At 34.4% G+C, this 144179-nt stretch overlaps 3 protein-coding genes across 4 annotated transcripts in view; 2 read left to right on the top strand and 1 right to left on the bottom strand.

The window, feature by feature from the left end:
• The window catches only part of LOC145283508 (uncharacterized), a 204787-nt gene extending 186135 nt beyond the window's left edge, over window positions 1-18652 (bottom strand). For both annotated transcript variants that reach the window (XM_080132342.1, XM_080132343.1), the window contains exon 1: window positions 18544-18652. The gene's annotated coding sequence lies outside the window, so the exon portion shown is untranslated. The remainder of the gene's footprint in view (window positions 1-18543) is intronic.
• A 13795-nt stretch (window positions 18653-32447) lies between these two features.
• LOC145283507 (salivary peroxidase/catechol oxidase-like) lies at window positions 32448-96165 on the top strand. The gene is made up of 14 exons (XM_080132341.1): window positions 32448-32589; window positions 40851-41140; window positions 44764-44896; window positions 49493-49701; window positions 55813-55992; window positions 67330-67402; window positions 68670-68776; window positions 76519-76620; window positions 79765-79854; window positions 83799-84229; window positions 86987-87279; window positions 89494-89663; window positions 91350-91452; window positions 95784-96165. The coding sequence occupies exons 1-14, from the start codon at window positions 32579-32581 to the stop codon at window positions 96061-96063; spliced, it is 2472 nt and encodes an 823-aa protein (XP_079988467.1). The 5' UTR covers window positions 32448-32578; the 3' UTR covers window positions 96064-96165.
• A 31374-nt stretch (window positions 96166-127539) lies between these two features.
• The window catches only part of LOC145284094 (uncharacterized), a 149581-nt gene continuing 132941 nt past the window's right edge, over window positions 127540-144179 (top strand). Inside the window, exon 1 of the mRNA XM_080133159.1 lies at window positions 127540-127679. Within this exon, the coding sequence (XP_079989285.1) occupies window positions 127669-127679 (11 nt within the window). The 5' untranslated portion in view covers window positions 127540-127668. The remainder of the gene's footprint in view (window positions 127680-144179) is intronic.

Here is a 144179-nt window from a genome sequence, read left to right as displayed (position 1 = left end):
TTGCCAGGGCCGCTGCAAGAAAGGTGGGCTCTCCCTACCGTGCTAGAAAACTACTAACACCAGAAACTATCCACCACCTCTATAAGGCCACCATTCGTCCATGTATGGAGTATTGCTGCCACATCTGGGCTGGTGCATCGGCTACTAGTCTCTCGCTCCTTGACAAGGTTCAAAAGAGAGTCGCAAACCTGATAGGCCCTTAACTGGCATCTAAGCTTCAGCCTCTGTCCCATCGACGAAATGTTGCATCCCTCTGCCTTTTCTACAAGTATCAGGTGCATTTTGAGGCGGTTCCAAATTAAAATATTCGTATATGATATCTATGGTGTCCTCCTCGTCGATTGTTGTCGTATCATCATCATCTTGGATCTGACGTTTTTTTTATCTGATTTAGGTGCCTTTTATGTATATTCTGTGGACCTTTAATCATGTATGTACAATCACCAATTCGTTTATCCACTACTCCACATTCCCAGTAAGATGTGTAGCACTTAAAATATACTCGATCTCCCGAGTTATATTTCTTTCTTCTCGTGCGTGTAGTGTTTCGGATAATTGCCTGCCTTGGCAATAGTTTGTCAAACGCTGATTTTACCTTTCTGGCAAACATTAGATCAGCTGGTGATATGTTTGATGGTGTACTAGGATGTGGTGTAATCCTATATACTTGCAAGAATTGTTTCAAAGCTTTTTCTGTTGGTGTTCCAATGGATTTCTTTAACGCTCGTTTTAGCGTGTCCACGAACCTTTCCGCGAGGCCGTTCGACCTTGGATGATACGGCGGAGTCGTGATATGCTTCACTCGGAACGTGTCGCAAAATTCCTTAAACTCTGCGGATGTGAACTGCGTTCCGTTGTCAGTGACCAGTGTGTCTGGTACACCGAATCTTGCAAACAACTCGTGTAGGAACCCTATTGAGTTGTTCGTTGTTGGATTCCTGCAACGCATTACCTCCGGCCATTTTGTTAAACTATCCACTACAATTAAATAATAGTTTTCACCTACTGGACCAGCGAAGTCCATGTGGATTCTCGACCATGGTTGGTCGGTTTTCGGCCAAGGTTTGTGTACTATAGGTGGAGATTTTGCCGCTAACTGGCATCCTTTGCATTTATCAATTGTTGTCGCTATGTCAGTGTCCATGTTACGCCAGTACACGTAGCTTCGCATTAACGACTTCATTCGATTTATCCCCGGATGTCCTGTGTGGAAATCTCTTAACATCATATTCTGCAATGTTTTGGGTATTACCACTCTCTCGCTGTACAGTAACACATCGTCACATATGGAGAAAACTTCCTGCACCTTTGTGTCCGTTATAATTTTCTCTTTTATGTCCTTTATATATTCGTCTTTCTCGGCTTCCCTTTTAATGTCTGACAAAGTTACGGGTAGTTCCTTAATGATGTTTGCTACCATATTTTTTACTTCAACATTTGTCCGAATTGCTGCAATGACTGATTCTTCCAGATTGTGTTTCTGTGGTATCAGTCTTGACAGTCCATCCGCATGGCAAATCTTTTTTGATGCTAGATATTGTAGCTGGAAATCGTAATTAAGTAGTATTGTACCCCAGCGCAGCAATCTATTTGCGGTGTATACCGGCAATCCTTTTTTTTTTAATCCATAGATCGTGACTAACGGTTTATGGTCGGTTTCAAGTATGAATTGTCTACCATATAAATATCGGTGAAATTTAGTCACGGCAAAGATTATGCTCAGCGCTTCTTTTTCGATTTGTGAATATGCCCTTTCGGCTGGTATCAGCGTTCTCGAAGCGTGCGCTATTGGTTTTCTAGACCCATCCGGCATAATATGTTGAATGCATGCTCCCAAGCCGTAGGAGCTAGCGTCACTAGCGACGACTATTTTTAAGTTTGTGTCAAAGTGCGTTAAGAATAATTCGGATGTTAGTGCGCTCTTTATTTTGTCAAAAGCGGTTTGACATTCTTGCGTCCAGTTCCACGGTGTATCCTTTTTAAGCAGATTATTTAAGGGGGCTCGCAAGTTATGCATTCCTTCAATAAAAGATTGGTAATAATTTGCGAGTCCTAAAAAACTCTGCAAGGTTGTTACATTATCGGGTGCTGGCATATTTTTTATTGTCGCAGATCTGTCTGGGTCTGGACGTCGTCCATGTTTGTTTATTATGTGTCCAAGATACTTAATCTCGCTCATACAAAAGTCACATTTACTTTCTTTTACTTTAAAGCCGAATTCTTGTATTCGAGTAAATACTTGTTTCAAATGTTCCTTATGTTCTTCTAGGGATTTGCTCCTGACAACAATGTCGTCCAGGTATGCACATGCGCACTCAATACCACTTAGCATGGTGTCCATCGCTTGCTGAAAGATGGCAGGCGCTACTTTGATGCCAAAAGGCAATCGGTTGTATTTGTATAATCCCTTATGCGTATTGATGCATAGTATTTTTGAGCAATTCTCCTCGACCGGTATTTGCAAATACGCGTCGCTCAAGTCTATATTGGAGAAGATATTACCCTCATTCAACTTCGTGAATATTTCCTCTGGGCTTGGTAGGGGGTAATGGTGATCTTTTAATAGGGAGTTGACCCCGGTCGAAAAGTCTGCGCACACTCTAACTTCGTCATTCTTTTTCTTTACGTATACGGTGGGGGCTGCCCACTCGCTGTGTTCTATTTTTGATAGAATTCCTGTCTGTTCCAATCTATTTAATTCTTTATCAATCTTTTCCAACCCAGCGAACGGAACATTTCGCTTTTTTCTAAAAATTGGGCTGGCGTTTTCTTTAAGTTCAAACGAGGCCTTGAATTTATTGCAGCGACCTAAGTTAGTCGTGAATGTCTCAGGAAATAATTCTTTTAAATCGTCTTTTATCTTTACTGTTGTTGGAGAAGAACATTCTAATTTTTTACAGAATGTATTGACTGGCTTATCCCATAGTCCAAATTTCTCAATTAAATCTATTCCAAACAGATTTTCACTATTTTTTAGTACGAATATTTTTAATTTCTTCGAAATCCCTTTCAATTTTATCGGGAGGACAACTTCTCCTTCAAATTTTATACCACCACCAGTTACCGTCCGGGCTGCTTTACTAGTTTTCATCATGGCCGGTTTCCCCAACTTTTTCCACGTATTCAGGTTTATTATAGAAACATCGGAGCCGGAGTCGAGTTGTAACTTTATTGATGTTTTAAATATTTCCACTTTTACGTATTTTCGCCGATCTTTGTCTAATTTTGTATTTGATTTTGTTTGCTGTACTCTCTTTCTGGTGTAATCTTTATATCTGCAGCAATAGCTTCTGTGTCCCACCTTCTTACAAATGTAGCATTTTTTCTTCTTATAAGGACAATCTGATTCCCAATGCTTTTCTGCACATCTCTTACAGTTATATCTAGGAAGAGGCTTGTTATATTCTGTACTATATTTATGGTTATTATCTTTGGAATATCCCGTTCCATTGCTTTTCTTTGTAAAGTTCTTGGTTGGTGCGTATGGTTTTCTAACTTTTCTTACATATGCCACTCCGGATTCTTCTATATTTTTTTAATCCTTTTTTAGTGTAATGGCCCTTTCACAGTCCTCTGCTAGTTTCTGGAGGGTTAAATCTTGCTCAGATTCCAGCTTAGACAACACTCGTCTGCGTATTTCTGCATTTTTCGTGGAAACTAACCCTTGAGCGAAGATTAGACATTTAAAATCTTCTACCGTTAGTTCTGCAAGCTTAAAATTATCGCAGTTTTTATTGACAACTGATGCGTATGTCAAATAATCTTGGTTGTCCATCTTTCTTAGATTCATGCACAGCCATCTTTTATGAAAAAGAGATATATTTGGATTAAATAATTCTTTTAGTAATTTTACAGCTTCCATGAACTCTAATTCCGCAGTTTTTTAGGTAATATGTAATCTACGAATTTGCTGTGTTCTGATGTACCCAATTTTCTGAGTAAGAGGCTCACTTTCTGACTATTTGCCCAATTTTTACAGTCCAGTTGAAAAACATCCTCGTATCTTGTGTAGTATGCTTCAAAGTTCTTCTCTTCCTCAGGCACATAATGAAATGTGTCCATGCTATTAAAAATAGTTGTATGGGAGAAATTAACACTACCGACATTTTCTCGATTACTCTTTAGTAGTTCCAGTGTTTTAGCAAAACGTTCCTCTTGTCTTTCTTCATATTCCAATTGTAGTTTCTTATGCCTTTCTTCCTGTTCCAATTGCAGTTTTTTCTGCTTTAATTGCGCCATTTTCTGCTTTTCCTCTTGTTCCTGCTGCCATTTCAATAATCTGTCTTCTCTCTTTTCCTCGCGGTCAGCCTGTGCCTGTATTTGTATTTGCAAAAGCTCGTTTTGTGTAGCTTGTGTTTGCAAAAGCTCGTTTTGTGTAGCTTGTCTGCGTTCATCCCGCTCAGCCTGTGCTTGTAAAAATTGCATGAACATTTTTGATAAGTTTTCCATGTTTTTTTTTTGTTTTGTTTTTTTTTAGTGTGTAGTTAAAAAAAATATTGTACCATGTACCATATACACCGGTTTGGGTTACAACAAAAAAGCAAATTGCTGTAAGCTCCTGTTTTCAATAATAATATCGCTGCTTGCAATAATATATTCTTTTTGCGAGTCACGCTGCAAAAAAAAAAATAAAACAGGTTTATCTGGAATCACGAAATGGAATTGACTTTCCGTTTTTAGGCACTTACTTAACTCTTTCCACAAAATAAAATTTTGGGTTTTTTTTTAATCGAGTCACAATTGAATAAATGTATGCAGTACTTTTAGTTCTTTGAGTTTTTTTTTCTCTAGTATTTTAGTAATTAACTTTTTTCGTAGGTTACTTCCTTGCTTTTCGTAATACGGGTCTGACCTGTCGTTTTTGCGACAGAACAAAGTTCGCTTTTCGTTTGCAAGTTGGTCCTTTAGTAAGATTTGTCGTGAAGCGACAAACAAAATTTCACTTTTACATTCGTTTGCAAGTCGGATTCCCAGAAAACGGCGTAAATTGTCGCTTTTGCCACGTTAGAGTTTTTTTTTCACTTGAGTTGAAACTTCTCTTTAGCGTAAAATCCGTTAGCTCGTCAACACTTTGCATTCCTTAAAAAAAATGGTCAACCTTTGCGTTGTACTTTTTTTTTTTTAAATAGTTCTTCGTCAAACTGTTATATTTGATGCTTCATATCTCGTCGCCAACTGTTGTGGTTGCAAGGTTGAACAATAATTAGTAAGGAAATACTATGAAAACGCAAACAACAAGATAACGCAATAATAAGTGTATTAAAGAAAAGGTATATTTACAATATGTACAAATGACGTTGTCGAGTCAGAGAGTCTTGGTGGGAGGACATGTACGCTCTTCAGCGTCACTTCCGGTGGCATTTGAGTAAGACACCCCAAGGCCAACCTAGGCTTGCCATTTATAGTGTTATGTTATTCGCATATGCAAATAAGTGGTTGCCACCACAACAATAATAATAATAATAGCAATAATAATAATAATGATAATAATAATGATAATAATGATAGTAATAATAACATCAATAATAATAATAATAACAGAAATAATAATAATAATGATGATAATAATAATAATAATGATAATGATAATAAAGATAATAATAATTATGATAATAATGATGATAATAATAATAACAGCAATAATAATAATAATGATAATAATAATGATAATAATAATAACAATAATAATAATAATAATAACAGCAATAGTAATAATTATAATAGTAATGATAATAATGATAATAATAATGATAATAATGATAATAATAACAGCAATAATAATAATAACAGCAATAATAATAATAATTATAATAATGATGATAATAATAATAATGATAATAATGATAATAATAATGATAATAATGATAATAATAATAATTATAATCATAATAATGATAATAATAATGATAATAATAATGATAATAATACTAATGATAATAATAATAATGATAATAATACTACTAATAATAATGATACTAATAATAATGATAATAATAATGATAATGATAATACTACTACTAATAATAATAATGATAATAATACTAATAATAATAATGATAATAATAATGATAATAATAATAATAATAATAATAATAATAATAATAATAATAATAATAATAGAATGGTTTTGTGTCTACATTACACGTTTTATTATTATCAGATATTATTGCGATTATGCCGCGCCTTCTTTGCTCATAAAATATTGAATTTGAAGCGAAACGGATATTATATTATACATAATAAATCCATCAACCCTTAGGTAACTTATCTACATCAGTATAGGTTTCCACAGCAACGTGATCACTTGTGGAGATTGTGCGATGCGTCTGCGCACCGTCATCCATAAGAAACAAAAACCGCGTTATACTATATTTAATTGATTATACAAAGCTCTCAAATAAAATTAAACAGACATTTCCGACAATAAGATTTTACGAGGAATACAATCTGTATATTATTAAAAGTTATGTTGAGGGGAAGGGGGTTGTATGAAAATAGAAATACGTGCTTGACTGACATAAAAAGAAAATAGGCAAAGTACGCCTTACTAAGTAATTTGTACTCGAGTTCAGATATTGTAAGTGGGTTTGTGTTTTATAATCTTAAAGAAATTAATATAGCATAATAACTTTTTAAAAAAAACATGAATTTTGTAACTAAGTGACCCTTTATGTTTTTGATAATTCGCAAAACAGAAATCATAAAGATTATACAGGGGTTCGTTGAAAGCAAAGTATAATCATCATTTCTGAAAATATGTATAACCACTTTTTCTGATGATGAGATTTACCTCGGAAATTCAAAACCATAACACCACTACTACTGTCCTCGTTATATTGGTAAATACATATTTAATAATAAAAAAATTATTGAAATCTTTCATTATTATAATTTATTCTGTTTACCTTGTTTGTATCCAACTATGTTTTTCTACCAAACTGTATTATCACATCTTTCAAACACAACTCCTTACACCATTTCTAATGTTTTATATCAAATATTACGAAAATACATTTATCGTAGTTACTTACTCTTTCATACAAATACTAATAAGTAGCATATTTTTTCCACAAAATTTAACAAGTATTTCCTTTAAAGCGACAGAAGCAAGGTAGCGATTATGAACTAGTAATTATAAATATTATTCACCTCGAGTGTTGAATTTTCGGGAATCTAGAAAATCTGCGTGAAGAATAATGAAATATCCGGGTACTAAAATAAGAAGGGGAAGTAAGAGTAAGAAGAGAGTAATACATTAGATATACAATAGGAGTAAGAGGTCAAACTACATACAAGGAGAGGGGGTGAAAGTGATAGTAAAAGTCACTTGATGCATGCTTTATAAATTACGGCTAACTAGAACAATGCTGTTAATACCAATCGGGAATACGTATTCGACAATCCGTCTAACAATTTGGAATATTTTGATGCGAGGTGGCATTTCTTCTGTCGGCCTAAGGTATAATTCTTTGTAGTTCTAAGATGTCCACACATCTATGCTTTACTTTCCTGCGCTTTGAGGAAAAATTAGTTTATAGCAAATCGTCTGACGCGCGCCTACCGCAAAATACCAACAGGGAATGCTTGGACAGTGCACATCCTTTTTGTGTGTTGGCTTTCGACTTTGTATTACGTTTCTGCAGTGGAAGTGAAGTAAATACTAGAACACTTAAAATAGAAGAGCCTTTTTTAAATAATTAGTTGATCTTAAAACTGAGGAATATTTTACCATGTAGTTTTTTTTTTACAAGGGTATCACCACATTATCAAGGCCCAGAGGCCACTCAAGGATAAGGGTTAAAGAGTGTACAGTAGAAATTGGTCAATATAGTAATCATTAGTAATGAAAGTATAATTTATATAGATAAGGTAATCATTAGTAATTTATATAGATAAGGTAATCATTAGTAATGAAAGTATAATTTATATAGATAAGGTGAATCCTTAAAGAAATAGACGCTGAATAACTTGGCTAAAATATTCAGTCACACACACACACACACACACACACACACACACACACATATATATATATATATATATATATATATATATATATATATAAAATTTAGGACTATCCATTTATCTAGTGTTTCCTTTTCAGATTAAATATGTCTTTAACTCATTTCAAAGTGTTTTTAACATATTTTATTAACTGTTTGCTCATATATATATATATATATATATATATATATATATATAAAGAGAGAGAGAGAGAGAGAGAGAGAGAGAGAGAGAGAAATTTACAATGAAGATAGAGGAATTACTGCTGGGGTGAATGAAATGGGAAGCAAAGTTTTTTCTGCATAAATCTGATAACGACCAAATGGATTAAAATGCGGATTATTTAGGCCTTATAAACCAGGATACTGCATCCCCCTGCAGAACAAATGGATTTATTCGAGAAAGATTTAATGGGTGTTGCCAAGGTAATTACCTTGTATAAAACCAAAAATCACTTCCAAAGAAAGCTGGATTTTACTGTCAAGGAAATTAACAGCTTCAAACATATTCTTGTTAAAGAAGATAAGACACATTTTTTCATAAACTAACCAAACAAGAGTACCACAAACTGCTTGAAGAAAATATCACTAAAAAGTATAGAACATCTAAGTCAGACCCCATAAATAAGATAAACCTTGATAGCAAAGAAATTACGTACAATTTAAAAGTTAGCAAATTAAAAACTAATGAATGTTATATCCTCCTTAAAGATTGTAAGCCAAACTTCATAAATAAACTCAAAACTAAACTTATCAACCCAGCTAGATCTGAAATAGGAAAAATTAGCAAAAGAATACTGGAAAGAGTCAGTTACAAAATTAAATCTGCGTATAAATTAAATCTCTGGGTAAATGCACCTCAAGCAATTAGGTGATTTTCTAGTATTAAAAAACACAATTGTTCTTTTATCCATTTTGATATTGAAAATGGCGATCCTTCAATTACTATCTATTTTTTTGAGAAGGTAATAGAGTTCACTTCAATTCTTTCTGGAATTACGAAGACCGAAATTGACATTACAAAAAGATGCAGAAATACGGTCTTAATTAGTAAAAATGAACAATGGACCAAAAAGTGTCAAACCTGTTGTTTTGATGTGCACATGGGATCCCTAAACTCGGCAGAAATGACTGACCTAGTGAGCCTGTACATCTTAGATAATATCACTAAGAAGGTTAAGATAGACACTATAATCCTTTACATAGATAATGGTCTTATGGTAATAAATAACTCTAATGGCTAAAATGTAAAAACTTAAAAAAAAACATTCTCAGAGTGTTTAAAAGAATTAATCTAAAAGTTGACATTAACTCTAATCTAAGTGGGGCATTTCCTTGACGTTACTTTCAATCTGATAAAAAAAATCCTATGAACCATATAGAAAGAACAACAGTAAACCGTTATATGTTCACCCTATGTCCAACCACTCTAAATTGGTGATTAAACATATCCCGACATCTATTATTAAAAAACTTAGTTACAACTCATCTAACAAAGAAATCTTCAATTCCCATAAAAGCTTTTATAATAAAGCCCTTAAAGACAGTGGATATAAAAACACTCAAATAGAGTATAACAAGACATTATCAAATAAAATTAACTCTAACAATAGGAAAGGGAAAATCAGAAAAAATGAAACCTCTATTAATTGTGGACATTATAAATCCCACATTCTTAGCCACTTTGATTTCTTTTCGTACCTCTTAAATATCTTTATCTTAATTGCTTTTTTATTCTTACACTCTTAAGAACTATATAACACGCGAAACTTTGTCTTGATTACTTGTCAATTTGCATACCATTGCCTCTCTTCTAATTTACTACCTCCTACCCTTTTGTCTTCCTAAGCTCACTATTTCATAACCCCAAATATATATATATTTTTTTAATTTTTTTTTATTACATTTTCACCCCAAACAAGGCAAATTGCCACTTTGGTGTAGGGGGCTACTATCAGGGGAAACAACTACTGGGGTACTATGTAGGGATTTGGGCAGCAAGGTGTCGGTTCACGTTACACTTGAACTTCTGCACGTCAGTACTGTTGGGGAAGCAGGGACCTAGAATGGAATTCCAGAGTCTTGCGGTTCTGGGGAAGAAACTATTAGAGTAAAAAGATCTTTTACATCTAGGGATCTCTACAGTGTGGGGGTGGGATCTAGTAGCCTGTCGGGTTTGTCGAGGGTGCTCGCGTCGTGGGGGCACAAGTGATTGCAGTTCGTCAGAGCATTCACCACTAAAATACTTGTAGAAAAGACAGAGGGATGCAACATTTCGTCGATGGGACAGAGGCTGAAGCTTAGATGCCAGTTCAGGGCCTATCAGGTTTGCGACTCTCTTTTGAACCTTGTCAAGGAGCGAGAGACTAGTAGCAGATGCACCAGCCCAGATGTGGCAGCAATACTCCATACATGGGCGAATGGTGGCCTTATAGAGGTACAGGATAGTTTCGGGTGTTAGTAGTTTTCTAGCACGGTAGAGAGAGCCTACCTTTCTTGCAGCGGCCCTGGCAATGCCTTCAATGTAATTGTTCCAACTCATGTTTCCTGTGAACGTTAGGCCAAGGAGTTTGAAAGATGGACTCTCAGATAAAGAGTCGTTGGCCATTGCTATGGGTGGTAGAGAGGGTTTCTTGTAATTATTGAATGAAACTAGTTTAGTCTTGGCAGCATTGAACGCGACCAACCACTTTTGTCCCCATTCCACTACAGATTGGAGGTCTTCCTCTAGTGTTTCTGCCATTTCTTTAGAAATGTGTTCATTCGTCTTCCTGTCGTGTCTGCCATAGAGTGTAGTGTCATCAGCATATATACCCATCTCAGAGGCAATGTTGTCGGGGAGGTCATTTATGAATATCAGGAACAATAGAGGTCCAAGGATAGAACCCTGGGGCACTCCCGCATTTATATCATATTGTTTAGATGTGCGACCGTCGAGGACTACCTGGATTTTTCTCTTATCTAAGAAGGATTTAATTATGTTAAGTATTCTACCAGTGATACCGTATGATCTGATTTTACTGAGGAGACCCTCATGCCATACCCTGTCAAAAGCCTTAGATATATCTAGAGCTACCGCTCTGCCTTCCCCCGCTTTGTCCAGTGAATGGTATATACGTTCAGAGATCACAGTGAGTATGTCTGCTGTGGAACGGGCTTGTCTAAATCCATATTGTTTGTCAGTCAGTAGTTTAGCATCTGTAAGATGATGGACTAGAGTATGGTTAATTATGGTCTCAAATATTTTGGCAAAAAGTGGGAGGAGGCTAATGGGGCTATAATTTGATGGGTCTGTCCTTTCGCCAGAATTCTTGAATACTGGTACAACAGAAGCAGTTTTCCAACAGCCCGGAAAACAAGCTTCATTAAGACATTTGTTGTAGAGTTTGGAGAGAACTGGAGCTACTTCGGCTGAGCACTTTTTTAATAGCACAGCTGGGATAAGATCGGGTCCACATGCTTTTCAGGTGTCAAGGTTTTTTATGATAGCATGCACCTGAGCAGGGGTAGTTTTCAGATCGTCTAGTGTGGCGTCTGTCCGCATAGGAAAGTCAGGTAGGGGGTGGTTGGAAGGGTCCAGTGTGGAGTTTGAGGCAAACCGACTGGCAAGCATGGTAGCCTTGTCGGTTGCTGAGGAGACGACCTCGTGATTGTTGGTTAGTGGGGGAATTGTTGATTGCCCATTATTTACTACACTGTTGTAGATTTTCCAGAAGTCTCGAGTTCCTAGTTTTTGTGCTTCGATGCGCTTTTTAGTGGTTTCCGTAAATTCTCTCTTAGTTGTCGCTATTTCTTTCTTAACGTTATTTCTAGCTTCTATATACTTCAGTCTGTTTGAACTGGAATTATGTCGGTTAAACCTACGGTATGCATGCTGCTTTTGAGTAATGGCAGTTGCACAAGTCGACGTAAACCATTGGGGAGAGTGGGGCTTACTATAAAATTTCCGCATGGGAACATGCGCTTCGATTGCAGTTTTGAACCAGTCAGTGGTCTCGTTTGCACATTGTTCAGCAGGGAGAGAGAAAATATTTTTCCATGGAGCATCTCTAATTAGTTCCCTGATGGCTTCCCAGTCAGCCTTATTATAATATCTCGTTGTTTTGAGCACTGGCTCTTCAGTTTTTGGTCTAGAGTTTAGGGCGATTTCAACCATTATCACTGCATGATCAGCGTTCCCGAGTGGGCTGTGGGCCTTCGTTATGCAGTCATCGGGAACTGTGGTCAAAAACAGATCTAGAAGTGATGCGTGTTGTTCTTGCTGGTCAGGGAAACGGGTTGGAAACGTAACAATTTGTGATAGGGAGTGAGATATAGCGAAGCTATGGGTTGTGCTGCCCGCTACATCTGTGTGAGTAGAGAATCCAAGCCAGTTTTTGTGGTGGACATTAAAGTCACCAAACACATGTATTTGTGCGCTAGTGTCGAGGGACAGTGCCGTGTCTATGCTGTCAGATACTTTGTTTATTATGGAGCAGTCCTGAGTCGAGGGAGAGCGGTAGAGAAAATAATAGTAGCTAATACTGTGTTGCACGTTTAGTCTAAAGCACATAAAGGCTTGCTCATCTGTTTCTAGGTTTGTTTCTCTAGTCAAGGGAAGGGTATTACGAATGTAAACTCCAAGTCCGTGCATATGTCTGTAAGAGTCCTTACGGCAGAGTGGGAGATATCCAGGCATGTTAAAGTGGTTAGAGGGAATGGAGGAGTGTAGGTTAGTCTCACTTAGTGCTAAGATATCCGGGGTATTTGTTAAGAGAAATGCTTCAACATCAGCTAAGTTAGTTCTAAGCCCACGGATATTTGTGAATGAGAGCCTCAAGGGAGGAGGCAAGTTGAATTTGTTTGTCCCTAATCCTGGTTTAAGCTTATTTTTAGATTGTACTGTCGTCATATTTTTTTTAAGAGTTTCGGTAAGGGGGAGCTAAACAAGAGGTTATGCGGAGCTTCAGACATGCATCACAAGTAGACCATCAGCTGACCTTTCTCCAATTAGGATTATGGCCTCAGGAAAGCCCACCGGGGATGAGTGCAGGGTCCCTTTCCATGCGCGTCATGGCACTGCAAACAACCCGATATTATTCAACTGTTGATGGAGCAGCCGCTCTAAGCGCTACCAAAGAGTTAGGGCTCCTGTACTACCAGTCGGGAACAGCAGCCAGGAACTGTCAATCCGGTACCCTCAACCCTTTAGAAGAAGGTCAACCCAATCTAATCGCTCAGGCATATCTTATACTCAAGCACTCCCAAATGTTCAGTTTTAGGGGTGGGGCATGCTGGAAATGGGGAAGAACGGCGTTCATTGCCCTAGCCAGGAAACAAGATCTACCGCTGGGTGTTTCTGTCGAATCACTGAGATAGTGTCTCTGCGCTTGACATAGGCAAAGAAGGAGTATGGAAGCCGGGCGATAGACAGAGCCTATCTACTCCTTGCAATTTAGGTTTGCAAACCGGTGAATTTGTTTGAGTCACCAGCTCTAGGAAGGTTGTCATCCAAGACTGAAGAGGCCTCTCTCCCCTTTGGTTTAGTTTCAGAGTTTTCCTTCTCCTAGACGGATGATCTGGGAAGACCTACTGGGTCCGTCAGCCCTGAGAGGGTTTTCTCCGCGCCTAGGTTCTAATCCAGGTATTTCTGCGACCCCGCGTTGTTAGTGTTACTGGGTTAGTTTGTGGGGGATTATATCTCTACTGATTAGTTACACTCCTCAAAGTGATTTAGGGACATGCTATTTACTTGTTAATGGATAACGGGGTGGGTGAAGTTCATGCAGTGTAAGCGTCTATGTTTGTAAGAGGGCTTGTTAGGGAGGAGATAATGTGATTTTAGTCTTACCCTTTTTTTATTTTATTAATGTTAGCTTAGGTCTAGTATAGTGTTACAGTATGAGTAGGTATAACTACCCATTTAAATTTAATACTTAAATAGCATAGTGTTACAGTATGAGTAGGTATAACTCCCCATTTAAATTTATTACCCTTTATTGCAATTATCTTTATTTTTAATTTTAAAATTTTATAGATTTAAAAAAAAAAACTTTAATTTTTGAATTTCAAAATTTGGAAATATTTTATTCTAAATTCTTTATTATTTACGCCTATATCTATGTTTTAACTATTACTTATTTAACATCTCTCAGCGTATCAGTTCCATAATTATTACTGTATTTTAATTTTATCTGCTATGATGTCATTCTAATCATTATTCTTATAATTTTTTATCCGTATATTCTTGTTTATTCTCTACTTAGTATTCTATATATTTTATTATTTCCTAAATTTTATTCTTTTTTTATCTATTACTATTGTTATACAATGTACTAAGTTATTCTTCTATAATCTCTTACTCTATCTTTTTCTTTATATTAATAATTTTATTATGCTTTTATTTATATCTTCCTTATTTTTATTGTCTTATTTTTATTTCTTTATTTATTTATTTACACTTATACCTATATTTCATCTTCTTCTTTTATTGTTATTATTATTATTATCATTATTATCATTATTATTGTTATTATTATTATTAATAGTATTATTATTAATATTTTATTATTATTATTATTATTATTATTATTATCATTATTATTGTTATTATTATCATTATTATTATTATTATTATTATTATCATTATTATTGTTATTATTATTATTATTATTATTATTATTATTATTATTATTATTATTATTGTTATTGTTATTATTGTTGTTGTTGTTGTTGTTGTTGTTATTATTATTATTATTATTATTATTATTATTAGTATTATTATTATTATTATTAGTAGTAGTAGTAGTAGTAGTAGTAGTATTATTAGTAGTAGTAGTAGTAGTAGTAGTAGTAGTAGTAGTAGTAGTAGTATTATTATTGAATCTTTAATTTCTATTACTGGAAATTTTAATTATAAATTTTACTTTTAAATCATTAACTCAATTGAGTAATATGGTTTATGCTTAAGAAAACACAGCCAATTTCCCAATGCATAAGGTTGTCTCAGGTTTTATTTTTCCTTTACGCACATATGTGTGTATGTCTGGGTGTCCGACTGGGTTGTTGACGCACATATAAGTATGCGTATATATGCCTCAATGGAAACCCTATACACTAATTTGTCTTTATCCAACATCCCACCTTACGTCGACCTCTTTCTCATCTTGAGTGTTTTTCTCACAAAGTTTCGACCGATGTAACTTCCGACCTTCTTCAAGTATATCTTGTTCGAAATTCTGTGCAGATTCGACTGAAAGATTCCCGAGTTCAACAAGATACACTTTTTCTTTTTTACACAGTGATCACCACTTATCAAGGCTCGGAAGCCACTCAGGGATAATGGTTATTGCAAGTACATTACGTTAATGTGGAGATTTGATGAAGTGTTTACTTAAGGGGGCGGTTCATTAGGACTTTGTTAACATTGGACTTGAACACATCCAAGTTGTAGTCCGGTGGGAAGCAGGCAGACGGAACAGAGTTCCACAGGCGTGCAGTTCTAAGAAAGAAGCTTTGTTCATGGAATCCACGTTTTGATTTAGGCACAGATAAAGAGTGGGGGAAATTTTTCACATTGGATTCGGCTAGACGGGTGTTTTTCGTGAAAGATTGGCGAGGGGGGACCAGAGATTGAAGTTCAGACTAGCACCTGCTATGGAAATAACGATAAAACAAGGATAGGCTCGCAACGTCTCTTCTGTGGGAGAGAGGTTGCGGGGTAGAGAAAAGGGCATCCCCCACTAAGCCACGGTCTATTTTGTACTCTGTCAAGGCAGGATAGGCTGTTTTTAGCAGCTCCTGCCCAGATATTGCAACAGTATTCCATCCTTGGACGTACTTGGCTTTTATATAGATAGAGAATTGCATCAGTAGTGAGATATCTTCTGGAGCGGTAGAAGGATCCCACCATCTTTCCAGCGACCTTGGCAACAGATTGATGTACGTATTCCATTTCAGATCAGGAGTAAAGGTCAAACCCAGAAGCTTGTCAAAACACGGGGCCTCACCCAGACGAGAGCCATCCATCACAATTGAAGATGGTCGGTTTAAACGTCGTGACAATAGCACTTTAAAATAAGAATAGTTGTCCGAATAATACAAATTATATTTACTCTATCAGATTCAGTTTTATCCTTAATGAAAACATGTTCTTAAAGTCACATGTTTACATTTGCATTTTATATTCTACCATTATAACCCTATTGTCACTTCTGTTTCTGGTTTATTCTACGAGGCATGGCTGAATAGTAACGAAACTGACGTCATAAACAATTTATTAAAATTCTTAACAGCAAACTACTTAGTACCCTCTTTCTCTGTCAAAGTAATCCCCCTCAGCTTCCTATTTCCCGCCCCCTACGAAGGCAGAAATTGACACCAGTTCAGAAAAATATATTACTTAAGCCATTGTACAAATTTATATATGAAACTGGTCCTTCTTTCTATATTCTAACATACTTGGGTTTATATATATATATATATATATATATATATATATATATATATATATATATATATATATATATATATATATATATATGGGGAGGTAGTGGCTAAGTTGAGGCGATTTACTTACCACCCCAGAAGGTCAGTTATGCAGAGCGTGGCGATTCAGAAACATAGGCCACCCTAAATGAAACCGTACCAGTGTCAAGTGAAAAGCTAACCTCGATGTGAAAACGTTCCTATTACCAAACCGGACTTCCTGCTTTAGTTCAAGATAAATCTATAAAATATATTTTTTTTAAATTAAAAAAACGTGTTCAAAAGTTTTACATATTTTCTTTCATTTCAATTTGCTTATTTATTTTGAACTAAAACAGGAAGTCCGGTTTGGTAATCGGAACATTTTCACATCGAGGCTAGGTTTTTATCTGATTCCAGTATGGTCGACAAAGTTTGATTTAAATGTAGAAAAAATGCAATCCTCATCCCCTCCCCCACCAACAAAAAAGGGGCCCGATGTGGATTGAAACAGGTCTTTTTTAATACCTAAGGTCTCTTCTTCACTGACTGAAGATAGAAAATATGAAGTGTAGAACAGATACTGCACGTTATTCCTAGAAAAAATAATAAAAAATAATAATCCTCGCAACCATATCTATGCTGCCCATTGAGGAGGAGTGTCGATGAGACTATACATATATATTTTGGGTGCTTATTCAGATTTGGCACTTATGGCGGCATTTAAAATTAAAGAAACTACAGAAAAGTCTATATGATGTACGTACCATTCGCAGAACGAAGATGAAAAATTCTAAATATCGCGTAATTTGATTAAGTGGTTTTTTTTGGAGGGGGGGGTTATTCAAGAAAATTAAATTTTACTCTGTTTTAAAGAGAGTAAAAAAAGCGTCCAATGAATCGACGGATAAGCGCAAACAACCCAGATGTGCGTGGAAACTGTTAAAATAATCAATGATTACTTCCCTTTATTCTGTTATCTAGATAAACATGGCCTCGTCTGTCACTTGTCGGTAAAAAAATGTCAAATTTTGTTTTTTGTAAATAAAAAAAACTACTACAATTTTTGTGATTTGCTATAAAATCTTTACGTCATAGCAAGTAGGTACAAAAAAAAAATGTTCTTCATTTTTGTTTATCGCTTTAAGTGCCAATCTGAATAAGCGTCTATTTTTTGTTTCCATCAGGAAAGTGATAGATTAAAAACTGTCCTTGTGTCTTACTTTACTCCTGTGTTGAGCCAAATAAATAGAAACAAATGAGAAAAATACAAATATTATTACTTAGTGATTTTATTGAGGCATGCGTTCACCGGAGAGCTTCGTAACCTTCTCGAGAACAGAACTTCCACTTGCTAAACAGTTGTTTGATTGTGTTAACTCATGTGTGCATTAGCAAGTTATCCCGATGTTAAAAGATATCTTAAGGTTGTATTTTCTTTTTAATCTTTTATTATACATTTTAGTTCGTTAAACAAACTGGAAAAAAGTTATAACGCGTTTACTTAGAATGAATGCTTTATGCAAATTGATGATTGAATCTTTGCATTAAATACTAATCGCTATGAAACTCTATTGATATCTTATTGTGCACTGAACGAATACCATAATACTTAGTTTTTGTCCTAATTCGTAGCACCACTTTTGGGAGAGCTAGATTTCCTCTCATATTAAAAACCGACCTAGTATCTAACTCTGCCCTCGGTGTGTAGAGAGGGTAGGGGGGGGGGCAAATAAATAGGAACTAATTGCATAGAAATTCACACCAGGTATATATTAACTTGAAATAAACGTAGAAAGGGTTGATATGCCGTAAAATACGTCGTATGATATGCCGTGTCCCTGATAAACCGCCCTCTTAAGTAAGACACTTTATCAAATCTCCAATACTAAGGATTACTACGATACGATCCCATTGATTACTGTACACGCAATAACGCTTATCCCCGAGTGGCTTCCGGGCCTTGATAAGTGGTGACCACTATGTAAAAAAAAAACAAAGACAAATAATTTAAACTGTATTGACGAGTATAAGCAAGAAAAGAAAAACAAAAAAGAAAGAAGGATAGAAAGAAAGAAAAAAAGGAACGGCTTACCAACTACAAGTAACTCATCTGCGTAGGTTTTTACAGCGACGCGGTCACATTGTTGAATGAGAAAAAACTGCACCCATGTCGCGCGAATGAGGTGGTCGTGATGGCAACACTACAACAAATTCGATAGAGCGGCTCGAATACGCACTACCTACATAAGACTATGACAATAAAATAAGTCAACCGTGAAGAGATGAAGGAAGCACAGCAAACGCATGTTAAAAACACCTTTTTAAAAAAAAAAAATGGAGAGAGAGCGTAGTATGATAAGAAATAGTGTTTCTTTTTAGAATCATTATTTTATCATAGGGATGCCTATCAAGGCCAAATAACCACTCGAGGACAAGAGTTCATCTTAATCAGTGTCAGGGGGACGGTGAGACAAAACTGTCAATAGTGTTTCTTTTTAGAATCATTATTTTATCATAGGGATGCCTATCAAGGCCAAATAACCACTCGGGGATAAGAGTTCATCTTAATCAGTGTCAGGGGGACGGTGAGACAAAACTGTCAATAGTGTTTCTTTTTAGAATCATTATTTTTTCATAGGGATGCCTATCAAGGCCAACTAACCACTCGAGGATAAGAGTTCATCTTAATCAGTGTCAGAGGGAGGGTGAGACAAAACTGTCAATAGTGTTTCTTTTTAGAATCGTTATTTTATCATAGGGATGCCTATCAAGGCCAAATAACCACTCGAGGATAAGAGTTCATCTTAATCAGTGTCAGAGGGAGGGTGAGACAAAACTGTCAATAGTGTTTCTTTTTAGAATCATTATTTTATCATAGGGATACCTATCAAGGAAAAATAACCACTCGAGGATAAGAGTTCATCTTAATCAGTGTCAGAAGGACGGTGAGACAAAACTGTCAATATTGTTTCTTTTTAGAATCATTATTTTATTATAGGGATGCCTATCAAGGCCAAATAACCACTCGGGGATAAGGGTTCATCTTAATCAGTGCCAGGGGGACGGTGAGACAAAACTGTCAATAGTGTTTCTTTTTAGAATCATTATTTTATCATAGGGATGCCTATCAAGGCCAAATAACCACTCGAGGATAAGAGTTCATCTTAATCAGTGTCAGGGGGACGGTGAGACAAAACTGTCAATAGTGTTTCTTTTTAGAATCGTTATTTTTTCATAGGGATGTCTATCAAGGCCAAATAACCACTCGAGGATAAGAGTTCATCTTAATCAGTGTCAGGGGGACGGTGAGACAAAACTGTCAATAGTGTTTCTTTTTAGAATCATTATTTTATCATAGGGATGCCTATCAAGGCCAAATAACCACTCGAGGATAAGAGTTCATCTTAATCAGTGTCAGAGGGAGGGTGAGACAAAACTGTCAATAGTGTTTCTTTTTAGAATCATTATTTTATTATAGGGATACCTATCAAGGAAAAATAACCACTCGAGGATAAGAGTTCATCTTAATCAGTGTCAGAAGGACGGTGAGACAAAACTGTCAATAGTGTTTCTTTTTAGAATCATTATTTTATTATAGGGATGCCTATCAAGGCCAAATAACCACTCGGGGATAAGGGTTCATCTTAATCAGTGCCAGGGGGACGGTGAGACAAAACTGTCAATAGTGTTTCTTTTTAGAATCATTATTTTATCATAGGGAAGCCTATCAAGGCCAAATAACCACTCGAGGATAAGAGTTCATCTTAATCAGTATCAGAGGGATGGTGAGACAAAACTATCAATAGTGTTTCTTATTAGAATTATTATTTTATCATAGGGATACCTATCAAGGCCAAATAACCACTCGAGGATAAGAGTTCATCTTAATCAGTGTCAGGGGGACGGTGAGACAAAACTGTCAATAGTGTTTCTTTTTAGAATCGTTATTTTATCATAGGGATGCCTATCAAGGCCAAATAACCACTCGAGGATAAGAGTTCATCTTAATCAGTGTCAGGGGGACGGTGAGACAAAACTGTCAATAGTGTTTCTTTTTTGAATCATTATTTTATCATAGGGATGCCTATCAAGGCAAAATAACCACTCGAGGATAAGAGTTCATCTTAATCAGTGTCAGAAGGACGGTGAGACAAAACTGTGATGATCGGTAATGGTAGAACGCAAGACGTTGCACGCAGGGTTTAATTATTTAAGAAAACGGCTCAATAAAAACTTGTTTACATTAGCCTTGAAAACAAACATATTATAATAATCTGGGAAGCAGCTTCGCAATATTGTGTTCCACAGATGGGTAGTTTTAGGAAATAAAAAACTTTACTCATGGAAGTTTTGTTTAATTTGTGCTCGAGGAAGTGGCGTATTGTAATAATTTTATATGAAGGACCCGCGGCGCAACTTTTATGTGCTAAATAATAATTAGTTCTAGGTGACAGTCTTTTGGGGGTTGAAGGTTCAATTCTCATACGGGCAATGTTAAAAATCCTAAAAAAAAAAAAAGTGACTTAAAATCACTACCAGGTTAGGACTGGTCAGGACTGGTGGAACAAGGGCAAACTCTATGGGTTAAATAAAGGGTTCCGTTCGAAATTTTGTAAAAAAAAGTCACAAGTTTAGCAAAACGCAACTGAAGAAAGTCGGAAGTTAAATCGGCCGAAACGTTGTGAGAATATCATCTAAAAGGAGAACAGTAATCTGAGTAATACAGATAATATAAATAAATTCAATGATTTAAAAAGATTTATTTTACGAATTATTTTTTAATTTTTATTTATATTATTTTATTTTATTTATTATTTATTTATTTACTTTTTTTATTTTGTTTATTTATTTTTATTTATTGTTTATTTACATTTTATTTTTATTTTATTTATTTATTTTTATTTATTTACTTTTATATTTATTATTTATTTATTTATTTTTACGGGAAGTTGGCGAATTCAAAACCCATTATTTTCACAGTTTAGTTAATAATGTTAGGAAACGTATAAATCTGCAAATTCCCTGTAGCTATGAATCTAACAGCAATATTAGTTTGGTTCTACTTATTTATTTGAAGGAGGAGGTAAAAGTAGAACTGCTCAAAGACACTTCCATTGATTATTATGGCAGAATTAATAAAAGAACAAAAAGAAGAAATGAAGAAGAAGAAAATATATTAAGAAGGAGGAGAAGAAGAAAAAGAAAGAGGAGTTGAAAAGATGAAAAAGATAGAAAACAGAAGAAAAAGAAGAAGAACAACAACAAGTAAAAGAAAACGAAGAAGAAGAAAAATTGAGCTACCAATATCTAAATGTATGTATGTATGTATGTATGTATGTATGTATTATGTATGTATGTATGTTTGCATGTCTGCCTAAAACTTTCGACAGAGGCGACGGATTTTCACAAGATCAGATGGCAGCCATTCTCTTAATGATGTTATCGCAAGTTACAGCACTTATCTTAGATACGCCACCAGACTAGATGTATTCTTGCCTTGAAATCCAGTAAAACCGAGAGACGAAAATAAAGATAAACCATAACAGTTAAATTGCCATTTGAGTGGAGCAAAGTTAATGCTCTTCACTTCTTTGCTAACGCGAGGTTTGAAAGGTAGAGAAGAATCTTGACTGAACACTCGGATATTTATTTATCTCGTATAGAAATCAAGAGTTATCTCCCCTTGGTTTCTTAGAAATTATTTACTAAATATGAAAATAAAATAGAACTGTTCATACATGACTGACCAGACCGACGTAAAACCGACGGTATCATTTTGGTTTGACGATCTTTTGTAACACTATTATAAGTAGATATTATGCTATAACATGCATCACAAGTTAAATAAAGATAAATAAAAAATTTCAAAACAGTTTCTACACAAACTATTATAAATTATTTTATTCAAATAATTTAAACTAGCGGGACCTGTGGAAATTCCAGGGTAGCATTTTTTATATATAATATATTGCTGCGGTGCATTATGTGGACGTGCCACATGAATAGAGACCCCCACGATATTATTGTAGTCCTTTTGTTAAAACTGTAAAAATTATTTATCTAAGTTAGAATATAAAATGTAAAAGTTATTTATCTAGTGTTAGAATCTGGTTATTACGGTTTATCTCCAATATCCTCATAGTAGTCTGTGACATATTTCCATTGTATGGACACCCGGCGCGAATGGAAGCCTCCCGATATCATTATACCATCTTTAGACAGGACAGATACTACCCTTGGATCCTAGCCAGAAAACCAAGAAGGTATATTTTAGTTCCACTTACGGCTCAAAGGAGACATCATTTTTTTTTTTTTTTTTCATTTTTTTTTTCTTTGTACATTGCGTTTTCGATGATCGGGAGATCCTATTTATTTAAAAGGAAGATAGAAGGTGATAACATACTAAGAACATTAAATTAGCGTATCTATATACTAATTTAATGTTCGTTGTAGTGTATCGCCTTCTTTTTTAATAAATAGGATCGCCCAATCAAATAATTTATAACCTGGAAACCGTGACATATGTACGTACATAGTTTAAAGTGTTGCGTTTGTTGGGAATACAGTAATTTATTTAGTAATGAGTAGTAAAACTACAAATCTAAAATACAAATAGGACAAAAGCAACTATCAGTGTCAACATAAACCTGTGGCGCAACGGATAAAGGTGCTAAATTAAGCAGTTCTAAATGATAATCTTCTGGTATTTATAGTTTCAATACTGAATGCGGACGAAATTAAGAATATAATTACGCGTTATTTAAGATTTCTATCTGATTATGGTTGACAGAACGAGGACAGGCTACCCCGAATAGTCCAAATAACCCAAATATTACCAAACGAAAATAACAAATAGCATCCTTAATTTTAGGCGTATAAAACGTGAACAACAAAAAGATATATTTTAAAGGGAGACAATTCTGACGCGAAAATTGTTTCCCTTAAACCCAGACAATTCGCATGAAAATCGCAAGTAATTGTTTGTTTGTTTGTTTTGTTTTGTTTTTTGTTTGTTTGTTTTTGTTTGGGTTTTTTTTTTGTTTTTTTTGTTTTGTTTTTTTTTTTTTTTGCTTTTACTCACGTTCACCTTAGCAAGGTATATCACCACTTGGACTACTATTTGGGACGAGGCTTAGGAAAGATTAACAAGACATTAGTTTAAGTTACATCTAAACTTCTACATATCGGTATAAGGGAAGCAGGGAGCAGGTAGTAAATTCCAAAGTCTAGCTTTTCGAGGGAAGAAATTATTAGAGTAGAAAGCTTTCTGGCATTTAGAGACCTCAACAGTGAAGGGGTGATATTTTGTTGCTAAACGGGTTTGTCGGGGATATGGGTTCATCAGAGAGCACATTCCATTAAAATATTTGTAAAACAGGAACAGAGATGCAATGCATCATTTGAAGCTTAGTTGACAAAGTTGAACTTACGAGATTGAAACCCCTTTTTGGGGGGACTTTATCCAGTGGGGAGAGACTAGTGATAAACCGGCCCAGATGTGGCAACAACAGCACTCCATGCATGGGTCACTGGTGGCCTTGTAGAGGTAGCGGATACTCTCAGGTGGGAGTAGTGTTCTAGCACGACAGAAAAAACCCACCTCCTTTACAGCAGCTTCCGCAATGTTTAATATTTGCGTGTCAATTCCATATCTATCTTCCATGGACTCGTCAGGAATTTCTCAACCAGAAAAAAGAAACATAGCGATGCAACAAACAAAAATATAAAAAACAAAAACAAACAACTCACACACACACACACACACACACACACACACACACACGCACACACACACATATATATATATATATATATATATATATATATATATATATATATATATATATATATACCGTACTTTGGGTTAAATGCGCCAAATCCGGGTGTAATAGCGCCAACTTAAAAATAGTGCTCTTTATAAGAGCACTTTCAGCTAGTTGGTGCAATTAACCCGGACTTGGCGCAAATACCCCAAAGTACAGAATATATATATATATATATATATATATATATATATATATATATATATATATATATATATATGTGTGTGTGTGTGTGTGTGTATATGTATATATATATATATATATATATATTATTATTATTATTATTATTATTATTATTATTATTTATTTATTTATTTATTTATGTAAATACAGTCATATCTTGCTACGATGTTGCAGACCGTTTCAATCATTATTAATCTCGTCAGGCAAGAGGATTTAAAAATCCAAACGTTGAAAAAAGGGTTCAAGACCATTTTCACTTTAAGAGGAGAGAAAATATATTTCGCCATGATTAATAGATTTAAAGTTAATTATAAAAATTAAATTTCAGTTAAAGAAGGTTGAGGGGTAAAAAGATATTATTACGGAAAGTGGTAAGCGGGGGAGGGTACTATAATAAAAAAAAAATAAAACTATAGAATGGGGTATGGATTTACTAAGAAGGAGAAATGGAGAAGGAAGGGTGAAAACCGTTGACATGTAACAATAGAAGGTGTCAGGAAGACAATATTTAAGTCATTTAAGAGTGTATTTAAGAGTAATAATGTATTTATTTATTATTTTTATATGCATTAGTTTTTTATTGTAATTCATAATTATTATTATTTACTTATTTCATGTCTTTTATTTTCTTTATTAAACTTATTAAGCGTTTTATTTATTTAAGTTTGAAGCATGAATCTAAAAAAAATTGGGGAGAGGAGTTTCCAAAGAATTTTAAAATTCATCTAAGGTTACCGTTAATCTCTACAGGTTGATAGTCTTTTATCAAATTTTATAGTGTATTTTTAAGAACTTAATTTATCCTTATGAAAACGTCATTTCTTCTTAATATTTTGTATATCTTTTGGAAGTATACTTTGAACTATATTATTAGTTGGCTTGGTGTAATTATGGAAAATTGGTATTTTGGGCTTATCTAGTTGTTAGTGGTAGATTTAAACAAATGGGTTACTTAATTAATTACTTAATTATATGGGTGTATTAGGCATATTACTCATACGTGTATATATATATATATATATATATATATATATATATATATATATATATATATATATATATATAGCATGTCCAGGGGTGATGAAAAAAATCCAGTAAAGTGCTCGATCGTTGATGTGACAGCTTTGTCGCCGAAGAGATTATACCGATTTTCCACAGTATATTATTACTGTTTTCGGTGTATCGAAACCAATGGTACGACCTTGAAATATGTATATATAGTGTCATAATAAATATTGTATATATATATATATATATATATATATATATATATATATATATATTGTGTACAGAAAGTTGTTAGTTGAGACAGATCATTGGTACCGTCGGTTTCAAGCCCGATAATAAGGCCCGTTTAAGGTATCCTTATCAAGCTCTCTTCAGCCAATATTCGTCTATCTTATAACCGGAAGTGTGAAGTATATATACCTCGCGAGTTCACGTTTAAATCTCGTTTTGTTAAATCCCTCCCCCCTAATTTTAAACTTTGAATTATTTAAATTTAAGATCTAATTTCGAAAAAAATTTCTTTATATAAATCGATTTTAATTTGAACCCAATTTAATTTTAAAATCTCTTTTCTTATGTATAAAAAACTTTAAAATCTGTATTGGTATCGGTTAAAAACTTTAAAATTCGTTTAATTATATCGAATTACGTTTAAAAATTTCCAAAAATACGTTTAAAGTTTAAAAAAATATTTTTAATTATATCGAATCACGTTTAAAAATTTCGAAATACTTTTAAAAATTATTTTTTAAAAATCTAAATCTTTCAAGGTTTGGAGAAGTGAGTATTTATCTATCCTAAGTGATTTCCCTAGTTTATTAACATTATTATATTTTTCTATAGTTTTAAATTCGGATTAATGAAAAGAATAACACTTAGATGTTGTTGTTTATATATATATATATATATATATATATATATATATATATATATATATATATATATATATATATATATATATGTATGTATGTAATAAAGAAAAAAAATTGTAAATACAAAATTGATTAGTCGGTAAACTTGGATTTAATCGCAATTATATTATAGATTTTAAATTAATGTATTTTATAAAAAAAAAATTGAATTATATTTTATAAATGTAATTTATAATCTATTTCGAATTTAAAACTACGAAAGTAAAACTGTAGTATTCAAAGAGCTAGACGTGACACGCTATAAAGCGATTAAAAATACAAAAAATTAAATAAATTAAGATAAACGTATTACGTTCATGCAAAAATAATGTTATTAGTTTTGCACCAACCTATTACAAAATGTATAAAAAAAATTTAATTTTAACCTATTTTTTATCTCGTAAAAAAATCTTAACTGGCCAAACCTCCATAAAAGAACGCCCGTAAAAAATCCAATCGTTTTAGGTCCCTAGCGCCGCTCTGCGACTTTTAGTTTCGGAGGAGATAGAGTTTGAAAATATGGAGACAGACAAACAGACCGACAGACAGGCCGACAGACAGACATGTAGCTGTGTGTATATATATATACATATATATATATATATATATATATATATATATATATATATATATATATATATATACTAGCAGGGGTGCCCGGCGTAGGTGTATGCTGTGCAAAAAAAGCAAAAAACAAAAAAAATGGTTAATTTTTTAAAACTTTGACCCCTATTATGACCCCTTAAAATTTATAGTTTCGGGCTCAAATCACTTTATTAAGTTAGACCCAGGTTCAAGGAACCTATATCTAAAATTTCAAGTGTCTAGACCCAAAATTGTCGGAGGAGTTTGGTAGAGTTCTTAAAGGTCAAATCGTTGAAATTTGACCCCTTAACAGCCAAATTTCTGGTTGACACCCGTCATATCGATTTTCCCAAATCTCAGTACCCTGTATTTCAAATTTCGAGTCTATAGACTAAAAATTGACAGAGTTATTGCGTAGGGAAATGTACACAGACAGACAGACAGACAGACAGACACGTTCACTTTTATAGATATATATAGATAGATAGATATATATTCTGTGCTGTGTGTGTGTGCGCGCGCGAGCGTGCGTATGAATAGCAGAAAATTTGTTGAAAACAAAACTTAATTCGTGGAAAATCAAAATGGGTTTCTGAAAATCCTATTACTAATTTCTCATCACGTAAAATTTTATTTGTTTTGAGTGCATCTTTGAACGCACCTATAAAACCATCATTCGTTCAATATTACAAAAACAAAATATTTTTAAAAAATCATCTCCGTGTGTATTTCTCATCTCTATATATAACTTTGGTAAATACACCTTAAATTATTTCGCTTATTAAGTGTGAAGGTCAGATGTCAACTGTGAGATTGTCAGAAAAACCCGAACTTTTCTAACATCCGGCATGATACAACGATAAAATATGTAAAAATTCTTTAGCAATACTTACATTGCTATAATTATTAACTTTATAATAAAGACCAATGTGTATCTATTCGAATTTTGCAAAAATTCAGCTTCCCTGGGGATTCCCTATATGCAGTGAAACGTGTAACAGTGCGCATATGACAATTATATGCAAATACTGAGCCATGTGCGAAATGACGTCACACTAAGGAAAATAAAGATATAAAAAGGAGAGATATGACTTTAGAGAAGACGATCACGTTAGAGACGAAGGTGATGTCACAACCCTAATGAGAAGTCGCGCGTGGCGAGCAAATGAGGAAATAAATGTCGTTGTTACAAAAAAAAGGAGACGAGTTATTACTTGCCCTATGTTCCTTGCGACGTAGACTCAGTCTACAATGGTTCATGTCCTGTGTGTAAACGTGTGTAACCTTACATACGTGCGTCCTTGAACAATTATATATATATATATATATATATATATATATATATATATATAGAGAGAGAGAGAGAGAGAGAGAGAGAGAGAGAGAGAGAGAGAGAGAGAGAGAGGACAGGCAGGCCGCTCGGCGTTTTCCGGTCGTAAAATAAGCTTAAATATGATATTTTAATTTATGGACATTCGTATTTATTATTATAGAGCCAATTCTCTATTGATTTTTTTTTACACAGTGATCTCCACTTATCAAGGCCCGGAAGCCACTCAGGGATAAGGGTTATTGCAAGTACATTACGTTGGTGTGGAGATTTGATGAAATGTTTACTTAAGGGGGCGGTTCATTAGGAATTTGTTAACGTTGGACTTGAAGACATCCAAGTTGTAGTCAGGTGGGAAGCAGGCAGACGGAACAGAGTTCCACAGGCGTGCAGTTCTAGGAAGGAAGCTTTGTTCATGGAATCCACGTTTTGATTTAGGCACAGATAAAGAGTGGGGGAAATTTTTCACAGTGGATTCAGCTAGACGGATGTTTTTCGTGAAAGACTGGCGAGGGGGGACGAGAGATTAGAGTTCAGACTAGCACCTGCCATGGAAATAACGATATATGATTATTATAATATTGTACCAAATATATAGTCGTCCAGTCGTAAAATACGTTTAAATATGATATTTTATTGCACGCAGATTTCGTATTTATTATTAGAACCAATTTTTTTACTGGTTATTATATTGTACCCAATATATAGCAATGATTTCAAAAGCTTAAAAAATTACTTCGGTGTTATCAGATAGAATAAAAACGAAACAATTTAGCGTAGGCAATGCGAGAATAACATCAAAGAACGCAAAGTTCAAATATTTCAAAATACAACCGCTAGAAACAACGCGCGGCTCTTTACAAACAGAATTCTTTCTCCAAATCTACAACATAGCAAGGAAAAAGAAAAAAAGAAACAACACACTGAAGATGGAGGATACTTCTGAAATACATTTGTGATAAATTTCAAATAAGTAAAATATTTGTTTATTTTCCTAATATTACGTTGTGATTTGGTTTTCAAGCACACTTGATGCGTATTTTATTTCAGTCAAATTAAAACAGGCGAGGTCCCATCATGAAACGAAAGTTTTAAAGTACTTGCAAATAAAATCTTCCTATACATTTTTCAATTCATGTAGTAATATATATGAGTTGTTAACGATAATACTGTACACACACACAATCATTCCCTATATATATGTAACTATACGTATTTACATAGCGTAGCTCTGAAAGCAGTGGACATGTTGACAGTATCAATAACTTATGGAGCAAACAGAAATTATGAGAATATGATTAATAGCGATTCCCCAATAAATTCCTCTTTATCTTTTTTCCATGCTTTCGTGACTCGCCTGAGCTCTAATCTATGGTCCCCCCCTTGTTGGACTTTCATAAAAACACTCGATTACCTACAACCACTATCAACACTTTCCTCCACTCTTTATATGTGCCTTAATCTAAACGCACATTTTATTACCAAAGTTTCTTCCTTAAAACTGCCCGCATATAAAACACTGTTCTGTTGGCTCGTTTCCCGAAAGTCCACCCAACTTACACCATTAACGATTTCTACACTACCTCCTTACATTCATTAACCCTTATCTACGAATGGTCTTCGAGCCTTGATAAATGGTGGCTCCCTTGTAAAAAATGTTAATCATCTATCAAACAGGAGCATAAGTCTGTTGTGAGAGTGTCTAATTCCGTTTGACAATGTAAGTATGCATCAAAACCTTATCTGGTCCACACAACTCCATATTGTATGAAGTATCACCGAGGTTATGCCATGGATGATAATTCTAAGACTATGTATCTGAGCAGGCTGAAATATTGCATGGTGGCTACTGTTATCATAGAACGTTTGACCCATACATCAAACTTGTAAATATATAGGATATTTTATGAGCACTAAAACAGTAAAAACAAAGGCACGAGAAAAGAGAAATTGGAATCAAAGGGATGATTGACATCATATAACGCGCGGTAATAAAAAAAAAACAGCCAACATATTAAGGTAAAGCTTTGAATACGGAAACAAACCTATATAGAAACAAATAAACCTATATAACAAACAAATAAACCTATATAATGCGCGCTTCAATCAGTAGACAGAAGAGAGGAGAGTAGAAGGTGGGCGGATTTCAGCGAGGACTCGTCACGACCGTCGCTTTCTGGCGTACTCCTTCTCTTCTGCCTCGTCTGTTTACATCGATCTGTTTTCTCGCAGGTGTTTAACCCCGGCACCTGTGCGGTCAACTACTTGACCTATTCACTTTCAGCAATGTCACTTTTGACAGGTCTGCCTCATCACCTGGTGGTTTAAGCCTGCAGATCGCTCTGCGCGTGCGTGTGTGTGTGTGTGTGTGTGTGTGTGTGTGTGTGTGTGTGTGTGTGTGTGTGTGTGTGCACAGTCGCAACACACGACATGACCAGACAGAAGTAAATTGAAATAGAAATACTATAAATCATATAGAAGGAACATCACACAAGCCCAAGATAACTGAAACTCCTAGAAATCCCATAAACTATTCTCTGCGTCCTCCCTCCCCCAAAAAAAGAATATCATACATGTGTTGGATAATCCAGATCCTCGGGAAGTGACCTCAAACAAGAGTCGGTTACCAGTCTGGATGCAAGGCCCGGGAGATGACGTCAAAGGGGGTAAATTCTGGGATTTAAAATCCTCGCTGGCGAGTTTGACCCATTTTCCACACTACAGGTTGGAATGTTGACGTTGGGCCAATAAAAAGGTATACAGAGAGAGTTCAGAATCGAGACAGCGACACGAGAGGGTGCTAGCAACACATTCTTCTCCACACACACACCCCACCTCCGCCACGCACGCCATCACCTTGTCAAAACTGCCATTTGAAAACAGAAAGGTTATATTTACAAATAAACAATAATTTGAAATAGATTGACCTCTAGAGTTTGACGACTCTTACGTAGAGGTCATTATAAAATGACGTGATTTTTAGGTAGAGTTTTGTGGAAAAGATACGATGATTTGATCAGTCAGAGATAGGAAGCCCTACTCCCCCTGACCTAAATCCATGTAATTACTTGCTCTGGGAGTACCTCAAAGAAAATGATCTGACAACAATCTTCAGATTCTGGCGGATTTGAAGGATAACATAAGGGGAATTCAGATGGATAACAACTAACATGATAGGACAAGTTATAGATAATTTAAACGTTCGCCAGGGAGATACTTAGATGGAACATATTACTAACTGTTAAAGGCAAACCATAGTATACAATCGTCTATTAATTAGATTAACAAAATTTTGCAAATAATTTGAGATCGCAAAGGAAATATGGCGCTTTTTTACCACCCTGTAGTTTTTTTATTGTTTGAATAACTAGCTGGCGCCCAGACGTTGTCCAGTCGTACAATACGCTTAAACATGATATTTTAATTTATGTATGTTGTGTATGTATTATTATAGACTCAATCCTCTATTAAATATTATGTATTACGAGGAAGAATTTGCCTGATGGACACATTCGCAAAAAATAAATAAATAAATAAATAAAAATAATTATGATGATTCATCAAATTTCGTCTGTGTTTGTTTACAGTATCACGTCAGCTGATATTTAGACTTGGCAATCTTAAAAATAGTCTTCCTTCTTTCATCTAAAATAGAAGAATTTTTACAAAGGAATATTTTACGTTACACCGGATGAAGTTACGCCGGTGTAACGTAAAATATTTCCCTATAAAAATTCTTTTTATCTATAAGAGAGAAAAGACTGTTTTTAAGATCGGATTTTTTCAACTTTCGATACTTATCGGATGAATTTCTGTACAAAACATAACTAAGAACACTGCCAGACATATAAATTAGTTTTGTGCGAAATTTGCAATCAGCTGTTTCGGAACCTATGACAAATGAACTCTCTCTCACACACACACACACACACACAAATGTCTTTTAGATAGATAGATAGATAGATAGATAGATAGATAGATAGATAGATAGATAGATAGATAGATCTTAACACAAATTTTGAAAGTAAAAAAAACTCTACATCTCCGAAGTCCTTGAAAATCAACGCACGTGCCGAAGCACGTGTTAATGTTAACGGATATGAGTTAGGGTCGAAACAATACGTATTGACCAAAATTCATAACATTCACACGGACGGGCTATTGTTGAAAGTAACCCGTAATAATGATCAAATTTCCTGCTTAACCAGTTTTGCACGGGAAACCAGTAATATAAAATTGTTCGAAGACGATTCAAGCAACATTAAACGAAACAACTTCTCCTGAACCATGACGCTCACGTAAGTTGTAATTATTTTAATCTATTTGTGTTAACTAGATGAAAAATCTATGTCGGGCTATAACTTATCTTAATTCTATTACGTCACATTATACTTTTTAATGCGAACTTCTAAATGGCCGTTTGTATTGGATTCGTATAGTTGATTCGAAACAACTTCTCATACGAATTTACGTTTAATTATAAAAAAAAAATCATTTTATATTTTTACCATTTCTCTTGCTTCAATTGGGGCAACACTCAATATTTATATGATATACAAGGTGCCTTCAATGAGTTTCCTGACTTTTTTGTTCAGGCATTTAAAATTGTCATAGACTCTTGAGAATTCAGTATGCTATTGTTTTACATCTTATGAGATAACTGACCAGTTTTAATGATTTCAGGTTCATATGAACAGCTACAGCAAGAATTGGAATACACCCTACTAAAGTCTTGTTGTCACAGCTGCTTAATTTTGAAAATGCAATATGGACGTGAGGACACTTTAGAAGGACGATATGCAATAAAAAGTTTAAACTTGGAAAAAATGCCACAGGAACGTTTGGAATGTTTCATACTGCTTTTGAAGCATCTTGTATGAATCGAGCATCAATTATTAAGTGGCATAAGAGATACGAGGAAAGCAGGGAGTTTTTGAGGAATTGTGAGAGTTGTGGAAGGAGTAAGGAAGTCAGAACAATAGAGTTGATTTGTCAGTTAAAGAATTTCATGGATAAGGACCGTCGTATGTCTACAGAGACAATACGTGCACAGTTTGATACCAGTTTGGGAATTGTATGCAAACTTATTCGCGAAGAACTGGAGATGCGGAAGATTTGTGCGAAGTTTGTCCCAAGGATCCTTAGAAAAGATCAGAAAGAAAGACGTTGTCATAGATATAGTCGAGCTGATCAATTCATATCCCGCAGTTCTTGGTGCTCTGGTGACCTGCGACGAAAACTAGATATACTGCTATGACCCAGAGCCTATGAGACAGAGTTCCCAGTGGAAGCATGCTGACTCTCCCAGACCCGAGAAGGCCAGACAGAGCAAATCTACCCAGAAAAGTATGATGATTCCTTTTTTGACAGCACGGGTATGATCTGTTGTCATCGGGTTCCCACTGGACAGACAGTCAAGGAATATTATGTTGAGATTTAAGGCAGCTCAGCAAGAGATTCCGTCGTAAGAGCCTAGCACTTTTCAAATCGGGTCAGTGGCATGTTCACCAGCACAATACACTAGTCCAAAACTTCATCCTTGTCACAGACTATTTGACCAAGATGTTCATCAAGACAGTTCCTCACCTTCCCTATAATTCACCTATAATTCAGAGCTTGCTCTCTGTGATTTAGTTTTTCCCTAAGCTCAAGGAAAACCTTAGAGGCTGTCGTTATGAGACAACTGAGGAGATGACAGAGGTTGTGATGAGGATCATTGACATGCTCACACAAGAGGACATCCATGGAGCCTTCCAGAAGTTGTTGAAACGGTACAAGTGCTGTTAAAACTCCCAATTTGGTGCCGTAAATGACCAGACCACCCAGCAAGGGTGGGTTTAAAGAAAAAAGAAACCGAACCTGGGGTCGATACCACGAAAAAAAAAGTAAAAACACAACGTTTTAAAAGGGTGCAACATAATTAAAAAAATAAATAAATAAATAATACCACGGAAAAAGAAAAAAAATACACGATCACAGAAATGCGAAGAAAAAAAAAGAACAAAAACAAAACAAAAAATTGAACACACACGCACACAGAGAACAAAAGATACAGGAAATAATAAAAAGAAAAAGAAGAAAAGGCCGATATGTCGTAAAAGAAATTCGTAGTAATGGAAAAAATAGTAAATAAGTCACCATGAGTAATTCATTGATAAATGAATTGGTCTGTTAAAACACACACACACACACACACATACACGCAAAAGCAGAGATTGTGTCACCCATTATTGTTTTGAAATTTGTAGAAGTGTCATTAGAAATGTGTGTCAATATGAAATCGTTTGGACAAATTGTTGAATTTAATCTGTCAATCAAAGAGGAATTTTTCAAAGGTCGCATGTACTCTCTGAAACAGCGTGTAAATTCTTTTTGGAAACGCATTTCGTGTTCATAGTTGAACTTTTCGGCTTTTTATTTTTTTGTGTTTTTCATTTGAATTTTTTTTTTTTTTTTTAAAGGGACAATTGTTTTGGACAGACTGTTGAATTGTTGTTTGTTACAGATGATTTTTTTTTTGTTGAAAAAAAAGTTATAACTGTTGCAAAATGTTTAAATGTATTATTAAGGTATTTTTTGAAAATGTTTTTATGATGTTGAACAAATATTGTAAATTGTCTTATGTAACTAAATGTTATGATTTTCACAGCAAGAATTCAAAGTTATCCGTAAATATACATTAGATTAAAATGATCTAGTAGAAAATAAGTTAAGACGTATGGTTGGCTTACAGATTCAGTTAGAATTTTAGAAGGGGGACAAAAATTAAAATTACGTAAACGGGTATTTGAAGAGTTTTTAGATGTGATAAGCCGTAAGAAAGGTGTTTTGTTTAAGCATTTGGTTTTGTTGGGGTTTTTTTTTTAGAGATCCTAAAAGTTTTTCTCCAAGAAAAGTGACTTGGTAGGGATTGATAAGCACAAGATGTGCCCCTATACGAGAAATTTGGGAGCCTGGTTAATTAAGTGCTTAAAATAAGCTGGTTGCACGTACCGACTCCAAGCAAGTGGTAAATTAGTCTTGGCTTAATTAATAAACAGGCGTTGGGAAGAATACGAAAATTCTTAAGGGGACCAGTAAACCGATGAGAGGTAGTCCCGAGGCAATCACATATAGCATAATGAAGTAAGAGACAGGCAAAAATATGCCGTAGATTACGTAAGAAAGATATAACTTTGTATTTTTTTAGAGATGCATGAATGTGGGGTATATCTGCTGGATCTTAGAAGCTGGTGAGAAAAAAGAAAAATCACAAAAAAATCGGGCTATTAGATAGTATTTAGAGCGCTATTAAGGTGTTGGGCGCGAAAAGTGTTAGTTAGTTAGGGGTGATATTTCTAAATCCTCGTCGAAGTTTCAAGAATCCAAGCAAGGAAATCCGAGTGAATCCGTATGAGAGAAAAAAAGGTATATCTTAAACTTCTGAAGCCAACCACAAAGATTTAAGTATATGAGCTTTGGTATGTCCCGTATAAGATACTTATAGAATAAGAAAAAAACAAAGCCATACTTGATAAGACTAACCATGCGGAAAGAGAGATCAGAACACTTTTGAGACGAAGGAAGTCGTCCATTTCGAGAAAGGTGTAAACCTCTAGTCTGCGGCATATGGGTGGCTGGAAAATAGCTGATGTGAATCATAGGTAAATACCCTACACCCAAAAAGTAAATGCCACAAAGATCAGAAAGGTTCTGATCTTATAAATAAATAAATAATTGTGAAGTCGGCCGTGAAGGGCTGACTGAAAGAGATTTTTTTTGTGTGTTTTTTTTAGCCTGATCTTTCTAGCCGTGTGGTTGTGTAGATGTAAAAAAATAAAAAATGTACTAAATTTAAAAATGAGTACATTTTTATTTTGTAAAATATGGAAGGGAGGGATGTTACATGATAAGGGCTGTCCCCTTTTCATGTAAGTATAAAAATGGAGAATTTAGTTTAAAATGGAAATGAGATGGCAATAGACAAATTCGAACCTCGTAATCTTGGTTTAGAAATAGATTACGTGTGAGAATTTAAAAACGTAAAACAAAACATTTGTTTAGAAATAGATAAATATTTCAAGAAAAGAATGTGAGCTGTCAAGTTTATTATGAAATTTTAAATTGAAAGAATGCAGCTTATAAGATAATGTTTTAACATATTGAATATAGGTTAAAATTCCTTTTGTAGAAATAGGAAAAGTTTGGACACGTATGTCCAGGAAACGTGAAAGAATGCACATGTTTTAACAAGGAAAAAATGTGAGACTTTGAATTCTTGGTGATGGAACGGCCGGTCGTGAAGAATAAACCATCAAGTGTTTTTGTAAAGCTCGTCTTGTGTATTATGTTTCTTATACAAAGGTAAAGTCCAATTGTATTATATATTTGTGTTATATGTATTTACATACACGTCTCAATATCATCATGTCTACACAATGTCCGAACTGTCTGAACACTATATCATGTCTTCACTCTAAGAGTTTCTTCTTCTACACATCTAAGGAAGGAATGAACAATAATCTATCAAAGTCTCTTCCAACATATCTCTCTAAGTCTCTCTTACAATAAAATGAACTTCTCTATCTCTCTCGGAGTCTTACAACATCCCTCACTGTAATAAGACTCTTCTAAGACTGTGCGTATAATAAGACTCTTTCTAAGAAATTCTCTCTAATCCTCTTTTAATAAGACCCCCTATGTAACAGTGCATTGCACTCGGAGGAGATTACTTCGAAGGCGTTCGAGTTTCATGTGTGTACTATCAATAAAAGTGCCCATACGAAAAAAGTCTGGAAACTTATTGAAGGCACCTCCTACATATATATCCGAGTGTTCCATAAAATTTTCCTTTATCCTTTTTAGAGATTAAGTAAGTAAAAATGTAACAAACAATAATTTTCTGTTACTATTTAATCAGTATACTCTTATTGTATTCTCTTTATCTTACCAAATGCCAAAGCAAGAATTCATCTTTTTTTTTGTAACTTTTTTCCTCGCAATACAAAAAGTGATTTCTAATATTTATATCTAATCTAATAGACGGTTTCGCTTTGCGATGACATAATTATTCTACTCTTGAATTTATTTAGTCTTTGGATGTTTGTAATTTTTATCTCGATTTTTTTTTTTCGTTATGTACTGAATGTTTGTTAATGAAATCTAAAAAAATGCTCAGCTGATCTAGCCCCCGTACTTTCCAACTTCTACAATAAATGCCTTGCTGAATCTTGTTTTCCTAATAGCCAGAAGATGGAAACTGTGGTACTAGTGTACAGGAATTCTGGTGAAAGGATTGATCCTCTCAATTATCAGTCTCCTCCCCCTCTTTGCTAAAATCTTTGATACCTTTATTAATAAATCACTAGTCAACCACTTTGCAAAAGGAAATATTCTCTCTGACAAACAGTATGGATTTAGACAATGTCGTTCTACTGCAAATATTTTAACAGTTATCTTTGAACTGTATGGATAAGGCGGGCAAGCCACGGCTGTAGCCCTTAATATACGTAAGGCCTTTGACAAAGTCTGGCACGAAGGGCTGTTAATGAAAATTAAATGCTACGATATAACTGGACGGATAATAAATATAATTAGATCCTTCTTAGACAATAGGATCATCCAGGTTTTCATTTGTGAACGTATATCCAAGTAGCATAGCATTAATGCGGGTGTATCTCAAGGGTCAATCCCTGGACCACTGTTATTCCTGATATTCATAAATTCATAAACGACCTCCATATCGTGTACAAGACCGATATATATATATATATATATATATATATATATATATATATATATATATATATATATATATATATATATATGCTGATGATACAACGCTCTATAACATGCATGAGGGAAGAACAGATGTTCATAAATCTAAGACAATGGAAGAATCGTTGGAAAATGAGCTCCAGACTGTAGTGAAATGGGGCCAAAATGGATGGTAACATTTAATACGAGTAAAATTAACAATTACAAGACGCTTCTCCAACCTCCTCTATCCATGACAAATAACAATCTACCTGAGAATTCTTCTTTCAAGCTCTTCGACCTAACATTTGTGGACAATATGAATTGGAGCAAATACATTGAAGACATTGCAAAAGCTGTTGCAAAGAAGATGGGTTCCCTTTATCTAGCTAGAAGACTACTCTACAGGGCCACCTTTCGCCCATGCATGGAGTATTGTTGCTGTATCTGGGTCAGTGAATCTATCACTAGCCTCTCCCTCTTTGATAGGATCCAAAAAAGTTGCCAGTTTGTCAAATAAGCTCCAACCCCTGTACCATCGCTGCAATCTCTGTGCCTTTTTGTACAAATATTTTAATGGAATGTTTTTTTATGAACTCGTGTCCCTCGACGTACATATTCCCGACAAACACGCTTAGCAAGAAATTTTCACTGCTTCACTTTTGAGGTCCCTAAATGTCAAAATTTTTCTATTCTGATAGTTTCTTCCCTCGAACAGCTAGACTTTGGAATTCCCTTCCTACTACCTGCTTCTCTGGTTGTACTGATATGTAGATGTTTAAATGTAACGTAAACAAACATCTTAATCTTTTCTAGGCATGATCCCAAATAGTAGCCCTTACGTCCAAGTGACTATATGCCTTGTTAGGGTTGAACGTGAGTAAAAAGAAGAAATTATGACTTCCGATCTTGCTTGGATGGGTTTATCTATCTGTATACTCATGTCTCATAGAATCTTGAGACTTTCATTTTCCAGTACTGCTGCCGGTTTACGCTTGTACCATTTTTCTGTGTGGTCAAGAATCAATTGTCTGCATAATTCCCAGTGTACTGCATTTCCTACTTGATCGTGCCTATTTTTATATGGAGGGGGGCTAATTTGCCGTATTCACTTATTATGTGTTTTATTGTTTCGTCTCTTTGTCCGCAGAATCTACATTTGCTGTTTTCTTGTGTCTTGTCGATACTTGCTTTAATGTGGTTGGTTCTATTCGCATTATCTTCTGTGACTTGATTATGATTAGCCTTTTTTTTGTCGCCATGTCCAAATGTTTTTGTTAGCCTCATCTTTTGTCACTCTTATGAAACGTCCGTCTAGCTGTTTCTCTTTTCATTTTTGTTTTCTGTATTTTTCGGTTTTCAGTGTCTCTTGCTGCGGCAAGTATTCTTTCGGTGTTCTGCATTGTCTTTTAAACAATTCTTTTTTGTGTCATTTACACAGTCTTCTATACAAACCATTCCTCTTCTTCCGTCTTCCTTTAGAGCCAGTCAGTATCATCCTTTAAGTCTAGTGCATTTTGCATAGTCATGAGTTTGGGACTTTTGGTCGAGATGCCTCAGTTCTTCTTTGATCCAACCTTTAAACGGTCCCGAGTATCTTACTAGTGACAATTTTTATGTGTTTATAACTTTTTTAAGTTTCTACTATTTAGTTTCTAGGAGTTTTCTTGTTCTTCTGAGGTATTTCTTTCCAATTTTCTTTTTTTATATATGTGGATTTGATAGTGTCTGCTTCAACAGCTTCCAAATATTTGTAAATGTCATGTTCACCTAGAGCCGCAATCTCCGTTTGGTTGGGTAGAACTATACCTTCTGTTGCTTCCAGTTTTCATGATCAGCATTCCATTCGGATATCCTGGACGAAGATTCTGCTTGTGTTATTCCTTCTTGTTCTTTTGCAAACAGTTTCAGGTCATCCATGTACATTAGGTGGTTCATTCTTCCATCTGCTTTAGTACACTTGTATTCGGATTGGCATTTTCTTAGTATATTGTTATGGGGCATCATGGTTATGATGAACAGCAGTGATGATAGGAAGATATCTCTTTGTATTTTAATGGAAGATATCTCTTTGTATTTTAATCTGTTTTGTATTGTCCATCAGTCTTTATGTTATTGCATTTTCAATCAAATTGATAATCTTTCCTGGTATTTTGTACATTCTCAGGCATTCTATTATCCATGCTTGTGGGGTACTGTCATACGCTTTCTTGTTGTCGATGTATGCCTGGAGTTTTTTTTTTCTATTTTTTACTTCTTTCAGGATCCTTTGATCTACGTATAATAGGTCATGTGTTCCTCTTTTCTTTTTAGACATCTTTTCTGTTTCTTGGGGAGTAGTCTGCGGTTATGAAGGGAATGATAAATTTGTTCCCTCAATTATGCTGTATTTTCCACATTATTGGTAAACATGTCATACGACTAGTCGATGGGGATGGTTCCTTTTTCTGCGTCTTTTTGGTTATCAATTTCGACACGTCCACTTTGTAGATACATCTTTTTTAAAACCAGGATACATGAATACCGTCGTGACCTGGTGCCCTCCAGTTTTCCAGTTTTCGTAGGGTTATCTTGAGGGTTGCGTTGTTGATTTCATTCTCTGCCTCTTCTTTCAGCCATTCGGCATTTATATTATGATCTTGTCGTTCTCCCCATATCTGGCTCAAGTAGTGTTTTGTTTCTGTTGGTTCCGGTTGTTCTGTTCCTGTTTCTCCTCTATTCATATTCTGATAGAAATGGCTTTCATTATATGATAATATTTATCATATTATTATTATTATCATTATTATTATTATTATTATTATTATTATTTTATGTGTTTCAGATATTTAATGTGCTACCTTGTTTGGTTTCAAAGTGCTCGACTCAATTTGATTTCGGCCCAGTTGGAGAAGCTACAATCCAAAGGTTCGGATTCTGTGTTTAAAGCTGAACCAGAGTTGGTACGACCCAACAGTTGGCAGACCGTGCTAAAACCTCTACCGAAGTCGATCATAAATGACAGGAGATTTCTCCAACAAAGCGTCACGAAGGCGGTGGTTTCAGAAAGTGAAAAAATTTCCCGCCAAGTCTTAGCCCATCAAATCGAAGATGACCTCTTTTTTTACAGGAACGGTGGGTGACACAACTTTATTGGAAACATATATCTCTATGGATACTAAAATATTAATTTATTAAAAATAATTGTTGATCTCCGTTAAAGTGTTTAGAAAAAAATATTATTATTGATGGACATTTAGTAATGTTACGAGTTGTCGCACTTTAGTGGGTAAATCACTGTTTTTTGTGACTTTTTTTTTTACTATATTTACAAATAAATTGATTTCCCTGGTATTTGAAGTTTATGTGTTACAATTACCGAGCGATAAGAAGCTTGGATTCGAAGTATTGGAGTATTTGTGCCCGGAGTTCGAATCGTTTGATAGACAATTGCATCATCTCTGCTGATGGATATTAATGAAAATGAAACCACACACACACAGACACACACACACACACACACACATATATATATATATATATATATATATATATATATGTTGAAATGAAATGAACATAAACACATATGTATGTATGTATGTATGTATATATATATATATATAGATAGATAGATAGATAGATAGATAGATAGATAGGGGGTGTATACATACATATATATATACATATATATATATATATTGAAATTAAATGAAATGAACATGAAACACATGTATATATATATAGAGAGAGATAGAGATAGATAGATAGATAGATAGATAGAGATAGATAGATAGATAGATAGATAGATAGATAGATAGATATGGGGGTGTATACATACATACATATATATGCATGTATACATGTATGTGCATATATACATATATAAATTAAATAATTATGTATTCAAGAGTAAATCTTTAACAAAGCAAATTTCATCAAGATAAGAAAAAACAGCACTATCAATTCACATGATTATACCAGTATTCTAAGGTATTCTAAGGATTTGCTATATTATACAAATATTTTTCTTTAGAAGATTGTACTGGGACTTGATGCTACAGAAATGTTTACCTTGATGGATTTGTAAACACTTACCAGATTTTTGGAATCTGAAACTAAAGACTTCGGTGGAACTTGTATTATTTTATTCTATTTTATTTCTGAACTTCTTTAAACAACTTTCTAGTTTCATTTTCCTTACTTTCAGATTGCTATATTTTTACTTTTATTTTTATTGCTTTTATCTATGCATTTCTGTATCTTTTACTGTTCCTATTTTTCCCCCTTTTTCCACTTTCCCCTATATCTTCCCTATTTTCCTTTCTTCTTTTATTATTTAATTTTCTTTAATGATCCTAATTATTTCATAGTGACCTATATATTTTTTTAATATTACCTACATATGTACTACCCTTTTGATTTATCCTTATACGCTGTACTTATTTTTAATTACTATTTACCATGTTATCCTATTCCTTCTTTTTCATTTCATTTCTAAATATCATTAAGCCATTTTTCCCCCATATTTAAATTTTGCATTATTCTGGCCTTACTCCTCTTCTTATGAGAATACGATAATGGAAACCAATTATAATCATTCCACGTCTTTTTTTTTTTTTTTTTTTTGCATATATTCTAATGAACTTTTTTCGAAATCTTGTTATGCCGCCTCGTATTCCTTTAGAGATACTATTGACGATGTGCTATACATTCTAACATATTTTGCCCACACAGTCGACCCAAGGGATTTTTAACCGTTTATCAATGTTATACTTCGCATAATTTGTCCTGGGCATTTGCTCCTATGCGGCACATAGAGGTTTTGTACCAGCCTTCAAGTCACTTTTTGACCACCATCGCCAGGTTTTTCCTTGTCCACTTCTTTTGTAGTTTATTTTTATGTATTGCCTTAAATTCCTTTCTCCTTACTAGTTAGCTCTCTAGCAAGTTTTCAATTTTTGACATACCCTTTATAAGCTTTTTCTTACAGTTATAAAATTTAAGACTATTTTCTTTCACGCATTGTTTCCCAGTTATTAGTCCTTCTCCACCCTCTTTTCTTTTCACATATAAATTATCGACATTATTCTTTGAGTAAAAAGCTCCATTCATTATCATTGATTTTCAGCTCGTTTACTTTCCATTGAATAATACCCCCTCATGCCGAAATATAGCTATGAATCAAAGTATTTATTTCTGTGATGGTCCTGTTCCTGCATACTTTGTCTACCTGCGTCTTCAGAGCTTTTCTATCTAATTTTTAAACATGATCCAATCACGTCTTTTTCCTTTCACCATAACTCTTTCAGCCTTTCAAAAATCCCTCTCACTTCCTCGGTTTCTTCCAGCACCTCATCACCAGTTTCCCTCTTATTATCAATTACCTCGTTTCTTGTTTTCTCTCCATTTCTTGTCGCTTCATCCACATCTTCCACTTCATTCTCTATTCTTTTTTCCTCATTAATCAGCATATTTTCTTCGTTTTCCTTGTCATCCTCTATTACTTCTCCATTTATTTGTCTTTTTATGGCCTTCAATTCCAGCTCTGATAACCATCCACTCTTCCCTCTTGCTCTTGTTTGATCACACATGTAGTTACTCACTTAATGAACTTCTTCCCGTCAGTAGGATAGTTCCGCCGGGCTTACTGACTGTCACATGAGAAGGCCAAGTGTATGACTAGATTGTCAGAGGTTGTAGATTTGAGCGTGCCTTGAGAGTTCTTTATAGGAGAGTGGGAGCTCGTCTCAACTTCCACCCTCGGCAATAGGACATTATGTGTACTCATTAAGAGTTCTAACATAGGTCATCGTCATAGATTACTCACTGACAACAACTGGTGGTGTTTCCTGGAGTCTAGGTAACAAGTCTCTCCAGATTTCGATAACCTTTGAAAGTGAATTTGCATTATCACAACAGCCGTTTATCATTGACTTCTCGCTGGCAACCACCATAAACTTTCACTGGAATTTGAATGGCAACAAGCCTGCCCCCCAAGTCCCATTCCTTTTCGCACTTATCCAGTGGAGGTCTTGTTAGTCCTTTCTCTTCTCGGTCTTTCTTTTCTTCTGCTTCTTCTTCTACTTATTATTATTATTATTATTATTATTATTATTATTATTATTAGTGTCATCTGTTTTGTATTATTGCCGTGCATTCTAGAGACATCCGTGGTCAACGTAACCCGACAATATTATTGTACTGCCTTTGCTTACATTGCAACATGGGTATCTGAGCACTTAAGATAATGCAGGTTATGGGGGTCTATCTTCAATACTTTTGTAGCCGTTTGTGAAATATTCCCATTCTACGGTTGTCCGGTGCGAACGCAAACCTCACGATAGTATTGAACCATTTTAAGATATTTCAATGCATTAATCTCCGCATTCAAGGGTTTTCCTTAATATTTTAGCCGTTTTCATTAGTGTTATCCGTTGTATCTTCTCAGTCACCCTTTGATTCCAATCTCTCCCATTCTTTTTTATTTTCGAAGTTTTTTGTTGGTATTGTTCCTAGTACTCATACTATTGTTATTGTTATCTTACTTTCTTCGTCTTTCATATACCCTTTTAACTCTCTTGCGAGTTCAATATATATGCTCCGTTTCTCTGTCTCTTGATTTTCATTTTGTGGCTCGCTGGAACAGCAAAATCTACAATCTAGCAGGACTTTTCTGTCTTGTTAACTAATGTAATATATTATTATTATTATTATTATTATTATTATTATTATTATTATTATTATTATTATTATTACAGGCGTGGATACGATCAGAGGAAATACATCTATTTCTCTGCATAGCATCTTCCTTTCCCCGAACCCTTCCTTAACCAATGAGATACAGAAATCTGGACTGTTGTCTATTGCTGCGATTAAACATTTATCTTCACGGTAAGTGTATCATCGGAACACGAGTAATATAAATCACATTCGAAATTTTTAAAAAATATATATCCTTCGTTTTCATTAGATGAATTATGGAAACTAGTTGACCTATGGAAATTCCATGGTGCTTTCTACATTAATTTATTGAATTTGCTGCTAATAATAATATTCATTTTGAAATACTAAATGTCCGTTACTGTAAATAATATTAAATATTAATATTCATATAAATAATATCATTTTTTTTTTTTTGCTATAATAAATGTCTGTAGGAGTTAATACTATCATTAAATAAGACTCTTTCTTCTGTAAAAAAAAAATATTGTCATTGATAGCGAATGCTTTCTTGGCGTAAATACCGTCGACTTGCCCGACAAACAGCAACATCCCACGCCTTCAGTGTAGAGGTCCCCGGACGCTGTCTTCCAATTGAATCGTTTTCACCTCTGCTAGATTTTTAATGCTCTCCCGATTTCTTGTTTCCCCGACTGTACTAACATCCAGAAATATAAGAGCAAAGTGAACAAGCTGCTCAACTCCCTAAGAGTGTCTCTGAAAACATGCTCCCTAATCCACAGTAGCTCCTTACATCTTAGTAGCAATACGCCTTATTTAGTGTGAATATGAGTGAATAAAATTAATATTTAAATATATAAATCAAATACGTATATTTTATATCAATTAATTTATTTACTTAAAATTGTAACGATTTGGTTATTTTGAAGAAATTATTCTTTTGACTAAGTAAAGTGATTGTGTTCATTTGTTATTTTGTAGCGAGAGTGTCTTAATCTGAAGTAAAAGAAAAATAAATAATAATAATATTTGTTTCGGAATCAGATTCGAGACCTTGCGAGATGTTCTCATATTCTCTAGTAGATATTGGCATGAGTTAGCCCAAGTTTGCCCTAGGAATGTTCACGATTACCAGCGATTATAGAAAGTAACGGTGGTTCAGTGGTTAACGACTCATACCAAGTCCGAAACCAGTTCGTTCCATAAAACGCACTTCCACTCAGGACGTTGGAAACCTTCATGTGGCTCTTCCCATGTATACCCAACGTTTTCTAGAAAAAATTCTGACTAGAGAAGTATCGGGAAAAGTATGACCCATCCAAGTCTTGTTCTCTTTCTTTAGGCCGTGACAGAGGTCATACTCAGAGAGTCTTAGCAACACTTACAGATCGCCCAGCTTGATAAAAGCTCAAAGTTCACCACTCGGGCAGTTTCGAGTGAAATCTTGTCAGCGTCTAATGTCCCATGTCGCACCACTGCTGTACTTATGTGTAGATGGTCCCTCACTTGGTTCGACAGCGTGTATCTGTTATATAAAAAATTAGATGGATTCTCACTTCGTTCGGTGGCGTGTCTCTGCTGTATAAAAGAATGAATGAATTCTCTATATGGTTAGTGGACGTTCTTTGCTGTAACGTTTCAAAATGAAATCACAACAGACGACAACAATTTCAATTAGATAAATATATCTTTGGGGAACTTTAAGGAAAATTTACAGAAGGACAATCTCCAAAAAGAAAAAAAAACTAGAACATAACAATCGAAACCATGTACAAAACATACAATGAACATATGATTTGCTCCTTTCTTCTTCTTCTTCTTCTTCTTCTTCTTCTTCTTTTTCTTCTTCTTCTTCTGTTGTCGTCGTCGTCGTCGTTGTTGTTGTTGTTGTTGTTGTTGTTGTTGTTGTTGTTCGTCAATGCTATTAACACCGACGTTATTAGAAATGTTGGGAGAGAAAATAGATAAAATGACAGCGTTAAGCTCGCGCACTGTCAACTTTGGGTCGTCGCATCTATGTTGTTGTCTGGGTTAAATGCCTCACTTCGTAAGGGAACAATCTTTTCAAGATAAAACGTTTTCTTTGGATTCACAACTCATGATTCAGTTCGACCGAGATTTCAGATTTCACTTCTCGGTGATATATTTTGTCGTTAACTATCCCTGGGGAGGGGGTGTCCCTTTTATTCATCTTCTCCGATGTTTTTTTTTTTTTGCCCCAGTTGTATATCTTATACTCAGTTAAGTGGTTGGGTTCGGGCGAATTCCCCCTTATCATAAACCAATCAGAGAGTTCCACCTCATCTTCGACTTTCAACTATTGGTCCGTCCCAATCAACAAGTGTACTTACATTTTACTGCAAACTTCCCCGATTCGCACGGAACAAGCCCCGGGTTAATTTAGATGTCATTCTTGATACCACCCTTTGACATCAGCGGGGACTGGGTTTTAACCATAAAAACTTTCTCTGCGCCTAGATTTAGAATTTGCGAGCCAAAAAAACAACTGCTGGTTTTCACCCATCTTCGGATTCATACGATGATGATGATGATGATGATGATGATGATGATGATGATGATGATGATGATGATGGTGGTGGTGGTGGTGGTGGTGGTGGTGGTGGTGGTGGTGGTGATGATGATGATGATGATGATGACCAAGTTCGAATATAACGTAAGCCTCAAGAATATATTTACTGCATGCGTGTTTTAAGTAACCATCATAGAATAATAACATTAAAAACATGACAAATATTTCCTAAACTAAGTAATCTTTTTTTTTTTTTGATAATACGCAAGAAAATTTAGATATGGCCGCATTGCGAATTTCTTCAAAATTATTATTATTATTATTATTATTATTATTATTATTATTATTATTATTATTATTGTATAAAAACATGATTTCTAATATTTTTTGTCAAGAAAAACAATACGTAAATACATCCACCGTAGTTATTCTCTTATGCAAATATTCGGTAGCGTTTTTGTTTGTTGGCTTGTTTGGTTTATTTTGTTTTGTTTTTAACAAAATTTCACAAATATTTTCTTCATACTAGCTATGAACCAATAGAAGCTGCGTAAAATTGGAAATTGACATATTTAGGTACTGCTTGAACACCGCGGAAAAAATGGGCACACGCTAATGTTGTTAATAATATATATATATATATATATATATATATATATATATATATATATATATATATATATATATAGGGATCAAGACAAGAAGGATCGAAAGACCGAGGGAAGAAAGCACTAACCAAGCCTTCACTGGATGAGTTCGAAGAGGTTGGGACATTGAGGAGACTTATTGTCACTCAAATTCTAGCGAAAAGCAATATCCGCTACCAACGAGAAATCAATGGTGAACGGTTGTTGCAATGACACAAATTAATTTGCAAAACGTATCAAAAGAAGTCGAGAGTACTAGAAATCTGTGCAGACTTGTTATCACTCAGACTCCAGGAAACACCATACGTTGTTCTCAAAGAGAATTCTTTGATGATGGCCTGTGTAACTACTCCTAGTGAGTGTATAATAATATAATGGTCGTAGGCAGCGAAAAGTCAATTTTAAGCGGCTGTTGTGATAATGCAGATACATTTGCAAACGTTCTGGAAAGCGGTGAAGAGTTCTGGAAACTTGGGGGTACTTGTTGTCATCCAGTTTCCAGGGACCACTGCCTATCATTACCAGTAATAAAGACCTGCGTGAATCTCCTAGTGAGTATTCCTAGTCCCAATACTACTACTACTACTACTATTACAAATAATAATAATAATAATAATAATAATAATAATAATAATAATAATAATAATAATAGGCAGAAAAGTTGATTAATCCGTGGATTAAATAAAGGGTTCCATTCGAAATTCTATTCAAATTCCGAATTCTATAGAAACAAATTCCTGAGTTCGATAAGATATACTTGAAGAAAATCGGAGGTTATATCGACTGAAACGCTGTGAAACTCAAAATGGGAAAAGTAATCCAGAAGAATAAAAAAAATCACATCATAAATCATCATCTTAAAACTTGTGAGAATCAGGGGTTTGTGAGGACAATGAGACATGACGACGACGACGATGATGACGACGACGACGACGATGATGACGACGACGATGATGACGATGATGATGATGATGATTATGATGATGATGATGACGACGACTATTATGACTATGTTGATGATGAAGATAAAGAAGAAGTACATGTTTTGTTTTTATTGCTGTTGTTGTGAATGATGACGATGAGGGGGCGGATTTTGTTAAAGCACAAAAGTAATTTGAGGATTTTCACAACCTTCAATAAAACATTCACATAAAGAACTCGTCTATATACGACCGCAGCAAATAATTATCCTTTTTTCTCACTGCATATAAAGAAATCGAACAAACCTTGCGTGAACTAACTTTATTTCTAAAACTTTTCATACGTGAAACAAAATACTATGCAGCTACCTCCCAACTGACTACAACATGCTCGTCTTCAAGTCTAATGTAAACAAATATTTGTTGAGTCGCCCCTTTAAATAATCAAACGCTGCAAATTCAAACAATCGTTGAAAATACTTCCATGCCATTGTCCCTTTATCATTGTGTGGTTTATATGGCTTGATTAGCGACCATCCATTAGTAGCAAAAAAATGACTGGAAAATAACCTTGCTTTGACGACGAGGAAAATATGTGTGCTCTACCATTGTTGTTAACTTTGGCTACTATCTTACATGTTGAATGCTGTTTCGCGAATCAAATATGTTTATTTGAAGAATTGCTTTATACTTTTATCATTGTTTTCAGTTTGAGCCTGAGTGAAGACCAACTGCGTCTCCTGCCGAGAATGAAATCAGTTCCACAACCCAAATTTCCTTGTCCATTCAAACTTCCTCTTTGCAACCATGGAGATAAGTACCGCACAGCTGATGGGTCTTGTAATAACCTGAAGAATCCTATATGGGGAAAGGCCGGCACGCCTCTGCAACGGTTCCTTTCACCATTGTATGACGATGGTAATAACTCCTCTTCCTCTCTCTTTATATATATATATATATATATATATATATATATATATATATATATATATATATATATATATATATATTAAGTAATGTGATTTATAATTTAAAAATTTTAAAAATTTTAAAAATTTAAAAATCAAAATTTAATTAAATTAAAAATCAGTTTCATAAGAAGGAACAACAACAAAGTCAATTATCTGTACGATCGTTTCGGAAATCCGTGCTTTTTATTTGTGGTATACATGAAGTCACGTAGAACAATTATACATAGTTTTTTTGGTAAGCACGGTCTCCTCATCAGCAAATTTAGGAGGATTTTTATTGAATTGAAAAGACACCAAAAATAAACCTAGCATTAAAAGTAAGGCAGATGAATCTGAAAAATTGAAGCAAAAGGTTTGGATTTAAAATTTATAAGAAAATTAATAAGAAAATTGGTATAGGTTAGAGATGGAAATGAGTAGAAAAAATATATATTTTTTTGAATTTACATAATAAATTTGATTTAAAAATATATAGATATATAATTACCTTTTGGTTTTTCTTTTTTTGAAATCAGGAACTGTATTTAAAGTAGTCATTTAGATGTTTGCTATAGCTTTTTATTTTATTGAATGATGAATTTTAAAAGGGCGACGCTCGTGCAGTAAATTGTTTCCGTTAGCGTATTTTGATTTAAAGACGCTACAGTTAATATCTATAGAGAGAGAGTATTTATTTTGCAAGTTTTTAAGGGGAGATAATTGTCATGGCTTTATTTATTATTTGATTTACGAGTCTAAGGGCGGTAATTGGTTTAACTTAATTTATTTAAAAAAAAATCAATTTTAATAATGAGTAATTTTTAATGATTTAAGGTGGTTTATATTTATTAAATTTAAACCAACGTTTATGATTACATGATAGAAGCTCGTGTCTTGAATTTACTAGTTTGGTTGTGCTTTTTATATCTTCATATTTTAAAATTTTTAGGGTTTCTTTTGTACATAATGTACAAAATTTATCTCCTGGTTTATATGATTTGCAAGTCTCAATTATTTGCCATTTTAAGTTGAAAGAAATATTGCTATTTTTTAGTTGCCAAATATAGTTGGATAGAGTAGTTTGGTTTGATAGAGAGTTATTTTTAAAAGAATGTTTGTGCGTTGAAATTCTATGTTTTATTGGGCCAGATGTGGAACCAATATATATTACCTCTTGATTATTATGATTATTTTCCGTTAGGTCTATTGTTGGATTATAATGTGGTGGGTTGGTTAATAATTGATCGGTAGATTGATTTAAGTTGGTGTTATTATTTAATCTGGTAGTTGAGTTATGGCTGTTGATAGGTTCTTGTATATTTGGAGTTTTTGATACTGTGCAGCTATAGATAACATTTTTAATTTTACATGAGCCTTGTAGGGGACATTTATTTTTTCTTCTACAGTTACAGTCCGATGTATTTTGTATAGTTGCATTTTGTAGTTTATTAATTTTATTATTATTAGAGCTAATTATTTTCTGATGAAGGTTAGGCATAGTAGAGTAAGAGACTTTAATTGTGTTCTTATTGAAAATCTTATTATATCTATGGGGGGCTTTAAAGTTCTTATCTAATATTTTAAAAAATTCTCTAGCTATGTTTGTTTCTAGGTTTTTGGAATACGGGGGGTTGAACCATAGGATCTCCTTGTGTCTATTCTTACGTTTGCGGGTTTTAGTTTGTTGTTTATTTATATTATTATCTAATATTTGTAGTTTGGTTTTATCTTTTTTTGTCTCCTGGTTATTTTTCTTAACTCGTATACGGGAAGACATTGCCATATTATATGTTATTACGCTCTTAATAGGTTTATTTTTAATGCAGTTTATGTTTCTATCATTTTCATTTATGAATTTAATTTGTGAATTATATCCAGAGTTTTTAAGGGCTTCATTATAGTATTTTTCATTTTTGGTAAATATTGATTTAGTAGAAGACAGTCTAGAAATTCTTAGAGCGATATTGGGAACTATTGATTTTAATATTGATTTAGGGTGGTTTGATTGATTGTGGACATATAGAAGTGATTGGTTAGGTTTATGGTATGGTTCAAAGGTAGAATTTTCAAGATTTAAGGTTATGTCTAAGAAATTAACAATTTTTTTATTAGGGTCGATTTTTATACTAAGTCCATAATTTTTAAATAATTTATGTAGAGCTTTAATTGCATTTTCATAATTTTTATTAGTAGAATTCGTTATGAAAAGTGCATCATCTCTATATAGCCCTCCTTCAAGTTTGAATTGTTTATGGAGTATACAATGTATTTCATTTAAAAGGAAAAGGCCAACTAGATCAGTGACCTGAGTCGAGTCCGTTGATCCCATTAAAATGTTGAAGTGGTTAGGGGTATTTTTCCTGGTCCAATATTTATTATCAAATGTTATTAAAGACTGTCTAGTTTAGTTTCGTCTTGAGTTATATTAGTTAATTTTCGTGCCATTAATAGAGATTTATTAAGTAGGATAGGTGATATAGATTGGTCATATGATTCAATGTCAAAAGAAAGAAATTTAATATTATTTTTATTTTGAATATTAGAAAACCAGTCGATTACTTGGTTTGAAGATTGCCATAGTGGGTATTTTATTATGGATTTAATTTTGGGGATAATTCTATCTAATATGTTTTTACTAACCAGTCCTATATCTGATTTCGATGGGCAAATGAGTCTAATAGTAGGGTTGATATTGAAGCTGTGTTTGTGGTCTTTTAAAGTAAATCTCGGGGTACCTGGTACCGTTATTTCTGTGTATTTATCTATTTTAAGTTTAGTTAAAATGTTTTTTGCATCATTATTTATTTTATTTAGTGCTGATTTATTAGTAGTTTTATAATTTTTATTAAGTTCTTTATATATTAGATTTTTATATTGTATATAGTCCATTGTGTAGAAATTTCCAGTTTTATCTGCCGGTACTATGAGTTTATTTTGGTCGCTTGTAGAAATAGATTTTGAAAATTTATTTATTTTTTTAAGTGTTGGAGTGATATATTTTTTATTTTTCTTAAATTTAATATTTTTAATCAGGTTGATTAAGTCATTTTCAAAATTTTCAGTGTCTATGTTTCTCTTAGGGTTTTTGTATGTTTTTAGTCTGTAGTATTTCGCTGCTTTTCTTTCTTCATTGTCTTGTCTGAGGATGGTTTCTTTTATTTCTCCAGGTTGGTGGTGTATTGGTTCTGTGGTTTCACTTTTATATTATCAAAATGGTAGGCTTTCCATCTCAAGTTCCTTATAAATGTATTTATACTTGTAATTAAGCTGGTTATAAAGGTGTCTTTAGGGGGTATGGGGATGCATTTAGTTGATAATTGTATGTCCTTCTTATGAAACATATCTACAATTACGTATATAAACTCAACCTGTTATTGGGAGCTAATAATTTAAAGGAGATTAGAATAATAGTCTAAAGAGCTAAGTGTATTTTAACGTAATAGTGACATTACTAGTTTAATTAAAATACAGGAAATGCTCGTTGTAATTTAGATATATAATAAGCTCGATAGTTAAATGTCCTAGAGCTAATTCAATATTAAGTAATGTGATTTATAATTTAAAAATTATTTTCTGATGAAGGTTAGGCATGATATATATATATGTATGTATAATTATTTACTAAATTAATTATTAAATGCCTACATACACTAGTGTTTCACCCTTTCGGGAATCATCAGTGCGGAGTGTCACGATTAACGCCGGTCGAGAGTTTGAACACGGCAACGAACCATATCTAACTCCATTAGCAAGGACCAAATCCATTTGGCCACCATCAACCGCTAGAAATATCGTTTTGAAACCCAATTACAGGAGACTAAACCAGACCTTTTATTTTTAAGTGAAACTGGCATTTGGACAGACTATTTCCCTAGAAAAGTTTGCAGTTACAGGATACTCTATCTTAACTTCTAAATCTGACCCCCAAGATCGCCATGGGCATGGAATATGTGCCTATATTAAAGATAGCTTTCCATGTGGGAGGGACATCTCCAGGAAAGATCCTAACTTACCCTATATGTGCTTCCGGGTTGCTTTAGCTCACACTACTGCATTTATATTTACTCTCTATCGCCCCCACAACAGCGGAGTTTCTATCTTTCAAAGCATATCTGAGAAAATTGACCAAGTCCTATCTGCTTATCCTTCAGCTAACATTCACGTATGTGGTGACTTCAATGTTCACAACGTCGAATGGTTGACCCACTCAAACAAGACCGATGATGAGGGGAGGTTCTGTCATGATTTCTCCATTGCCTATGACCTCACTCAGATTGTTCAGGAACCCACCCGTGTGCCCGACAATGACGGCCAGTATGGTAGCCTACTAGACCTTTTTCTCACAACTTGCCCTGAACAATGTTCAGTTTCTGTTCTGTCGCCTCTTGGATCTTCCGACCACTCTGTTGTATCAATTAAGATAAAAATGAAATGTAATAAGTCCCCAGACGTACCTCTCCATCGTACAGTATATCGATACACTAAGGCTGACTGGGATAGCTTCCGTACATTTATATCTGATCTACCTCTGCATTCCATGTTTAAAAAGGATGTGTCCTCTATAGTATTAGACCTGACTGAATGGTTAATTGTAGGTATTGACCATTTCATACCCTCTAAAATGTTTCACCAAAAACCTAACAGCCAGCCATGGTTCTCTCCAGAATGTGCTGCTGCCATTGCGCACAGAAATCACTTTTTCCACTGCTTCAAACGTAATAGATGTATGAAAACTAAAGCCGTTTTCAGGACTGCCAGCACCCATTGTAAGAAAGTAATAAGGAACGCAAGAGAGTTGTATGCTCAATCTGTTAAGTCCAAAGTAGCTGAGCAGCGGCTTGGTTCCCACCAGTTTTGGCAAATATCAAACAGAATCCTGAACAGAAGCGTGCGCTCCATCCCAACTATTATCAATGGACCTGAGGTAATCTCGTCAGCATCAGACAAAGCCAAACTCTTTGTCAAGAACTTTGCAGCTAATTCTACCCTTTGCGACCAAGACCGCCAACCCCCAATATTTCCTCCTGTATCAGAAAACACGCTATGTGATATACGTATATCTGTACGTGATGTTGCCAAGCTAATCAAAAACCTTGATTCCAGTAAAGCAACTGGCCCTGACGGTATTCCAATTATAGTACTCAAAAAACTTCAACCTGAAATAGCGCCTATGCTTACAAAACTGTTTAAACGTTGTCTTAAGGAGAATAGTTTCCCATCTCCCTGAAAAATCTCATCAGTATGCCCTGTATTTAAGAATTCAGGTGATCGCTCATCCCCCTCTCAGTACAGGCCAATAAGTCTCCTGTGCGTCATGAGTAAGTTGCTAGAATCTATGTTAAATACAGAAGTAATCAACCATCTCAACAAAAATAACCTTCTTAGTGACACTCAATATGGTTTCCGTTCTGCTAGATCTACAGCAGATGTGCTTACAGTTATATCGCATAGGATTAGCAAATCTCTCGACGGTGGCAATCTTTCTAGGGAAATTGCTCTTGACATATCTAAGGCCTTTGATAGGGTATGGCATAAAGGTTTACTTCATAAGATTGCTAGTTATGGTATAGCTGGAAATGTCTTCTCAATTATTAAATCATTTCTTTCTGATAGGTTCATAAGAGTAGTAGTTGAGGGGCAAAAATCAGAAGCTCACAGTATTAATGCCGGTGTCCCTCAGGGGTCCATCCTGGGCCCAACTCTTTTCCTGATCTACATTAATTATCTTCCAAATCACATCCTTACATCATTTGTAGACATCTATGCTGACGACACTACCATTTATGGTTGCACATCTAAGACAGTAAACGAATAATTGAAGAGATAAAATAGGCTATGACGAGGGTCATTGACATGCTCACACTTCGAAGGGGGTTAGAGTTTCATGTGCGTAGTATCAATAAAATAGCCATGCGAAGTGTGGAAAATTATTTAAGGCACCTTATAGATTACGTAATTATTTGGATAAGTGATAATTAATTTTGTGAAGAGGCATCGAGTAAAATATAGTTATTTTCATTGGTTTTATTTATTTATTTTTATTGTTTTAAAAACATTGTCTACCCCGTTTTATTTTCAGGCATTTCTGACCCACGTACTAAAGCCGTGTCTGGTAATCCGTTGCCCAGTGCTCGGTTGGTGAGCACCTCAGTCCATGAATCAGACTCAAGCAATACATATCACCAAAATATATCGCACATGGTCATGCAGTGGGGCCAGTTCATCGATCATGATATTACCAGCACTCCCATAGGAAAAGGTAGGTTGTTTTGTATAGAGTATGGGGTATATAATTTACTTGGTTGAGAATAACAGAAAATGGTTGTCGCATTGTCGTAATATGCAGCATTAAGAATTTATTATATAATGTTAAATTGATTTTTTTATCCTTAATGCTGCAATATTTTAATATATTAATCTAATATATAAAACTCACTATGTCTGTGTGTGTGTCTGTCTCCGTTTTTCAATTTGTATCTCCTCCTAGACGGATGATCGACAGACGATGTGCAATAGCTCAAAAGATTGCATATAGGGTGCAGAATTTTAGTAGAGCTGTTTAATTGATTAAAACAATTGCTAAGGGATTCAAAAAGGGGTTCAAACTTGAAAGAAATGACCACTTAACGAGCATAGCGACAATGGCGTCGTTTGCGCATGCGCACAATTTGTAACATAGTTTATTTATTTTGTAAATTTACAAGTGTATGAAAGCAGTTGTCATCGATTACTAACACCAGTGTTGCGGGTTCGAGCTCCACCATTTCTTTCTTTCTTTTTTTTTTGAATTCCGATATTCTGGACTTTTAAATGTTACGTAATAATTATAAAAGAACACTTTTATATAAAAAAAAATATGGAAAAATGTCATATTCCAAATTATATAGGATATATTTTATATCGGCTTATTTGTTACATTTCAATAATCACGTAAATAGATCCAGTAATGCAATTCTGTATTGAATTCATTCCTAAACTATTTAACCGATCAATATGAATTTTAATTATGTGTATATGTCTGTATATTTGTATTATTTGAGTCGCTCCTAAATTAATTAACCGATCATTATCATATGTGTATATAATTATATATTTCTATGCATTGGATTCATATATGTCTGTATATTTTTATGTATTGGATTCACTCCTAAACTAATGAACAGATCATTATTAATTTTAAGGATGTGTATATGATTATATATTTCTATTATTGAATTCGCTCCAAAACTAATTAACCGATCATTATTAATTTTAATTGTGTGTATATGATTATATCTTTTTGTGTCTTGGATCAACTCCAAAACTAATTAACTGATCATTATGAATTATATGTAATGTATATGTTTGTATATGTCTACAGATGTCATATTCCAAATATCACATACAATGTTCACTTACTTGTGACGTACGTAAGTTATAAAAACTGTAAACCCCGTTAAATATTCGAGTAGTATAACTTATATCTAACAAATAATGTGCTTCTTCACTATAGCATCCAGATAAAAAATAAAAAATTCTTACTCCCTCATGTACAAAACATTTAGCAGGACAAAAAATTTCATAAAAGTATTGAGTTCTTTCATTTATAAATTAGAAAAAGGTACTTGTATAGTATCTTACACAAGAAATAAGGTACTTGTACAGAATAGTACCCATGTGAAAAACAGAGGAAACTTTACTTGCGACGTACATAAAAGTAATCAAAACCGAAAATCATGTAATATATTCGAGCAGTATGACATTTATATAAGAAAAAAGGTGCTTCTTTACTATAGCACTCTCATGTAAAAACAAACTCTCACCTGTGACACACGGAAAGTAAGCACAACAGAAAATTATGTAAAATTATCGAGTAGTGTCGTCTATATCTTAGAAATTACGTACTTGTACATTATCCTACCCAAGAAATAAGGTACTTGTGCAGTATAGTACTCATATGAATAAACAAAGAAAATCTTACCTGTGACATGCAGAAAAGTTAGCACACCAGAAAATTATGTAAATTATTTTAAATGTGTATTTTACATTACGCGCTCTAAGCGAGGAAATTTTTCTTCATATATATGCTGTAAATTTCCTGTTCTAGGGAACGTACAATTATCTCATACATATAATACCCGACCTAGGATAGGTAAAATATTCTTTTGTTCAAGATGGGAAATGATACATAGACATAAAAAAATTCCTCTATCCTAAGAATAACAGGTATGGTCAAAATTTTCCTTATACGGTCCCGAGCAACGCCGGGTGGCCTTGCTAGTTTATTATATTATTTTACTAGAATATTTGTCTTTTTCTTTTTCAGTTTTAACAACTAGTCCTTTTACTTTTCTAAGTTTTATCTTAATCATATTACTTTTCATGCTCGCGTTCTTCTATGTAATTACCATATAGATAATCATTGAAAAGAAGTTCGTTAACGCAGCTAGACATTTTGTCAGTCTCCATGTTGGATTTTCACATTTAAAAAAAATAATCAAATGCCTTTGATAGTCTGTAAGTTGTTTTGTTTTTCTGCGAACATAAAAATGTGATTGTCAAAATTGAAGGTGAAAAATGTGATTATCAAAATTGAAGGTGAAAAATGTGATTGTCAAAATTGAAGGTGAAAAAGCCAGTAACATTTGAGCAATAAAATTTACAACCTCAAACATCCAGCTTTTATAGCGATCACCCTGTAGTTAATAGTGTGAGTAGATCTGAATATCTAATTTTTAGAGTAATTAAAAGTACATACAATTCGTACCTTGTGAGAAACTAAGAGTTTATTTTCCAATGAGTAATTATCACTCCAGTCGGGGTCGATGCGTGCATATATATATATATATATATATATATATATATATATATATATATATATATATATAAGCCTGACGAATCCTATAGTGGATGAAACGCCGAATATTCCGTGTAGCTTAATCGCCATATATATTTTATAAATTACTATATATATATATATATATATATATATATATATATATATATATATATATATATATATATATATATATATATATACACGACGGTTTTTCCAGAATTAAACATTACCATTTTTTTTATTCAAAAAGTTAAAGAAATTCTACATAGTCACAACCGTACAAAAGTTCAATTGTAACATTGTTACCTCTTTATAAAACCGACCAAACGTTGGATTTGTAAACTTGAAAAAAATGAAAATAAAACTTTGACACGAACTTTTTAGAAAAAGTTATTTTGTTTTACATACAAGTCGCTGACACGTATTTACAACAGGACACAATATGTTCTTTCTTTTTTCTCTCTCTCTCTTTTGTCAGCAGCTCTTTGATTTCAGCTAAAATCAGCTGTTGTGTGTTAGTAATTCTCTCTAGAACACACAGGTCGACCGGTTCGCTTTCTCAGCGGGAAGGAGGAAAAGACTTGCGAGACTCGCGTGCTTATTAAGCGTACCTTTCAAACCGTCATATGTATTTTTCTATTCTGTAGTGGCTAGCCATAATTCGCTTGTTAGTCGTCCATTTCGTTTTCGCTCTTCCTTTTTCTTCTCCATTTTTTTTCTTCTTTCGAGCTGCCTATACATATATTTCATTCCGTGACATCACGCTGACACTACGGCTTAAATGCTGACGCGACATTAACTCGGTATGTGAATCGTCAGTATGCGTACTTGTTGCTGGCTTGGTTATTTGATGGCGGAGTCAGCGACTACATTATACATTGGCGCATCTCTGCTTCTGACACACTACCATGACATGAGTTTCTTTCGTAGAGTCTCACGCCATTAATATCTTCAACGGAAAGTGAAATTTTTAGATCATGAATGTATAAGTTCAACGTTTCGGTCGATGTAACCTCCGACCTTCTTTAAAATCGTCTTTCTTTCTTTCTCTCTCTTTCTCTCTCTCTCTCTCTCTCTTTCTTTTTGTCTATTTCTTTCTGTCTCTCTCTCACATGAATAACGTACCCGTATATCAAATTGTAACATATCGTCACTTATTTTAATCAAGAAAATTAAACAACAAATATACGTCGAACGAAAAAAGATTCAGAAATATTGTATCTTATATTATCTCGGCAGATATTTATTCTTCAGTAGGCAGTTGCTTCTGTTTCCACAGTTACGTAGCTAAGTTTTATTATTATTATTATTATTGTTATTATTATTATTGTTATTATTATTATTATTATTATTGTTATTATTATTATTATTATTATTATTATTATTATTATTATTATTATTTCACAGAAGTTACAAACTTTTTTTTACATATGTACATCGTTCAGTTCACCAAAACATTTTAAGTCTCACAAAGCTATTTTTCGTCCACTGGATGGCGGCCACGATGAGGAGGGGGATCTCGGGTTTCTGGGAGCGTGTTTCTTTCTCAAAAATTGGCTTCAATCTCCTCCCAACCGCCTGGGCAGTTGTGTAAATATTCAGGGACGGGATGGGTATGGCAATTTGCCAGACCAACCAAAATCCAACACGTCAAGAGGAGAATCCCCCAGCCATTTTGCGTGTGTGCAATTCAGCAAACTGTCCGAAATTCTTAAAATTTGAGACCAAAAATGAAACACGACCTCAAGGGGTCAAAACCTGTAATTCAGAAAGCCATTGTCTGAACAGGTGTTCTTCAAGCCAGCATAGGTCTGGCTTCATTTCCACATTATTCTGACATTTCCGGTCCCTTCGTTTTCAAACAATAAAATTTATGTCTGTTTTCCCAAGTACAAGTACATCAGGTCACTCGCCGCTGTCTGGGATTCATTTACGTTCAACAGACAATCTTAGCATATTTACCCGACCTCCCCCAGGATTTAGGGGGTCTCAACCTCCCCAATGGGGAGCAACCTCGCTCAAGACGGTGACGTCACATCTTTCCACCAGTTAATTTTTCACTCAAGAGTGTTTTTATACTAGAGCATATTAAAAGTGTCAGTTAGACATGGCGTGGAATGTTGTCTATGCCAAGCAGAACCGACTATTGGAGTACGGTGATTCCCAAGGAGTTTATTCCCAAGGAATAAAACTCCACAAGATCATCTGAACTTGAGCCAAGAACGCCCATGATGACTGGCATGATGGAAGTTTTCTTTCAACCTAGCAATCTCCATCCTCAGTTTCTTATAGTTCTGTAGTTTCTCATTCTTCGTTCCCGCTAAGTTGATGTCGCTTGGGAAAACCATATCAATAATAATAATAATAATAATAATAATAATAATAATAATAATAATAATAATAATACATCCGATTTCCTGTGAATTATCTCTCAGTCACATTGAGCCATGAAATCCAAGCCAATCTTAATTTTCTAATTTACCACTATCGCTTCTGAGTGATATTAGACCCACCTGTCCCTCGCTTGTATCCAAACTTCTGGCACAAACTCCGGTGCAAAAAAAATAAATAAATAATATAAATAATATAAATAATAATAATAATAATAATAATAATAATAATAATAATAATAATAATAATAATAATAATAGAAGTCACTAAACGTTTTCGCACAAGCCATCAAATATTTCTCTTTCGTAACAACCTGGAGTGTTCCCTGGTTTCTGAGTGACAATTCTCCCCATATTTCCAGTACTTCCACCTCTCTCGACAATTTCCGCAAATGAATTTACGTTATCACAACAGATGCTTACCATTTATTTCTCACTGGCAATGACCATTGGTCTTTACTGAAATTTGGGTAGCAAAAAAAAACCCCAAGGCACCAGTTCTCTTCGACCTCTCCAGTGGAGGTCTATTTAGTGCTTTTTCTCCTCGGTCTTTCCATCATCATTCAACCTTCTGCTATTTAGTGCGGTGCCATCCGTACTGATGTTTATATTCTTTGTTGGTATTATATTGTCTTTCTTTAAGTTTCATATTCCTTATAGTTCTCTGGCAATAATTGTTTTGTTTTCTGTCTCTTTGATCTTCACTCCACAGTTTGCTGGGACGGCAAAATCTACAATTTGGTAATTTCTTTAATTCTTGTTAATTATTATGACGTCAGTTTTTAATTTATTTATTTATTTGGGGGGATAAGTTTATAAGTTTGTATCTTCATGTCCCAAAGGATTTTGTGGTTTTCGTTTTTCTGTACTATCTATGGTTTGTTTTAGAACCATTTATCAACATGTTTGAGGTGTAGTCCTCTGCAGAACTCTCAGTGCACTGCTTTCCCCATGCAGTCGTGACTGTCTTTATATTCTTTTTGGGCTAGTTTGCTTCACTTGTTATGTGCTTTATTATTTCATCTCTTTACCCACAGAGTCTATATTTACTGTTTTTTAATATATTTTAGCGTTGATGTGCCTGGTTCTAATCGCGTTGTTCTGTGCAACTGTTAGTAAGAATTATGCTTCTCTGTTCATGTATCCTTTCCTTAGTCACATCCAGGTGCTTTCATGGTTCTCTTTTTTTATTCTTAAAAATTATCCTTCAAAAGAGAAAACCAAACGTCATCATAATTAATGTAGTTCCTTCTTTTCCCACTTTTCTTTTTGTCTTTTTGTTTCTGGTTTTATCATTTCCCGTATTGTTCTTCTTGGCGGTGTCTCTCGCTGTGATGTTCAATGCTTCTGTATTCTATCTTATGTAGTTTTCCAAACCTTTTTGTGCCTTCTACGCTGTTTTCTACGTTTAAAAGTCCCCTTCCGATTCCGTTCCTTTTCACATAGACTCGGTCAGTGTCATCTTTTGGGTCTAATGCATTGTCATTAGTTTCCTCGTTTTCTTGTTAAGGTGCCTGAGTTTTTCTTTAGTTCAACTTATGAAATGTCCAGAGTACCGTATTAGTGATACAACCCAGATGTTTATTCTCTAAATTAAATTTCTAATAGTTTTGTATTTAATAGTTTTCTCGTTCTTCTCGTGTGTGCTTTTTTAATATTCACTTTCATTTCTGTAGATTTAATGTTGCCTCCTTCCAGCAGCCCTAGATATTTGTAAATGCCATTCTGCAGTTTCATACCTTCCGATGTCTCTAGTTTTCCCTTTTTCTTTTCGAGTAATGCACACTTTTCCATTCTAAATTCCATTCCAATGGCAGAATATTCTGGTTGTGCTTATCAGCTTCTCCAATTACTTTTCTCTTATACACATGAGATGGTTTATTCTTTATTCTGTGTATTTTAATTTGTATCTTGTATTATATTTACTAGGTATGTAGTTAACAGGCATCATCGGTGTAATAGACAATAGCGGTGATAGTGAGGCTCCTTAAAATATGCCTCTCTGTATTCTTATCTCAGTCAAGTGTTGTCAGTTCTAGTCTCCGTGTTCCTATTACTTTCTAAATAATACTAATAGTCTTGTCGTATATCTTGGACATTCAATTAGGTCTTTCTTATCCATCCATGCCATGGCTATGTTCTTTCTCCTGTATTTTACTTATTTCAAGATCTTTTGAGTATGAGCTGCTCAACCTTAATAGAGTTCAAAACCGGCTTCAACACGTAGTTTGTGATGCAATTTCCTCATTCTTGCAACTGCTTCCCCACAGAAGAGACGTTGCCAGCCGGTCTCTGTTCTATCGTTATTTTCATGGTAAGTGCTCGACTTTCACAAAAACACTCGACTAGCTACAACCACTATGTACAATTTCTTCCACTCTTTATCTATGCTTAAATCTAAAGGCAGATCCCATGAACAAAGCTTCTTTCCCAAATCAGGACCTGTACAACTCGCCTGCTTACTGGTTGAATACAAAATGGTAGCCTTCAAATCTACTGAAACGGGTTCTTGCTGAGCCATCCCCATAAATACTCACATTTTACCCAATTTACACCATTAACGATTAATACATTATCACCATGCATTCATTAATTCTTATTCTCGAGTGGCCTTCGGGCCTTGATAAGTGGTAACTTCAATAAAAAAAGAATGTACACTCATGAGCAAAAAAAAAAAAATGGGCCAAACAAATTTTATACATTTTATTGCACTAAAAGCTATATTGAACAAAGGACAATTGGACAAGGAAACTTAAACGAGACTAATAACATAGAACAAGACATTTACTTTAATAAATGCTTCGGATGGAATCGTATTCCCTTTTGATTTCTTTGAAAGATCAATCCCTTTAGACATGCTCTCAACCAAAATGGAACACAGTGAAGAGGAGATGCTATTCCATTCGCTTTGCACAGCTTCCCACAGTTTGTCATTATTGGAAAAAGTTCTTCCAGCCAATGCAACAGATATTATGGACCGAAATTTCTCGATTGGGATTTCTTTTTTACTAAGCATTCGACTTCGAACCTCCGACCAATTCGCTTCACTACAGAAAGAGAGGTTTTTACTTTTTCTTTTCTAAAAATATTAAAAATCTGCTTGTAAGTCATTTTGGACGTCCTTAATCCTGCAATCCTTGTTGTAGTGTCGAATTCTATTTCTTTTTCTTCCTCTTCTTCTTATTATCATTAATATTTTTATTATTATTTATTTATTATTATTATTATTATTATTAATAATTTTATAATAACGATTATTATTTTATAATTATTATTAATATTTGTAATAATAAGTATTATTTTATAATGCTTATTCCATTAACTTCACAGTGTTGTAGTATTTTATACCGTTTTTTGTTTTGTTTGTTTGTTTGTTTTTAAAGAGCTGGCTCTTACATCAAAGCTGGTAAGGGTAGTTAAGGAGTCAATTAGATGGCAAACACCTGATGTAGTATGGTTGCTGAGCTAAGCAGAACTAACTTCTGGAGTACGGTGATGTTGTATCCGATTCGCAAGGAGTTCAGCTGCTACATAAGATCATCAGGAATTGAGCCAAGCGAAACTATGATCATTGGCACGAAGGAAGTTCTCATATTTCACAATCTAGCAATTTCCACCTTCAGTTTCTGATAGTTTCCTATTTTCTCATTCTTCTTGCCTATTGAATTAGTGCAGTTGGTATCCATTGTTTTTTGTTTTGTTTTTTTGTTTTTGTTTTTTTGTTCACAACTACAATATCCGGTTTCCTGTGAGTTCTCTCTCGGTCACACTGAATCAAGTAACGACTTCATTTTCCACTACAATGTTGTTACCATTTGTCTATCACTTAGATTCTAAACTTTTGACACAAACTCCAGTGCAGATTTGTACAAATTTTGTCATGGCGACGTTTGTATACTTTTTGAGCGAGTATAGAACACACACTAACAATGTGTGACACTGTTTTAAGAGATATACCACACAACCCCCATTTATCAGAACATTCCTTCCCATGTTTTTGTTTATTGTTTCTGTATGTAGTGCCTGTTCATGAGCAGCAAATATAAGCTTTTCTGTTTCTTTTTTCAAGTCACCTTCAAGCAGAAAATTCCACGTGTCCTGGCATTTTTGTGCCGTAGTATCTCGCTCAAACTGACCATGAACTTTCATTTTTACCAACTTCTCTGCTTCGATTCTTTCCTTGTACTTCTGCTTATCTTCCAATGCATCTTTATCTAGCTCTTACTCTTTCGTCACTGCTGTGAGTAATACTTCATGACTGTCTGTCCAAGTAGTAGTGAACATTTATAAGCTTTCCCCCGACACATTCTTTAATCGCAATCAACCCTCTCCTTCTTTTCCTCCTTGTGATATACAGCCTGAGCAGATTACAGCAACTGTCCATGAATCGATGTCTAAGAACAGGTTCCTACGATTCAGTCTAGTTTTCAGGAGCAGTTTGAGTCTCCTCTCTCGTCTTTTCGTCTTTTATTGAAAATCAAGTTCAAGCCTTCTGCACTAATCTCCTAATCTTTTACTATTTGGTAAAATGATGCCTTTCATGTCTCCTCTCTTCCCTCACTTAAGGCTAATAATAATAATAATAATAATAATAATAATAATAATAATAATAATAGAAGGACACAACAAAAGTACTAGAAAAATACATAATGCAAAACACTGACAGGATAATTATGGCAGCGAGAGACACTGAAAAAAAACAGAGAGACAAAACGAGAAAAGAGAAATGGGAAGAGAAACAACTCCACGGAAGATTCATAAAAATGACAAAAGATGAGAATAACGAAAACACATGAACATGGATGCGAAAAGGACATATAAACCGAGAAACTGAATCTCTAATAACTGAAGCACAAGATAACTCGATAAGAACCAACCATATCAAAGCAAGGACCGATAAAACACAAGAAAATAGCAAATGCAGACTCTGTGAGCAAAGAGACGAAACGATAAACCATATAGTAAGCGAATGCAGCAAACTTGCCCAAAAGGAATACAAAAACAGGCATGACCAAGTGGGGAGGGTGGTGCACTGGGAATTGTGTAAACGACTGCATTTTGAGCGTACAAATGGTACAAGCATAAACCCGCAACAGCACTCGAAAACGAGAACCACAAAATCCTATGGGACATGGACATACAGACGGACAAACCCATCCAAGCAAGAAGACCAGATGTCGTAATAATTAACAAGACAGAAAAATCCTGTCAAATCGTGGACTTTGCAGTCCCAGCTGATCACAGGGTGAGTATGAAAGAAAAGGAGAAACGAAGCAAATACACAGAGCTAGCCAGAGAGTTAAAAGGGATTTGGATGATGAAGAAAGTCCAAATATTACCAATAATAGTAGGAGTACAAGGAAAAATTCGGAAAATCTTCGAAAAAGAATGTCAGAAATTGGAATCAGAGTAATAACTGCAAAAGTACAACGACTAACGATAATGAAAACGACTGAAATATTAAGGAAACCCTTTGAATGCGGAGAATAATACAAGACAATATAACGAATAAGCGTTACAGGGAATGAAGAACAACGAAACTGCATATTTACAAGTTCTACACCCCCATCATGCATTTTCCCAATTGTTTCATCACCCCCCCCCCCCCAAAAAAAAAAAAAAATAAATGATACCAAAGGGCCGAGAAGTGTCGCTAAGGACTGAAAGACCGATGAGCGAGCGCCAACCAGACCTCGGCTGGACAAGCGCAAAGAGAACTGGGACCTTGGGGAGGCTGAGTACCACTCAAATTCCAGTATAAACCAATGGCCACTACCAGCGAGAAATCAATTGTAAGCGGCTGTTGCGATGATGCAAGTTCATTTGCAAATGCTATCGAAGGAGGTGGAGAGAGCTGGACGTCTGGGGAGACTTGTTGTCACTAAGCTTCCAGAGAATACCACAGGTTTCCAATCAGATCGTTTGTTGACTTGTGTGAAAGCTCCATGTGAGCCAATAATAATAATAATAATAATAATGTCAGTAGTGGTAGTATGTTTATAATAATCATTATTATCATTATTTTATAATTATCCATATCATCTTTATCATCATCATTATTATTTTTATATCCTATTATTATTATTATTATTATTATTATTATTATTATTATTATTATTATTATTATTTTGTTTTTGTTCATAATTATTATATTTATTATTATTAATTTTATGATAATTATTATCATCATTTTAGTAGTAGTAGTAGTAGTAGTAGTAGTAGTAGTAGTAGTAGTAGTAGTAGTAGTGCTAATACCGTAGTTGTTGGAAAACACGGAATATGAACTAGAAGAATATCAAGGATAAATTTCGAACTCTAAGCAAAAATGTTTTTAATAATTTCTTTTTTTAATTTAAACTAAAAACTGAATATTATGACTTGTTCGCAGGTTATGGGAATTCGGACATTTTATGTTGCCCAAAGACTACGAATAAGAAAGTGCTTCAGAACCTCAAAAATAGGTAACTATGAAACCGTTTTCGTTTTTTTCTTTTTAAATTTTAATTATTGTAATGATTTATTAAGTTTATTTAAACATATTTTAATCTTTAATACCAATGCACACTGTATATTAAGAGAATTAATCACTGTTTTTGAATGTTTAATGTCTCTTCGTACCGAGGTTTGTCAGAACATACTGATACGAGGATAATTCCACTTCCTCCTATGAGTAAACTCTGGCCAATTATCCAAGATAACTGTATATATAGCCCAAATAAAATCTCATTGGAATAGGTGTTATATAGCCATGTTATAGTTCATTGAGAAGGAGCCCCACGATATTGTGTACCACAGACGGACAGTTATAGGAAAGAACTCTGTTCATGGAATTTTCGTTTAGTTTTAGCTAGAGGTAGAGTGAGGGAAATTGTTGTCAGTTGCATATGAGGAAAAATTCCTGGTTTCATTTCATTAAAACATTGGATAGATTTACTAGTTTGTTTTCGTTTCGTAAATTAACAAATTGAAATACTTGAGACCAATGTTAAATATGAAACATTTCATTTACAAGTTTGTTGTAATCACGCGTTTATTCGTATAAATAGATAAACTTCAACATTTATACATCTAAATAGACTAACAGGGATACTCAGTGTTGCCCGGGGTCATAAAAAAATAAATAGAATATGTTAAATAGTGTAAAATCCCCACTCCCCAGAAGATGAATTCATTTCCTTTTATGTAAGGAATGAAAAACCTAGGAGCGCTATTTTCAGTAACGCGCTGGAGGCCTCCTAGGTTTTATATAAAATGAAGTATGCCTCCAGAGCATTACTCTAACTAACTAGAATAATGCTGACTCATTTCCTTTACTGTATTAATACATAGTAGCATTAAAATAATTTTTACATTTTGAAAACGCTCACTGAAATAAATAGCCATTTGACTACCCTCCCTAAAGAATGAATCTTTTTCTAAATTTTACATATTATTTTTCCGGGGTTATGTTGATTAAAAATGTCAATCTTGTGGGGGGTTGTCGTTGTGTATTTTTTAATATTTAGCTCGGCATACAAAAATAAAAACGCACAAACAAGTGCATTATTTAAAATGTCATATTGCAAGCAACATAATATTAAAATAACAAATAGGGTATTATTTGTCAGCTTAAATGTAATTTAGGTCTGACTTTGAAAATATGTATTAGATAACGTTATAGGTCGGATGATTTCAACTTAATGAAATTTCTGCTCAAACTATGACAATTAAATTTTTCTTCTTTTCTAGGAATTCGTGCTTTCCTATTTCAATTCCAGCAAACGACAGACATTTTAAAAGTAAATGTTTGAATTTTGTCCGTTCATTGCCGGCTCCAAATGTGAAATGTCAGTTGGGTAAGTAATAAAATATTTTCAGTCCCCAAATAAAGAACGGGTAATCATAAAAAAATGTTGAGAATGAACTCATTAGTGTAAAGTATCTGTTCATATTGTTTTTAGAATTGTATTTTAGCGTTTCACCCGCATGTTAAATATTGACTACACAACTCCGGGTAAGCTGGTCGATTATCTATATATTAATACGATAGCGTGTGTTCTTTTGTGTGTTGCTTTCTGACAAATTTCATTCGCTGAGATTTAAGAACACGTGCTGCCCACAGGAGAGGGCTTGAATGCCTATGTGGAGAGAGCTTGAATGTCTACTGGAGAGAGCTTGAATGCCTACTAGACACTACCTCGAAGATATCTATGTATCTCATACAAGTGGTAGCTCTAGGTTGTGGGTCCCTTGACTTCTGAGAACTTCGATGAAGTAAAATGAAAAAAAATATATAGATTATATAATAATAATAATAATAATAATTGTGAGTTAATGGATTTGGTGAGTGTTTAATGAGATCCCATGCATACTCTCCTCCTTATTTTCGAGTAGGGGAGATCATAGTCTGACATGTTTACTTAAAGTGATAACGTCATTATCTTCTGTTAAAAAATATGCATATAATGTATTTATGATGTACTACATTGCCATAAGATGTCATATTCTAAAAATCACATGGATGTACTGCTGATTCCAAACATCAGGTAAATGGATCAGTGCATGCTAGGGTTTTTTTTTGTAACATTCCAAAAATCACGTAAATATATCAAGTAATCCTAAGTTCACATTTTTCTCCTTAATGTCCTTATGACAGTAATTTAAAAAAACTCTTCTAAAGAAGTAGGGGGATGATATAAGTCACTGGAATGCTGAGACTGATACTACACTCAGAAATCGGGATCGACTGAAATAGGTGGAAGATATATACTAGCATAATACCCGGTGTCACCCGAGATTGGATAAGATAGGTAAAATATATATATACTGAGAATACCCGGAATTGATTGATGTGTTTGTAATGAAAGAATCAGCCTAGGCAATATATCAAAGTTATTATTTTAGTAAGGTTGGGGGCAATAATGTAGGTTTAAATTATGAAAAATGATCGTCGAAATTAGTAACATATCCAAGAATTATGAAAAATAATAAAATGCGAGTTAATTGATTGGTGTGTGTGTGTGTGTGTGTGTGTAATGAAAAAAACAGTCTAGACAATATATCAAAGTTATTATTTTAGTAAGATTGGGGTGATATTGTGGTTTTAAATTATGAAAAATGATTGTGGAAATTAGTAACATCGAAGAATTGTGAAAAATTATGAAATATAAGTTAATTGATCGGGTTGTTTGTAATGAAATAATCAGCCTAAACAATATATCAACATATTATTTTCGTAAGCTGGGGCAATAATGTGCGTTAAAATTATGAAAAATGATTGTCGAAATTAGTAACATGTCCAGGAATTAAGAAAAATGATTAAATGTGTGTCAATTGATTAGTGTGTTTGTAATAAAATAATAATCCCAAATAATATATCAAAGTAATTATTTTAGTAACGGGGACGATAATGTGGGTTTAAATTACGAAAGAGGAGTGTCGAAATTAGTAACAAATCCAGGAATTAAGAAAAAATGTTGAAATGTGAGTTAATTGATTGGTGTATTTGTAAGGAAATATTCAGCCCAGACAATGCATCAAAGTTCTTATTTTGGTAAGGGGGAGACGATATTGTGTGTTAAAATATAAAAAAAATCATTGTTGAAATTAGTGACGTATCCAAGAATTATGAAAAATGATAAAATATGAGTTAATAGATTGGTGTGTTTGTAATGAAATAATCAGCCCAGACAATATATTAAAGTTATTATTATAGTAAGCTGGGGCGATAATGTGGGTTAAAAATAGTAAAATATATTGTCGAAATTAGTAATATATCCAAGAATTATGAAAAATGATGAATTGTAAGTTAATTGATTGGTCTGTTGGTAATGAAATAACAAGCCCAGACAATATAACACACTTATTATTTTAGTAAGGGGGGACTGGATTACAATTATGGAAAATGATTGTCGAAATTAGTAATATATCCAAGAATTATAAAAAAAAAACAATAAATTGTGAGTTAATTGATTGGTGTGATTATAATGAAATCATCACAGACAATGTATCATAGTTATTATTTTAGTAAGCTGGGAGTGATAATGTGAGTTAAAAATATGAAAAGTTATTGTCGAAATTAGTAACATTTTCAAGAATTATGAAAAATTATCAAATGTAAGTTGATTGCTGTGTTTGTAATGAAATAATCAGCATAGACAATATATCAAAGTTATTATTTTAGTTAGAGGGACTATAATGTAGGTTAAAATTATGAAAAATGATTGTCAAAATCAGTAACATATCCAAGAATTATGAAAAATAACGAAATGTGAGTAAATTGATTGGTGTGATTGTAATGAAATCACCACCCAAACAATGTATCAAAGTTATTTTTTAGTAAGAACGTAGAAGCTGTCGCTTCAATAACCTTCTTAGCGGCGGTTTGATAATTTGCGTTAAAATTATGAAAATTGATTGTCTAATTTAGTAACGTATCGAAGAATTATGAAAAATGATGAAATGTTAGTTTATATATTGGTGTGATTGTAATGAAATAATCAGCTCAGAACATTATATTATAGTGTTTATTTTAGTAAGATGCGGGGGCGATAATGTGGGTAAAAAATATAAAAATGTTTGCCGAAATTAGTAACATATCAAAGAATTATGAAAAATAATGAAATGTGAGTTAATTGATTAGATGGTTTTTAATGAAATAAGCCCATACAATATACCAAAATTATTATTTTAGTAAGGTGGGGGCGATAGTGAGTGACAAAATAATGAAAAATGATTGTCGAAATTAGTAACATATCAGGGAATTATGAAAAATGGTGAAATGTGAGTTGATTGATTGGTGTGTTTGTAATGAAATTATCAGCCCAGGCAATATATCAAAGTTTTTATTTTAGTAAGGTTGGGCGATCCAGTTTTAACAAAAAGAGCTAGAATAATATGATGGTGCCTTTATTCATGCTGAATGCCCACAAAATGCCCAGCAGCACTATATAACATATGAAAGAACTTCCACAGGTCTCGATAGTAATTATTATTATTATTATTATTATTATTATTATTATTATTATTATTATTATTATTATTATTATTATTATTATTACAGAAATAAAACAGTTGGAAAATGTGTACTTACAGCTTGGAATGCTTAGTCAAGAATTTAAGCAGAAATTAAAGTCGATTTATGAAATTTTCGTAGTTATGTCATTAGGTTAGAAGTATACATATTTTGGCTTACCTGTGTGTGTCCTTGGGCACGTGGCTGGGGTTTGCTAACGCAATAGTTAGTTAGCAAAGATCAAACTAATGTTTGGCGAGAACGTAATAATGAACAGATGTGTGAACAACCTAGTTAGAAACCGACAGAGTAACGAGTGAATATGTAAAAAGAGACTCAGCATGCCAAACTGCGACAATAAAATCATGTATATATAATTCGTTTTTATGACGTTCTTTTATGAGTTTAGACCAATAAGAAGTTATGTATTTTTTTTTTTTGGTCTGAGACAAGCAGGTATTGTTATCGTTTGATTGTAAAAAACTATCTATGAAAGTTTGTGTCACGTTTGTTAACTACGTGTCTTTGTGAAAATATGGGCGCATACACAATCGACATTTTATATACATGCAGGACACAATGACCATTTCGCGCACATATGATAATAGAAGAACATTTTATACCACTAAACGATACACGAATTCAGACATGTATATATACAAGATACACGAATACACCTACTGATTAGATAACATGCACTCCGAATTGAACCTTTAACTTCCAGAAGAGTGCATCTTATAACTGAATATACCAAGTATTTTATCCACTACTCTACCGTAATAATATTGCATCTAAAAGTTTTAAGGTTTAAGGCTCCTAAAATTGATACTAGACCCCGTGGCCTAGTGCATAAAATACTTGGTAAATGCAGTTGTAAGTTACGCTCTTCTGGAAGTTGAACGTTCAATCCTCAGTGTGAAAGATACACAAAAAACAATAATGATTTATTTAGGACTTCTACACGGTCATGACTGACGAAACGAGAGCATACTTCTCCCGTGGATTAAATAAAGGGTTTCGTTCTAAATACCGCTCAGATTACCGAGTTCAACATAAAGATTCCTGAGTTCGACAAGATGCACGTGAAGAAGGTCGGAGGTCATATCGATAGAAACATTGTGAAGTGACACTCAAGATGAGAACAGTAGTTCAAATAATCCAAATAATTCGAATTATTAATCCTCATCTAAAAAAAATTCAGAAACCTTTGGAAAGTCCACAGAATGAGAAATATATTAAATCAACATGTAAATTATTTTATTGTTTTTTTTACAAAAAACTAATAAGATGCAGTAAATATGAGTTTATTAACATTTAAATAAAAATAGTTTTCATTGTATTTAAAATATAGAACTCACACAAATAAAATAAGTACTAATTAAATACTCAGAAAGTAATACTGTGCTACATAGTTCAATACAAATAATAAAATCACATTATAATAGGCAATCTTTAATTTACTTCTGCAACGCAGTACCTCTTAGCTGGCAATGTTTTTTTTTGTCCTGTTTCTTTCGAATATTCCCTTTTTAACGTAACATTTCATTGCCTACTTTCTCGTTGAAATTACTACGTTCCTTTATTACACCATTACAATAATGAACATTATTATAATGATTTTTGAAAATGAAGCTACATCAAACGTCATGGTTGCCAGATTGGCTTGTTTAAAGATGAATGTCGTGTAATTGGCTTTTTTAAAAGTAGTTTAGCGTTCCAAAATTTAGTTGACAGTTTTGTAAAAGTGTAACGTAAGGATTAACTAATGGAAGAAGAAGCAGCATATTATATAGAATATAGAACCTCCAGGATACTTGGCGTGTCAAGAATACTTTACTGTAAAGCACTTCTTTTTAAACTGTTGCGATCTCACACATATTCGTCAAAACCCTGAAACAATTTAGCTTTCCTTAATAAAGCAAACCTGTACAAGAAAGTATAACCCTAACCTTACCTGATGTTGTGTAGACAGTGGATATATATATATATATATATATATATATATATATATATACTCGGTTTTTTTTATATTCAAAAGTAATGGACTAATGAATTCAACGAGGTTGTTAGATAGTGCTCAATAAAAAGAGCTGATAATACTTGTTTATTGTTATATAAACATGCTCACATCCCGCTGCTACAAACAGCCACTTGTTTCAATCAAACAACAGATATCATCAGGCAGCGACTTGACTATTCAAAAGTTCAATGAATAATCTATAATAAGATTATTCATTGAACTTTTGAATAGTCAAGTCGCTGTCTGATGATATCTGTTGTTTGATTGAAACAAGTGGCTGTTTGTAGCAGTGGGATGTGAGCATGTTTATATAACAATAAACAAATATATATATATATATATATATATGTATGTATATATATGTGTGTGTGTGTGTGTGTGTGTGTGTGTGTGTGTGTGTGTGTGTGTGTGTGTGTGTGTGTGTGTGTGTGGAGAGAGAGAGAGAAAGAAAAAGAGAGAGAGAGAACAAAATAAACCAAGTTATATATCCATCAACGTTTCTCCTGTATTGTAAGACTTCTTCTGGATTACAATAAATAGAATATAATAATAAATACAAAATCTACGAAAATTTAAATATCATATGTAAGTGTATTTTACGACCGGGAAACACCAAGTAGCCTGCTGGCATATATATAAATGTAACGTTGTTTATGTTTTTCTAAAAAAAAAAAACCCCTCTTTGAATTTTTGGTCTACAGACTTGAAACTTGATATTTAGAGAGTTTGAACCTTGGAAACAACTTCTATTTAGTTTTTAGCCTTTAAAATAGCTGCTCAGGGGATAAAATTGAAAAGAAAATCAGTTGACTTTGGAGTTAATTGATAAAACCCATTACTTCTGCACATGCGCAAATCATTTATAGCTTGAAGTTGTTTAATTTTTAACCGTTTTTATCTACCTTATCGGTAGGTCAAACGATAGCGACCAAAGCTGTAGCGCAAAATATTTCGGTTTCGATTATAGTTGATGGTACCCGAGTCATATTGTTTTTAATTTTTCAAATCATTACTATATATTAGATACAATATAATATCCAATAGAGATTTGTCTATGTAATAATAAATATGAACTAATATGCATTAATTAAAATATCATATTTAATCGTATTTTACCATGGGGCGACGTCGAAGGGCCACTGTTATATATTGTGTACAATATAATAAGCAATATGAAATTTGCATGAATATCATATTTAAGTGTATTTTTCGACGAGGCTGCGCCTAGTAGCCCGCTAGTATCTAATAAAACTTTTTTTTTCTTTTTTTTTCCATAGATTTGAAAATGTTGTTATATAGTTATATATGTTGATATCCCTTTGACTGCCTTTCGAGTGTATCTACAAAACGCTCTGCCTGGGTGCTTCTTAGTTGATTATGGGGGCGATCGTTGTATGTTTGGCCACAAATGTCCGGCAATGGATCCGTGACGTAATGAATAAAGTACCTGGTAGCATTTAGTTGTAAGTGTTACAATCTTCTGGAGGTTGAAGGTTCACTTCTAAATCCGGGAGATAGTAAGAATACATTTTCAAATTAATTAGGACTTCTACCTGGTTATGGCTGACCGGACGAGAGCATGTTAATCCTGTGGATTTAATAAAGGGTATTGTCCGAAATTTAGTGCACATTCTCGAGTTCGACAGAAATATTCCCGAGTTTGGCAAGATACATCTGAAGAAGATAATCGGTATGCAAATGTCGAGCCGTGTGCGAAGTGGCATCACGGTAAGGAAAAAGAAAAGACTATAAAAAAAAGAACGTGTGCACAGACCGACGTTCGAAAGGACAGAGATCACAATCACGTTAAAGACGTTGGTGAAGTCACGCATGGCCAGAGAATAATGAATAAATGTGTTTTCTCAAAACCTGAAACAGAGAGTTCTTTCATATCCTTTGTCTTTGTATAATTTGCGACGAGTCTGAGACGTATTGGGTCTCGATTGTCGACAGACTAACACGTGTATAAACGTGTGTAACGTTACACTGTTACAGAGGAGAGTGGAGTTGCATGTGGCAGAGAGAACGGTTGTCCGGGCTTTCGAAGATGACGCCAAAGAAAAGTCGGTCAGATCCTGGGTCCAGGTGTCCTGGGAATCACATCAAAGAAGTACAAATGGGGGACGTAGAATCCCCGGAGATTAAGTTAGCGGAAGTGACTGACATTTCAAAACAATGCGTGGTGGAATGTTCTGACGTTATCCGTGCCAATAAAATAAAATACAGGCAGCAAACAATGACAGGAGAAAATGAAAAGCAGCGACCATGTCATGAACACCCAACCTACCTCGCGAGTCATTCATGCTGTGAAGTGTTGTCACTGAAAAATAAACATTATTTCAAAATCATTTTATTTTAAAAAGTAAGTTGTACGGATTTACAAACAAACCTCGGTTAACGATCCAGCTAGTTTCGTTTTTTTTAAAACGCAATAACACAAGTAACCAAGTTTTTCTTTAAATGTCTGTTATTTTTTTATTAATATTTCAAGTATCAGAGTTTGCGCAGCGAGCGGGCAAAACTAACAAGGTCATAAATAAAATTCTGTTTTCCTTTATTTACAGGTCCACGTGAACAAATCAACCAAATATCATCTTTCATCGACGGAGGAGCTGTTTATGGCAACAGCATAAACGAACAATCTCAGCTCAGAAGTCATGTTCTAGGTACACAATTGCTGAAAGCATTATTTGTAAATTTTAAGAAAGACTCAACCGTGATATTGTTCAATAATGGCATCGTATATTTTGCTAGACATTTTAGCCCGTTAAAAACTTGGAAAAGTTATAGCCCGTTGACTAAGAAATGAATGCTTCATATTACCATAACAAAAATCTATACACAATTTTAGCCAGATCAGCCCAGTAGCTTCCGAGAATACTTTTGGAGTAAATGAGGCATAGTGATGATTATTAATCTTTAACTGTACATTCAACGGAAACCATAATACTTCGCTGCACCTAATTATAGCAAGTTCCGTACAAGATCTATCAGCCCAGTATTTTCCAATAAAACTTCTAGAGTAAATAAGATATTGTGGTAACTATTAATTTCTAATTGTACATTGAACGACTATAATAATACTTAGTTCGCTGCGAAGTAAGTATTATTATTAATAGTAAGTAATAGTAATCATAATAAAAGTCCTTATAAGATTTCCGCTAGAATGGTCTAGTTTCCTAGAAAAGTTATGGGTAAATGTGGTCTTCTGATAACTAATCCCTCTTTTAGTTTATCTTTGTGCATGAGGGTTGACCGCTTATCATGGTCCGGGGGTCACTTGAGGATAAATTAATGTTGATCAGTAATGGTGGTACTTGAATAAGGTTTTATAATATAAGAGGACAACTTAACAAGAAGTTGTTTATATTAGACTTGAATACAACCATGTTATAATCGGCTAAGAAGCAGTCCCGCGATATTGCATTCCACAGCTAGACAATTCTAAGAAAGAATTAATTCTGCTATTTTGTAATGTCAACAGCGCCTACGTTGCATAATTATAGTCTTTTTGAAATTCAACAGTTCATGGTTCGAATCCACATGCGACCATCGTTTCCTTGCAGCCATTCGTGGCCTCTTATCCCTTAACCTTTTTGCACCGTCATTCCTCTTATCTCATCATCACAAATGTGACATCTCAGTGACGATCTTTTTTGCCCAATAATCCTTTGCTCCTTTGAAAACGTAGATCTTTCTCAGAGACGTGAGATTCTACTTCAACCTTGAATAACTCGTCCTACTGTCGCTGTTTCGTCGTCAGTCTTTCTAACCTGCTTTCAGAAGAACTTTTCCTCACGATGAGAGGTCACTGAAGCGAATTGGCACATCCTCCATATTTGTAGCATTCCTTTGATTAGGACGGACTGTGAATTGATTATTTCTGTTATCCAACCCTAGGAAATTTCGCGATTCAGCTATTTTGTTATACAATGGGGCCCTACCGTGACGAGCCAGTAAGGTTAACTAAGTGAATATATAAATTAGGAATTTAAGCAAATAAAGAATGCGCAGAACAACAATATTGCATGATAAGAGGTCAGAAGTAATTATCTAATTTCGATAGAGGTCATTGACATAGAAGAATAGCGAGTGCGGATTAGAAGTGAGGACGGATTGTCAAAGAGGGATGTTTAGAGAACAAAGGGCAGCTTCTTATATAAGAAGAGCAGAATCGAGGTTGAAGGAGGAGCCGCAGAAAGTTAGCAATAGAATGTGAGAAACTGGAAGAATGTAGAGGAGGATTCGGAGTCCCTAGGAATTACATAGCTGTTTGCGGCTCGACTTGACATTATGATGACATGACAAAATAATGACGTTATATATTTAAAAGAGAGAGGGGGGGAGAAAGTGAGTAAGGGAAGGTATCTCTCGAAATACGTCTGAACTTCTGAAGATCTAGTGTTCTGCCAAATTTTACATTTCTTCATTTCTTCTTTTACATTTCTCTTCTCTAAATTCTGTTTTATTCTTTTTTTATTCGATACAATAAACTGATTGGCAGTTTTAAAGAACATCCATTCGTCTCTGAGGCATTGTTTAGTGGTATTCTGCTTTTTAACGAAACACGTATAAGCTGTAAAATAAGGAAAGTTGAAGCGTTAGAAAATTAGCAAGAAAATAAAACTTATCAAAACTTATGAGTGTAAATTGATCACATAGTTTGCATTAGTTTGAAATGTTAGCTAATAGTATATATATATATATATATATATATATATATATATATACATATATATATACGTATTGAGCACTTTTGAAGTAAATACTTAAAGTTTACGCATAAATCTATACTTTCGTATATTAATTTTATGTGAGTAAATGAAGTAATTATATATATATATATATATATATATATATATATATATATATAGTAATCTTAATTCTTTCTTCATATATATATATATATATATATATATATATATATATATATATATATGAAGAAATAGAAATGTGTTGGATCTAACATTCCAGAAAATATTTAAACAAACAGTTAATTAGCGTTGGTATTTAAAGGAATTTAAAGTGGAGTGTCATATATAGGAAAAATATGCATCAAGCAAACTGATTTTAACAGTAAATTTTTAAATGTTTTAGTTGCGGAATATATATATACATATATATTTTTTTTAATTTTATTTTTTATTTTTATTTTATTTAATATGTATATTTTTTATTTTATTTTTATTTTATTTAATATGTATATATATATATATATATATATATATATATATATATATATATATATATATATATATATATATATATATAGTGCACGATGTTTATATGTGTGTGTAAGTTCCCTCTGGACCTCAAAGTAGCTGGGTCGATTTTTAGTAAATTTCAAACAAATGTACTTTATGTGTATGGAAGTGTTCTCATATTGACTAAGAAACTTTTGAAAATTCAAGTATTGAAAAATGATATTATTTTGATCTGTTTTCATTTGATTTCTGAATTTAAAAATGTTCTAGAATTTTGTTGTCTTCATAACAATATTTTATTTTAGAATTAGATTTGACTGTTACTGGGATTTTTCCTCTAGTCTCTAATGATTTCTAATAATACAATTGAATTTATCGGAATCTTTTGCATGGCAAATCATTGATCCTTCGTCCTTCTGGAGAAGGGGAAGGGTTCAACTATAGCAGTTCACATGAATGCCGTGAATGCTGTTGACTCCTTCAGAAATATGTGTAAAGATCATCTTGTGCGAAAATCATAAATAATAAATAATAAGTTATAGAATGATACAAGGTTGATTTAATAATTGTTTAGTTTATATTTATGATTTTTAATCTATTTTTAAGGTTCTATGAAAGAATCGTTTCCTCATCTTCTGCCCAAAGATGCTGCGAATAGTTGTAGTTCAACTTCGACTCATTATTGTTTCAAAGCAGGTAAGATACTTTAATGGTTTCTTTAAAAAATGCAATATAGAGAAAACCTTCTATATTGGGACTATTGTTTTCATTTTGAGTGTTATTCTCACAGTGTTTTGTTATCGGTCGATGTAATCTTCGACTTTTTTTCAGATATATATTGTCGTTATATATATATATATATATATATATATATATATATATATATATATAACAATATATATATATAACAATATATATATAACAATATATATATATAACAACAATATATATATACATATATATATATATATATATAAGGCCAGCATATATCTGAAGAAAGTCGACCGATATCAAAACACTGTGATATATATATATATATATATATATATATATATTATTATTATTATTATTATTATTATTATTACATTTTCACCCCAAGCAAGGCACATTGCATCTTTGATGTAGGGAGATACTATTAGGGACACAGGCTACAAGGGTACTAGGTGGGGATTTGCGTAGCAAGATGTCGTTCACGTTACACTTGAACTTCTGCATGTCAGTACAGTTGGGGAAGCAGGAACCTGACAGGGAGTTCCAAAGTCTAGATGTTCTGGGGAAGACACTACTGGAGTAGAAGGCTCTCTTACATCTAGGGATCTCTACTGTGAAGGGGTGGGATTGTACTGCTAGTCGGGTTTGTCGGGGGTATTTATGTAGAGGGGGTACAAGTGCTTGCAGCTCGTCGCAACATTCACCGTTAAAGTACTTGTAGAACAGGCAGAGGGATGCTACATTGCGTCGATGGGACAGAGGCTGAAGCTTGGATGATAGTTCAGGACCTATTAGGTTGACGACTCTCTTTTGAACCTTGTCTAGAAGTGAGAGACTAGTAGCAGATGCACCGGCCCAAATATGACAACAGTACTCCATACATGGGCGAATGGTGGTCTTATAGAGGTACAGGATACTTTCAGGGGTCAGTAGCTTTCTAGCACGGTAGAGAGAACCTACCTTTTTCGCAGCGGTCCTGGTAATGCTCTCAATGTAATTGTTCCAACTCATGTTTCCTGTCAACGTTAGGCCGAGGAGTTTAAAAGATGTGCTTTCAGATAAAGAGTATTTGGCCATTGCTATTGGTGGTAGAGAACGTTTCTTGTAATTATTGAAGGAAACAAGCTTAGTCTTGCCAGCATTGAATGTGACCATCCATTTTTGTCCCCATTCCACTACAGATTGGAGGTCATTCTTTCGTGTTTCTGCCATTTCTTTAGATATGTGTTCATTTGTTTTCCTGTCGTGCCTGTTATAGAGTGTGGTGTCATCAGCATATATACCCATCCCACAGACAATTTTGTCAGGGAGGTAATTTATGAATATTAGGAATAACAGAGGTCCAAGAATAGACCCCTGGGGCACTCCCGCATTTATATCATATTGTTTAGATGTAAGACCATCGAGGACAACCTGGATTTTTCTCTTATCAAAGAACGATTTAATTATGTTAAGTATTCTTCCAGTGATACCATATGATCTTATTTTCCTGAGAAGATCTTCATACTATACCCTGTCAAAAGCCTTAGATATATCTAGAGCTACCGCTCTACCCTCCCCTGCTATGTCAAGTGAATGGTATATACGCTCAGAGATTACAGTTAGGATGTCTGCTGTGGAACGGGTTTGCCTAAATCCATATTGTTGGTCGGTAAGAAGTTTAGCATCTGTAAGGTGATGGACTAGAGCTTGGTTAATTATGGACTCAAATATTTTGGCAAAAAGTGGGAGGAGGCTAATGGGGTGGTAATTTGCTGATTCAGTTCTTTCGCTAGAATTCTTAAAAACTGGTACCACAGAAGTTGTTTTCTAGAAGGCAGGAAAGCAAGATTCATTAAGGCATTTGTTGTAAAGTTTGGAGAGGATTGGAGCTACTTCGACGGAGCACTTTTTTAATAGCACAGCCGGGATGAGATCAGGTCCACATGCTTTTGCAGTGTAAAGATTTCTTAAGATAGCATGCACCTGAGAAGGGGTGATTTTCAGATCGTCTAGTGTGGCGTCTATCCGCAAAAGAGAGTCAGGGAGGGGGCGGTAGGCAGGGTCCAGTGTGGAGTTGGAGGCAAACCGACTGGCAAGCATGTTAGCCTTCTCAGTTGCAGAGCTAAGAACCTCATTATTGTTGGATAGTGGGGGGAGTGTTGATTGCCCATTATTTACTACACTGTTGTAGATTTTCTAGAAGTCACGAGTTCCTAATTTCTGTGCTTCGACGCGTTTTGGGGCGGTTTCAGTAAATTATCTCTTAGCTGTCGCTATTTCTTTCTTACAATTACTTCTGGCTTCTATGTACGTCTGTTTGTTTGAACTAGATTTATGTCGGTTAAATCTGTGGTACGCGTGCTGCCTTTTCGCGATGGCAGCTGCACATGTTGAAGTAGACCATTGGGGAGAGTGGGGCTTGCTATGTTTTGTACTCTTTGTCATTTTCTTGTTGTAGTTTCCTATTTATATACGGAAATAATTTTTCGATATTAACAGTAATAAATTAAAGTGGTTTACTTAATAAAATGATAAATTACCAAACCATTTCAAAAATATTATACTCACTAAAATTCGAGGGAGATAATTTAAATGAAAAATATTCTCTTTCTTACTACAATAGATTTATATTAAAAAAATGAACTATCAGTTATTATTTACAAAAAAATATTTAGATCTACAAGGAGTGTTCAACAATCAAAGCTCCTGATTCACCTCCTTGTTTGATCTGACTGAAAATTCGCATACGCAATAATTTATATCTCTATGGGTTATGTGGCAAATTGCAGCTCTGAGCAAATTATAGTTTCTGGTTTACAAGTGTTTTACCTACATCAGGTGTGAAATCAAGCCTGTTTATTGCCGCGCAGTGATTCTGCTTTTATTGTGTATTTGAAAGGAGACACAAGGGACATTTAACAGAATCAAGGAAATAAATATATTCTCCATTATGTGATACCTCCGTTGAGTCTAAAGAGACAAAAAATACCCCCTGTAAGGGTAGCTGCGCATGTGATTATGAGGCAAGGGTGTCGCAAGCCCAACCACACCTCTTCTGAATCGGCAGTGCTTGAGTCTAGTGGCAGGAAGTGCTAGACGACTGAAAACAATGTCAAGATAAGCGAAGAGGACATAGAGTACCTGGAATTCCTATTCCCCATTTTAGTACTCACCAGGCTAAACGTTGCTTAACTTTGGTGATATAACGGAAACCGATGTGCCAACGTGAATTACGCCGTATATATTCCTCATTATATGAACTGCCATCGTGAATTCAAACATGGCTATACATTTGCGAAAACAGCTCCCAGACTTGGTTGCTCCCCTTTCTGCCATCAATCATTTGCCAATGAAGTTGAGGCTGCTATTTTGGAATATTGGCACGTGACTATTCGCTTAATAACTCAAGTGCTTGGTCCGTGAAAACTAACAATTTTTATATGCATAAGGTTTCTGCCAGATAGATTTATAGCTTTCTGATAATGACTCGTGTGCCTCAGGGTGCTTTTTGACGTTTCCCAAGAAGTTTTCAAAAGACTGATTACATAATAGGAAACCTGGGTCTATCGTTATGACTACAAGACCAATAAATGCGCTTGGACCAGCAACCTCCAATTAAAGCAATGGTGCAATCCTCCGTTGGCATGGTTATATTGACACTATTCTGAGAACAGGACGGAGTAGTGATCGCAAAGATCTTGGTGAAAGGTACCACAATTATAAGATCTATTATGCTTCACTTTTGAGGAAACTAAGTGAAGCTGCTAGAATCAAGAAGCAGGGAAAGATCAGCAAAGGTATTATCCTCTTACAAACCAACACGCTGATTCACAACTTAATGCATATTAATAGTCATAGTATTTTTTGCTTGTTTAAAATAAGACGTTTTGTCATTTCATGGTAGTGTTATAAAGAAATACCAATTGTTATCTTCTGCACTTTTGTAGGTGATAATCGTGTTAATGTACAAATGGGCCTCGTCAGTATCCACACTCTATTTGTTCGGGAACACAACAGAATCGCCAGCCAGTTTAACAACATGGGACTTGGTTGGAACGACGAGAAATTATTCCAAGAGACCAAACGAATAGTCGCGGCTATCATACAACGCATCAACTACAATGAATTTCTGCCGACCATTCTCAACGGGCAGATTATGAATTCTTTCGGTCTTGTTAGTCCCTCGAGTGGTTTCCATAATGTCTACGATAGAACGGTTGACCCGAGTATACGAAACGCTTTCTCAACTGCGGCTTTCCGTTTCGGCCATTCTATGGTGCGGTCTTATTTTACGAAACTTTCACCTGATTTCAACACCGCCTTCGGGTCACCCACATTATTGAAGACAATGTTTTTTAAGACTGGCGAGATCTTTACGGTATGTAAATTATTATTTACTGTTGAGGCGAGTAATCGGAATCGTAATCGGGAATCGTAAAAATCGAAACTTACAGCGGTATCGGAATTAGAAAACTTTATGCCTATTTTCCGATGCCAAAAACGATTCTTTTAATTATTTATTTTTTATTTGGTTTTGGTTTTATTTTTGTTTTGTTTTTGTTTTTATTTGTCTAAAACTTAATTTTCTATACCTGGTACTAAACATCTATACATCATACCCCCCCCCAAAAAAAACAAGTGTATTTTTAGGTTTGCGAAAATATATGCACATATTACATGTGTTTTACGGTAATCTGATAATCTATAGCTAAATATTTAACGATTTAAAAAGAATCGGAATCGGTAATTGCCACTTTGAAACTTAAATAGAGTTTACTATCCATCATACAGCGAGAACAACATAACATCCAACACAATCTCACAAGAATACAACGACTCCCTCTCAGAAACCTACAAGAGAAAAACGTAGTGTTCCTACTTTCCGACAAAGGGAAAAATTCTGTGTTATCTCTCAGAATAGATATTACGCCTTGCCACTAAAACACCTCCACAACGAAACACTATATGCATCCATCACAAATCTCCTCCACAAGAATAAAAAAAAAACAGATAAACACAGCCTGGAGCCTATTATGTACAAACGAAACCTCACCACCAGTCACAATAGATTCTACATTCATAGCAAACATTCCATCTTTTTATCATTTACGGAACCTATTTTTCTATATCCTTCACTTCTCTACAAACCGGTGCTAATATTCGATGTCTATATGAGATACGTAGATTTCCGAATATCCCATTAAAGTTGCCCTTACCTTTCAAACATTGAGTCAATAAAGTGATTAAGAACATTCATTTTCCACTCCCCCAATTGATCAGTAAACTCTGTTCTAGTTTATGTTTCTTGTGGTTCCTTGGTCTTACCATATTCCAGGACAAGAATTCGTCTGGTCTGGTGGAATATCCAGCAAAGTTCTTTTATTTGGGGTAACAAACTGCACACCTGTGGAACTCTCTTTCGTTTCCCTGCTTTCCAGCTGACTACAATATGGTCGTCTTCAAGTCCACCGTAAACAAATTCTTGATTAGCCGTTCCCCTTAAGTAATCCAATTTATCAAATTGACAATTCTAACGATAACTATATTGTCCTTTTGACCATTGTACACTCTTTAACTCTTATCCTCGAGTGGCCTCTGGGTCTTGATAAGTGGTGATTTCCTTGTAAAAAAAAAGGTGCACCATACCTCGTATGAGCCAATGTATAGCTGGGTTGATGGCATCTTATTTGGTCTTTGAATACTGTGTTATTTTTAATATTAGGTCAGAGTTTATTGTAAGATGTATGACATGTTTCCATACATTAGGCACCGCCAAAACTGGGGGGGGGGCAGGTAAGTACTTTTTGACGGACCGTCTTTTTAAAAATCTACCAAAAATCAGGTAATGATCCGATCAATACGAAATTTTCAGCGATTATTAAGAGAAGAATGGACTTTATAACAGTGTACTTATTTTTTATAAACGATATTTATATATATTTTTTTTTTACTTACAAACCCCCCCTTGTTTTGAGGTGGTACAAATATGCTTAAAATAATCATCTGAAACTGAACACAACATATTGTGTTGTTGTAAGGGACAAAAATATAGATTTAAAAAAATATTGTTTGCATACCTTATTTTGACGTCTGAATATCAGAAGTTCGATTGTGTTTAATTATCCCGCTTTTGAGTTTTGAAGTGTGAAATTCGGTGAATATGTTAAGTAAAATAATTAATTTAAGTTAAGCAAAACAAAAACAAAAACATTTAATATTTATACGAAAAAAGCTATTTTAAAATCTTTGATAAATAAATTAACAATTTTTTTAGCGAGCCGAATAATGCATGACCATTATTAAACAGGGCATGCTTTGAAGAATCGATACAAAAAAAAAATTCCATAAATATTGTGCCCTTTGTGTTAAAAATAGCAGCATTTTTTCGATCCCGTTTAAAAACGTTTGCCGCCTTTCGACTACAGTGGACCAAACGCGCTGAAATAATTTTTTTTTATTCTGCTTTAAATTGCCCCCCATTTTGGGGAGCCTGACCCCCACACACATACACATTAAAAACCAAACTCATACAAATGGTCACCCATCTGGTACTGGCCAGCCTCAGCGTTAATAATACATTGAAATTTTCGTTACTGAAAAATAAGTTTTTTTGCCCTGTTTGGTCTTCCATAGTTTGGTTTTTATCGAATACAAACGTAAACAATGTCGATCTAGACTCTAGATCGACGCGAAGTAACTGGTTGCCTATATGAATAAGTGGAATTATTTGAAATCCAGGTACTTATATTATAATATTTTTGCATATTCTCATAGAAAATCATCCTAAATCTTAGACAACAAATAACTAAATTAATTATTTCAAAAACCTTTTTTTTTAATATTTATGTACGTTTTTTGTGCAAGACAAAAAATGTCAATTGTTAACTTTTTGGGAAAATTTAACATTTAAAATTTAATTAAAAATAGTAGAAAAAGTTTGACATTATTCTGTTTTCTATATGATAAAATTCAGGGTTTTATCTTTCTGGAAAAAAAAAAGTTACTCAGAAATAATGGATTTTAATAAATGTAATTTCGTTTTAAAAAATAACAAAAACTTGATTTTTCGGCCATTTTTGGCGGTGCCTACCATACGTAGACGAGTACTTCAGCTATTATATAAATTTATTTTCAGGACAAGGTGAAATCGGTTGGTTCGTTCTTTCGCGGTATGCTAAAAGATAAATCCCAGAAATGCGACCGTTTTATCAGCACTCAGTTGACAGATCATCTCTTCGAAGACAATTTCGGCAACAGCCTTGATTTGGCAGCTTTAAATATCCAGCGAGGGCGCGACCATGGATTGCCTCCTTACAATAGATGGCGTCAATTTTGTGGTCTTTCTAAAGTCACTCATTTCGGAACCAAACCTGGTGGACTCGTAGATCACAGTAGCGCAGCTGCCAATCAAATGCAAAGTGTCTTTGAGTAAGTTTTACTTCGATTTCTTCTTAGCTTTCTTTGTATTTGATAAACGATATAAAACGGAGACTTTAAACTAGGCACTTAAATCGTTTAAGTATGATACATTATGCTTAACTTTTGTTATATAGACCGCATTTTTTATTATAAATTTAACTTGCCCTATTCTATCATCATGCAACTGTATATCTCCATTATGTTTCTGATTTTTTTTTTTTTTAGACGAGAGATAATTCGTATTATTTAGATTACTGGAACTACAGTTTTCATCTTGAGTATTATTTTCACAACGTTTCGGTCGATGTAACCTCCGATCTTTTTCAGACGTACTTTGTCGGATCCGGGATTTTTTTTGTCGAGCTCGGGAATCTTTCTATAGAAATTGTGAATCTTTCTGTCGAACTATGGAATTTGTGTCCAAAGGAACCTGTGGCGTAACTGATAAAGTACTTGGTAATTCAGTTGTAAATTACACTTTTCTGGAGGTTGAAAGTTTAATTCTCATTGCGGACGATACTCAATACACAACTGCGAATTACTTAGAACTTTTTCCCGGTCATGACTTACAGAACGAAGACATGCTACCGACGCCCGTAGATTAAGCAATAGGTTTCGTTCGAAATTCTCCGTATAGTCTTGAGTTTAGATATCTTTTTTACTTTATTTCTTCTTATCTTTGTTTCCGTATATACAGGTAGTGTTCAATAAGTAATACTCCTAACTCACGTTTTAAAGCTGTATAGCAACGAAACTTGACACAATTATTTGTCGTTCTCTATATAGAAAGCATCTAGAGTAACGCATTTGTCTCATCGTTTAATCCAGCTCTGAAGACCATTTTTGTAAAGCAATCTTCCAAAGGGTTTTTTTTTACATAGGCATAACCACGTATCAAGGTCTAGAGACCATTCGAGGATAAGGGTTAAGAGTGTACAATAGTCAGTTGGACAATAAAGTAATCGATTAGTAATAGAAATTCGGTAAATTTGTTAACAAGTGGAATTACTCATCAAAAACTTGTTTACGTTGGACTTGAAGACAACCATATTGTAGTCAACTGGAAAGCAGGCGTGCAGTTATAAGAAAGAAGCTTTGTTCATGGAATGTACGTTTAGTTTTAGGCACAGATAAAGAGTGGGGGAATTATTGATAGTGTTTTCAGCTAGACGAGTGTTTCTTGTGAAAGTTTGGCGAGGGGGGACCATAGATTGAAACTAAGGTTTCTAAACGGCTGAGCCCATCTTTTTCAAATTTCACAAAAAGCTAATGCATATGTCTGGCAGTGTTCTTAGATATGTTTTGTACAGAAATTCATCTGGTAAGTATAGAAAATCGAAACAATCCGATCTTAAAATAGTTTTTCTTCTATTATAGATAAAAAGATTTTTTACTGGAGAAAATTTTACGTTACACCGGCCAAGGGAAATAATAATGTCTCAGCAAATTATTTCTTCTAAAAAACAGATTAATTTTAAGGTATATCTCAGTGGTAAAGCATTAGACTACAGTGTGAATGATCCTCTGTTCCCGCCTAAGTGTACTTCATTTTATTTTATTGTTTTTAATTAATGAGTTTAATTTACAAAGAAGAGGTACCATTTAAAAGCACCGCAAATCATTTCTTCGTTTGTATATTTGAAAACAGAAGTGCCCTTTCAGGGCATTTATCGCCAAGCCAAAAAATCTGCTGACGTGAAATTGTAAACAAACACAGACGGAATTCGATTAACTACATTATCATTATTACTTTTAATTTTTATCTTGTTTTATCTTGTTTTAGTGAAATAGTTCACCGGGCAAATTATTCCTCGTAATATATAATAATCAATAGAGGATTGATTCTACAATACGCAATCGGCATAACTTAAAATATCATGTTTAAGTGTATTGTACGACCGGGCAACACCTGGCGTCCGGCTAATACATATATATATATATATATATATATATATATATATATATATATATATATATATATATATATATATTAGCGAAAAATGCGAAGCTCGTGGTTTGTTTACAAACAAGCGTTTGAGCACTGTACAAGTAGCGGACGGATGTTTATTTAAATAGACATTCGGGCAGATTAGTTCTAGGTTCGATCCTTGGCTTGGGAGGGGTGCTAGTCTAGCGGAGCTGATGAGTTGTGATACAACGAAACAGGTCTGTATGTCGATGACTATATATATATATAAAACTGGGTTTTATTTTGTATTTCAGCCATCCAGACGACATCGACCTATTTACAGGAGGACTGTCAGAGAATCCTATACCAAATGGCGTTGTTGGACCAACATTTGCATGCATAATTAGCCGTCAGTTTCAAATCTTAAAAAGAGGTGATCGCTTCTGGTATGAACGAAATGATCCGGCAGTCGGTTTCGAATTAAGTATGAACGCACATTAATCGTAATATTTTACATTTTTTTCAATCGCACAACTATAGTCTTCTTACAATCGTTTTAAAGCAATTCTATCCTCTTTTCAAGACGTTGAATACAATATGGGCAAAAAGCAAATTCGTACAATTTTCTTATTTCAATTAAAGCTAGAACTGATGAAAATGATCTCAGTATCAATGAAGCGTTTGGCACAGGAATAACTACTGAACGCACAGCACAGTGGTTGTTTTAGAAATTCTGTCGCGGCCACAATAGTCTTGAAGATGATGAGTGCAGTGGTCGGCCATCGAATGTTGACAACGCTCAATTAAAAGCCTTAATCGACTCCAATCTACACATAACTGTTCGAGAACTTGCTTCTGAATTAGAAGTAACGTATACGACAGTTTTCAAACCATTTGAGAGAGATTGGAAAAACAAAAATCTTGATAAATGGGTGCCTCCCGAAGTGAATGACAACCAATAGAAACGGCGTTATGAAGCATCACCTTCCCTTTTTTTACGCAACAAGAAGAACGACCTGTTTCTTGTTTTGGTTGTGATTTGTGATGAAAAGTGGGTTCTTTTCGACACAACTGAGTGGTTAGACGCATACGAAGCCCCACGGCACTTCCCGGACCCAGAGTTACAATAAAGGAAGGTCACGCTGACAGTTTGTGGTCTGCGACCTGTCTCATTTATTACAGTTTTATATGCAGACGAAACCATTATGGCAGAGAAGTATTGTCAACAAATGGATAAAATGCATCAGAAACTTCGACAACAACACCCAGCATTAATCAACACAAAAGGCCCAATTCTCCTCCACGTCAATGCCCGACCGCACGTTACTAAACTGTCCCTGCAGAATTTGAATGAATTGGGCTACGAATTTTTGCCTCGTCTGCCATATTCTTTAGAGCTCTCACCTACCGACTACCACTTTTTAAGTATCTCGACAACTTTCTACGTGAGAAATGCTTCAAAAACCTAAGTGATATTGAAAACGTCTTCACCGACTTCATCGCCACCAGAACGCAAGATTTTTACGTTACTGGCATAAATATACTTATTTTGGCAAAAGTGTGTTCATTCTGATGGTGCTCATTTCGATCAATAAATTTTTGTTTTATTCGTGATATATTCATCTGAATTTAATAGTTAAAAATTGCAAGAACTTTCTTGTCAACTTGATAACTTATAAATAGCATAACAACTTTTTCCAAAATCACTGAACTCGAAAGGGGTTGATATGCTGTCAAACAAAACAACCAAACCAAATACTAGGAATAAATATTTGAACATATGAAGAACTTGAGACATCCCTTTTTTTACAAAATTATTGGATTTGGCATCAAATATCAGGAAAGGGGTTGATATGCCGCAAAATACAACAAGCAAACTTAACCAAATTCTTTTACTTTTCACAAGAAACTATTGCTATTTTCCAGACTTCTTTTCATAATAAAACTAAATTAAAATATTGAATAGATTTTATTGAATTTATTGAATGATCAATAAAATCTATTACCTGTCTGTTCACAGAGCAATTCGACCAAATTCGAAAACTGACCTTTTCGAAGTTGACTTAGCTCAACTAATCAAATCATTATCTTTCTGATCCACTTCTATTCGTAGCAAAACTAAATAAAAATAGTGAATGATCAATAAAATTTATTATCTTTATTTTTACAGAGCAATTGGACCAAATTCGAAAAATGACCCTTTCGAAGTTGATATGTCTAAATACTGATATTTCCCAGATCCAGCAAAATCCATTTCTAGTACCAGGTCAAAAGTAAGTATATCGATGAAACATAAAAAGACAAGAACTAAGTGTTTTAAATATACTCATAGATAAATGATATATAAACACGTGAACCTGATGTAAACGAGGCAAGATACCAAGGTCCACACAGTTTTAGCAGTATACTAGATGATATGTGATCCATTGAGTCAGTGTTTATTGTCTATAATAAAGCATCTCTTCTTTATTTCTCCTTTCTTTTCTCCTATGTCTCAAATCAAGATGATTATTAACAGGAATACACACGCATATAAATATACAGTAGCATTCAAAACTAAAGGACAAAATGTTAAAACCCAATATTTGTGGAACTCCCGACTATCAACGCAATGGTTCTAGGCTAGGGATAGGTGCTACCTTAGCCGCACTGATAAGTTATGCTACAATGAAACAGTACTATATGTGGATGACTATATAAATATATATATATATATATATATATATATATATATATATATATACGAGATATACATAAAAAATTTGATTTGTCAATTTATTATATATATATATATATATAAATATTATCCTCATGATTATTATTAATATTAGTATTTTTATTATTGCATGTATTCATATACATTTATAAGAGATATTAAATTTTATATATCGATTTTCAATAGTGCTCAATGCGTGAGTAGAGCTAGATAGTAAGTTATGAAAATATATATGGCAATAAAGTTGCGTACAGTTTTCTGCGTTCCACCCCAGTAAGAATTCGTTAGAATAAAATGCGAGTTTATACGGTGATGAAATACGGAAAATTCTGTGTAGCTTTATTGCTGTATACTTACTATTAAAAAGTCAAAGTCTTATACTCCAGGTTCTAAGTCCTGTCACCTATGCATATCTGAAGCTATAAGTGTAATAATCCCCCCAAAGTATCACCTTAATCAATTCCAAAAGCGAACTTATTTCCCAATGTAAACATAATAAAAATTCAAATATAACCAATTCAAAATAACTTTGGTCACCTCTTAAACCTGTTGCTATAAATTTACTTGATAAGAGATTTATTCTATTCTTTTTTGTGAGACTAAAGGATCTACTGTATATTACTTCTGCCGTTATATTCACGTATATGTATGTTTGTTTTTATACGTAATGTGAGAATTTATGTATGTGTGTATATGCGTATATATATATGCATATATATGTATATATCTGCATGTATGCATCTATGTATGCATCTATTTTTGTATATTTACATGTGTATGTGTCTCCATTACTTGTGAGTGAGGTTTTTCCTTTAGTCTTAGTTTTTCCATATTTTATTATACATTATTTTATATTATTCTATATATTTTATATATGCATATATTTGCATGCGTACAATTATAATTATAATCAGGCATTAATTTATTAAACTCTCAGTAACCCCTTCCCACTTTAATTTTTTTCTGAATTTAAAATTAATTATATTCCTGGCTGGGTCAAATTAAAATTAATTTACTTATATTTATCTGTTCTAAAAAATAGATTTAGAACGACGATTCTCTTTATGTCCGTTTCTCCCCTTCCGTTATCGCCTTCTCCCTCAAGTATGTCTTTCTCTCTTTCTCCCCTATGTTTTCGACTTTTTAATATCTTTTATTCCTCTCCTGTTCTTGTTTCTCTTTATCCCAATTTCCAAGCTCATTTCGAACCTCCATTTTATTTATCTCCATTTTATTTATCTCCATTTTATTTATCTCCATTTTATTTATCTCCATTTTATTTATCTTCATTTTATTTGTCTCAATTTTATTTATCTCCATTTTATTTATCACCGTTTTATTTATCTTCGTTTTATTTATCACGTTTTATTTATCTCCATTTTATTTATCACCGTTTTATTTATCTTCATTTTATTTATCTTCATTTTATTTGTCTCCATTTCATTTATTTCCATTTTATTTATCTCCGTTTTATTTATCTCCATTTTATTTATCACGTTTTATTTATCTCCGTTTTATTTATCTCCATTTAATTTAGTTTCATTTTATATCTCTCCATTTTATTTATTCCGTTTTATTCATCTCACTTTTAGTGATCTCTATTTCATTTATCTTCATTTAATTTATCTCCATTTTATTTATCTCCCTCTTATTTATCTCCATTTTATGTAGCTCCGTTTTATTTATCTCCGTTTTATTTATCTCTATTTTATTTATTTTCGTTTTATTTTTATTTTATTTTTAATTTTTTTTTACATAGGCATCACCACATTATCAAGGCCCAGAGGCCACTCCAGGATAAGGGTTAAAGAGTGTACAGTAGAAATTGGACAATATAGTACTCATTAGTAATGAAAATTTGGTAAATTTGATAACTTATATGGAACGGCTCATCAAGAACTTATTTACGTTAGACTTGAACACAACCATATTGTAGTCAGCCGGAACGCAGGAAAACGGAAGACAATTCCACAGGCGTGCAGTTCTAAGAAAGAAGCTTTGCTCATGGAATCTACGTTTAGGTTTAGGCACAGATAAAGAGTGAGGGAATTATTGATAGTGTTTACAGCTAGACGAGTGTTTCTTGTGAAAGTTTATTCATCTCCATTTTATTTTTCTCCGTTTTATTTGTCTCCATTTTATTTATCTCCGTTTTATTTATCTCCATTTTATTTATCTCCATTTTATTTATCTCCGTTCGTTTTATTTATCTCCGTTTGTTTATCCCTATATTATTTATTTCCATTTTATTTATCTCTGTTGTATTTATCTCCATTTTATTTATCAGTAGACAGTTCCACAGAGCAAAATATTCTTACCGTGTCGAAACGGAAAAAACACATGTGGAATTGGTTCCAGAAAAGGTTTAATATTTATGCAGCAATTCTGGTTTCTTATTGGTTGGTAGCAGAACGTGAATTAATTCGATTCGTCAGTTCCTAGCAGCATCGTTTATAAATAAAATCGTCCGACTGTGTGGGGTCATACCCTATTACACATCCAAAATATTGCAACATTTATCTTCATTTTATTTATCTCCGTTTTATTTATCTTTATTTCTCTTATCCGTTATTTAAAAAAAAATATTGCCCATATATAGAGTTTTGTGTCACTTTTGGCCTGGTGCATCTGCTGTCTACTGGACAGGGTTCAAATGAGCGTCGCCAACCTGATAGGTTCCGAACTAGCAGCTTGGCTTCAGCCTCTCTCATATCAACGAAATGTTGCATCCTTCCGCCTGTTTTACAAGTATTTTAGTGGTATATGCTCCGACGAACTATAAGTCCTTATATCCCCTCGACAAATCGAAGCAGCAAAATCCCACTCCTACACAATAGAGATCCCCATACACCATAAAGCCTTCTAATCTAACAGTTTTTTCCCCCCAGAACTGCTAGACTTTGGAATTCCTTTCAAGATTCCTGCTTCCCGACTGTACTGACATGCAGAATTTCTAAGTGTAATGTAAACAGACATCTTGCTGCTCAACTCCCTACATAGCATCCCTTCAATTATGTCCCAGATAGTAGCCTTATTACACCAAAGTGGCACTGTGCCTTGTTTGGAGTGAAAATACAATATAAAAATCTACTATTAAAAATTTTTCTAATCACCGAGTCGTTGCCTAATAGAACCATACTTAGAAGTCCAACATTCTTACTCTTCAGCCCAACATTCATAGGGCATGAGAGAGAGAGGAAGACAGAGAGATAGATACACTGGTAGCTCTTCCGCTGAACCTAGTTACATCATACCCACCGTTGTTCATTGGAGGCAGCACTCAGGGCACGTCTCTTATGCTTAAAGCCTCGCAAGGCAAGATAGTAGGTCTCGCTGTTTCGTTGACTTCTGTTCTTGGAATACCTCCAATCTGTAAGGTATCACTAAAGCTTTCACATTCAAACAGTCCTTGCTATAAAGAATCTTAAGGGTGCCAGAACTCGTAAGATAAATGTAGGGGAAAATGTGGAAACCAAGAACATGGCTTACCATTGACGCGTCTGCTCATGTGTGTCTCATACGGAGTCGGGCTATTGGGGGCAGGGAAAAAAGAATCAAGATGGTGGCACACACAACTTTTATAACTAAGCGATCTCGCAAAGTGACGCAAAATATCGTGGCTCGGGTGCGAAATCTCGCCGCTCGACTACATAAAAGGATACTGAAGGGAGGACGCGGACAGACGATTACGAGAACCCTTGGAGACGTTTACGGGAATCCTTAGAGACGGTTGTTGCGTGTTACTGAATCACTTTGCTGACTTGCTTTTTTTAAATTCTTTTTCCTTCGTTTTTATGCTACAATATGTCTATGTATATATTTATTGTTATGATTTTTTTTCACGTTTTAACGTATGAAACAATCAAATATATTTCTGTTTTATTATAGCAACCCTCTTGTTTCCTGTAATTCCCTTCCAAACATGGATCTAAGCGCTTGGGAGAGTTGCCCACAGAATAACTGGGGAGCATGGGCGCCATGGACAAACTGTATTGGCGGCCGACAAGTATCACAACGTGTGTGCAGTGGACGTTGCGGATGCAAAGGTTCAAGCAAACGATATCATTTATGCCATTATAACGATTGTAAAACTGACATCAGATCTTTGAGTTTCGCATTTTTGGCAAAAAAACCGTGTTACCCCGAATTCAGGTTAAATAAACAATGATATTTGTAATATTCAAATAACTGAAATATTTTTTAAATGCAATAAAAACTCACACATTTTAATCTTTAATGTTTAACATTTTCAATAAATGAGATTAATATATTCATTTTTATTGTTTTCTGGAAAGATGCAAGATATCCCGTTTTTCTATTCTTGTTGGTTTATTTTTCCGTAAAGCCAGGAAATATCTCATGTTATGAAGGGAAAGCACATTTATTGTCAATTGTTTGAGAGATTGATTGCATAAAGGCTGCAGTAAAAACATAGGTTTAGCTATAGTTATTATTGTTACTGGGTTAACTAACAACCGTTTCGTATTTACCTATTCAATAATTTCGAGATGTGATTTTCTAGGATTTTTGGAACAAACAATTTCTTATAAATATTTAATAATTATTAGAATTATGTCCGATTCTAAATTCAAAATCGTGACGCTTTCTCGATAAATCCAAAATAGCAGCATGAGAAACCCTTCGTAGACTTTTTTTAGATAGGCGTCACCATTTATCAAGGCCGAGAGGTCACTCAAGGATGAGGGTTAAAGAGTGTACAGTAGTCAAAAGGACAATATAGTAATCGATAGTAATGGAAGTTCGGTAAATTTGCTAACTTAAGTGTAACGGCTCATCAGAAACTTGTTCACGTTGGACTTAAAGACAACCATATTATAAACAACTGAAAAGCAGGAAAACGGAAGACAATTCCATAGGCATGCAGTTCTAAGAACGAAGCTTTGATCATGGAATCTACATTTAGGTTTTGGCACAGATAAAGAGTGGGGGAATTATTGATAGTGTTTTCAGCTAGACGAGTGTTTTTTGTGAAAGTTTGGCGAGGGGGGCATAGATTGAAGCTCAGTCGAACACTTTCTATGAAAATAACGATAAAGAAGAGACAAAATCGCAGCATATCTTCTGTGAGAGAGGTTGCAGGGAAGAGAAAGGGACATCTCCCACGAGGCCACGAAGTCTATTCTTAACCCTATCAAGGCAGGATAAGTCCTTTCTAGCAGCACCTACCCAGATGTGGCAACAGTATTCCATAGACTAATGGAGAATGCCCTTTTCTCTTCCCTGCAACCTCTTTCCCACAGAAGAGACGTTGCGAGCCTGCCTCTTCTTTATCGTTATTTTCATGGCAAGTGCTCATCTAGGCGCCAATCTATGGGCCCCTTTGCCTGACTTTCACGAAAAACTCTCGTCTAGCCGAAATAACTATCAATAATTTCCCCCACTCTTTAGCTGTGTCTAAACCAGGGACTCTACTATGTTGTTTTTCAGCTTTCCAGATGGCTACAATATAGTCGTCGTCAAGTCCAACGTAAACAAATTTATTGATGAGCTGCCTCCTTAAATAATACAATTCATCAAATTTCCACTATTAACGATTACTACGATGTTATCCCATTGACTACCGTACACTCATTAACCCTTATCCTCGAGTAGCCTCCGAGCATTGATAAGTGGTGACTCCTTTGTAAAAAAAGAACCGCTTACGTTAAAACGGATGTCTTTTATCCGAATATCATTTTTAAAATGGCGTTTTATGTTTTGAGTCACATTTTCACCCATTTTCTCAAGTATGCTAATTTTATTTAACCTTTTTTTAATCTGCGACGATTTTATTGATGTATAATGGCATAATAACAACATTCTCAAGTAACAGCGAAATGCGTGTAAGACAGTAATTGAAGAAAATATAGCCATTTGCCTAAATTATAAATTTTAAATAAATATAAATATAAAAAATTAAAGAGTAAAAAAGGAACAAAAATAAGTTTGCCAACCGTTTTTTTTTTTTTCTATAGTCATTATGTTAAGTATTTAAAGCTTAGTAGTTTCGTAAAATATAGTTATGAAAATGAAGCTACACAGAAACGTACATGTTTAATTCCTGGAGAAAAGCATCAAGCTAATAATTGCTTTTATATCTAAGTAGTATTCACTCTAGCTAACTAACAAATGAGATTCATTATTTCTACTCCCAAGTAATTCAACATTAACAGTATACCTATTGGTGCTAAAAGAAAAACAAAACATCACAAATCAACTGAAAGCTATAAGATCAGCATCGTCTTATAAAATCTCATTAAAACCGTCTCCTCTGCTTCACGTAAATATTGTTACAACTGGAGAGAACACTACTAAACCAAAGGTATATATATATATATATATATATATATATATATATATATATATATATATATATATATATATATATATATATATATATATATATATATACCCAATCATGTCATCCCTCTCGTGTTTTTAGAAACCTTAAACCCAACATAAGTAAAATAATTTAACACCTTTCATCCAGCCCCGAGATTTTCCAACAAGCCTCTCCCTATTATAACTGAGATAATGATTGTAGGGATGAAATAATGAAATATCATACATACTCTTAATCCAGTAGAAAACATAAACCTAATGAAAAGGGAACATTATTTGGGTCACTTCACCGTTTGCGTACCGCAGATTTAACCGACGTAAGTCCAGTTCAAAAAGACAGAAGTTTATAGAAGCTAGAAGTAATTGTAAGGGAGAGATATCAACAACTAAGAGAGTATATACTAAAACCACTAGAAAACGCGTCGAAGCACATAAATTAAGAACCCGTGATTTCTGGAAAATCTACAACAGTGTAATAAATAATTGGAAATCAGCAATTCCCTCCCTATCAAACAATCATGAGGTTGTTTGCACGGCACCCGAGAAGGCTAACATGCTTGCCAGTCGGTTTGTCTAAAACTCTACGTTGAACGCAGCAAACCACTCCCTCCCTGACTTTCCTATGCGGACAGACGCCACACTAGATGATCTTAAAGTCACCCCTTCTCAGTTGTATCGTATCCTAGCCACCTCGAAAGCATGTGGACCCAATCTCATCCCCGCTGTGCTATTAAAAAATGATCCGCCAAGGTTGCTCCAGTTTTCTCTAAACTTTACAGCAAATACCGTAACGAATCTTGCTTTTCTGACTGCTGGAAAACTGCTTCTGTAATACCAGTTTACAAGAATTCTGGCGAATGAACTGACCCATTAAGTTTTAGCTCCATTAGCCTCCTTCCGCTATTCGTCAAAATATTTGAGTCCATAATTAATCAAAGCTTTACAACTTCTAAGCTTCTGACTGACATACAATATTGATTAAGGTAAGCCCGTTTCACAGCAGATATCATAACTGTAATCTCTGAATGTATATACCATTCACTGGATAAATCTAGGCGGGTAGAGCGGTTTTCTTAGATACAACTAAGGCTTTTTACAAGGTATGGCACAATAACGGTGTACACACCGGTTCTCACCAGATCACCGAAGCTAAACAACGTTGAGCCTGGCCAGTACCATATGGGTGACCATTTAGGAAGGCGAGGCGCTGTATGTAACGCGAGGTAAAAATACCAGGTTGAGAAACTGGTGCGGTCCATCCCTTCTCTCGAGAGTAGATGTGAATCTCTTATGCCGTGGTAGTCACCCCATTTAGTGAAGGCGTCACGATAAAAAATACCCTTGATAGCCCCGGCAAAGTATCAAGCATTCAACTACGAACAAGATTTGAATTACACTACAATCAACGTGTAGTGAGTTCCATCTCGGCTACAGCCGCGCTGGATGGATGATCGGCACGATGGTCTTCTCAGGAAAATCAGATCATATGGTATCACTGGAAGAATGCATAACTTAATTAAATCTTCTTAAGTAAGAAAAGAATCCTCGACGTAAATACCCCCGACACACCTGAAAGCAACTAAATCCTGCCTCTTCACAGTAGAGATCCCTAGGTGTAACAAAGCTATTTACTCCAATAATTTCTTCTCCAGAACTATTGGACTTTGGAATCCTTTTCCGGGATTCTGCTTTCCTAACTGTACTGACATGCAGAAGTTCAAGTGCAATGTGAGCAGACATTTTACTGCTCAACTCCTTGTTTGGGGTGAAAATTTAATAAAAATCTTCCCTCAGTGTAAAATATAACATAAGTAGACAATTTGTTCACATAATCGCCTAAAAATGTAGAATCTCATTTTGTCTGGGGTGTGTGAGTAAGTTTACATGTGATTCTATTTATTGTCGTCCCTTACCCGAAGGTAGTGTTAGACACAAAGTCGGTTTTTAATATAGGGAATACAACTCTTTATTTTTTTGTATTATCACGGACTTAGGGTTAGTAGTAGGAAAGGGCTGTGTCGTTTATAAAATGGAGAATCGAACTTTTCTTTTCGCAACAAAAAGTTATAATTGCGATGGGCGAAAAATGAAAACGGAATAAAAAAAACACCGATAATTTCATGAGAATACATTATTTAGATCTTCGTACCGTTTTACACGTAACTATTTAAAAATGAAATATAAACATTGCCTATAAACACTCATGATTATAAAAAAAATAAATAAATATAAAACGATTAGGAATTTAAAATAGAGGGTCATTTCACAAATAAATTTAACGTAAAATGAGCTGCTTTTCCAAAACATTGTAGTGTGTTTTTATTGCTAAAAGCATTCATTCGAAGCATTCGAAACAGTCAATCTAAACTACGCCATTAGCATTGATTTTGGTTGAAATATAATAACATATATAATTTTATATCAATTAAGCGATTTATTACAGAAATTTCATGTTCCCGAGATTGAAAACAAGCTGTAAAAACAAAACTACTTGATGAAATTAAGTGAAATTTTTTTAGAACTTCATTCCATAACGGGTACGTAGAATATAATTGTTTTTTTTTTAATTTTCGTTTTTTAATGAGGGATGTAAACTTCACAAGTACCATGATCACTTTTCTTCCCGTCAATTTAAAAACAATGTTCTAACACGTAATCTATAAAAGTAATATTTCATTTTGGAATAGGGATTTAGCTGCGTGTTAATCTACAAAGTCGTCGTTGTTGTTGCTGTCGTCGTCGTCATCATCATCATCATCACCATTTGCACTTCGTTTTGTTTTTGTTTTGTTTTTTATAGCAAAGTAAATCAATTTAATAACCTACCAAATTTTTATAATTAAAATCAAATTTTAGTTCATTCATAGAGAGAAGGCACAAAAAGCTCACGCAATCTCACGTTAAAAATGTTTTTCTAAATAGTAACATTATTTAGAAATTCGTTCGTAACAATGAGAAGTGGCGTTGTTAAATATTTTGTCTTACATCGTTTTCTTATTTTGCCTACTAATCTTCGAATATTTTCAACTATTTAATTATTTATGTAAGTAGCATGTTATACAGTAAATACGAACTGATACACTATAGCTTTGTTTTAAAATCAAAATAAATGTTTTGTTGTCTTATAATTTTTAATCCATTACAGAGCAAACATTTGAGAAAAAATATAATCGGACATTACCAAGGGTTTTATGTAATAATTTGAAAATTTACAAAAGAAACAAAACAAAACAAAACAAATCTCTAATTAAATATGTATAAATTTTAAAAGAATCGGAATCGGGAATCGGATTGGAATCGGAAATTTTGAAAAGAATCGGTAATTGTATCGGAATCGGGAAAAATTTTGGAATCGTCCCATCACTAATATATATATATATATATATATATATATATATATATATATATATATATATATATATATATATATATTTAAATCGAATTCGCATGGTTTCCGGTCTTATTAGTTAGTTTTTAGTTGGTCCAAGACAGGTAATTAATCTATCTTATTAATTCTTTAACTTTTTTCTTTCTTAATTTTAGTTGAGGGGAGGTAATTTGTGATTCTTTTCTTTTTATTATATTATATTTTATATTTTATCTTTTATATATTTTTTGCGTTTTTATATATATATATATACATTTTTTATTATATATATGCTTATATTTTGATTAATCACTCAGTATCCTATATGCTGTTATTTTATTTTATCTTTGGTTAATATCTATCTGGTATCAAGTTCTAAGGTATCTTATATAAGCTATTTAATTTCTAGGTCTTTTTATTTTTTTATTTATTTTTTATATATGTATATTGTATTCTTTTAGGTAGCCATAAAATTTCTTAATATTTTTATATATACTTACAATTGCCTACAATTCCATTTTCACTTTTATTAAATTTTGTTTTAAATTGACTACCTCTAGAATACTCTTGAAGAAATTCCTTTGCGTGGGGTCTACGTTTGTTGTTCGGTCTTCCCAAAAAAATAGTAAACATATATATATATATATATATATATATATATATATATATATAAAATAGTAAACATATATATATATATATATATATATATATATATATATATATATATAACACGGAAATTACATAATTATGTAATTTCCGTGTTATATTTTTATGTTATTGCTCTGTTTACCACATTGAGTTCTCATACCCGGATTTCCTCCTGGAATTATTCCATTATAACACTATATATATATATATATATATATATATATATATATATATATATATATATATATATAGCTTTGATGTCGCTACCATATATTATAATAGTTCAATATAATAATCAATAGAGAGTTGTTTCTATAATAATGCATATGTAATCTGCATGAATTAAAATATCATATTTAAGCACATAGCTTTGTGGATGTCTTGGGAAAGGCAAAGGCTAAGAAAAAAAAGATCCCGTTTTGGAGATCCCGATAGGCAGATGGTGAAGCACTGCAACACTTTTCCGGCAACTCTTGCAGCTGCGCTGGATCCGACCGTATTGGCTTACATTTCGGCCGGACTTTGTTTGCAACGTCGAGAGAGGGACCCTGGTAACTGGCCAAACCTAGCTCTCCTTATCAACCGCCTGTACCTAGAAAACCAATTCTAGCTTCGAACTTTATAGCCACAGAAGATGCTGCAGAATGTCATTTTGTTATTAAACAGAAGGTTGTCATCATGACACAATGTATGGAAATTAGTTGAAGGGGGTGTAACTGTTTTTAACATTTAATAGATGCCATTTAGTTTAGACCAACTAATCCTCTGGCTTGCTTGGGTAGGATTAAAACCGCTGTCTTCAGGCAATGTTCGCCTGCAACTGAAGAAACTCAACACCTCTATCCAATGCGCCACGGGCCCGGAAAGGCGATGAAAATTGGATCTTATGATCTTATAAATTCAATTTTGTATTCTTATCTTGTCTTCCATTATAGGTTCTGTACTGAATTGTATTATTATTATTATTATTATTATTATTATTATTATTATTATTATTATTATTATTATTATTGTTGTTGTTATTATTATTATTATTATTATTATTAATATTATTATTATTATTATTATTATTATTATTATTATTAATGTTATTATTATTATTATTATTATTATTATTATTGTTATTATTGTTATTATTATTATTATTATTATTATTAATGTTATTATTATTATTATTATTATTGTTATTATTATTATTATTATTGTTGTTGTTGTTGTTGTTGTTGTTGTTGTTGTTGTTTATTTATTTATTTAGTTAATTATTTTTCATGGAATGCTTTGAGATGGGGCTTCATAATTTGTGCATTCATTCTTTTTGTGGACTGTTATCCTCATCTCCATAGTTCAACTAAGAGTTCGCAAAACGAATGAATTCACAAATTATAGAAGCCTCATCATTAATAAATAAATAGATAAATAAATAAATAAATAAGAGTTTTAACTGTTTGGGAAATTTAATAGACTCCATTTAGTTTATATTTTTTTAAATAATTTATCTTTAAAAATATTCGAAAGTAAACAAAATCTACACCCCCGAAATTGTTGGAAACCGATTCATATACCGAAGCAGGTGTCAAGGTTATTCAAACTGCATCGTCTGCGTCATAATCTTCCCAAAGAAAAACTATTGAGGAAAGTAACGCGTAATAAAAATAAACTTTCAAGCTTGGCCAGTTTTACACACAATCCGAACGTATAAATTTGGTTGGAGATAAGAACACAAAGAAATGACGTCTCAGCGTAGACGCTGTTGAACAATCAGCCTTGCATAAGTTAAAAGCTACCTTTTTTATGTACTTTTATGATTTTCATCTGTGTCGAATTCGTATATTTGATATTAAACAACTTTTCATGAGAATCTACGTTGTACTATAGATAAAACTTATTTTTATTATTAACATTGCTTTTTTCAATTTCATTTTTTTTTTCTCCATTTCATTTTTTTTTTACAAGGGTGTCACCACTTATCAAGGCCCAGAGGCCACTCGAGGATAAGGGTTAATAGGTATATATTAGTCATTGTGATTTTAGCATAGTAAACAGTGGGAATTTTGAAACTTGGATTACTTAGGGGGACGATTCAATTAGAACTTGTTAACATTGGACTTTTTCTTTTTTTTTTCATAGGTATCAACTCATTATCAAGGCCAAGAGGCCACTCAAGGATAAGGGTTAAAGAGTGTACAGTAGAAATTGGACAATATAATAATCATTAGTAATGAAAATTTGGTAAATTTGATGACTTATATGGAACGGCTCATCAAGAATTTATTTACGTTAGACTTGAAGACAACCATATTGTAGTCAGCCGGAAAGCAGGAAAACGGAAGACAATTCCACAGGCGTGCAGTTCTAATAAAAAAGCTTTGTTCATGGAATCTACGTTTAGGTTTAGGCACAGATAAAGAGTGGGGGGAATTATTGATAGTGTTTACAGCTAGACGAGTGTTTCTTGTGAAAGTTTTGCGAGGGGGGACCATAGATTGAAGCTCAGTCGAACACTTTCCATGAAAATAACGATACATCAGAGACAAACTCGCAACAGGCAAACATTTCATCTCTAAATTATATACATAAATAATCTAAGGTTACATTAAATTCCCATTTACCTTTAAAATGTTGGGTTATTACAGAAAGTAAACAACATAAATTCTCCTCTTACTAATGTACCAGTTGTTATGGGGTTCAATGGTAATAAGAACGAAGGAACACAGGATTTTTAGGAAACGAGCATGTATTCACATATACTATAAAGTGAGTTGATTAATACCCTTACTCAACGGCGGGGCGTTTGCACACGACCTGCTTGGCCGAGGGCCAATCTCTGGCTGCCGGGCACCGATACTCGATACTGGAAGTGACGTCATGATAGTCCATTAATTCCATGGAGGGGCGTCTCCAACAACACCTCCCAAGCTTTTTGTTCGTAAAAGCTTTCAGTGTCTCTTCCTTTTAGGGTTTACCGTTAATGGCTCGGTAAACTTTCTCTTACGGGACGACCGCCGTAGTTCAAGTGTTAGTTGAGGAGGTTCAAGGTCAAAAGTTTCGAAGACAGTGTCTATCGGCTCATCTTTCAATGGTGGACTGTCGATGTTTTAAACTGATCGACATCTTCGTAGTTGGTTCTGGTGACGTTTGTGAGTATATATTGGTTCTTGGATGATATAAACCATGTCACCGACTCGCTTAATAATTGTACCCACCTAGTCGAATGATGTGTTGTTTTTATAACTTTTGAAACACACTCTTTCACTTGGTATGAAACGTTTACTGGGTACATAAGTGGTCACTAGTGGACTTGACTGTTTGGGTAAGAGCTTGTCAAAAACGGATCTCACTTTCCGTGCAAACATCATTTCTGAAGGTGAGACTGCTGTTGGTGTGTTCGGGTTGGGTGTAATCCTATACACGTGTAGAAATTGTTGAAGCGCTTCATCTGTTGGGGTCCCTTAAGCCTTCTTCAGTGCTCTTTTAAGAGTGTCCACGAAGCGTTCCGCTTGCCCATTCGAAGTTGGATGGCATTTGGGGAGTGGAGATATGATTAATTTGGAACATATCACAAAAACCTTTGAACTCAGCCGACGTAAACTGTGTTCCATTATCACTTACGATGCAATCGACTAAACCAAAACGTGCGAACAGTTCATGTAAGAAATTTATAGTTGTTCCAGTTGTCGGTCTTTTGCACCTTAATACCTCAGGCTACTTGGTGAAACTATTAACTACGATTAAGTAATAATTGTCCGCGAGAGGACCCGCAAAATCGATGTCACCCTAGACCATGGCTGGTCAGTTTTCGGCCAAGGTTTAAATGTAATCGGTGGTGATTTAGCCGCAAGGGCCCAGCCTGTGCACGAGTCTAACCTCTCATTGATGTCCTTGTCTATATTAAGTCAGTAGACATAGCTCCTCATCAAACTCTTCATCCGATTTTTTTCAGGATGTCCTGTGTGAAAATCCCGTAGAATTCGTTTTTGGAGACATTTGGGAATCACCACTTTTTCACGATATAACTTTGTTTCGAAGACAAGTACTCTAGGGTGAAATCATAATTTAGTAATAATGTACCCCATCTCAACAGTCTATTAGCCGTATATGTCGATAAGCCTTTTTGGAACCAAAACTCGTGAGTAACGGCTTATGATCCTTCTGCAATGTAAATTTTCTGCCGTGTAAATACCTATGAAACTTTGTCACAATGAATATAATACTCAAGGCTTTTTTTCAATTTGAGAGTACTGTCTTTCGGCCGTTAGTAGCATTCTAGATGCATGTGCAATCGGTTTTCTGGTACCGTCAGGCATTATATGAAGTATACAAGCTCCCACACCAAATGAGCTTGCGTCACACGCTACTGTTATTCTCAACCTTGGATCATAGTGTGTCAAAAAGAGATCTGACGTTAACGTCTCTTTGATCTTCTCAAACGCCTTCTGCCATTCTGGCGTTCAGTCCCAGGCTTTTTCTTTCTTCAGCAGTTCATTTAGTGGAGCGCGCAAATCATGCATATTCTTGATGAAGACTTGGTAGAAATTAGCCAAGCCCAGAAAGCTTTGTAGTGCTTGCACGTTATTGGAAGCCGGCATGTTCTTTATGGCTTCCGCTCTCTCAGGATCGGGGTGTCTACCATTTTCATCAATAATGTGACCAAAGTAACGTATCTCCTTCATCAGGAAGTCACACTTTGCTTCTTTTACTTTCAAACCGAAACTTTGAATTCTTTCACAAACTTCATGTATGTGTTTTCGGTGCTCATCTGTGGATTTCCTGGCGATGACAATATCACACAAGTAGGCGCAAGCGAAATCAAGGCCACCCAGCATGGTGTCCATGACCTGCTGGAAAATCACAGGTGCGACCTTGACTTCAAAAGCTAACCTTTTAAACTTGTAGAGTCACCTGTGTGTATTTATACAGAGGAGTTTTGAACATTCCGCCTCGACGGGGATCTGCAAATATGCGTCGCTCAAATCCACCTTAGAAAATACTTTACCACCGTTTAATTTGTTGAATATCTCCTCTGATGTGGGAAGTGGATAGTGGTAATCTTGGAGGGCTGCACATACACGAATCTAGTTTATTTTCTTAGTCACATATGCGGTAGGAGCGGACCAGTCACTGCTGCTTACTTTCGATAGTATTTCGGCCTCTCTAAGCCGATCCAATTCCTTACCGAATGGACGTTTCGTTTCTTCTTGAAAACGGACAGAGTGTTTTCTTTTAGTTCGAATTTTGCTATAGCCTTTGTACATTTTCCTAGTCCTGGCGAGAATATTTCTGGAAATCCCTCTTTTAACTCGCCCTTCATTTGTTGCTCCTCCATAGATGAGTCTTCTACCCCATGACAGAAGTTATTCATAGGTTGGTCCCACAATTCGAATCGCTCCATCCAATCAGTACCGAACAGATTTGTTCTTCTTTCGCATGGTTGGTTTCCTGAGCCTTTTCCATGTCTTAAGGTTAATGATGGATAGGTCTGATCCGGAATCCAATTGTAGATGCACAGTTTTATTTGCGATGTTAACTGTGACATATTCGCGCCGGTTCTTATCCAAATCTAAGTCTGACCCATTCAAATAAGACACACGATGCGGAGAGGTTTTCTCATGATTTTGCCATTGCTTATGACCTCACTCAGATTGTCCGCGAGGCCACCCGTGTGCCCGATAGTACCGGTCAATATGCAAGCCTTCTAGACCTTTTTCTATCCACTTCCCCTGAGCTATGCTCATGTTCCGTTCTATCTCCTCTGGGATCCTCCGACCACTGCGTCGTATCAGTTAAGATAAAAATGAATATGAGTATACCGATACTCTATGGCGGACTGGGATAGCTTCCGTACATTCATATCTGATCTCCCTCTCCATTCCATGTTTAAAAAGGATGTGTCCTCTATAGTATCAGATCTGACCAAATGGTTACTTGTAGGCATAGGCCAATTCATACCATCCAAACAATTCCAACAAAAAACTAACAGTCAGCCATGGTTGTCCCCCGAATGTGCTGCTGCCATCGCACACAGAAATCACTTTTTTCATAGCTACCAACGTAATAGATGCACTGAAACTAAAGCTGCTTTTAGAATCGCCAGCAACCACTGTAAAAGAGTAATAAAAAATGCAAGAGAACTAGATGCGCAATCCGTTAAGTCCAAAGTAGCTGAGCAGCGGCTTGGTTCCCACCAGTTCTGGCAAATAGCAAATAGGATCTTGAACAGAAACGTGCGCTCTATCCCAACCATTATCATTGGACCAGGGGTCATCTCGACAGCATCTGACAAGGCCAAACTATTTGCCAAAAATTTTGCGGCAAATTCTACCCTGTGTTACGAAGGCCATCAACTCTCCATATTCCCTCCTATAACAGACAACACGCTATGCAACATACAAATATCTGTGCGTGAGGTCGCCAAGCTAATCAAGAACCTTGATTCCAGTAAAGCAACTGGTCCCGACGGTATTACAATTATAGTGTTAACAAAATTACAACCAGAACTTGCCCCCATACTTTCCAAACTGTTTAAGCGTTGCCTTTAGGAGAAGTGCTTTCCAACACCCTGGAAAATCTCATCAGTATGCCCTGTATTTAAGAATTCAGGTGATAAGTCCTCTCCCCTCTCAGTACAGACCAATAAGACTCCTGTGTGTCATGAGTAAGTTGCTGGAATCCACAATAAATAGAGAAGTAGTCAACCACCTCACCAGAAATAACCTTCTTAGCGACACGCAATATGGTTTCCGCTCTGCTAAATCTACAGCAGATGTGCTAACGGTAATATCTCATAGGATTAGCGAATCTCTCGACAAAGGCTTCATTTCTAGGGCAATTGCTCTGGACATATCAAAGGCCTTCGATAAGGTTTGGCATAAAGGCCTACTACACAAGATTTCCAGCTACGGTATAACTGGAAATGTTTTCTCAATCATTAAATCATTTCTCTCCGATAGGCTCATAAGAGTAGTGGTAGATGTTGATAGGCAGAAATCAGAGGCCCACAGTATTAATGTTGGATACCGTCAGGTATCCATCCTGGGCCCAACTCTCTTCCTGATCTACATCAATGACCTCCCAAAACACATACTAAAATCTTTCGTTGACATCTATGCTGATGACACGACCATCTATGGCAACACATCAAAGGCCGTAAATGATGATGTTCTCTCTGATTCCCTCTCCTCTGATCTTGAGCGCGTGGTACAGTAGGGAAAGAGGTGGCTGGTTACCTTTAATGCATCTAAGACCAAGCTCCTATCTCTACATCATAAACGCTCTGATCCCCAGCTGGCATCAATTGAAATGGATGGCTCTCGTCTAAGGGAGGCCCCAGGATTTGATAAGCTCCTGGGTTTGACCTTTACACCTGATCTTAAATGGAACACATACATCAAGTCTGTGGCTAAGGTCGCTGGGAAAATGGTGGGATCCTTTACCGCTCCAGAAGATATCTCACTAATGATGCAATTCTCTATCTATATAAGAGCCAAGTACTCCAAAGATGGAGTACTGCTGCCACATCTGGGCGGGGGCTGCAAAAAACAGCCTATCCTGCCTTGAAGGAGTACAAAATAGACTCCGTAGCTTGGTGGGGATGCCCTTTTCTCTACCCTGCAACCTCTTTCCCACAGAAGAGACGTAACGAGCCTGTCAGTGTTCTATCGTTATTCCATAGCAGGTGCTCGTCTGGGCTCCATTCTCTGGTCCCCCCGCGCCAATCTTTCTAAAAAAACACCCGACTAGCTGAAACCACCGTCAATAATTTTCCCCACTCCCTATCTGTGCCTAAATCAAAACGTAGATACCATGAACAAAGCTTCTTTCTTAGAACTGCACGCCTGTGGAACTCTGTTCCGCTTGCCTGTTTCCCTCCCGACTTCAACCTGGATGTCTTCAAGTCCAACACAAACAAATTCACGATGAACCGCCCCCCCTAAGTAATGGCACCTTACCAATTCTCCAATACTATTGCTACACTATCCTTTTGATTACTTTACACACAATAACCCTTATCCCTGTGGGCATGGGGCCTTGATAAGTGGTGAACTCCATGTTAAAAAAAAAAAAGAAGCCGCTAAATGTTGGTTTGCGATAAACGGAAGTAAGTAAATATGAGGATGTCTTGGAAACAAGAACGTCTAAAATTTGTTTGTTTGTCTACTGTAAACCTAAGGGCTGGGTAAATATTATTAAGGGACACTAACAGCACCGTTGTCGTCTTGGTGTCAAATAAGCAAAAGGTGTCATCAACGTAACGAAAGTAAATGTCTGGTTTATGCAAACCAGATAATAGACACTGTTCATGAAAACCTACAAAGATATTAGGCAACGCTGGTCCCAATGGAGAACCCATGGCCACATCATTGTTTTACATAGGCGTCACCACTTATCAAGGCCAAGAGGCAACTCGAGGATAAGGGTTAAAGAGTGTACAGTAGAAATTGGACAATACAGTAATCGTTAGTAATGGAAATTCGGTAAATTTGTTAACTTATATGGAACGGCTCATCAAAAAGACAACAATATTGTAGTCATCTGGAAAGAAGGAAAATGGAAAACAATTCCATAGGCGTGCAGTTCTAAGAAAGAAGCTTTGCTCATGGAAACGACGTTTAGGTTTAGGTACAGATAATGAGTGGGTGAAATTAGTTATAGTGTTTTCTGCTAGACGAGTGTTTTTTTTGTGAAAGTTTGGCGAGGGGGGCATAGGCTGCAGCTCAGCCGAACACCATGAAAATAATGATAAAGCAGAGACAAACTTGCAACATCTCTTCTGTGGGAAAGAGGTTGCAGGGAAGAGAAAAGGACATCCCCTACAAGGCTACGAAGTCTATTTTGAACCCTATCAAGGAAGGATAAGTCCTTTCTAGCAGCTTCTGTTCAGATGTGGCAACAGTAATCCATCCTTGGACATACCTGGCTCTTATATAGATAGAGAATTGCATCAGTAGTGAGATATCTACTGGATATCGAAGGATACCACCATTTTTCCAGCTGCCTTGGCAACGGATTTAATGTATATGTTCCATTTAAGATCAGGAATAAAGATCAAGCCCAGAAGCTTGTCAAAATATAAGGTCTCCCCAAGACGAGAGCCATTTATTTCAATTGATGCCAGATGGGGATCAGAGCGTTCATGATGTAAAGATAAAAGCTTGGTTTTAGATGAAAGAGATCCACTAATCCTATGATATATAACTGTAAGCACATCTGCTGTAGATCTAGCAGAACGGAAACCATATTGCGTGTCACTAAGAAGGTTTATTTTGCTGAGATGATTGATTACTTCTCTATTTAACACAGATTTCAGCAACTTACTCATGACGCACAGGAGACTTATTGGCCTGTACGGAGAGGGAGATGAGCGATCACCTGAATTCTTAAATACAGGGCATACTGATGAGATTTTCCAGGGTGATGGGAAGCAATTCTCCTTTAGACAACGTTTATACAGTTTTGTAAAGATGGGCGCTATTTCTGGTTGAAGTATTTTGAGTACTCTAGCGCCATTTGTCTGTTTGTGCATAATATCATTAAAACTGAATTCACCCGAGGTAGTGGCAAATTTCATCAATTATACTAAAATATTTTCGGAAATTTTGGAAGTTGAAAGTTCACTCCAATATAAGGCATCAGCACAAATATTAATAAACTCTAACAATAGGACGCAAGTAAAAAGACTAGAAATATCAAAAGAACATATAACTTTGTCAGAATTAGTATAACTTTGCATAAAATTAGAAGGGTAAAAGAATTTTTAAAGCAAAATAAAGTGCAACCTTCCAAAACAGGTTCTGAAATACTTGTCAACCATTTAGCTTACTTGTGTAGAAAGGTCTCTGTCATTGATAATATGCGTCTCAACAGTATCCCATTTTTATGGGTCTTAGGCAAACCATACAAACGAGGGCGAATAGAACCGGTTGGTTGGATCAAATTTGAAATGAAAGTAGGAAGAAAACCACTTTTGACCCATTTAACAAGTTGTTCTTGGAACTTGGTCTAAAGAGATAGTAGAATCATATGTATCTACCGGACCTAATTTAACAAATTTAGACATGCGCCTCCAAGATAGTCATCATTTTATTGACGTAATCCTGGTGATCCATTATTACTACGCCAGAGCCTTTGTCGGGTTTTGTGAGAAATTTATTATGGCAAAGTGCTTTTGTTTGACGATAATGTTCACTTCGCCATATTGGTTCTTTACATCTTGGCTATCTTAGGAAACGCCGCTCCCTGTGCCATGGAGAGACCAACTCCCCATTTGAGTCGTTCGTTCTCTCTGATATCCTGCTAAAGACTAACTAGAATCTTCCCAAATCTACATCTCATTACGTGTCTCAGACCAACAGCTGATGTAACCTCAATCTAGTTATTTGTTTATACAAACCAAAAATCATGTTTACATCCATTTTCTAGCGATATTATTATTATTTCCTGTCAATCACTTTTTCCCAATCTACTTGCTTATTTTTATAGTTGCTCGAATCAATAGTAATAATAATAATAATAATAATAATAATAATAATAATAATAATAATAATAATAATAATAATAATAATAATTGTGGGGGTACAAAATTTAATTATGGCTAAATGCAAACCAATAAACATGATGATGAAAATAATTGTTTATGTTGGGCGAACATCGCAAAGATTGGATTTTGGTTTAAAACAACACGTACCATCAAAGATTCGTTATGTAAATTTTTCAACTTCGGATATTCTGAGTAATATGTAAGACTTTTCGATTTGTGAGCACCTTATAAATAACATGCGAATTTCAGTGCTGACATGTTTACGATCTTAAGTAATTCGTACTCACATTTTTGTCTAAAATTTCTAGAAACTATTTTTTATTAAGTCCTTCTCTTTGTAAGCAAAAAGAAAATCTCTTAGCACTTATTATTAGCTAAGCTTTATTTTCTTTTTTATGTTTTAATCATAATGTTGATGTGTCTGTATTTGCACATGATTAAATTCTGTACCTCCCAAAAAATGTTCATATATATATATATATATATATATATATATATATATATATATATATATATATATATATATATATGAGCAAACAGTTAATAAAATATGTTAAAAACACTTTGAAATGAGTTAAAAACATATTTAATCTGAAAATGAAACACTAGATAAATGGATCCTTAATCCGCGGAGTTTTGAAGAAATACTTTCCTTCTCATCAGAGAGTAGGAATTAGCAAAATGCGGGAGTATGAATTAGCAAATTGCAGAAGTATTTGATGAAACAACAAGTAAGTCAAAGATCTTACTTGAAAACAAAAAAAGTGAAGCAGACGGAATATGGTGAAGAAAAAGGTGATTACACATTAATGGATAGTCTGGTGGAAGATTAAAAAATCCAGTGACGGTAAAATCCAAATGTAAAACTTCAAGAAAGTTAAAAGAATTTCCATTTGTACAAGTAAAATCCAAAGAAATCCCGTAATTGGAAGAAGATAGTCCATAATAATCCAAAGGCAGAACTCCATGGAATAATTCACAAAAAGGTTTGCAAGGAAAAAAGAAAAGATTCCAATAATAATAATAAAAGAAAAATAAGATATGCTTTTCACTCTACTTCCGAGACATAAATATAAATAAGAAAGATCAGGGAAGAGAAAGAGGAGAGAGAAAAAAAGGAGAGAAAAAGATGATGATAAAGTTAAATATAAAATATAAAATAAAAATAAAATAAAGGGAAACAAACATAAAAATTACCCAGACAGGAAATGTTAAAGGCGCGAAAAAAATATATGGGGCAAAATAATATAGGTCAACTGAAATGTAAAGGTAATCACTTAACAAATGTCAGCAAGAGTTGTTAGACAACACTAAATGGAAAATAAATTAATTAATTAATTAATAGAAAATAAATAATAAATAAAGAATAAATAAATAAATAAATAATAATAAAAAAAATAATAAAAAATAAAATGTAAAATAAAAATAAAATAAAAATAAAAATAAAATAAAAATTATTTAAGCGGAGAGGATGGCCGGTATCTTCAAATTCAGGAAAAAGCAGGGGAAAAGATATAAAATAGATATATATGTTTGCTCATATTATAAGCTCTATTCCTATTTGATTTTATCGAGCTTTTACATCTGGCTGAGATAATTTTATAAATATTAATTCTTTGATATTTATAATATACTTTAATTTTACCATCTTGGATCATTTTGGTAAATTTAATTGTAATTTTTATGTTATATATATATATATATATATATATATATATATATATATATATATATATATTCAATAAATTTACAGTAGATTTTTATTTTCTATTTATTGTATTTATATTTTTCCGGTTAGTTTGTTTTGAAATTTGTCCGCGTGTTACTGTGCACGGATTTATTCAGTGACTGCCAGTCGAGCCCGTACCATAATTGACGGCAAATCCCAAATATCAAGATCAACATCTGTAAAAGTACAAAAACAAAAAATTAGGTGAGGTGTACATTTTATAGGTCGTTATTATTATTATTATTATTATTATTATTATTATTAATCTATATATCTATAAAAGTAAACGTGTCTGTGTGTCTGTGTGTCTGTCTGTGTGTCTGTCTACATTTCCGTACGCAATAACTCTGTCAATTTTCAGTCTACAGACTCAAAATTTGATATACAGGGTACTGAGATTTGGGAAAATTTTTGTGATCTGTTTTCGGCCAAAAATTTGTCTGTTAAGTAGTCAAAGTCAAAGTTCAACGATTTGACCTTTGAGTACTTTTTTGGGTATAAACAATTCAAATTTTAGATATAGGTTCCTTCGATTTGAACCCAAAACAATAAATGTTAAAGGGTCATAATAGGGGTCTCTACCAAATTACTCAGACAATTTCTGGTCTAAACATTTGAAATTTTACATAAAGGGTATTCAGAGATAGGGCAAACTTTTTAATCGGTTTGGGTCGAAAATTTTTAGTTACGAATATATAAATGTATGTATTATGTATGTTTGCATATCTTCCTAAAACTTTCGACAGATTTTACCAGAATCAGTATCGTTTTAAAGTTCGACCTTTCAGACGACAAATATCGAAAAATTAGCTAAAAACATTACTTTCTTCACGTTCAACTGGGCACTTTTCTACAGGGGGGGTCGCTTTTTTCGCCAATATGTTTTAAAGCTATTCTCTCCTTTCGATTGTCTAGCCTTTATTAAATAAGTCACTTCCGGTTTGGCGGTGGTCGTAACAACAAAGACGTCAGGTTCCCCCCCCCCGTCTTTTACTTCTTCGGGGTACGGGTTCATTCTTGCCTTCCTACTACCACTTTCTTTTTTCTTCTTTTTTTCTTTTGCTCATCCAAACACCCGGGCAACGCTGCGCTGAAATAATAATAATAATAATAATAATAATAATAATAATAATAATAATAATAATAATAATAATAATTATGATTTCGTTTATCAACATCTCTCTGGAAAGGGGTGGGATTCATTTACAGAGGATTTCCCTCAATCCCGCCTCCAAACAAGGAGCTTAAAAGATCAAGGGTTTTTCTAAGGATGTCGGTGGTACCTACAATAGCAGAGGTCTGAAGTCCACCTAAAACATCGAGGATTTGTAGTTTTTTTCAATTGTCCTTCCAGACGACTTAATACTACTCCTAACGTACCAACTACGACCGGTACTATTTGCGTTTTAACCCCGTGTATACACCTTATCTCCAAGGCCAATGGAGCATAATTGCTCCACTTCTCGTTCTCTGTCTCTCTAACATTCCTGTCCCAGGGTACTTAAAGTCTACAATCTGCCAGTTTTTTTAGACCTTGTCAATGACGACCAAATCCGGACGATTATGTTCCAATTGCTTGGTCGTTATGAAACTTTTGTCCCACCATACCTCTACCTTGCCATCCTCACTTGTTCTCACTTAATCAGGCACCTCCCCAAACCATTTTCCAGCACACTTCACCCGAACCTTCTTACACACCTCCCAATATATCCGGAGTCCCAGGCGATCGTGTCTTTTGCGGTACTCTCTCTCTCTCTCTCTCTCTCTCTCTCTCTCTCTCTCTCTCTCTCTCTCTCTCTCTCTCTCTCTCTTTCTCTCTTTCTCTCTCTCTCTGCCAGTCCACTACACCCTGCTGCAAGGTGCGGAATTAACTCTGTGTCTTACCACAAATCCGGCATTCTGCAGCAACTTCCTTTCGTAGAACCACTTTTTTGAAGAATCGTTTTCCTAATGCCTGGTTGCGCTGCATGCAAATCCTTGTCAAATCATTCTAAAATTCCCGCACTGTATCTCAGAACACTGACTGCCTATGCATTCACTGCTTTCATTAGGTTTCTTCAATACAGTTTCGACTTTGATATTAGTTTCACTCTTCTAAGATACTCCTTCCTGACTTTCTCCTTCATTTCTCTGTTCATAATGACTACACCCTCCAAAACTCCCAAATACTTATACGCTGTATCTTCTATTTCTTTCATGATTTCTCCATTTGGCAGCACTATTCCATTCGAATGCACCTTTATTCCACTTTTCATCACCAGCAGCGCAAATTGACTAATCCCAAAGTCCATCCCGATATCTTCTGAGTATGTCCCCACAAGTTCTACCAGTCTCCAATTTCCTTTTCATTTCTACAGAACATCTTAATAATAATAATAATAATAATAATAATAATAATAATAATAATAATAATAATAATAATTGATTCGAGCGACGGCGGATCGCTGGATCGATTATTATGAATAGAAAAATAAACATTTAGATTGAGAAAATGTGACCTGCAGCTGAAACAACGTGATTTTTGGAAAATACAGGAAAACATGATTCTTTGTTTGGATGTAGATTTGGGCAAATACGACAGTCCTTAGCTGAACATCAGAGAGAACGGATGACTCAATGGGGAGTTGGTCTCTCCATGACGCAGGGAGCGGCGTTTTCTCAGGCAGCCAATATGTGAATGTAGGGAAAATTTTGGAGTGACTGCAATCATGGAAGCGAGCTGCTAAGGGTGACATGTGCGAACTCGAAGCCCGACCGACGGGACACAGCATGGTGACAAATCATCAGGTTCAATCGCTTTTGAATTTGCATGAATGAGACAATATAAGGCCGGAAGTGAAGAGGTTAGGAATGAGTTGAGTCGAGTTGAGTTCTTGAGGACCAGGCTGAACGTGTTAGAGCGGAGAATATTGCCAACAATTCAGTCCAGGTTTCTTTTTCTATTAGAGTGAAGACGTTGTAATCTCTGAAGAATTCAGGTATGTGTTGGATCAATTATTATGATTAGAAAAATAAACAATTAGATCGGGAAAAAGTGATGGACAGGAAATAATAATAATAATAATAATAATATCGCTACTAAGGAAAGTGAAAATAGAAAATAGATCCTCGTTTCCTCGGGTAGCCAAGATGTAAAGATGTCGGCCGAAATCATGAAAATAAATGTTCATAAATAATTCACGTATGTGTTGTGTTATTTACTTCTGTGAAGAAGAACTGTTTGTCTGCAGCTGTTTCGATACGTCCACGTCAATCGTTTCCTTAGAACTGTTGCATAAATGTTAAAATATACACACTAGACGATCAACTAAATGATACTACGTATATACATACACGCATTTACACGTACATGAATATACAGATAAAATATAAAATCCACTATTCAACGTGTACGTCGTTTTGATACATATTCATATACACACACAACGTAACACGTGTTTCCATACGTAGACGAGTACTTAAACCATAATATAAATATATTTTCAGGACAAGACGAAATTAGTTGGTGCGTTCGTTCGCGGTCTGCTAAAAGACAAAGCCCAGAATTGCGACCGTTTTATCATCACTCAGTTGACAGATCATCTCTTCGAAGACACATCCGGTCACAGCTTTGATTTGGTGGTGTTCAATATCCAGCGAGGACGCGACCACGGATTGCCCCCTTACAATGTATGTCGTTTTGGAACAGATTCATATACACAAAACGTAACAATGGTAGATGCTCCGACAAACTACAAACCCTTGTACCTCCTTGACATTATAACCCCCGACACGCTGCAAAATCATACCCGTATACAGTAGAGATTCTCAGATGCCAGAAAGCCTGCTACGCCAAAAGTTTCTTCCCCAGAACTTTTAGACTTTGGAATTCCTTCCGGATTCCTGTTCCCCGACTTTACTTGTGTGCAGAAGTTCAATATCTCTGCAATTATGTCCCAAGTAGTACTTTGGCTGAAAATGCAATAAAAAATATCATTTAAAAATATTCCAAAGTAACTACTCTTCAGACGGCGAAATACATTTCTTATGCATATATTAATACATTCACAATCCCTATTTTACCGGATTGACAAGTTGGACTCACCTCTATACCATTTTTTTATATTTAATTTTTTTTTTCGATTGCCTTTGAATTCAGAGCTCATTGCAACCACATCTCATATGGAAGCGTATCTTACGACCAGACAACGATTGGAGGTAGCTCTGTAGCTACTTACAAATATTTTTATTATCTCTCTTTTTATCATCTATTTAAACTTTAAGAGTGTTCTCTTAAACGTGTCGACAAAGCGTTCGGCTTGGTCGTTTGATTGTGGATAGAAAGTGGAGATCTGAGATGTTGAATACTTGTTTTTTTTTACAGAAATCGGAGTGCCATTACAAGAAACTACGATTTCAGAAACGCCCCACTTGCTGAAAAGTTCTGATAGTTACTGTACAGTTTAATTTGAGGTAGTATGGTTTATCTGGAAGCATCAACCAATATTAAGTAATGTTGTACATTAATTGATCCTAAAAAGCTCATGTGTAATCGTGACCTAGGGATTTCTGGGGTAGGCCAAACATGCAATATTGTTTTCCGCCGAGACCAATTGACATTTGGCACAACTTTTTACAAGTTCCTCTAACTGCCTGTTCATGTTTGATTAATACACATATACACGGACCACAGCTATTTCCCGGCGCTGAGGTAGGCACTCGTAATCCGATAGATGTCCCTAAAAAAACAACCTAAGTTGACCGTCCAGTCCGGTAACAATTTTAATACCCTCGCAGAAGAAATAAGTTAAAAAAAACTCCAATCGTTGGTTTGCTTTTTTTATAAAAATTATATTAGCAGTAACTATATAACTACGAAGTTCTAATATAATACAACTGTACAGAGATAAATTTATAGGACGTTGAAATTAAATCACTTGAGAGTCCATAGTTCAACATACGTTACAGCATCTGCAACCGACAGGGCTTTCACCTGAAGAAACAGTCACCCATAATTCCGAATTCATTTTTCGTATATCGTAAATCTTAATAGTGGTGGGATAACGGCAGATATAATTAAGTGAATTTGTCCCTTATTCTTTCATTTCTTTTTGTGTTGTCACCAACAGTCTGCAGGTACGGATATATTATGGGGGGGGGCTTTGTCAGCGATAGTGTCAAGCGATGAAATAACAGCGACAGAGAGTTTTAGTCAGCCATAAATCTATTTTGTTTGTGTAAATACCATATATAACAAAAGTTTTCAACAGGGTTATTTAAGCATGCGAGAGAAGGGTTGACGGCGGTATTTCAACGTTGGCATATTTCCAGCTGTCAGGGACTTCTTCTCAACTTCCTGTCAGCTTTCTTCTCAACTGAATCCTCTCTACTTAACTCTCAACTCAACTGTCTAAAACCGCTCGTGCATAAGCTTATATAGCGAAGAGATGGGGGAGAGAATGGAACTCCCAAGTCCAAACAAGCTAATCGAGGTTTGTTTCGAAATATTCCCTTCTTTTATGATTTGCCCAGTGCCAACCGTGCATCGCTTATCAAAGTAAATTTCCATCGAGCTGTTCTCACAGCCCGGTCGTCTTTGGGTAATGACTTCAGGGGCAGATACTGCTCCCAGTCGTAGCACAAACAACTTTCAATACAATTCTCTCTAAATCGATTGTTTTCTTAGCAAAACAATGTTATTATTAACATATTATTATCAATTCCAAATCCGCTAACTGAAGCTACTTTTCCTCGGTTTGGTTGTGTTATCGACAAAACAAATAGAGTAAGCAAGGCAATCGAGAATTGCCCTGGATCATAATAAAAGTTACAACTTTATTATAACCGTTATTAATGTAAAATTTAATCATCATGGGTGGTTGGATCACATTTTTCTTCTGTGGCTAAAGCTGCATATGGTACCAGACGCTTTAACTTTAGAACAACACCCAAGACCCTCTTGAAAAACATTGCTGAACTTTGTCTTAAGCATGTTCTTAAAATGAGTTTCAACATCTATTACAGCATTAATATTGAAAGAATTAAAAATTGAATATAGTGAAACATTGCAAAAATCACGTTCTTCAATAAAATTCAAACCAAGATTATTCAGAGTTGATGCATCAGAAATATAGCACACCCCTATGTTTTCCGTTAACTCGCCAATTAGTTTTATCTTCTTTCACTATGCACCACAACCAACATGAGTTTTTTTCTTAAATGTTAGTTTTCCCAACAATTACAAAAATTAAGAGAAATCGAAATTGTTCATCTCAACAAGTATCTGTTGTATATTGTAATTATATTGGAAGTGATGATATATTAAAGCGTGCCATGTGGATGTGAGATGTTAGTCTTAAATACGTTTATAATCTATCTGTTAAAACAGATAGATTATAAACGTATAAATCGTATGTATGTTGTTTAGCCAGGAGGATATGATATTGACGTGTAAAATGAGTCATGTTGTATCAGATTTATCACACGGGATATTTTTACAGAAGAAGAATAATATATGCTTCATACCTTTTTTCTTGAAGAATTTTATCTTCCCGCTGCTCCGTGACGAACCATGAAACGATCAGCACCATCCAATTGAAACATCTGTTCTTACTTGTGAAACCATTAAACAACTCTTTATATTTTTATAGTATAAATTTATTACAGTTGTCTCAAATGGTTTTCACAGGATCTGCAGTTCGTCTACATTTTCTATTCTTACAGCCCTATCCTAGCTGTCTGTACACCCCTGTATAGACGTCTGCCGCTTTGGTGGTCAAATCTCAACTCTCTGAATCTCTCCAAAACTAACTACATCGCGTGTTCTCTTACGTCACCTTATTGCGTGTCTCAGTCAAACCTCAAAATAATGTTTACATCTATTTTCTATTTTCACATCCCTTTTGCGATTCCCACGTCAATCATCTCTTCCCCAATTTAATTGTTTATTCTTCTAATCATAATAACTGATCCAGCGACCATCTGTCGCTCAAATCAATTAATAATAACAATAACAATAATAATAATAATAATGTTTTGACCCTTGACCCCGCTTGCCACCGTTAACACAGATACTATGCTATGATCACAGCCTAAAAGGGTCATAAAATTGCATATCTATTTTATTCAAACTTCAAACTTTACGTTGAATGTGGTACAAATTGAATTCGATGTAGCTTGACATTGTCATTTCTTTTTCTTTTTCAATTATAGACAGTAGACGTGTACGTATATCCGCATTTTCTTGTGTCCAGTTTGCGAAGTAGCAAACACAATCCCAATTTTATGCTTCGTGGGTTTTATATTTTAATTTTGTTGTTTTGATTTACGATATGCCAATCTTTTCAGTTAATTTAATATCAAATCCGGTTGTATTGTTAAAATATTTTATGTTTCAGGTTTATTTTTCTATCCTCAAACATTTATCCAGTGTGTTTGATTTTAATGATTGGATTTACGGTATATAAACACTTTTTGGGTTGTTTTATACCGAATCCGATGATTTTTATAAATGTTTTATGTTTCAAGCATTTTATATCTTTAAATATTTATTCATAGTGCTTGGTTTTGTGGAGAATAGTTGTTTTTGTTTTTGACTTTGCAAAATATGATTAAGTTTTGCAAAAGGAAAAGGAAAAACAATAATATCAATAAGAAGTATCGCGTAGTTTGCTTGAAGCATTGTTAGAGAATAAAAGATATTTTAGAATCCCGGAATGTAAAGTCATTGTGTGAAGATAAATAAATATATGAATAATAAATAATTCAATATTTGTTTATTTTATTTATTATATTTTTTTATATATATTTATTCATTTATCTACCTGAATTTTAATTGTGGGTGGTACTTAATTCCAACGGTTCTTTCGGGTAATAAACCATCGTCAGTGGAGAAATGAATCCTCCCTCTTGAATGTAAATTGCAAAATGGCTGTTTTATTTAGATGTAAATCCAATTAGTATGTACAATTCGTACATACTAAACTATAAGCACCTTGCTACCTACAACTAATCACCTATACTGGACCCTCAACAACTCACAACTTACTTTCAGTATCCTCGGACTGTAAATTTCTCTAATATTATATCGCTAAGACACTCTTCTGAATAGATACAAAATTTTTCCCGAGCAGTTCAACATCCAGTGATCGCATATCTAATCCTCATTCAATTCCTTATATCACTTGAATTTTACCTTAAATCCTCATTCTATTCCTAAGCAAAGATCAACACCTTCTAATACTCTATTCAACTTCTAAAAAATTAGAGAGACACAATTGCAATATCAGACTCCTTTGAAATGCTTTGTGCTTGACCTAGTCTATGGACTCGAACAATTAAACCACGACACTATGTACCGATAATTCCTCTCCAAACCACAAAAAATACCGCTGCTAGTATACTACGTATATCCTATAGATACTTTGCCTACAAGAAGACTGCCTTTGTCTGTTTTGCATGACCACCCTCCACCTTTTTTAACTCTACCCCCTCCCCAAACTCTATACCCTAACGTGTAAGTATACTGCACTGTTACTTAAATCCTCTCACTTGATCACTAACTGCTCCATTTCCTAAGTTGCCATTAAATCTAATCCATTGCACGTAACTTAAAGGGGTCCTAACTCTCAACCTTAAGCCCTAATAGACTGAAAATCGATACGCATTAACACCTAAAGATTTCATTCGCATACACTGAAAACATGTCACTTATCCGTCTATCTGTATTTAAATATACTTACAGAATATGCCATAACTTGTATCGTCCAGGCTAATCCTAACCCTAAACTGTACTCCAAATCAAATGTTCTCTTGTATCTATATTGAGCATATATCTTATCTTTCAGTCGTATTAAATACACAGTTTGGGCACCAAATTTAAATTTCTGATATTAAGTAGATCATACTTCAACATATTATCTTATTCCTGAACTTACAAAACTATATCTAACCTTGCATAAACTCGTCTCTCAAACCAATGCTGTTGCAAATTTAGTGCTTCCGCTGCATGAATTCGTACCCATCCCCTCTCCCATTAACAATGGAAAGCTTAGTAATGTCCTTTTAATCACTTCGAGGAGTAAAATCTTACAGTAGATGTTAACCTAAATAACTTTTTTTCAGTATATATTAACCTAATAAATCGATTAATATTAACTACCCATGCGGGATCGCAGAAATACCTGGATTAGAACCCAGGCGCGAGGCGAACCCTCTCGGTGCTGATGGATCCCAGGTCATCCATCTAAGAGAAGGAAAACTCTGAAGCTAAACCTAGGGGAGGGAGGCCTCTTCAGTCTTGGACGACAACCTTCCTAGAGCTGTTGACTCAAACAAATCACCGGTTGGCAAACCTAAACTGCTTAAGGAGGAGATATGCTCTGTCTATCACCCGGATTTCGTACTTCTTCTTTGCCTATTAGCCAGGCGTAGAGGTGCTATCACAGGGACTCGACAGAATCACCCAGTGCTCAACATTATTTCCTGACTAGGGCAATGAACGCCGTTTTTCCCCGCTCCCGCAACATCCCATCCCCCCTAACTGGACACTGTGGTGGTGCTTCAGTACCATATATGTCGGTACAATGGACTGGGCTGACCTTGCCTAATGGATTGAGGGTACTGGATATACAGTTTCCTGGCTGCTGTTTCCGGCTGCTAATACAGGCGCCTTAACTCTTTGGTAGCGCTTAGAGCGGCTGCTCCATCAACAGTTGTATAATATCGGGATGTTTGTAGTGCCATGTCGCGCATGGAAAACGATCCTACATTCATCTTCGGTGGGTTTTCCTGAGGCCACAATCCTGTGGGTGAGGACAGCTGATTGTCTACTTGTGTTGCATGTCTGATATTCTATGCAACCACTTGTCCAGCACTCATCACTCCTCACCCTAACTGAAACTTTTAAATTAAACAAAATGCAATAACACCTCACGCAAAAGATAAGTTTAAACCAGGACCAAACTCAAAGAAAACCTACCTGCCTCCTCCCTTGAGGCTTGCATTTACGAATGTCCGTGGGCTTAGAACTAACTTAGATGATGTTGAATCATATCTCCTTGTAAACACCCCGGATATCTTAGCATTAAGTGAAACTAACCTTCACTCCTCCATTCCCTCTAACAGCTTTAATATGCCTGGTTATCTCTACCGTAAGGAATCGGACAGAAATATGCATGGGCTCGGAGTCTATATTCGTAACACCTCTTGACTAAAAAAATAAAACTAGAAACAGACGACCAGACCTTTATGTGCTTCAGACTAAACATGCAACATAATGTTAGTTACTTGTATTTTCTCTACTGCTCTCCCTCGACCAAGGACTAATTAACAAAGTCTCTGATAGCATAGATATAGCATTCTCCCTCGATACTAGCGCTGAAGTACATGTATTTGGTGACTTCAATGTCCACCACAGTAACTGGCTTGGATTCTCTAATTACACATAGTTTCGCTATATCCCATTCCCTATCTCAGTCGGTTACATTTCCCGACACGTTTCCCAGACCAGCAAGACCAACATGCCTCACTTCTATATCTATTTTTACAACAGTTACCGATGATTGTACAACAAATGCCCACAACCCACTCGGGAATGCTGATCACGCTGTGATAATGGTAGAAATCACCTAATTTCTAAATTCTTGCCCTAAAACTTAAGACCCACTACGCAAAACAACGAGGTATTACAAAAAGGCAGACTGGGAATCCATCAGGGAACTCATCGGAGATGCGCAATGGCAAAATATATTTTCTCTCCCAGCTGCCCAGTGTGCAAATGAGACCACTGAATGGTTAAAAACTGCAATTGGGGCACATGTTCCCACACAGAAATTCTATAGCAAACCCCACTCTCCTCAACGGTTTAACTCTGCTTGTGAAGCTGCTATTGCTCAAAGACAGCATGCGTTCCGCAAATTCAACCGACATAAGTGCAGCTCAAACAGACAGAAGTATATAGAAGCAAGAAATAATTGTAAGAGAGTAATAGCGACAGCTAAGACAGATTACACTGAAACCACCAGGAAACGCATTGAAGCACAGAAATTAGGAACCCGTGATTTTTGGAAAATGGGCAGTCAACGATTCCCCTACTATCAAAGAAACATGAGGTTGCTTGCACGGCAATCGACAAGGCAAATCTGCTTACCAGTCGGTTGCCTCAAACTCCACACTGGATCTGGCACACCACTCCTTCCCCGACTTTCCTTTGCGAACAGACGCCACACTAGACGATTTGAAAATCACCATTTCTCAGGTGCAAAGTATCATAAAAACCTAGACACCTCAAAAGCATGTGGACCAGATCACCTCCCGGCTGTGCTAATAGAAAAATGCTCTGCTGAGATTGCTCCAGTTCTCTCCAAACTTTACAATAAATGCCTTAGCGAATCTTGCTTTTCCGACTGCTGGAAAACCGTTTCTGTGGTACCAGTCTTCAAGAATTCTGGTTAAAGATCTGACCCACTAAATTATCGCCTCATTAGCCTCCTCCCACTTTTTGCCAAAATATTTGAGTCCTTAGTTAATCAAGCCCTAGTCCAACACCTAACATCTGCTAAACTCCTGACTGACAAACAATATGGATTCAGGCAAGCCCGTTCAACAGCAGATATCTGTAGTCTCTGAACGTATATACCGACAAAACAGGGGAGGGTAGAGCGGTATTGACAGGGTATGGCACGATGGTCTTCTAAGGAAAATTAGATCATATGGAATCACTGGAAGAATACACAATGTAATTAAATACTTCTTAAGTAAGAGACAAATCCAAGTTCTCTAACAATATAGTATAAATGCGGGAGTACCATAGGACCTTAGACCTTTATTGTTCCTGATATTCATAAATGACCTCCCTGATAAAATTGTTTCGGAGATGGGTATATTTGCCGATGACACCACCCTCTATAACAGGCACGAGGGGAAAACAAATGAACACATATCTAAGGAAATGGCAGAATCACTAGAGAATGACCTCCAATCTGTAGTGGAATGGGGACAAAAATGGATGGTCACATTCAATGCTGCCAAGACTAAATTTGTTTCCTTCAATAACTACAAGAAACCTTTTCTATCACTAATAGAAATGGCTAAGAATACTTCCTTTAAACTCCTCGGCTTAACGTTCACAGGGAACATGAACTGGAATATATACATTGAGAGCATTGCCAAGGGTGCTGCAAAGAAGGTAGGCTCTCTCTACCGTGCCAGAAAATTACTTACGCCTGAAAGTATCCTGTACCTCTATAAGGCCACTATTCGCCCATGCATGGAGCATTGCTGCCATATTTGGGCTGGTGCATCTGCTGCTTGTCTCTCACTCCTGGACAGGGTTCAAAAGAGAGTCGCTAACCTTATAGATCCTGAACTGTCATCTAGGCTTCAGCCTCTGTCCCATAGACGAAATGTTGCATCACTCTGCCTGTTCTACAAATACTTTTATGGTGAATGCTCTGACGAACTGCAAGCACTTGTACCTCCTCGACGTGACTACCCCCGACAAACCCGACAAGCAACTAAGTCCCACTCCTTTACAGTAGAGATCACTAGGTGTAAGAAAGCCTTTTACTCCAATAGTTTCTTCCCCAGAATTGCAAGTCTTTGGAACTCCCTCCCGGGATACTGTTTTCCCAACTATACTGATATGCAGAAGTTCTAGTGTAATGTGAACAAACATCTTTCTACTCATCTCCCTTCAAAATGCCTCCGCACATTGTCCCCGATAGTAGCCCCCTACTTCAAAGTGGCAGTGTGCCTTGTTTGGGGTGAAGATTGAATTTAAAAAAAAGATTAATTAATGTCGTTAAATGTTCAGGGGGAATAATATCAATATTTAGTGCAGTTTTTGTGAAGAAGTTGATAACCGTGCCTGGTAGGGGCAGGTGCGTAAAATCTAAATTTTAATAAATAGAGATTAAATCAAACTATAAAAATGTAATTGAAACGAACCTGCTTAATGAGATATTAATATTATTCCATCGAGCGTGTCAAGATACAGTTTAGACTGCCCTGATGACAATACGTGTTGGCGAATACACACAGAACACCCATAAATTTTGGGAAATAAATTTCTTGCTTGACTAGTTTTACATGGAAGTAGGGTGTATAAAATTTGCCGTAGTCGCGACAAGCAGAACACAAAGAAACGACGTTTCAACCCGAACGCTGTCGAACGATGCCACTTGTGTAAGTTGTCACAAATTTGTTATCTATTTATTTTAACAAGTTGTCTGCGCCGAGTTGTAGATCTTAACTAATTTAAATGTCAGCTGTACAACAGCACATCACAATTTTTTTTTTTTTTTTACTGAATACTTCTAAATGATCATCTGTATTGAATCCGTATAATTCATCTTAAACAACTTCTAATGCGAATACGAATTTAATCCTGCCTTGATAGACTTCTAAAACCGGCTTCCAAACCTAGAGATTGACACCCTTTTCTCTTCTCTGCAGCCTTTTTCACGCGGGTCTTTATGACAAGCGCTCGAGCTCCAATCTATAATCCTTCCCCGCCAAACTTTCACAAATATACACGACTAACTACAACCACTATTAACAATTTCTCTCACTCTATTTGTGCCTAAATTAAACGCAGTTTTCATGGACAAAGCTTCTTTACTATAACTGCCCGCATGTGAAACACTGTTCCATTGTCCTGCTTCCCGGCCGACTACAATATGGCAGCCTTCAAGCCAAATGTAAACAAGTTCTTGATTAGCAATCTCCTTAAATAATCCAAACTCCATCCAATCTACACTATTAACGATTACTACACTACCAGCTTATATCCATTGCCCCCGATCCTTCAGTGGCTTTGGGTCTGGATCAGTAGTGATTTCTTTGTAAAATAAATAAATAATCCATTCTATATTGTTACCATTTCTCTTGCCTCAATTTATTTCAATTTTGACAACACTTGATCACTATATGAGATGCATAGATATTCAAGGCTTCCATAATTTTTTCTTTACTTTAAAATGTAGTAACGAAGTTTAGAACATAAATTTTGCTTTTAATTCTTGGCCAGTTAACTACGTTATAGTATATCTTTGTTGTAACCTTTTGGACTTACCGGATTCCAGGACAAGAATTCATCTAGTCTGGTGTAGAATCCAACCGAGTGATGTTATTATAGGCAAAATCATTTGACAAAGATGGACTATTTCTTGTATAAACTGGGATGAGGTAACCATACCGAAGGGGTCTTATTCGGACTGCGATAAATATTTTAATCCTCATGTCATCTTGGAAAATCTTTGTATAGAGGGACCTTAGACACCCGAGGGACGTGTCTAATAGGTATTCATGCTCTCTCTTGAAAATAGTTAAGTTTGTTCTTATATTTGTGTGTGCGTGTGTAAGAATATATGTTTGTTCATATATTTTAATAGATAATCCAAACTATTTAAAATGAAAGCTCGATGTTTGTTAATATTTGACAACAGAGCATATATGAATGGAAAAATATTACGCTTTATTCTAATAACAAATCTTTTATCCATTTTTTTTTCATTTTTCTTCCAAATCCAAAAAAACTTGTGCATTTAAACCGTTTTGTACATAACAGACGTTAAACGCAGTGAAGACCTTGACTGTGAAATCAACCATTTTTTAATCAAATCGATTGGTTACCTGCTTTAGTTGGGGACCCATCGCGGTGCACCGGGAGAAAAGTTCACATGCCTCCTTCTAGTAACAGTTCACAATACATTATAGTCTAAATTGCACTGTAGAGAACCTAGTGTTGATTTTATAAAATTATTTTTTTTATATTATATAGGTTGACGTATTATTTTGCATGCCTTGGATAATCAGCTCTTCCATGTGCTGTTGATTTTTATATTATTGAGCCCCAACCCTCATTAGTTGTACTTGTTATTGCTATTGTTGTTGTTGTTGTCTTTCATCTAAGCGTTATGGGGTTTAAATAATTGCTGATGCTTTATAATTGTTGTTGTTGTTGTTGTTGTTGTTGTTGTTTTGTTTTGTTGTTTTTGTTCCAATGTACTTTGTAAAGCATCCATCCTTGTATGTTTGGTAGGATTTAAGGGAATTTATCAAAACCGTGTTCAGATAAACTAGGTTTTAGTATTTTAAGAACAACTGAGGGAAAAGGAAACAGTATTATATATAATAGCTCGAATTAAAGTTTTAATACACAATATACACACACACACACACACACACACATATATATATATATATATATATATATATATATATATATATATATATGATGAAAATAATGGAAATAGTATTCCGACAAAATAGAGAAAATAAAAAAGAACAAACCGTATTATGTGTTCATCAACGTTTCGTCTTTATTTCATCCAGAGGAAGTCTCGAAATAAAGACGAAACGTTGATGAACACATAATACGGTTTGTTCCTTTTTATTTTTTCTCTCTCTCTCTCTCTCTCTCTCTCTCTATATATATATATATATATATATATATATATATATACTTCATTTAATCACATAAATTAATATACGAAAGTATGAATTTATGCGTAAACTTCAACAGTGCTCAATACGCAGGTAGAGCTAGGTAGTAAGTTATAGTATATATATATATATATATATATATATATATATATTTTATAACTTACTATATATATATATATATATATATATATATATATATATATATATATATATGAAGAAAGTGCTACATATACTATTGCAGAGCAAATATGTGTTTTATTTTTTTATTACCGTTTTATCTGTTTGATTACATATGTTTCGTATGTTGGACCATGTTTACGATCCACCAGCCTCGTCGTACCTTACAGAAATGGTTTTTAGTATTTGGAAGAAGTGTTTTAGAGGCTGTTGGATCGTAAACATGGTCCAACATACGAAACATATGTAACCAAACAGATAAAACGGTAATAAAAAAATAAAACATCTCTCTCTCTCTCTCTCCATATATATATATATATATATATATATATATATATATATATATATATAACTACTTAATTTACTCACATAAAATTAATATACGAAAGTATAAATTTATGCGTAAACTTTAAGTATATACTTCAAAAGTGCTCAATACGTAGGTAGAGCTAGTTAGTAAGTTATAAAATATATATGGCGATTAAGCTAGACTGAATATTCTGCGTTTCATCCCCTCTAGGACTCTGAATGAAACGCGGAATAAACAGTGTAGCTTAATCGCCATATATATTTTATAGCTTACTATATATATATATATATATATATATATATATATATATATATATATATATATATATATTTTATGAAAATATTAGGTTGGTGCAAAACTAATGTCGTTTTATATATATATGTATATATATATATATATATATATATATATATATATATATATATATATATGAATGCTTTATAAAGTTTGATTTTTTATTAGCATTTTTAGGTTCTAATTTGTTTGTGTCATTTGTTGATGTTTATTAAATTATGTCTTGATCATTTTCACATTTTTTTTCTTATTTTCTTTACAAACGAAAACTAAAGATAAGGCCACTCGTCTGGCTAAAATGCCATTTGTTTTTGGTTGTTTTACATTTATTTATTGATTTTTTTTACATTTATTTATTTGTGCCATTTTTCTTTTGATTTTTTTACATTTTTTACTTGTGCCATTTTTCTTCTGATTTTTTTACATTTTTTTATTTGTGTCATTTTTCTTTTGATTTTTTTTTTTTTACATTTTTCTTTAGTTGCTCAGAAAATAACAAAAACCAAAGATGAGGTCACTGGCTAAAAATAATACAAATCTACAATTTATGAAGATCAAGTATGAAAACTCATGCAAATCTTTTTGCTAATCATGATTATAACACTGGGTCAAATATAATATAATATAACTAATCTTTTAAAATAATTTAAAATCAAATTTCTACAATATCACCATCTGTAAACAATATACAAACACTTTAAAATAAAAAAACAGTTGTTAAGTGGACAATATTTTTTCTTGGTATAATGCGAAAATTTAGTTTATAATTCATAGCATCTACAAGATTCAACAAATTGGGTCCAAATCGTATGAAAAACGAGTTTTTTTTTGTATTTTCAAATCGTTAAAGTTATTGATTGCTTTATATGGGATCATCCCTTGTTCAAAGATAGTAATCAAAGAATTATTTTTGCGGTTTGAAATAAAAACTGGTGGCGCAAATTGAGCGAGCAATTATCATTATTTACGTTTTGTTTTTGTAATGTTGATCTTTCTATTTCTATGTAATAGACATATATGGCTACAATCATGTTGATATACCGGTTCTTACAAGACCATCAGTTAAGCAGCATTAAGCATGGGCAGCACTTAATAAGTGACCAGCAGGTTCTCGTGGTAGATTATGCAACTCATTATATAGAGGTCGTTCCTATTTTTTAACTCAAAAAGTTGAAGAGCTACGTAGACAAAAGTAGTACCGTAAAACGAGTGATCTTTTGCATTCCAGAATTTAGTCTTTTTTTCATAGTCACTACCATTCTCAATGCACTTTGCCAGGAATTCAATGACACATCTATGCTTCTGACACACGTCCATGAAAGGTGTTGTTTAATTAGTCTCGCATTGTTAATGTCCGCAACAGAAATGAAACTTTCAGGTCATGATTGCATAAGTTTAGCAATTTGTAAACCCATCTGATTCATTTGGGCGGAATAAAAAATTGGTGACATTACTTTTGGAATGCCCCTCATAATTGTCACAATAAAACCAATCTGGATGAAAAAGTCCAGTGCAGACCATGGTTTACTTAAATTATTGCAAACGAAAAAAATAGTCTGGAGAAAAACAATCCAAAAGCTATTTGAAAAGAGAACTAATAAATACTCAGAAAGAAATATTGTGCTACTTAGGTTGCTAGATTGGGTCTTTTAAAGCCAAATTTACTGAATTTGGCCTTTTGAATGGGGCAATTTGGCCTTCAAAAAATTATATTTGGCCATTTTCAGCCCAGCTTTGCTTGAGCCCTATACACTGTTCATAACTTGTCCTATGTGTGAATACATTTTATGTAAGATTTCAAATGTGTAGACCAAAATGTGTCCGAGTAATTTCGTAGAGACCGCATAGGTAATTTTTTTTTAACTTTTACCCTAATTTTGATCCCTTAACATTCATTATTTTTGTCTCAAATCAAAATACAAAGTTTTACCAATTTCCAAGTTATCTACATATAAAATTTCAAGTATTCAGACCCAAAATTGGCGAAGGAATTTGGTAGAATCTGCAAAGGTCAACTCTTTCAACTTTGACCTTTTGGCAGCCAAATTTTCACCCCAATACTGACTAAAATGCTTGCCGCATGTCTGAATACCCGTTATATATAAGTTTCAAATGTTTAGACCCAAAAATTGACTGAGTAGTTTGCTAGATACCACAAAGGTAAATCTTTTTAACTTTTACCCCTTGGCAGCTCAAATTTTCGACCCAAGCCGATTAAAAAGCTTGCCCTATCTCTGAATTCCCTTTACGTAAAATTTCAAATTTTTAGACCAAAAATTTACTGAGTAATTTGGCAGAGACCGCACAGGTATTTTTTAAATTTGCCCCCAATTTTGACACCTTAACATTTGGGGGGGCTCAAATAAAATTGAATTATGTCCAAGTAACCTACCTTTAAAATTTCAAGTGTTTAGACCCAAAATTGGCGGAGGAGTTTGCTAGTGCTTTCCAAGGTTAAATTGTTGACCTTAGACCCCTTGACAGCCCAATTTTTGGCCGAAAGCCGATTAAAAAGATTTTCCCAAATCTCAAATCCCTTATGCCAAATTTCGAGTCTCTATACCGAAAATTGACAGAGTTATTTGGTAGGGAAATGTACAGAGACACACACACACTAGGTGTATCAGAATTTTTGTAGGAATTTTTGACAACCCTAACACGAAACTGCGAATACAATATAAAAATCTCGGAATTTCTCTGTTAAAAGTGGGTTATTTATTTTCTTTATGGATTATACTTCCAAAATAAACTATTACAGTTGTTTTAAAAGTAATAGAAATATTTTTTTTTAAACAGTAATGAATTTTCCGAACTCAATATTTTTCAATTAAAAATCTATCAAAATTTTTCTATTGATTCTATTTTTACGATATTTTCAGGGTCAATGTGAAATTTTATGTTCTTTCCAATAAATCGAATATAATATTTTAGACAAACGTTTTTTTTTTAAATTCATGACCCCCCCATCCCAATTTTTAAGTGTCTATTAAAAAGTAAATACTCAATTTAGTAACCCGAAAGTAAATAATTAATTTACTCACAAATTGAAGAGAAAAGGTCAATACATAATATATTCAAATTTAAAAAAAAAAAGACATAGTGTTCTTTTAGAATTTTACCTGTAAAGTTTGAAGTTTAAAACCTTTTTTTAAACCACGTTATTTGTTTTTTCTTTTTTTTTTAATGGAACCTTGGTCCTTGCTCCTTAGATTGAAAAAAAAATTAGGGCTTGAATTACATTTTTCGAGGAGTTATAAGCTTGGAAAGACAGGGGGTCGAATAATTCACGCCTCCCATTTTGTAAATGTCTAATAATAATTAATTTAGAACCCGATAAGTACATAATTATTTACTCACAAATTGAAGAGAAAAGGTCAATACATAATATATTCAAATTTAAAACAAAAAAAAACATATTGTTCTTTTAGAATTTTACCTGTAAAGTCCGAAGTTTAAAACCTTTTAAAAAAAAACAGGTTTTTTTTTAATGAAATCTTGGTCCTTGCTCCTTTAATTGAAAAAAAAAATTAGGGCTTGAATTGCATTTTTCGAGGAGTTATAAGCTTGGAAAGATGGGGTGGAATTATTCGCTATTTTCACGAAATTTCTGACACTGCTACACACACACACACACACACAAACATTTTCACTCTTTTAGATATATAGATAGATTTATTAAATTGTTAGGAGAAAGTATAGTTAACAAAATCCTCGCCCTCATGCTAAAATGGCTTTCTAAATAATAACGTTATTATTTCAGTACGATCCATACATTGTAGAAGTACCATAGAATCAAAACACCTATGTAAGTACTTATATTTATAAAAGAAACTATTTAAAACATAAAACAAAGGCATTGTATCATATGTTTTAAAACTGAAACAAGGTATTAGATAATTCATTCTTGCAAAATAAATTATTTTTAAAGACATTTAATTATATTTTCCTAAAATATATTATATCACCTATTTGAGTTAGTATTTTTAAAGAATTATTAAGAATTAGAATACAACTTTTACTGATTTTTATTTCCTTGCCTTAAATACACAGGTGGCTATTATCGGTAATCACCATCTGACTCCGTAAAACTTCCTGTTTTTTTATGTCTAATATTCTGCTTTGTCAACTTTGTTGCCCATATACAGTTTTTTTTATATATTTGAAGCAGTATAAGAATGATTAACATTTACAAGTTGAACTGCATGGTAATACATGTTAACAGGTGTGTAATGGTGAAGCCTACGTATATAATTTTTTTTCTCATTTTCAGGAACATAGTTTCTCAAGGGATATCTAAACTAATATACTAGCTTTTCCTACTCCGAAACTCTGGTTAAAGCGAAAGAATTGACATGGATGATAAGGTGTGGGTTTTTAAATTTGCTATAATAAATAATTAACTTTTTTATTTGGACCGATATTTATAATATTTCTAAAAAAAAAAGTGTTCATCTATTTTGTAATCATTATTGAACTGATTTTAGTAAAATAATTTCATGTATTTATTGAGTAGGAGATTTCTTATTAGTATTTTTTGTAGTAATTGTTATTAAAATATCATCCACGAACAGACTAGCTCATTGTGTCATAGCAGATCGATGTGGCTAGACTAGCGTTCAATAATTCAATCTAAAATCGAAAATGTGGGTTTAATGATTTATAAAAGATCCCAACACCTTATAATAAAGACCCATATGTATTTATTTTCAAATAAATTATTATAAATCCATCTCGACAGTCAAAGGTGAATTAGTAAAATACTGCTGAGCAAAACTATTTCAAGTCTTACGGGGAAGGGAAAAGACAAATAACAAGTCGTACAACTCCTTGTCGTCTGAAATACACTCGAAAAGAAATCCCTTAATCTATTTACACAATGATACATATTCTTGAGGGGGGGGGGTTGCGTATTTTTGTTCGTCGTTTTTAACTTCATATTTTAAATTTTATTCTTTTTTAACCTCCATCGATTCAGACGTTATGTTATATATCCGCTTCAGCCGATGGTCAAATGTGTTTTAAAGTCTACATAATTTCTGAAAATCAACCCCCTGCCATTTCTCGATATATACATTTGTTGACGATAACAAAACACGCACAACTGGTATAAATACATTTTGTTTATTCAAAATAACCTTTCGGTTTCCAAATAAGAGTTTCGACATTAATGACGGCGTGCGAGGTTGAGTTTATATGTGAAGAAAAAAATGTATCGCTTCTCTAGGTGTGTCAGAAATTTTGTGAAAAATATTGAATAATTCCACCCCTTCTTTCCAAGCTTATAACTCCTCGAAAAATGTAATTCAAGCCCTAATTTTTTTTCAATTAAAGGAGGAAGGGCCAAGGTTTCATTAAAAGAAACAAAAACAAATATCGTTTTGTTTTTTGTTTTTTTTTAAGTTTTAAACTTCGGACTTTACAGATAAATTTCTAAAAAACACTACTTTTTATTTTTAAATCTGAATATATTATTTATTGATCTTTTATCTTCAATTTGTGATATATAACACTTTGGTGAGTAAATTAATTATTTACTTTTTAATAGACATTTACAAAATTGGAGGCGTGAATTAATTCGCCCTCCTGTCTTTCCAAGCTTATAACTACTCGAAAAATGTAATTCAAGACGGAGGATGTATAGTCGTCTATATAAATAAAACAGTAGATGTGTATATGTGTGTGTCTGTGTGTAAATATTTAACCGATAAACTCTTAAACTATTGGTCACATAACATTGAAATTACCAGGAAACAGTAATAATGCACCAGGAATTGTTATAACGAATAAAATCTTTGTTTGGATAGATGAATAAAGCATACAGACATATGTCGGCAAGTTGAAATGCAAACTGATCATTTCAACTTGCCGACATATTTCAATTACTTTTAGGCATGCGCAAAGTAATCATAGTTAGAAGGGGTTTAATTTTAAATATTTTTATCTATCCATGTGAAGGATTACACTGTTAGACCGCCTATACACCCACGCAAGATTATGCTTTGAGTCTGATGGACAGGTCGTCAATGTTGCCGCTTTAATAATGCGGGCCATTGTTAATGTTGTCAATCATAGTTAGCAGGGGTTTAATTTTAAATCTTTTTTTATCTATCCACCAGGTTACCTAAAACGGAAGGAAACGCGACTAGAGCGCTAAATGTTTTCGTGTCGATGCTAGCTGACGGCACCTAAGTCATTTTTTAAACGTTTCATTACATATATATTTTATTCAATAGATAATTGACTGTAATAATTAAATATGGAATTTTCATGAATTAAAATAAGTTTACGTGTATTTTACGACCCAGCAAGGCTCGGCAAGGCTCGACTAGGCTCGGCAAGTTTCGGCAAGGCCTGGTGTTCTCTTCCTTAAAATATATGTCATTTAATAATATTTTTATAATAAAATATATGTTATTTAATAATATTTTATATAATAAAATATATGTTATTTAATTCCAATTTGAGATGAACAGGTTCAGCCACTTATGGATTATTGGGAGCTAAATAATTGCCCACACAAATGTTTGCTTGCAAAAATGAAGTGAATGGCGACAGCAAAAACGAACCGTTGCAATGTTAGTCAACGCCGAGCCTGTTTGCGAGTACTTGTTGACAAATCTCTTTGGCCGTTCCAAACAGTGGCGATCAAGATTATATTGTCTTGACCGCCTACGATTTGGACTCAAAATCGCCCTTTAATAATGCGGGTCACTGTTAATGCCGTCCTGAGCCAAGATAAGAACATAAACGCAGCTATGTTTTCTTATACTGAGAATATTTTTGTAAATGAGAGTGTGAGTCAACGGAGTTGTTCAAGATCGTGTCGGATCATGTCGACGGAATTGTTCCGGACCATGCCGAGTCGTGTCGACAGAATGTTCCGGACCGTGCATAGTCATGTCGACAGAATTTTTCGGTACCATGTCGAATCATGTCGACGGAATTGTTTAGTACCATGATAGGTCATGTCGACGGAGCTGTTCTGGGTCGTGCGAAGTCGTGTCAACAGAATTGTTTGGCATCGTGCTAAGTTGTGTCGACAGAGTTGTTCGGGAACGTGCCGGATCGTGTCTATGGAATTGTTCGGAACTATGCCGGGTCGTGTCGACGGAATTGTTCAGGATTGTGCCGGGTCAAGTTGACGAAATTGTTCGTCACCATGCTAGTTCACGTCGGCGGAGCTGTTCGGGACCGGGTCAGGTCGGGGAATTGTTTGGGACTGTACTAGGTCACGTCGCCAGGAATGTTTGGTACAGTTTCAGGTCGTGTCGACAGAATTGTTTGTGATGAGTTGTGTAGACAGAAGAGTTTTGTTTACGTTTGTTGTTCAGTTGATTTGACGGTTGTCGCATTCGTATTGCTTCTTTTATAATTGTTAAAAATGTAACGTAATCCTCCATTGAGGAGCGTTAGAACTACGCTGAAGTAGGTTTTTATTCCCGGGTGATGCCAGATAACCCAAGAAGTTAAGATAGAGCAGATAAATATATATTTTTTATTTCATGTCAAAATAGATATTGTTTGAAACCAGAGAAATATATTTTTACGGCTAAAAGTTGATGAGAAGAAAATTTCACTTATAACATTGTCTGGCCTTAAATGAACTCAAGGTCGAATGTCAGAATTGACATCTCACCTTGAAAATCGTGAGAATGAGTAATTCAGATTTCAGGTATGGGAATCGTACCCACGCAAAACCCTAAAGCTTTCGATTTCGTGGCAAAATCTTATTAGCTGGGAGAATTTCTACCCCATCCAGATACCTTACTATATATACGACTATATATACGACTGTCATGCGAAAATTAGTCAGTTAGAGTTAGAGTTGAGTCGCAGATCAAATTAGTTGGAGATTGCTTGTTGAATCCGTATAGAGACGTGACCCCTCCACCTTCCTCATTCAACCGTCTGTCGCTGTCTGTGAAGAGATTTGAGACTGTGAAAAAAAACTTACAAAAATTGAATGAGATCTGTAAAAACATTTGTACATAATTCTGCGAAATTAAGCTTCTGTAGATAGACTACATGAGTTTGTCTTTCTTCCTGCCTGCTGCTTCGATATTCGCTTTCAGCATACCAGATTTCATGTAACAACCTCAGAGAAGACTAGACTGCACGAGCCGAGATTTCTAGATAAAAAGTTGTCCTTAACCACCTTCTCGAGTGAGGGGTTACAAACAATACATGTTGTTTATTTTTTAATTGTATAACTGTATATATTTTTCTTTTTTAATTGTTATAACAATATATATTGTTTCTTTTTAATTGTTATAACAATATATATTGTTTCTGTTTTAATTGTTATGACAATATATATTGTTTTTGTTTTAATTGTTATAACAATATATATTGTTTCTTTTTTAATTGTTATAACACTATATATTGTTTCTTTTTAATTGTTATAACAATATATATTGTTTCTTTATTAATTGTAATAAGAATATACATTGTTTCTTTTTAATTGTTAGACCGATATATATTGTTTCCTTTTTAATTGTTATAACAATATATATTGTTTCGTTTTTAATTGGATCCGTCTCTCTGATATTGCAATTTCTTACAATTTTTCGGTTTCAGTTTACTTGGTCACACATGGTGTTCCTCTATCGTTGTTCTACTTTGCTGTAGTTTCCTGTTGGCCGGCATGTGTTTGCAGTTCATGTGCGTTGGTCTCCGCATTCGAAGGTTTTCCTCAAGATTTCAGCCGTTTTCATCATTATCTGTTTTATTGTTTCAGTCTTTCCTCTGATTTAAATTCCACCCATTCGTCATTTTTTTCGGAGTTTTCGAGATTATTCCTATTGCTCTTACAATTATCGGTGTTATCATGACGTTCTTCATGTTCCATATTTCTGTTAGCTCTCTGGCCAGTTATGTATATTTCTTTTATATCTCCGTCTCCTTAATGTTCAAACCGTAGTCTGTTGGGACAGCGACATCTACGATTTGGCAGGACTTTCTTTCTTGTAAACTATCATAATTTCCGCTTCCTTGGTTAGATGTGTTTATCCGTTTGTACGTCTATGTTCCATAGGATGTTATGATTTCCGTTTTCAAGTACTGTCACCGATTTTTGCTTGTATCATTTTTCCGAGTCTTCAAGACGCAATTGTTTGCATAGTTCTCAGTGCACTGCCTTCTCTGCTCGATCCTGGTTATTTCTATATTATATATATATATATATATATATATATATATATATATATATATATATATATATATATATATATATATATATATATGTTATTGTATCATCATTATTTCCTCTTTTGTGTTTCAGATATTTAAACTTTTCTCTAAATTCGATGGTGTATGTTTCCAGAACTCCTAAACAGTTGTAAATCTCATGTTCACCAAACACCATCATCTCTTCTTGCCATCTAGTTTCCCTCTTTTTTATCTTCAGTAATGAACACTTTTCCATCACAAATTCTATTTGGATGTCCTTGCTAGATATTCTGGTTGTGTTTATCAGCTTTTCCTGTTCGTTTTTGCTTTTGGCAAATAGCGTCAGATCCTCCATATACATTAGGTAGTTTATTTTTTGTTTTGGGTCTGTAGACTTGTATTTAGCTTCATATTTCCTAAGTATCCTATTATTATTATTATTATTATTATTATTATTATTATTATTATTATTATTATTATTATTATTATTATTATTTACTCACTAGGATTAGTCACACATGCTATTATCAAAGATTGCCTTTTGAGAACAGTCTGTGGTTTTCCCTGGAATCTAAGTGACTACAAATCTACCCTGACTTCCAATACTCTCCATTTCTTTCGACAAGCTTTGCAAAAGAATTTGTGTTATTGCAACAGCCGCTTACTATTTATTTCTCGTTGGCAGCGACCATTGGTCTTCACTGGAACTTGGGCGGCAATAAGCCTCCTCAAGATCACAGTCATTTTTGTACTCAACTAGCGAAGGTCTGGCAAGTGCTTTCTCTCTTCGGTCTTTCCATCCTCCTTGACCCTTAGTGTGGTGCCCCTTTATGATGATGCTCACACACAAAAAAGTGAAAAGGTATCTTACAATTATTTAAAGTTTCAGTTTTCATGATGCAATGTTCCTTTATGTTTTGCATCTGTAACAGTTTCTGTGTCCAGATTGTGTGTAATTTATGTGTGGTGTTAGTCTCCACATTCAATGGTTTTTCTTGATACTTCTGCAGTTTTGATTATTTAAATCCGTTGTATTTTATCATCCCCCTCTCTCTCACTCTGCTCTCTATCTCTCTTTCTTTCTCTCTCTCTCTATTTCTCTCTTTATCTCTCTCTTTCTCTCTCTCTCTCTTATTCCAATATCTCCTATTCTTTTTTCAAAGTTTTCTGGGAGCGCTCATACTATTAGTTGTCTTATCTGTTTCCAGATTCATTTGAGCTCTCTGGCCAGTGCCATGTATTTACTCCGCTTCTCAATCTCCTTAGGCATCACTCTGTGGTCTGCCTGAACAACAAAATCTAAAATCTGGTATGATTTTTCCTTCTTGTTAACTATTATGACATCTGGTCTTCTTGCTTGGGTGGTTTTATCCGTTTGTATCTTAATGTCCTATAGGATTTTGTGACTTTCAGTATTATGGCCGGTTTGTGCTTGTACCATTTTTCTGTGTATTATTATTATTATTATTATTATTATTATTATTATTATTATTATATATTAATATGATAGCATGTGTGTTCTTTTGTGTGTCACACTTACATCCGGGTCGTTTAATTGTTATGAAATTCCTAAAACAAAAAAAAAATGTTTTCGCTGTTGAGGCAATGTTAATAAAAATGATTTGTTCTTTTTGGCCTTTTGGCTGAGATCAAAGTGTAGTGTCTGTTCTCCAGACGCTATATTTCAATTTTTCTCTCTAAGTGGAGGATAAATCGTTTACGACTAATGGAATTTTTATTCCTTTTGTCCGCGTTAAAAAACGACCCTGGTGTTTACATATCTAGATATTGTAAATAGGTACTATATTTAATGTAACAAAGTTTTCATATTACAAAAGCATCTGGGAAAAGTAATTTCTGATTTAATTACAAAATGTCCTGGAAGTGTCCCTTCTGATTAATTATAAACTGCGCTAATGTCTCTTCTGATTAATAAAAAGATGCCCTGAAAAATGTCCCTTCTGAATATTTTTTTGTTTACTTGCCTCCCCACAGAGTTGGACATGAGGTCGGTTAAAAATTGGGGAGGGGGAGACCAGCTCCCTAAAAGGGACACTCTGATCAGTAACAACAATAAAAATTGTATCAGTAATGAAGGATATCTCCTCGATTAACCAAGACAAAAAAGGGGGTGGATTTAAGTCACTGGGATGCTGAGACTGATACTACACTCAAAAATCCAGGTTGAAGCAATGGTTGCCTAATCTCTAACCATGTTAATGTTTTTATGTATTAATTTCGAAAAGTTGCTGAAACAGTTTATGATTTAAACATTACTTTATTTTAAGTATATTTTAAACAGTGGGGTGGGGAATATGAAGTAAGTCCCGGAAATTACTTAAACCATTTACGATTTAAACATTACTTTCTTTCATGTATATTTTAACAGTAGGGGATATGAAATCAGTCCCGTAGATGGCTGAAACCGTTCAGGCATTAAACATAACTTATTTAATGTATATTGATAACATTGGGGGTGGGGGATATGAAGTCAGTACCGGAAAGGGCTGAAACAGTTTACTATTTAGACATTACATTATTTCATGTATATTTTTAGCAGTGGTTTGGGGATATAAAGTCAGTCCCAGAAATGGCTGAAACAGTTTACGATTTAAACATTACTTTATTTCATGTATATTTTTTACAGTGGGGTGGAAGACATGAAGTTAGTCCCGGGTTTGAATGAGATAAGTGCAAATATATACTAGCAGAAAGCGTCGCTCAATATTGAATGAGATAGGTGGAAAACATATAGTAACAGAATACCCAGTGTTGCCCGGGATCGAATGAGATAGGAAAATATATATACTGGCAGAATATGCGGCGTAACTCGGGATTGGATAAGATAGGTGAAACGTATATACTATGAGAATACCCGGAATTGATTGATGTGTTTGTAATGAAATAATCAGCCAAGGCAATATATCAAACTTATTATTTAAGTAAGGGGGCGACATAGTGGGTTAAAGCTATGAAAATTATTGTCGAATTAGTAACATATCCAGGAATTATGAAAAATGATGAAATGTGAGTTAATTAATTGGTGTGTTTATAATAAAATAATCAGCCCAGACAATATATCAAAGTTACCAAAGTAACCAGAGGATGATAAGGATGGTTTTAATTATGAAAAATGATTGTCGAAATTATTAACATATCCAAGAATTATGAAAAATGATAATATGTAATTTAATGCATTAGTGTGTTTGCAATGAAATAATCAGCCCAGACAATATATCAAAGTTATTATTTTAGTAAAGGGTGCAATGATGTGGGTTAAAATGATGAAAAATGATTGTCGACATTAGTAACATATCCAAGGATTATGAAAAGTGACGAAATGTGAATTAATTAATTAGTGTGTTTGAAATGAAATAATCAGCCCAGATAATCTATCAAAGTGATTATTTTAGTAGTGGGTGGTTAATAATGTAGGTTAAACATATAAAAAATGATTGTCGAAATTAGTAGCATATCCAAGAATTATAAAAATTGATGAAATGTGAGTTAATAGATAGTTGTGTTTATTATGAAATAATCAGCCCAGACAATATATCAAAGTGATTTTTTAGTAGAAGAGGGCGATAAGGATTGTTTAAATTATAAAAAAAACTATTGTCGAAATTAGTAACATATTCAAGTATTACGAAAAATGAGGAAATGTGAGTTAATTAATTGGTGTGTTTATAATATAATAATCAGCCCAGACAATATATCAAAGTTATTATGTTAGTAAGAGAGGGCGATAAGGATTGTTTAAATAATGAAAAATGATTTTCGAAATTAGTAACATATCCAAGAATTATGAAAAATAATAATATGTAATTTAATGCATAACTGTGTTTGCAATGAAATAATCAACCCAGACAATATATCAGAGTTATCATTTTAGTAAGGGAGCGATGATGTCGGTTAAAATGATAAGAAATAATTATCGAAATTACTAACATATCCAAGAATTATGAAAAATGATGAAATGGGAGTTAACTGATTGATGTGTTCGTAATGAAATAATCTGCGTAGACAATACATCTAAGGTATTATTTCAGTAAGGTGTGCGATATGGTAAGTTTAAATGATGAATAATTATTGTCAAAATTAGTACCATATCCAAGAATTATGAAAAATGGTGAAATGTGAAATTGATAGTTGTGTTTTTATGAAATAATCAGCCCATACAATATATCACTTTTTTTTTATTTTAGTAATATGATAAATTATTTTTAGTAGTATGATAAATTATTGTCGAACATAGTAAATTATTGAATAATTATGAGAAATGATGAAAT

The sequence above is a fragment of the Euprymna scolopes genome, chromosome 8 (genome assembly GCF_053919585.1).
Source record: "Euprymna scolopes isolate OS-2025 chromosome 8, ASM5391958v1, whole genome shotgun sequence".
NCBI lineage: Eukaryota > Metazoa > Mollusca > Cephalopoda > Sepiida > Sepiolidae > Euprymna > Euprymna scolopes.
The sequence above is the reverse complement of the archived record's forward strand: the minus strand, read 5'-3'. Positions and strand labels throughout refer to the sequence as shown.

Coding starts and splice junctions, on each gene's coding strand:
- LOC145283507 (XM_080132341.1), top strand. Junction 79,855..83,798: donor TCATTATTGTTTCAAAGCAG/GTAAGATACTTT, acceptor GCACTTTTGTAG/GTGATAATCGTGTTAATGTA. Junction 87,280..89,493: donor CAAATGCAAAGTGTCTTTGA/GTAAGTTTTACT, acceptor TTTGTATTTCAG/CCATCCAGACGACATCGACC.